At 42.6% G+C, this 119,798-nt stretch overlaps 3 protein-coding genes across 8 annotated transcripts; 1 reads left to right on the plus strand and 2 right to left on the minus strand.

Moving 5' to 3' along the window:
* The first annotated feature begins 960 nt into the window (after positions 1–960).
* FAN1 (FANCD2 and FANCI associated nuclease 1) lies at positions 961–44,206 on the plus strand. Of its 5 annotated transcripts, none has more exons than XM_049852826.1 (14): positions 961–978; positions 1,586–2,951; positions 5,534–5,674; positions 7,941–8,142; positions 10,793–11,026; positions 13,498–13,629; positions 18,657–18,765; positions 19,812–19,931; positions 27,750–27,914; positions 28,433–28,625; positions 35,166–35,269; positions 35,848–36,042; positions 36,645–36,773; positions 43,660–44,206. In XM_049852826.1, the coding sequence occupies exons 2-14, from the start codon at positions 1,730–1,732 to the stop codon at positions 43,795–43,797; spliced, it is 3,084 nt and encodes a 1,027-aa protein (XP_049708783.1). In that variant the 5' UTR covers positions 961–978; positions 1,586–1,729; the 3' UTR covers positions 43,798–44,206. The 5 variants fall into 5 exon arrangements, with proteins under 5 accessions (XP_049708783.1, XP_049708782.1, XP_049708781.1 ...); XM_049852825.1 differs by lacking the exon at positions 961–978 and adding an exon at positions 995–1,074; XM_049852824.1 differs by lacking the exon at positions 961–978 and adding an exon at positions 1,003–1,498.
* Positions 44,207–44,880: 674 nt separating this feature from the next.
* On the minus strand, positions 44,881–118,931 carry MTMR10 (myotubularin related protein 10). 2 transcript variants are annotated; one of them, XM_049852829.1, is made up of 16 exons: positions 118,771–118,931; positions 117,880–117,940; positions 93,846–93,982; positions 91,280–91,352; positions 90,742–90,884; positions 84,247–84,337; positions 77,579–77,762; positions 75,587–75,674; positions 75,387–75,475; positions 72,669–72,799; positions 71,380–71,449; positions 70,724–70,794; positions 56,337–56,506; positions 55,023–55,193; positions 48,750–48,932; positions 44,882–48,142 (listed from the first exon to the last, which is right to left on the minus strand). In XM_049852829.1, exons 1-16 carry the CDS (start codon positions 118,837–118,839, stop codon positions 47,546–47,548), a joined length of 2,328 nt encoding a protein of 775 aa, XP_049708786.1. In that variant the 5' UTR covers positions 118,840–118,931; the 3' UTR covers positions 44,882–47,545. The 2 variants fall into 2 exon arrangements, with proteins under 2 accessions (XP_049708787.1, XP_049708786.1); XM_049852830.1 differs by lacking the exon at positions 55,023–55,193 and having other exon boundaries at positions 44,881–48,142.
* LOC126087860 (sterile alpha motif domain-containing protein 1-like) lies at positions 118,923–119,434 on the minus strand. Its single transcript, XM_049905706.1, has 2 exons — positions 119,315–119,434; positions 118,923–119,262 (listed from the first exon to the last, which is right to left on the minus strand). The coding sequence occupies exons 1-2, from the start codon at positions 119,432–119,434 to the stop codon at positions 118,930–118,932; spliced, it is 453 nt and encodes a 150-aa protein (XP_049761663.1). The 3' UTR covers positions 118,923–118,929.
* Between the last annotated feature and the right edge of the window lie 364 nt (positions 119,435–119,798).

Raw genomic sequence — 119,798 nt, forward strand, 5'->3', positions numbered from 1 at the left:
GTTGAACTCTGGATCTTTTCCCTCTATTCTTCCAGTTGCTAGGCTGAAAACCTAAGAGTCACCCTTGACTTTTCTTCTCTCACACTTTACATCCTTTACCCTGAGGAAATCCTCTTGGCTCTACCTTCAAAATAAATCCAGAGTCTCTTTCTTATCAACTGCAATTCTAGTACCCTGACCCAAGCCACCATATTTTTTCCTTGAATTACTGAATGAGCCTTGTTTTCTCTGCTTCCACGCTTGCCCACTCTCCCTCAACTTTTAATATAACAAACAGAATAGTCTTTTTCTAGCATGCACCCAAAAATCTTCCAGTGCCTCCCCATTCCACCCATCTCACTCAAAGTAAATGCTAAAATCTATTCAATGACCTGCAAGGGCAGCAAACTACAGCTGGAGCTAACCATAGCAAACTGTAGCTGGAGGGCAAATCAGGCCTGTTGTCTGTTATTGTAAATAAAGTTTTAATGGAACACAGCCACACTCATTTTTACATATTGCCTGTGGCAGCTTTAGCATTTTAACAGCGGAGTTGAGTAGCTGCAACAGTGACTACGTGACCTGCAAAGCCTAAATACGCACTAACCGGACCTTTACAGAGAGAAAGTTTGTTAATCCCTGCTTTTCATTATCTGGGCCTCTGTTACCTCTGATTTCACAATTTACTTGTTTTTTCGTTTCTTCTCTCTCCCTCCACCAGAATCTATCTTTCATAAACTCAGGGGTCCCTTCCCCCTTATCCCCCCACCCCGTTTTCCATTGTGTTCACTGCCGTATCTTCTGTATCCCGAACATCTCTCGGCACGAGGTAGGCGCCTCTCCTCGAGGACTCAGGTAGCCTTAGCCACACAAGATGGAAACTTTTTACCTGACGGGGAAGGGAGATCGATCGCTCGAGCCTCCACTCGCCGAGCCTGTGGCGAACCGAGACGCGGGGATCGGCTGGGAATGCCTGGGAGCGCGGGCGCGCTGAGCCAGGTAGGAGGAGCGGGCGGCCGGGCCGGGCTCGCGGGCGGCGCTGGGAGGGCGGCGCGGGCTCCGGCGTGCGGCCCGGGCTCGGCCTGGCGGCCGCAGGTGCGCTCCCGGCAGGAAGTAGCCCCGCAGGCACGTGGCGGCCGGGAGGGGGAGGTGCCCAGCGCTGTTCTGGGCGCCGTGGCGGGGGCCCGAGTGGCGGCCGCGAAGCGTGTGCAGAGCTGCCCGTGGCTTCGGGCGTTTCCTCGGTGCGAGCCTGTGAGGCCGGAATGGCCCCCGGGGTGGTGCGGAGGCATCGTTGTCCCTCCCGGGGAAACAATCGTAGTTTTACGAAAGGATCTGGAATAGTCAGATTTTTCCTGTTTGGAACCGGTAATGTTGAACCTTAGAGAGGTGATGGCGGTCACCCCTAAGATGCCCCCCGGCCTCCTGGGAGCAGCACGCTACGGTCGTGTGAGGAGCCGGGAGCAGAGCCGTGCTCTTCTCTCCCAGGCTCGCCGTAGTTTCCCCGTCCCGGGAGATACCGGTATTTCATGTTTTAGAGCTTGCTTTTCTCTTTCTGTTGTTGAATTCACAAAAATGATTTTTAATTCACATGTGTTTTATGTTGTAGAAAGAAGAAATTGTCGAACAATAATATGAAGTCAAATAGAACTCCACTTTCTGTCAGTTCAGGTCCAGAAAGTCCAAGTAAACCGTTGCCGTCTTTCACCTGAAGTATCCTTTGTTTCATTATGCAGAAGACCCAGTTTTTCTAATGCTCATAATGTCAGAAGGGAAATCTGACGGAAAAAGACCTCGTAGAAGTTTATCAGTCAGCAAAACTAAAAATAAAGGATCCAATTCTATTATTTCATGTTTTAACAATGTACCACCTGCTAAACTTGCCTGCCCCATTTGTAGTAAAATGATACCAAGATACGACTTAAACCAGCATCTTGATGAAATGTGTGCTAACAAGGATGATGCCATTCAGATTAATCCGGTTCATGCTGGCTTACCCCCAAAGAATTCAGCACCCCTAAAGAGGAGTTTAAGCCCTGGCCAAAGTGATTCAGCAGGAAAGAGCATAAAACAGCAGACCAGTTCCTATTTTAAAAGTAATGATGATTTTGTGTGTAGAAATCAAGATGAGCTGAGAAACCGTAATGTGAAAGTCATTCCTTTGGGAACCCTGTCATCCAAATTATCTAGAAGGTACAGAAAGGCTAAAAAAGCAGTGGAGAAGAATGAGGAGTGTGAGACTCACAGAGCTACAGATTCACAGAATTCTTTGCCCACAGTGGTGAAGAGCCTGGTTGACAACTCTTCAGAGATTGAGGACACGGATCAAATTTTGGAGAACTCATCTCAAAAGGAAAACATTTTTGTGTGTGATTCTCTTCAAGAAGAGAGTGCTCCTGAACATACTGAAGGAGGCAGTAAGATAATGGAAGCCGACAGCCAGATGGCTACGCAAGAATGTGGGGAGTCAGCCCTCACCTCTGGCTTCTCAGATAATGCTCTTGTATTCTCTTCACCAGATTTAACTCTTGGGAATGAATTAAAGTCTACTTCACAAGACAGCCTTGAAGAGCAGGAGAGTATCAAAGGACTAGATGGTCAAGGTGATGAAAAATGTGAGGTAGGAAGTTGTAAAGAAGTAAAAATGACTGTTGCTACAGAAACAAAAACACAGTTATCAGATTCGGAAGGAAACTCTCTGAGCTCTGCAAGTGATGCTTCGAAGGGAAGTAAGATCCAGGCAGTTCCTCTGGACGGTGACAGTGGCTTACAGGATGACGCCATTCACAGCGTTGCTTTGGAGCAGGAGCCAGCCCGTGATGTTCCTGGTACAACAACTCCAGCACCATCGAGTCATCCGTATTACCTTCGGAGTTTCCTGGTGGTACTGAAAGCTGTACTTGAGAATGAAGATGATTTGATGCTCTTTGATGAACATGAGAAGGGAATTGTAGCTAAATTTTATCAGTTATCAGGTATCTTAAGCCTATTTGCTTTGGAGTTTTTGTTTCCCATTTACTGTCCTGATTTGGACAGTGATGTGATGGGCAGTCATCGAGTGACCAGGAGGAGTCACTGGTTTGTGAGTACACTGTAGTTAATGGGAATCAGAACCCACGGCAAGGTTTGTCTCTCTAAGGATGTGTGTGCCAGCTAGACAAGACTTTGTGCTGGAGGCATTTACTCCTGTAGTGTAGTGCTCGACAAGCAATACTTTGGTTATAATGGGAACAGTGGTTTTTCGATTATACTTATATTTGATGGATATAAAACAACCTCATCCAGATTAAAAAAATGCGGTACGATTTAGAAAAGCGTTCTTTCTATTTGTGCATGTAATCAGACTGATTGTGAGGTGGTTTTGTCTTTTTCTCACCATTTCCTCAAAAAAAAAAAAAAGATTTTTTTTTACAGGAAAAAATGACCTGAAACTTGTGACATGTACATATGTATCTATCTATCTGTGTATATGTACCTCAACAACACGTTAGATTCTTGGACTCTGCCTTTTAAAAGCAGGGTGCGGAGGAAATGGAAAGTTTCAAGTTAAGTTGATACGTTTAAAAATAGTCTGTGCCACCATTCCTTGGCTGCCAGTGGTGCAGGTTTGGAGCAGAAACCTCTCCATGTGGTGCCATGCAACTAATCCAGTGGGTCACGGTGGCTGCGTGGAAACGAGTCCCTTCAGGGGGAAGGGAAAGCTTACTTGTGGGCCGCGCTGCCCTCTAGTAATATGTAACCATGTCTGACACCTCAGTAGATTAAAAAAGAAAGTCTGGAACGTTACTACTCGTATTTGAGATAAGTATTGTTATTTTAAAATTCACACCGTGGAACGATTATAGCATTCCTTGTCTTTTAAACGTAGGAAAAGTACTTCTCTGGGCAGTTACATAAGGTATCCATGCTGTTTCCTTCTCTGCTTGTGAGGTTCGCACCAGGGGGCGAACGTGAGATATCACGTTGACTCCTCCACCCAGAGCAGCCATGGGTCTAGGTTGGGTACTGACTGCATTAAACTGTGTGTTTGAGTGGTTGGTGGCTCCAGGCTTCAGTACCATTGAGAAACAGGAACAGTTTTCCTAGCACGAGTTCCACATGTTCTTACTTACCGCGTTCCGAGGAAAATCGTTTACAATACATCTCTCTGTGAAAACAACTACTAACTGATTTTGCCTCTTTAAAGAAAAAAAACAAAATCAATGTTAAAATTTTAAAACATACAATTATGCCATTTTAGAGTTGGAAAAATTTAAATGTAATCCATTGAAGGGAAACTGAGCCTGGAGAGGTTGATTTAGTAGTTCCACCAAGATCACTGAGCTAGAGAGAGAGCTGCCCTTATCAGTGTCAGATTTTTTTTTTTTTCTATTGTGCTTTAGGTGAAAGTTTATATAGCTCAAGTTAATTTCCCATACAAAAATTTATACACATCTTGTTATGTGACCCTCGTTGCAATCCCTATAATATGACAGCACACTCCCCCTTTCCACCCTGGGTTTTCTGTGTCCATTCAACTAGCTCCTGTCCCTTTCTGCCTTCTCATCCTGCCTCCAGACAGGAGCTGCCCGATTAGTCTTATGTATCTATTTGAACTAAGAAGCACACTCTTCAAGAGTATTATTTTATGTTTTATAGTCCAGTGTAATCTTTGTCTGAAGAGTTGGCTTTGGGAATAGTTTTAGTTCTGGGTTAACAGACAGTCTGGGGGCCATGTCATCTGGGGTTCCTCTAGTCTCAGTCAGACCGTTAAGTCTGGTCTTTCTATGTGAATTTGAGTTCTGCACCCCACTTTTCTCCTGCTCCATCAGGGACTCTTTTGTTCCCTGTCAGAGTGGTCATGGTGGTAGTCGGGCACCATCTAGTTCTTCTCGTTTCAGGCTGGTGGAGTCTCTGGTTTATGTGGACCTTTTGTCTCTTGGGGTAGTAATTTCCTTGTGTAGACAGGGTTTTGATAATTTCTTTTGGATTTGTTTCTTATCAACCAAAAATATAATAATGCATATTAAACTAAAAGCAGAGAGCAAAATAACTAGAATTCTGTGGAGGGCTCCTCTGAAGGAGGGGAAATACTGGTGACAAGAAAGTGGAGAAGTTGGTTTTTAGAAGTTCTGAAATAAGCAGTACTCAAGACCAACATTTGAATTTTTTAATGGCTTATAACACATCGAATATCTTGTTTAATCTTTCTATCAACTTGGGGGGATGGTGTTATCGCCCCCCGCACCCCATCATTTTTAACAGAGGAGACTCTGTAAGGGTTAGTGACCTGCATACAACTCAGAAGCAGCAGAGCTGGCCCAGAGCTTCCCATTCTGCATGCCGGTCCTATGCTGTAGTGATGGTACAAGGGGCAAGGGAACATCCGTACAGGGAGTTCTGTTTGAAATAAATTCCATCTTCCAAAGGAGGAAAAGGATTTTCTTAGAAGATCAGTTTAGTAAGCATATATATATTTCTGGTAGAGTATATTTCATTCACTTTGGTTTTAACAAAGGTATTTGTATATTGTGCTTGAGAAGAAAGTTAATATTTTTCACCGATTTCTTTATTGCAGCTAGCAGTCAGAAGTTATATGTACGACTTTTTCAACGTAAATTAAACTGGATTAAAATGAACAAATTAGAATATGAAGAGATTGCCCCAGATTTAAGGCCTGTGATTGAAGAACTGAAGGAAGCAGGCTTTCTACAGACAGGTACGGTTAGTAGAAGGAAACGTGAAATGAAAATGCTATGTGAAGAATTAAGTTTCTGCAGAATGATGGTAATATTTGTATGGTCCCATTTCCTGGTGGGTGCCTAGTGAATAATTAATTGTTTTTCTATTTTTAACTGATAGTTTTTAGGATAACAAATTTTTCGTGTGATGCTAAGAACATTCTCAGCCTGAGTGAAGAATACTAGAGTAATGGAAAGATTTTCTGCTGTTACTTTCTTGAGTGTCACAGATTTAGGGTGTTAAAGTTACCTCGGGATATACATGTGGACGTGTGCCACAGAAGAAAATTAGTGTTTTTCACTGTTTTTCTTGACTTCATTGCAGCTAGTGGTCAGAAGTCACGTGTAAGACTTTTTAAGTCATCCTTTCTCAGTCTCTCAGTCTCTTCTTCCAGCAAGAACTTGAATCCCTTTCAGTTTCCTCTATGAAAGAATGGAGCCCTGGCGGCGCAGTGGTTAAGAGTTTGGCTGCTAATCAAAAGTTTGGCAGTTCGAATTTACCATCTGCTCCTTGGAAACCTTATGGGGCAGTTCTGCTCTGTCCTATAGGGTCGCTATGAGTTGGAATCGACTCGATGGCAATGAGTTTGGGTTTTTTGGTTCTAGGATAGGATAAAGCTCGTTTATTTGAAGTTAATATCACCTCTAAAAACTTTACCCCTCCATGCAGACACTGACAGATTTTATGGTTTATGAGGTGATTGCTTTAAGAACTGTTCAGTTGATTTGCGTGTGTATTAACACTAAAGGAGAGTTTATCTTATTCTCCAAGCCCAACCTTGGTTGTTTTTCAGTGGCATTTGTCGAGTACTTACCTGTGTATCGAGTGCAGTAGTGTACTGGAAGCTCGTTAGATATAAGGAAAATGGAAGATGTGAGCCTTGGGTTCAAGGTGCTGACATTTAGACAGAAATAAGCAGGTCAAGCAGACGGTGTCTATGGGGCACAGTTTGTTGTGGGCAGTATTAAGTAAAGGTGAAGTCAGGGTGACTGTGATCAGCTGCTCAGGGTGGAGATGGAAGGGCTGGGGGACAGGCATGGGGGCTGGTGAAGGAGCATGGATGTGATGGCTTAGGTAAGTGCTGCCCTGGCTGCTTCTCAGGCTTTGTCTCTCCTGTCCCGCTTGCTCACTCTGCTGCAGCCCCACTGGCCCGTAGTGCTCTTCACATGCTGAGCACGTCGCATTTCAGAGGATTTGTGCTTGCTGTCCCCTCTACGTGGAACAGGCTTCCACACAGCTGACCCCACATTCCATTCGAATCTCTCCTCCATGTCACCTCATCAGAGAGTTGTCTGACCACCCTGTACATCGTAGAGCCAGCCTCCCTGCCACGTCCAGTTTGCCTTACCCATTTTTGTTCATAGCCGTGATCACCACCTGACAGACTTAGGTACTTTTTTATTATGCTAGAATGTAAGCTGCTTGTGGGCAAGGACTTTATTTTGTTGATTATAGTGTGCCCAGGACCTTAGAACATTATCTGGTACATAGTATACACTCTGTAAATATATGTGGAATGAAGGACATTTCCCTAAACTGTGAATGCCTTGAAGAAAAAGACCAGCCAGGTCTGATTCACTGCAGACTTGGGGCCTAGCGTGGTGTCTGGGTCACTTAATAGTCACTTATGTTGGATGAATAAACCTGTGCACGGGCCCAGAGGGGAAGGACCCCAGCCTGCTGCACTTGAGTAGGGAGGAGACCTGGGAGAGAAGAGGGCTGATGATGAGTGTACTCTGACCTGTCCAGAGAGGTCTGGTTGGAGGTTTTGTAATTAGAAAGAAGCCAGTTGCTGTCCAGTTGATTTTTGACTCATGGTGACTCCCAATGTGTCAGAATAGAAGAGTGTGCCATATGGCTGATTTTTTGGAAGTAGATCCCCAGACCTTTCTTCCAAAGTGCCTCTGGGTAGACTTGAACCTCCAACCTTTTGGTTAGCAGCCAAGAGAATGTTACTCACTTACACACAGGAATGCCAGTGTATATTCCAGCGAGCTTGTTAAAGGAGGGTGCCCAAACCACACATTTTTCCCATTACTTTTTAGTGAGAAATTGTTACTTTATGACTTTCAAGAGTGAATTGTTTTACATATTCTTTTGTAAATAGTTTGGCAAACTCATTAAAATTTCTACAGTAGAATTTCATTTTATTTGCATCTAAGTTTCCTTCTTTGTAAATTAAGCTAGAATGTAATAGAAGTCTTAAAACTATTTTTAACTACTTTCTTTTTTAACCATTTCAGAATCTGAGTTGCAAGAACTCTCTGAAGTGCTTGAGCTACTTTCTGCCCCCGAGCTGAAAGCCCTGGCCAAGATCTTCCACTTGGTGAACCCCAGCGGGCAGAAGCAGCAGTTGGTGGACTCCTTTCTCAAACTGGCCAAGCAGCGTTCAGTCTTCACTTGGGGCAAGAATCAGCCTGCAATTGGAGCAGTGATTTTAAAAAGGTTTTATTGACTGTTACTACAGTAACCAAAACCCCAAACCAAACCCACTGCTGTGGAGTTGATTCCAACTCATAGCGACCCTATAGGACAGAGCAGAGCTGCCCCATAGGGTTTCCTAGGCTGTAATCTTTATGGAAAAATACCACCCATCTTTCTCCCTTGGAGCGGCTGGTGGATTCGAACAGCCAGCCTTTTAGTTAGTAGCTGAATGCTTTAACCACTGTGCAACTGGGCACCTTCATTACAGTGAAAACATTTAAAATCTTAATAGCATGTGTGCTTATTGTGATAGATTGTATACTTTTTTGGCCTGGAGTCTTAATTACAGTAGCCTGAATTCTTGGTTTATTATTGAGAAGTCTTACTTTAGTACAGTACCAATTTCTAAGACCAAAAAAAAAAATAGGCAGTAGCAGAGGCAGTAGGCCTTTGGTAAATTCTGGTATATTATTATTTAAGAAAAATACAATTTTAACTATTATTTTTACAGGATTTTAGTATTCAGTCACTTTTATTTTAGCAAGCTTTTTATTAAAGTATAGACAAGTGTAATCTTTCAGTTTTTCTTGGATTAAGACATAAAAAATTAACAGAAACTATGGGTGGCTTCATTTATACTTGAGTCCTCAAACTGTTTCAGTTTGGGGGAGATTATATAACAACTTTTAGAATTTTTTATTTTTCCTGCCTTTGTTATCAATAAAATAAAACTGTATCAACTTCAATGTGGAAATCCACTCTTTGGGAATAGCTAAAGATGAAATGATGCTTTTCACACTTTTGAAAAATAATGTCAGTGTTATTTGTTTTATATACATATATATGTAACTTGGAGCTGTCATTGGATATCCAGAACTCAACTGAGTACATTCTTGTTGGGAAGATAGTATAAGTAATAATCTTTAATAGACCATAGATATAATTAAGCTTACATTATTAAGAAAAATTTTAGTACTAACCTTTCCAAAAAGGTTATAGTATAGCTTAAAAATTAAAAATTAATAAATTGCATATTTATAGTTAATTGACTTTAGAAGTATAAAATCTCTTCTCTGTGGCCTGTTAAATGCCTTTTAAGCCCATTCTTTATCTAGTTCTATTTCCTGATATTAACCTTGAGTGTAGCATCTTTATAGGTAAATCAGTGTTGAAGTCAGTAGCCTCCCTCACGATGGGCACTTAGCATATGGACCTATGTAAGAAAAGAAAAAAGATTAATGTTTTTATCACTGAATTCGGACTTGTAGGAAAGTAAAATTTTAAGGCTATTTAGTTGTACATAAAATTGTTGTCTTTTAAGATTGTACTTTACTTAATTTCTTCATTTTATTGTAGGCCCCAGAAATGGAATTTCAGAGTCTGTAACAGTCCCACATCAGGGCAGTTCCTGGTTTGTCTACCCTGCCGTTATTATAAGGAAACAGAAAAAGTCATATTATTTATATATTCTTAATCCTAGTAGATAGTCACTGCTCAGTTTTCCATGGTTAATTCTTCATTCTGCCACCTGGAGGCTTGATCCACTAGGGGCGTCCCCTGGAAATGGGTGAAGCGGGCACTTTTTGGGCCGTCCTTCAGCTCAGTGGTTCTCCGCTAAATGGGAGCGCAACAGGAATCCTCACCCCTGCCTCTCTCTCTTGTCTTTGATGGTGGCAGTAATCTCTGCCACCCCAGGGGTGTGGTACTGCTTTTGGTTTAATAGGTGCTGGGATGGGTGGGTGTGGGGACTCCATTAGGCCACTGGTTCTCAACCAGGGGTGATTTTGCCCCCCGGAGGCATCTGGCAATGTCTGCAGACGTTTTTGTTGTCATAACTGGGGGGAGTGGGGCGTGCTACTGCCATCTAGTGGGTAGTGGTCAGGGCTGCTGCTAAATGTCCCACAGAACACAGGACAGGTCCTACCACAGAGAATGATCTGGCCTCAAATGTCAGTAGTGCCAAGGAGGAGAAATTCCACTGTAGATGGCACCTAAGTTGCTGGAGTCCAGAGGGCCCACATGGCTCTGGATTTAATCCAGACCTCCAGCCCCACCTGGCAGGCACCCAGAGTTGAACTGAATACCTCCAAGGTCACTGTGGAGTGGATACTTGCCTGGGCTGCTTTGCACATCAGAGAGTAGCAACAGACCTCGGTGTAGATTTGTACTACTTCCTGTGTACAAAATGCCACACCTTATCAAGAGCCTTTGATAAGGACATTTAAATAAATACCTGTTATTAAATCTAAATAAGGACTCAAATCAAGAATTGATAATTGCTAATGCTGCACAGATGATACTTTAATGACACTTTTCCTGATATTTTAAACATTCACAACCAAGGTAAATCCTGTACTCCTCTATGGGAGGGGAAGGAAATACTTTTATCGAGCCAAACCATCTGTGAAGTTGTTGGGAGACATTACTTCATTTACACTTTACTGTGCACCTCGATGGGACTGAGCCCCAGAGAGGTTAAGTAATACTCCAGGGTCACACAGCTGGAAGCGGTAGATGTAGAATTCCAACTCTGAAAAGACTACTACACTCTGCTGCCTCAGGCTTAGAATAAGGAGTGCCATCTATATTTGTTTTAGCTGAAAATAGTTCGGGAAATCTGATATCTAAATGCCTACAAAAGAAAGGTGTTTCTATATTGTACATTTTTCAGAGCTAAAGACTTGGCCGGCCAGTCCCTGAGAGTCTGTAAAGGCCCCAGGGCTGTGTTTTCCCGCATCTTGCTGCTGTTTTCGTTGACGGACTCGATGGAAGATGAAGAAGCTGCATGTGGTGGACAGGGACAGCTTTCTACTGTACTGCTAGTCAACCTCGGCCGGATGGAGTTTCCTAGTTACACCGTCAGTCGGAAAACCAGAATCTTCCAAGATAGAGAAGATCTCATCAGGTAGGATCACATTAGCCCACTCTCACATCTCGGTGTGTGCTTTAATGAATGTTAAAGTTTTTATTTATATTTTGCCAACTGCAGTAGAAACGTAAGTCCGCAGCCAGAACAGTATTTAAATTGTTTTTGTTCTTCATCTTTTTTGCCTCACTTATATACATTTTTAAGAATATAAGGAGAACGTAGAAATGTGTTTAGATTAAGATGGACAAAACAAAAGAGTTTTGAGTGAGTACAACCAAAATTTTCTCTGGCTTATGTTCCCGAATAGCTTTGGTAGGGAGCATTTTTCTTAGATATTTTTTTAGTTTGTTTTTGGTGAAGGTATACACAGCAGTTTAGGTTCCTATTCAATAATTTCTACACAAATTGTTCAGTGATGTTGGTTACAGAATCTTCACAATGTGTGAATATTCTCATTTCTGTTCTTGTTATTCCATTTCTATTAATGTAGTTTCCCTGACCCCTTACATTTTCATCTTAGTTTTAAAGTAATGGTTGATTCTTTGGTCTTATATAGGTGATTTTTTAAAGGAGCACAGTACTTCAGTAATATTCATTATTTTGAGAGCCAGTCTGTTACTTACCTACAAGGTGACCTCAGGGGTGAGTTTTGATTCAAGGTTTGAAGAGTATCTCAGGGCAGTATCTTGGGGAGTCCTCCAGCTCAACCAGTCCAGTAAGTCTGTTTTTATTTTTTATTTGTCTCCCATTCTATCAGGGTCCGTCTACTGTGGGCCCGTTTAGAATGGTCGGTAGTAGTAGCCAGATACCATCCAGTTTGGGTCTCAGGTAAATGAGTTCATGGTTTGTGTAGGCTGTTTGTCCTGTAGACGAGTTTCTTCTTCGAGTCTTTGCTTTCCTTCTTTTTACACGGAGTAGACAAGACAGTGAGTTAGTCCAAGGCTTCAGAAAATGATGGGAAGCAACCAGCCTGGGTCTAGGATGCCGGCAGGTCCCTACAAGGAGGAAGCGTGAGCATCCGATGAATGGACACTTTGAAGGAGGAAGAGGAATGATTTGGGAGCAACAGTAGGAAGAAAGGAGGACTCTGTATATCTTTCAGCCCTGAGCGGGGAGGGCTGTGAGAAGAGCCGTCCTCCACCCGAGAGGAGCCTTTCTTCCAGGTTAGGGGAAGCTTCCTCAGCCAGGTTTCAGGAAAGGCAGGAGATAAAGCAAGCATGAGGATGTGGAGGAGAATGCTGCCCCCTGGTGGCAGCTCAGGCAGCACGGGGGAAGGTTCGGGAAGCAGGGTGGGTTTGGGTCGGTTGAAGGATGAGTACTGCCAACACTGAGTCCACATGATGATGAGGGGGGCCTGTAGCGCTGGAGGTAGGCATGACAGGGCTGGTCTCGATGGCTGCTTGGAGGTGGGACCTGGTTTAAGCTGTGGTACTGGGAACGTGGGGCCTTCTGGCCACCGACCATTTCTGAAGCTCCTGACTGTGGGACTGCTAGGGGCAGGGAGGGGATTCTTACCAGGCATGTGCCAGCCTCAGGCTAACTTCTCCTTGCTGCATTCTCTTTTCTTACTGACTTTAGAATTCTCCAGTACCATATTATAAGAGAATTAGGTCAAACAGCTCATGAGCACATTTGTACCTTTAGAGTCAATTTCTTTTACTCTGATTTTATAGTATTTGCACATACTGATATTGCACGCTTTTTTTATAGGTTTACGTTCAAAATACAATGACTATGTATTGAAAGTGTTATAGATCAGTAGGTCTAATGCTGCCCTGAGGAGTCTTCTTTCTTCAGCTAAGTGGTTTCATAGCATTTCAGCATTGCTGTCTCACAAAGAAGTCATGTTTGAAATTTCTCAAGTAATTTTCTTAGCTTGGACAGCATCCCTGTGGTTACCTCTGACTGTAAATGGTTAAGTTACCAAATCTTAATATAAATCTTAATGTAATTCCGAAGTCAGTTACATCTTTATGTAAGTTGTTGCCAAGTTGTTGAACGAATGAATACGAGACATTTGAAACGATAGACTGATCAATATTACGTTTACGTAATGAGACACGTTACGTGATTAAAAACCAAACTCGTTGCCATGGAGTCAATTCCAGCTCATAGCGACCCTATAGGACAGAATAGAACTGCCCCATACTGTTGCCACGGAGCGCCTGGTGGATTTGAACTGCTCACCTTTGGTTAGCGGCTGAGTGCTTAACCCATTGTGCCGCCAAGACTCCCTGTGTTACGTGATAGCCACCAAGACTCCCTATGGTATGTGATGATATGGCGTAAATGTTCTTATTTTTCTGTCTGGGCAGTCTGCGTTAGTTCTCCTGGACCACTGCATAGGGTAGTATGTTAAATTATTACTAGAATAAAAATTAAGTAACCCTCATTTTTTCAAAAACCACTCTTACCCTTCAGGACCAAATGTACTGGATGGGACATGGAGGTTTTGTGTGAATGCTGGTTCACATCTGGAACATGGAAGGTGTTGTCTTTCTGCCCAGGTACGCAGCAGCTGCACACATGCTGAGTGACATTTCTGCTGCGATGGTCAGTGGGAACTGGGATGAAGCCAGGGAGCTTGCGCAGCGTGCACAGAAGGATTGGAACCAACTGAAGAACCACCCTTCCCTGAGGTGAGGTTTTCTCCTTTTAGGTACCTAAGGAAGTTTGCTTATTGACAAAGTTGTTGCATCACTTAAGGTAACTTTTTTTTCTGGAGAACACTGTACTTTAGAGTGACCAAACCAACTTGGAGTTGAATTTCCTGCTTGCTTCTCATAGAGGTAAAGTGTTGTGTGAAATGCGTGGAGAGCCTGAGCTTGAAGTGGATTCAGTGTAGGTAGACCCCGTGCAGTGGCCGTTAGGTTGAGCACGCAGCTGCTGTACGCTTGCCACTCGGGTGTGCTGGCATCTTGGAGCGCCAGCAGCTTCATGCAGGTGTGAGGGAGCCCAGCAGCAGGACCGATGTGTGGGAAACATGTGAGGAAGCTCAAGTAGGTATCATTCTGAAAAAGAAGCACAATCGAACATTTACTTTAAAGTTCTAAGTATCCAGAGTTCCAGCCAACGTGGTGCCATAGACAGAAGCACCATGCCATCCCTCCACAGCAAAGACCCAAAAAACTAAGTAAAAACAGAGACAAATGTCATTCCTGGAACCTGAATTGTCAAATGAAGAGATAAAGAACTCAGCCAAGCACCGAATGGAAAAGAAACTGACAGAAGACAGAGAGCGAGGAGAGATGCATGTGGAGGGCCCCATGAGCTAATGCAGCACAGGTACGCCATCTTGGACTCCTGTCGGGGGTCGGCAGACAGGGAGCATGGGAAAGCAGCCTCGCGGAACTCCCAGCAGGAGACAGAGCACCTAGTAACCAGCGATACACACTTTCCCACCCCACATTCTCACCCCACTGCTCTACCTCCAAGCTTCCTGGCTGGCTGCAGCAGATAGGGAGTACAGGAAAGAAGCCTCACGAAATTCCCAGCAGGAGACGGAGCACCTGGTAATGAGCAATATATGCTTCCCAACCCCCTCCCCTCCCCCCGGCTCTTCGGCCTCCTCTGCTTCCCACCAGCCACAGTCTCTTGGCCAGGAGGCACCTGCTTTGGCCTCAGGCTGCTTGGATTTGCCCTGCCCACACTGGCTGGGCCCCTGAGCTGGTGTTAGTTCTTTCTGTCTCTTTTGGTTTTTTCTTTGCTTCCTACCACCTCGTCCTCATTTCTCTGGAGCACCTGGTTCTGGGTTCCATCTCTGGTTCTTTTTGAAAGGCTGTGAAGCCATGCTTCACTGGGGAACCACTCCTCTGGCCTGCGACACCATGCTTTTTTTTTTCCTTGTTTTGCTTTGTTTGTTTTTCTTTTTGCAGCTTGGGAGCCCCTTCTAGCCGGGCTGCACTACACAGCTTAGGAGCCACTCCACCAACCTGTGCAGCCGTGTCGGTGGGATCCCTGGGGGCATTTCTTTTTTTTTTTTTCTCTTTTTTTCCCTTTCTTCATTTCTCAGTTCTCACCTCTCTACACTTAGCTTCTTTTCCTCCTTCCTGAATACTTGGTGCTGTGTGACATCTATACCCTCTCTAGCCAGGCTATACTGCGTAGCCTGGGTGCTACTTCCTCAGTTTTAGCAGCCCACCAGTGGGACTCCAGGACTCCTGGGGACTTTTCTTCTTTTTCTCTTCCAAATTTTTATCTAGTTATTTTTTTCTTTCTTTTTCCTTTCTGCTTTTCTGTATTTTTTAGTTTCTCATCTCTCCACTCCAACAGCAAGCTCCCTTAGCGCTCTCTTTTTTTTTTCTTTCTTTCTTTGCTCATTTGTTTTTGGCCTCTGTTTTTCTGTCCTCTCTCTCCTCTCTTCCATATGCCTATTTGCTCCACACATCACAACCTTCCCCCTCTTTCCTGCCTGCCTGCACTGTGCACTGAACATCACACCTCCGAGCAGCACAGGCATGGCCTACTGGAACTTGCCCAGCGGTGATTCCTGGCCCACCTGGTTGGCCCTAGTATGTGCGACAAACAACACATCCCAGCCACTCTCCTTCGGCTAGACCTGCCCTGCTGCACCATAGGTGAATGACCGGCCTTGCCCATTGGACAAGTATCGTGACTACAGGCAAGCAAACAGCAAAGAATGCACAGCCTACCTGCTCAGACATAACCAAATAAAACAAAAAAGCAGGACGAAACAAACAAGTCTACAATCAAAAAACAAAGAAAATAACTACTGAGTGTCCCAAAGACAGCAGACAATATCAAAACATATTAAAAAAACAGGACAGGATGGGTCCAGTAGGCTTCAAAAATAAAATGCCAGATGACCTTCCAGAAGAAGAAAAGGCACTAGGACTACCTGACAGGGAATTCAAATCTCTAATATTCAGAGCAATCCAAGAGTTAAAGCAAAAAGCAGAAAAAAATAGACAAATTTATGGAAAAGGCAGACAAATTCATGAAAAATACAGCAAAAAAAATGGAACAATTCAGGAAAATAATACAGGAACAAAATGCCAAAATTAATGCACAACCTGAAATCGTGCAAAAACGATGATTAGAAATCCAAAAGATAAACAAGATTTCAGAAATGGGCAGTGTTATAGAAGGACTGAGAAGCAGGTTTGAAATGGTGGAAGACAGGATCAGCAAAATTGAAGACAAACACTTGGGTACAGCTCTGAGGAAAAATCAGGAAAAAGAACGAAGAAAAATGAAGAAACCCTGAGAATTATGTGGGATACAAGCAAAAACAAACATTTGCAAGTGATTGGAGTTCCAGGACAGGGAGAGAAAACAGAAAACATAGAGAGGATCGTTGAAGAATTGCTGCCAGAAAACTTCCCTAATATCATGAATGATGAAAAGCTGACCATCCAATCTCAACGAACCCCATATAGGATAGACCCCAGAAGAAAAACACCAAGGCATATCATAATCACACTTGCTAAAACCAAAAACAAAGAGAAAATCCTGTGAGCAGCTCGAGAAAAAAAGTCACATACAGAGGAGAAAGACTAAACTCTGATTATTCGGCAGAAACCATGCAGGCAAGAAGGCAATGGAATTTCAAAAAAATTGCCAACCAAGAATCATATATCATGTGAAACTTTTGTTCAAATATGGTGGTGAAATTAGGACATTTCCAGATAAGCATAAATTAAGGGAATATGTAAAAACCAAACTGACAAGAATTATTAAAGGGTGTCTTTCAGTCTGAGAACAAACATCAGACCACAGCCTGAATCTAGGATGCAAGATTGTACCAGCCAGATACCAACGTAGGAAATGAACTCTAAAGAATTATCCAAAACCGAAACATTTGCATCAGGGGACCAGAGAGGTTGATCTGTAAATGACGACAACGTCAGAACAATAAAAGAGGGAATAAACTGTATAGGTATAGAACTCTCTAACGGAGAGGAAGGCAGGGCAATACCAAGGAATAATAGACTTGTTCAAACCCAGGAAGATAAGGGTAAATTTCAAGATAACAACAAAGAAAGTTAACAGACCTACTCATCAAAATAAAGACAAAATCTCAATAAAAACAAAAGAAATGAAAAAGAAATCTACAAACAAGCTGAACACAGGAGAGTAAGAGGAACAAAGAAAATGTTAGCATCACCAAAAAAAGCATTACAAAATGACAGCAATAAATTCACACCTATCAATAAAAAAATAAGTTCTAAGAACCCAGCTACCATTACTGAACATTTTGATCAGAGATTTCGTAGAAGAAGCCTGATCAAAAGGGGGAAAATGCAGAACAGAATTTCAGATTTTTGAGGAATTCAGACTTTCTGGACTCACAGAGGCTGGATGAACCCCTGAAACTACTGTCCTGAGATAATCTTTAAACCTTAAACTAAAAATATCCCCAGAAGTCTTCTTGAAACCAAAGAGTAGTTTAGCTTAACTAGTAAAAAATGTCTGCCTGGAACATTGTGCTCTTTTAAGAACCATCCACGTGGGATCAAATTGACAAGAGCAACTCGAAAGATTAGATAGGAACCTTAGGGGGCAGTGAGTTTATGTTAATGAGGGGGGAACAACTCAGAAAAGGAGGGTGAGAATGGTTGCACAACTTGAAAAATGAGATCAGTGTCACTGAACTGTACATGTAGAAACTGTTGAATTGTTGTATGTTTTGCTGTGTAGACTCCCAACAACAACAGCAACAAGTTCCAAGTACACAGCACATGATCTTTTTTTTGTTTGGTAAATGTTAAAACATCTTTACTGTATGTTAAGAAACTTCTGCTGTCTTGTTACATAGCTATGAAAAAAACTAGTGTTAGCCCATGAATCTTCCAATAAAGCATTTAGGACTCGTCGTCGTGTTGATTGCGGTTGAGTCAGTTCCAACTCGTGGCAACCTCAGGTGTTAGAGAGCAGAACTTCTCCGTAGGCCTTTCTCAGCTGCGATCTTATTGGAAACAGATTGCCAGGCCTTTCTTCCACAGTGCTGCTGGGTAGATTTGAACTGCAGTTAAGCACAAACTGTTCGCACCACATAGGGAGCTTAGGACATAAATTTCATAAACAAATAATGTTGAGTTAAAAAGAAACTGTAGCCAGGAAGTTAGATTACTGTAGAACAAGGTTGGCAAGCTTTTTCTGTAAAGAGCTGGACAGTAAATATTTTAGGCTTTGTGGGCCATGAGGTTTCTGTGGCTGCCACCAACTCTGCTGTTGTAGCCACGGACAACCATAAATAAATGAGCATCATTGTGTTCCAGCAAAACCTTATTTATGGACACTGAAATTAGAGTTTCATATGGTTTTCTCAGGTCATAGAATATTATTCTCCTTTTTGATTTATTTTAACCACTTAAAAATTAAAAAAAAACACAAAAGTCCATTTTTAGTTTGCGGGATATACAAAATCAGGTGGTGGAGCTTGGATTTGAACTGTGGGCTGTAGTTTGCTGACCCCTGACTTAAAATATTAACAGCTATTCACATCTTAATCTGCTGTCTGAGTGACCCACAAAATGGTGGGGTTGTGAGAATATGGTGTGCGGTGTACAAAATTTTAAAAAACTACAAGTATTCAGAATATCCTTTTTTAAAAGATGGAATTCACTCTGCTTTGTCACTTCTTATAATTGTTTCATAATAAATAAAGCAAATTATTAAACTACTGTTGTGATCTTCATTTTAGATACCATGAGGACTTACCACTCTTCCTGCGGTGTTTTACTGTTGGGTGGATTTATACAAGGATTTTGTCTCGAAGCGTTGAAATATGGCAGAGACTTCACATGTATGAGGTTAGAGCATGTCTCCCATGGCCTTCCTTTTACTGCTGTGTCAGTGATAAGCTTGTGAAGGAAGCCCTCCTGGTCAACATGCAGTAATACAACAGAAGCATATAGGCAACTCGTGTCTCGTGGGTAAATAGGGAGAGATGGCCGACGACGGCCAACTGTTACACTTGGTCTTGAGTTGATGAGGATGTGTGCCAGGTGACCCTGGAGGTTGTGGACAGAGCCCTGCAGCCCTGAGCCTGAGCTCTTTCAGACCTGGGGGTGTGACTTGGGAGGCCTCCGGAAGTGTCTGAGATGGAAATCTCACATGTTGGCTGTCATGGATTGTCTGGAAATAATTGACATTCAGAAATCAGAAATTTGGTTGTAGCCTTAGACTTAGTAAACGTTGAGCGGTTGCTACAATTAACTTGTTTATGTTTGCTATTTCCATGTTAAAGAGTGTTTTACAAAGGGATGTGCCAGAGGTGGGGTTCTTGACCCAGGGTCCGGGATCCATGGGACGGGCTTTGGGGGACCCGTGAGCCCCCAGGATTGCGTGTGTAGGTGGGCTTGTGCATTTTTCTGGAGTGAATCATTAGATGTTTCAGAGAGATCCATGACCCACACAAGGTTTACACGCAGAGCGACTGAAAAGTCTACGTGGGAAATCTAGACCAGTGGTCTCCCTGCTGCAGCAGGGTGTGTTTGGTTTGGACAACCCCTCGTTACAGTTCTCCTTGCCCCGAAACCCCTCCCTCAGCTGGTCCTATGGCCTGCTGCGTCCTAGGAGCGCCCGTGCTTGCCGCTGCGGGGCGCCTGGCCCCGTGAGTCTCTGCGGTGAGTGACCCGGCTGGCTGCCGGGAGGATGGCGCGCAGCGTTCACGGGCCTCGTGCGGGCTTGCCGGGGGCGCCTCGGGGAAGGCCCGCCCACTCAGAAGAATCCTCCGAGCGCCTGGCCTGTCAGTCCTGTCCTTAGCCGTTATTGCCAGTTCTGCCGGATTCTAAGCATGATCGCGGTTAATTTTTCCGTGAGTTTAATGAGCTGTCATGGTTCCTTGTTGCCATAGGAAGCGGTCCAGGAACTTGAAAACCTTTTGTCCCAGAAGATTTACTGTCCTGATAGCAGAGGCCGATGGTGGGACAGGCTGGCGCTTAATTTACACCAGCATCTGAAACGCCTGGAACCGGTAAAATCTGGCAGAGTTTTAAGATATTTAACTTTTAAATACCATACAAATCTAAATGCAGTTAGAACATTAATTTCTTTTGTTGAAATTCTTTTGTTTGTGCACTTCCATCCAACCCTGGCTTAGGTGGGTTCTCTAGAGCGGGAAGCTGGTAAAACACACATGTATAGAGAGAGATTTCCAGGAGATGGCTCATGCAGCTGCGGTGGCCGACAACCCCGAATCTGCAGGTCGGGCGGCAGTACGAAGGCTTCTCACATTCCAGGAACTGGTGGTTAGAGGGTGACAAGATGCACGGAGAAAGGAGCGAGAGTGAGCTTTGCCACAACATTCGTTTATAACGTGGATGCAGGCCGCACGCCTCTTCTAGCTGATTGGCTGCTCACATGAGATCACGGAACGGGAGGTGACACATAGTGTCTGCAAACCACTGAGAATCACAGCCTAGCCAGGTTGACGTGTAACATCAACCATCACAAACCCCAAAACAAATAACGGCCTGCAAAGCACTGAGAATCACAGCCTAGCCAGGTTGACGCATAACATCAACCATCACAAACCCCAAAACAAATAACGGCCACTAAAGCAAACATTAATGCAAATACACACCGTTTAGGTTTCTCTTCACCAGTTTGGACGGTATGTCGGCAGTAGCAGCTGTGGTGGATTTAGGAGTCAGGATCTAGGAGTTAAAGGGGAGGGAGCATCAGGGTGTCCTCACCCTCAGCAGGTGCCTTCCAGGAAGGTGGGTTTTGTTTTAGAAATGATGATTTAATTCATTTGTTGCTCAGGACCTCAGGGAGAAAAGTTGATGGAAAAACGTTGTCTTAGTAGAGCTTTGTCCTTTGGTGAAGTACTTTGCTTTGCCTCTGGAGGTGTGTTGTGTGACTAACCTGGAGCAGGCAGCCTGAGCCCCTTGCCTGTGGTGGAGGACCTGGGGAGTGAGTGAGCCCCCCGCCAGCTCGGCTGGGGCTCAGTGACAGGGCCCCGTGGGGCGGCTGCAGGTCCCACCCCCTTCCACCACCGGGGGGCATCTGGGTGAGGGAGGAGACTGGGCCTCTGGGAGCTTTTGTTTTTCCAGTGGTGCATGAAGTAGGCTAGGGTTATGTAGGGGTGGAAAAAACTGACCGTGGAATGTGGAACTAGGACATAGTGCTTTTCCTGCCTTCTTCTGAAAAAGCACCTTGTTACCGCAAGTGCTTCCAGCCCAGAACGCTGGTTTCTCACCTTGAAGTGGGTGTGGTGCTGTCACCTCTAGGTGTTTATTTAGGATGAAATACAAGTGAAAGCATCTCTCAGCCTGTGACCAGATACTGAGAAAATTTGTGTTTATGCTGCTGCTTTTTTCTGTTAAAGGTTCCAAAGATTTTACAGCCTTCACCCTTGTTCACAGTTGAGCTAGTAGGAACATTCACTCATGTACACAGAGGTGGATGAGCCACTGAGCTCAGTTTTGAGATTGATGCTAAAACAATTCTAATGCCTTTTAACCGTTCTCCAAAGATCCCAGAGGGTGATATTCATAGCATTCGTTATTTGTTACCGTTCCATGTTCTTGACCTCGGTCTCCTGTGAGGGAGGCAGAGGTGGAGCTGGCCTGGCTGCCCCTCCCCGTGCCCACCAGCCTCTCCCCCCAGCACCGTCTCGGGCGTCAGTAGAGCCTGTCGTTGTCCCATTCTCACCTCTAGCTTCCTCTGGCCACTAAGCTACTGATGGCCTGGTTTTTAATTGATTTTCAACATTTTTGTTTGTTTACCTGACTCTGAACGTTGCTGGGTGCTGTCACATAGCAGCCCCATGTATGATAGAAGGAAACATTGCCTGGGCCTGCACCATCCTCACAATCATTGCTGTATTTGAACGCATTGTTGTACCTAGTGTGTCGTTCCATCTCGTTGAGGGCCTTCCTCTTTTTCGATGACCCTCTGCCTTCCCAAGTTTGATGTACTCCAGGGACTAGTCCCTCCTGATAACATGTCCAAAGTATGTGAGATGAAGTCTTGCCATCTTTGCTTCTGAGGAGCACTCTGGCTGTACTCCATCCAGGACAGATTTGCTCTTCTGGCAGTCCATGGTGTATTCAGTATTCTTCACCAACACCGTAATTCAAAGGCTTCAGTTCTTCTTTGGTCTTCCTTATTCATTGTCCAGCTTTCACGTGTATATGAGGCGATTGCATGGCTTGGGTCAGGTGCACCTTAATCCTCAAACTGACATCTTTGCTTTTTAACACTTTAAAGAGATCTTTTCCAGCAGATTTTCCCAATGCAGTATGTCATTTATTTCTTGACTGTTGCTTCCATAGACTTTGATTTAGATCCAGGTAAAATGAAACCCCTGACAACTTGAGTCTTTTCTCCATTTATCATGATGTTGCTTATTGGTCATGTTGTGAGGATTTTTGTTTTCTTTAGGTTAAGGTATAATCCACACTGAAGGCTGTAGTCTTTGATCTCCATCAGTTAGTGCTTCAAGTCCTCTTCACTTTCGGCAAGCAAGGTTGTGTTTTCATCTGCATATCGCAGGTTGTTAATGAGTCTTTCTCCAGTCCTGATGCAGTATTCTTCTTCATATAGTTCAGCTTCTTGGATTATTTGCCCAGCATACAGATTGAATAAGTACAGTGAAGGGATACAACCCTGATGTACACCTTTCCTGGTTATAAACCGTGCAGTATTCCCTTGTTCTGTTTGAACGACTGCCTCTTGGTCTATGCACAGGTTCCTCCTGAGCACAATTAAGTGTTCTGGAATTCCCATAATTTGTTACGATGCACACTGTCAGATGTCTTTTCATAGACGATAAAACACAGGTAAACATCATTCTGGTATTCTCTGCATTCAGCCATGATCCATTTCACATCAGCAATGATATTCCTCGTTCCGTGTCCTCTTCTGAATCTGGCTCGAATCTCTGGCAGTTCCCTGTTAGTGTACTGGTATAACTGCTTTTGAATGACCTTCAGCAAAATTTTACTTGCGTGTGATATTAGTGATAAAAAAAACCCCCGAAACCCGCGGTGGTCAAGTCAGCTCCAACTCATAGTGACCCATAGGACAGAGTAGAACTGCCCCATATGGTTTCTGGGGAGTGCCTGGTGGATTTGAGTTGCCAGCCTTTGGTTAGCAGTTGTAACTCTTAACCACTACACCACCAGGGTTTCTGTTGTGAGTTGTAATTGACTTGACGGCAACGGGCTGTTAATGATATTGTTTGATAATTTCTGCATTTGGTTGGATCATCTTTCTTTGGAGTGGGTACAAATATGGATCTCTTCCAGTTGGTTGGCCAGGTAGCTGGCTTCTAAATTTCTTGGCATAGACGAGCGAGCACGTCCAGTGTCGTATTCTTTTGTTGAAACATCTCAATTGGTATTCCCTCAATTCCTGGAGCCTTATTTTTTGCTGGAGCCCTGGTGGCTCTGTGGTTAAGAGCTCAGCTGCTAACCAAAAGGCTGGCAGATCAGTTCCAGCAGCTGCTCCTTGGAAACCCTGTGGGTCAGTTTTATTCTGTCCTGTAGGGTCCCTGTGAGTCGAAATCGAGTTGACAGCAGTGGGCTTGGTTTGATTTGGGTTTGTTTTTTGACAGTGCCTTCAGTGTACCTTGGACTTCTTCCTTCAATCCCATGGGTTCTTGATAATATGCTGCTTCCTGAAATGGTTAAACGGTGACTAGTTCTTTTTGGTACAGTGGCTCTGTGGATTCTTTCCATCTTCTTTTGATACTTCTTGCATCATTCAATATCTTCCCCATAAAATCCTTCTGTATTGCAACTTGAGGCTTGAATTTTTTTCTTAGTTCTTTTCAGCTTGAAAAATTCTGCGTGTCATCGCACCTCTTGGTTTTCTAACTCCAGGCCTTTGCACATTTCGTTATAATACCTTGTCTTGTCAGGCTGCCCTTTGAGATCATTTGTTCATTTCTCTTACTTCATCATTTGTTTCATTTGCTTTAGCGACTGTGTTTAAGAGCAACTTTTAGAGTCTCTTCTGACATCCATTTTGGTCTTTTCTTTCTTTCCTGACTTTTTAATCACCTTTTGCTTTCTTCGTGTATGATGTCCTTGATACCACTCCACAACTTGTCTGATCTTTGGTTATTAGTGTTCAGTGCATCAAATCTGTTCTTGAGTTCAGATGGGATATACCCAAAGTCATATTTTGGCTCGCGTGGATTTGTTTTAATTTTCTTCAGATTCAGCTTGAACTTGGATGTGAGCAATTGGATGGTCTGTTCTGCAGTTGGCCCTGGCCCTGTTCTGACTGATGATATTGAGCTTCTCTATCTTCTCTTTCCATAGATGTAGTCGATTTGGTTCCTGTGTATTCCATCCAGAGAGGTCCATCTGTGTAGTCATTTTATTTGTTGTTGTTGAAAAAAGGTATTAGCAACGAAGAAGTCGTTGGTCTTGCAAAATTCTGTCAAGTGATCTCCTGCGTCATGTCTGTCACCAAGGCCATGTTTTCCAGCTGCTGATCCTTCTTCTTGTTTCCAGCTTTCTCATTCCAATCACCAGTAATTATCAATACACCTTGATTGCATGTTTGATCAATTTCAGACTGCAGAAGTTGGTAAAGATCTTCAATTTCTTCATCTCTGGCCTTAGTGGTTGGTGTGTGAATTTGAATAACGGTCCTATTACCTGGTCTTCCTTGTAGGCGTATGGATATTATCCTATCACTGACAATGCTTTACTCCAGGATGGACCTTGAAACGTTCTTTTTGAAGATGTATGTGATGCCATTTCTCTTCAGTTTGTCATCTCTGGCGTAGCAGACCATGTGATTGTCCAAGTGAAAATAGCCACTGCCAGTCCGTTGCAGCTCACTGATGCCTAGGGTATTGATCTTTATGTGTTCCATTTCCTTTTTGATGACTTCCAGTTTTCCTAGATTCCTACTTCATACATTCCACATTCCTGTCATTAAAGGATGTTTGCAGCTGTTTCTTCTCATTTTGATTTGTGCCATATCAGTAAATGAAGGTCCTGAAGGCTTTACCCCATCCATGTCAGTAAGGTCAACTCTACTCTGAGAAGGCATCTCTTCTCCAGTCATGGTTTGAGTGCCTTCCAACCCGAGGGGCTCATCTTCTGATACTGTATCAGACATTGTTCTGCTATTATTCTTAAGGTTTTCACTGGCCAGTTTTTTTTAGAAGTATACCGCCAGGTCCTTCTTCCCAGTCTGTGTTAGTCTGGAAGCTCAGCTGAAACCTGTCCACCATGGGTGACCCTGCGGTATTTGAATACTGGTGGCATAGCTTCTAGCATCACAGCAACATGCAAGCCACCACCGTAGGACAAAGTGACAGACGAGTGGTGGTGACTCTGAATAACCTTAGGGAATTCATTCAAGCCCTAGGTTCCTCCCCCTATAGATAAGGAATTTGGATCAGCTCTGTGGTTCCTGACCACAGGTGACATTCATCGGGAGCTCTGAAGCCTGTCCAGTCCCTGGGCTGCCCTGGAGAGTCTCATTCTGTGGATCCTGGTGGGGCAGTGTGTCTTTGTCTCATTTTTTTTCTGCCCAGAATTTTCTTATAGAACATAAAATTTGCCATTGTAATCATTTTTAAGTGTAGAAATCTGTGACATTAATTAAATTCACCATGCTGTGCAACCTTCTGGTGAAGCAAAGAGTGGTCTGTATGTTCCCAGAAGTTTTTCATCACCCTAAACAGGAACTCAGTACCGTTTAAGCAATAACTCCTCCTCCCTCCCCTCCACATTCCCTGGTAACCTCTAATCTACTTTCTGTCTCTGTGCATTTCCTGTTCTAGTTATTTCATAAAAGTGGGATCATACAATGTATGTCCTTTTGTATCTGGCTTTTTCACTCAGCACGATATTTTTAGGGTCCGTCTGTGTTGAGGCGTGTATCAGGACTTCATTTCTCTTTATGGCCGAATGATATTCTGTCATATGTGTTTACCACGTTTGTCTGTTCATTTGTAAGTTGCTGGATACTTGGGTTGTTTCCACCTTGTGGCTGTTGTAAATAGGGCTACAACAAACAGTGGTGTACAAGTGTCTGTTTGAGTTCCTGCTGTCAGGACTTTTGGGTATATACCTAGGTACATGTCTTCTTAAAAGCTTCTCAGGGGATGCCTGAGGACCACGGAGGCAGAAGTCTTTCTCTAAAGTCTCTTTCAGCCCTGTGGTCCAGGGGCTTTCATGATTTTTAGGCTCTTTGTGAGGGTATGGCAGCAGCAGTTACTGTGTTCAGGGCTTCAAACTGGTTCTTCCAGTTCAGTCATGATTGAGGAAGTGAAATCAGAACATACCCGCATTTTTCAAATTTGGGTGAACCGGAACGATAACTGGAATGGGAAAAGTGACTTCTGGGTCGTAGCCCTGCTAGAAACTTCATCTTCCTCTCAGAAAACAAGGGCAGCGTAAGAGTTGCATAGCAACCTAATCTCTAAAAAAAAAAAATCTCTAGGCTGTGGAATTTTGAGCCGGAAACAGCAGTATCCTGCTCAGAGATGGTGACCGACCACTTTGAATGTGTGTTGCTCTGCACAGTCTTGGCAGTCATCCTATCTCACACATCAGGGTGAAAGGGATCACTATGCCTCTTCTGGGTCTCCCTTTCCAGGGTTTCAACCCGTAATTTTTCCTATTCCGGTTATCCTTCTGGATCACACGAGTTATAAAAATTGAGCTCTGTTCTGATTTTGCTTCATCGGCTGTGACTGAACTAGTTTGTATCAGTTCGAAGCACTGACTCTGTTGTACATGTATAACAGGGAACTCGTGTCAGGAGCATGGTTGGTATGCTCTGGTACATTTACAGCGTGGGATGATGTCTTAGTTATCTAGCGCTGCTATAACAGAAATACCACAGGTGGGTGGCTTTAACAAACAGATTTATTTTCTCACAGTTTAGGAGGCTATAAGTCCTAATTCAGGGCATGGGCTCCAGAGGAAGGCGATCTCTCTTTCTTGGGTCTTGGGGAAGGTCCTTGTCTCTTCAGCTTTTCTTCCTTGGCTCCTTGGTGATCTTCTTGTGGCATGGCATCTGTCTTCCCCCATCTCTGCTTGCTGACTTGCTTGTTTAATCTCAAAAGAGATTGACATAAAACACACCCTACACTAATCCTGTATTATTAACATAACAACGCCTGTTCCCAAATGGGATTATTTCCACAGGTATAGAGGTTAGGTTTTACAACACATATTTTTGGGGGACACAGTTCAATCCATAACAGTTAATCTGTGCATTAAAAATATCACAGTAACCCCAGTGGTCATGGTCCCCAGACCTTCTGTTGGCCCAGGACAGGAACCATTCCCAAAGCCAACTCTTCACACAGGGATTGGACTGGACTATGGGATAGAAAATGATATGGGTGAAGAATGAGCTTCTTGGATCAAGTAGACACATGAGACTATGTGGGCAGCTCCTGTCTGGAGGGGAGATGAGAGGACAGAGGGGGTTAAAAGCTGGCCGAATGGACACGAAAAGAGAAAGTCGAGGGAAGGAGTGTGCTGTCTCATTAGGGGGAGAACAATTAGGAGTATACAGCAAAGTGTATATAAATTTGTATAAGAGAGACTGACTTGATGTGTAAACTTTCACTTAATGCACACACACACACACACAAAAAACCAGTTAATCCTTTCACTGTAAATAAAAAAAAATACCAGAGTAAGATTTAAGGACATAGCCTTAATTTCAGCAAGTGCTGGTTTGCTCATTTGCTAGTTAGCAAAATTGAATAATTAATTATCGTGAGTTTTCCTGTCAAGCTAAATAAATGGAGTGCTGCTGCAGGGCCCTTAAGGATGCTGATGTGGGCCCATGTCATTTGTAGGCTATTAAGTGCATCGCAGAAGCGTTGGCGGATCCGGCTGTAAGAACAGGACATCGGCTCTCACTCTATCAGAGAGCTGTGCGCCTGAGAGAGTCTCCGAGCTGTAAAAAGTACAGGCATCTCTTGTACAAACTGCCGGAAATCACTGTGGGGGACGTGAAACATGTAAGTGAATATCCTTTGGGAGGTTTGGGTTTAAATGCATTTACTTGGCTTTCCTTTTTCTGAGTGGGAGCAACCTAAGAATAGTCTTTAGTGTATATTTTCTTCTAGACAGAAAAATTTACGTTTCATTTTGGACAGTGACTTGGCCATCTGCTCACTGTTTTCCCTCTGACGCGCTCCTAACTGATGCGGCCGGGTTGGTTGGTTTGTTGGGCCACAGCCTGGATTAGAGTGACTTTCTACAAAGCCCTGAGGTACGAACGTTGCAGCGTCTGCCAGTTCCGCCTGCCTGGGAGGCAGGCTGGGAGCAGATTCCAGTTGCCTCCTGTTCTGCTCAGAGCTGAGCAATGACTGCCAGCATCCCCCCGGGGTGAGAGTGTGGATCACACCTGCACACTCTGCTGAGAGTAGGTGGCTTTAGGTGGGTGGGTAAAAGCCTGTCATCAAGACACGAATGCTGGCTTTTCAGGAACTTTGACGTTTGGCTAATCGGAATTCTTCTCTTGCTGCCGTCTCAGGTGACCATCACTGGCAAGGTGTGCCCGCAGAGTGGGCCGGGGAAGTCGGTGTTTGTGATGGAGACCAGGGAGGCCGATGTCCCTGCCACTGTGCTGTGTTCAGTTGAGGAGCTGGCGCTGGCCCATTACAGATGCAACGGCTTTGACCAGGGTAAACCCAGCAGCATTTCCCCGTCCCACCCAGCCACCTGTGGTGAGCAGCAGTGCAGAATGGCCAGTCAGTCGTGGATGGCTGACGTCTCCAGTCTTCCGCCCATAGTAGAAGGCACTGCTGGCCTGGAGGGTGTGGGGAAGAATTTTACTAACTGTAGGTTTAAGGTGGTCTCCTTCCACTCAGTATTTACCCCCTAGTGCCTGTAAGGAACTGTCCTCTCTGTGGGACGTTAGACATAGGTAAGACAGTTCTGATGTCAGAAGCCAGTACTGACTTGGGGAGCATAGGAAACACAGGAGACTGACAGAGAGGCTGTTAACTGAACCTGCTGGGGAACACAGCTGAAGCGCTAGGCAGGGGAGTGCCAGGCTGTTTCTCATGGGAGTGAGCAGGCCGTGCATTCAGGTAACAACTTTAAGTGCACTGAAGTACCAACTTCCGGGATGGCATCGTGGAAATGGACCTAGATAAGTTGGTAGAAAGAGCAGTGATTGAGTGTCTTTTAAAATGAGCTCTTTTAATCTCATGTAAGTTAGTGAGAATCTGAGCTTTGCCAATTTTCCTTTCTAATAAACGTGGTCTTCCTGCTCTTCCTCCGACACTCGGTCTTGGGAACTGAAAGACAGACTGCAAAGGAAAATGGTGCCACCTTTGATGAAAAATGAAGTCAAGAAGAGAAAACCACCGCTTGTTCCCACCGAACTGAGCTTCTCTTCTGCCCTTCCCTTTCTTTGGTCTCTTTTTTGTTGGTGGGAGGGGACATTGTAGGGTTGTGTTGTGCAGGGGGTAAGTGGCCGCGTGCCTCTCGTGCTTTAGCTTGACTTTGTGTTCTTTGAGGCTACTGACGAGATAGGCATTATTTTTCTAAACAATAAAAAGTGTAGTGAGGCCAGAGTCAAGTTTGCCTCAGTTCTATTTTCAAAGGAGGCTAATCTGGGCAACTTGGCCTCCTCTTGTTTTGGACAAAGGTTTCATTCAGAGACTATTTTGTGAAATGTTCAGAGCTCAAGTCAGAATGAATTTCTGCCTAATTCCAAGCACATTCTCTTAGTTATCTAGTGCTGGTATAACAGAAATACCACAAGTGGATGGCTTTAACGAACAGGAATTTATCCTCTCACAGTCTAGGAGGCTAGAAGTCCGAGTTCAGGGTGCCAGTTCCAGGGGAAGGCTTTTTCTCTGTATTGGCTCTGGAGGAAGGTCCTTGTCATCAATCTTCCCCTGGTCTAGGAGATTCTCAGTGCAGGGAGCCTGGGTTCAAAGGACATTCTCTGCTCCTGGCAGTTCTTTGTTAGTGGCATGAGGTCCCTGTCCTCCCTCCTCAATTCTCTCTTTTAAATCTCAGAATAGATTGATACTTTACCAAGCACAATGTCCTTCTCCGGGGACTCATCCCTTCCGATAACATGTCCAAAGTATGTGAGACGTAGTCTCTCGCCATCCTTGCTTCTAAGGAGCGTTCTGTTTGTACTTCTTCCAAGACACATTTGTTTTTTCTTTTAGCAGTCCATGGTATATTTGATATTCTTTGCCAGCACCACAGTTCACAGGCATCCGTTCTTCAGTCTTCCTTATTCATTGTCCAGCTTTTGCATGCATATTGGGTGATTGAAAACACCATGGCTTGGGTCAGGCACATCATAGTCCTCAAGGTGACATCTTTGCCTTTTAATACTTTAAAGAAGTCTTTTGCAGCATATTTGCCCAATGCAGTGCGTCTTTCAGTTTCTTGACTGCTGCTTCTGTGGGTATTGATTGTGGATTCAAGTAGAATGAAATCCTTGACAACTTAGCCTTTTCTCTCTTTTTCTACCCTATGCCCCCAACCCTCAAATTCATGTCTTGCCACACGTAAAGCACATTCACCCCATCATATCATCCCAAAAGTCTTAAATCAACTCTTAAGTTCAAATTCTACCCTAGGACAAAACTCATCGTCTGTGAAATCTGGAATAACAAGTTATCTGCTTCCAAGGTACAAATGGTAGAATAGGCACAAGGTTGTTTCCAATACAAATGGGAGATACTGGAGGCAAAAAAGGGATAACAGGCACCAAGCAAGTCAGCAGAATACATTGTATTAGCTCTCAAGGCTTGAAAATAACCCTCTATTCTCTGAGACCATTTAGGCAATGACCCTGCCCTCCAGACTCTGGGTGTTGGCCATATTGTTTGGATTCTGGATGGAGGCCCCTCCACTCTGAGCTTCAGCCCTGCCTTCTAGGCCCGTTGGAATGGAAATTCTCCTCCCTCACATTTGGGTGGCCCTGTTCTCCTAGTCCATCTGAATGGTGACTCTACCCTCCCTGGCCCCAGCAGGTTCCATTCTTCAGCCCCATCTCTGATTCCTGTGTCCCTTGGGCCAGCAGGCATCTGCCCTGCTTGGGCAAATGTTCCAGAGCTATTTAGCTCCACCGATAAGTGCCTGGAGGCACCCCACTCCACCAGGAAACCTCCTGTGCAAAGGCACTCAGATCTTTTGCTTTGGGGGTCGGCTCCAGTGCCATCTTGTACCAGTCTCTTGGTTCTGCTGCTGCCATTTCTCTGCTGCTTCTCGGCATCTGTGACATCTCCAGTGTATCAGCTCTCCTCACTTTCTTCTGAGTCCTCACCAGAGTTGTCTTTGATGTCCATAATTCCATCAACAGACTCTTAGGACAATCTAGGCTTTTACTATTAGGCACTTTAAAACTCTTCCAGTCTCTACCCATCACTCAGTTCCAAAACTGCTTCCACATTGTAGGTATCTGTTGGAGCAGCACCCCATTCCTGGTACCAAATTGTCTTAAAGTATCTAATGCCCCTACGACAGAAATATCACGAGTGGATGGCTTTAACAAACAACAGTTTATTCTCTCACATCCCAGGAGGCTAGAAGTCCGAATTCCAGGTGCCAGGTCCTAGGGAAGGCTTTCTCTCTCTGTTGGCTCTGGAGGAAGGTCTTTGTCATCAGTCTTCCCTGGTCTAGGAGATTCTCAGCACAGGGACCTCAGGCCTAAACAACGCACCCTGCTCCTGGCACTTCTTCCTTGGTGGTATGAGGTCTGTCTCCTCTCTGCTCAATTCTGTGTTTCAAATCTCAGAGTAAATTGACTCCAGATACAACCTAGTCCTGTAGACTGAGTCCTGCCTTATTAACATACCTGCCTCTAATCTTGCCTCATTAACATCATAGAGGTTAGGATTTATAGTACATAGGATACTTACATCAGATCACAAAATGGCAGACAACCATACAATACTGGGAATCATGGCCTAGCCAAGTTGACACACAATTTTGGGGGACACAATTCAATCCATGGTATGCGTGAACCTCCGAGGGAAGCTTAGAGCTGTTGCAGGATAGGGCAGGATGGCTGTTGAAGGCACGTGGGGCCTCTCTCCTGGTTGGGATATAGCTGTAAAATAATGAGAAACCACTGTGTGTGCAGATGCACCTAGAGTCGAAGAGAGACTCCATCAGCATCCACTGGCCCAGGATGGGCTGCTGAGCAGGCCAGCCTCAGAGTACCTGAAACCTGAATCCTGCTACCTCCTTTCCTTGCCAGAGCCCTTGGTCCTCCTGCCTTTGAGGATGGTAGGGAGCTGACCTCCTCCTCCCCCAACCTTGCACCCACTCTCTCTATTATCCTTAGGGGATCGGGGTGGCTCAGAGTATGCGTACACTGTCGTGAGGTCTGGTTCTGTTCCCTGGGGATGGCTGGGTGCCTGGTGAGTGAGCAGGTAGCCTTGGGTATGGAAGACTGGTCTGTGTGACCTAAGGCGACTAAGAGAGGATGTAAACATGACAAAGTATGTATTGGGGAGCTGGGACTTGGCCATTTGAGACTATCCTGATTAAAGCATGTGAGTTTAAAAAGGGCCTGGCTACTTATTTGACATTTAGATCGCAGCTTGTGCACAGTTAGTGGCCATTTTTGACTCAAGGTGCTAACACTTCTCTGAGAGGCCCTTCTTCGTATCCACAGAAACCCAGCTGGGAATGAAGCTCCCCAGGCCATGCAGCACTCTGAGGGCGCGCTGCAGCCTCTGTGTAATGGGCACCCTGAGCTCTCCTGCACTGGAGAGTGGCCCTGTCAGGGCTTGTTTGTGGCTGCACCAAGGATGAGTGCTGTTCTGGGTGTCTCTGTTGTCACCGGTGAAAGTCTGGTCACGTAATGGCAGTGAAGAGGATTTTTGTTTAATCATTTAATTATTTCTTTTGTCAGTTGGAAAGTGCTTATGTTCATGTGTTTATCACCATCAGTCTCTCTTCCCTTTTATTATTTCTTTGATATTGGTCTCAGAGAATGAACTATAAATCTAGTGCTTTATCTAAGGTCCAGGCTGGAGAGAAGACTTTGGGAATATATCTTATAACTGGTAAAATGAAATGGTCCACATTGCCCATAGCAAATGGTAGTACTGAATAGAAAAAGTGGAATTAAATAACGAGCGAGAAGCCATGCTGAGGAAGCACTCATGTGCCCGATCAAACGTGAGTGACAGAGGGGGCAGGTGATCACGGAGGACCAGTGGGGCCTGGCTCTAACACATTCTTAAACTTTTTATTGTGGAGGATACTGAACATGCCTTTATACAGAAGTAGAGAGGATAGTCCTTGTGCTCCCAGCATGAATATATGAACCCCCGTTGGCCCGCCCGTTTCATTCAGCTTTCTTTCTTGTATACCCCTTCCTGGGAGGCTTTTTGGAAGCAGATCCCAAACATTGTGTCAGTAAGTCACCTGCGGTCTCGTCGTGAGGTTCACCCAGCACACTGCCCGGTGGGTTGTCCGTTACATCTTATGAGCTTTGTCTATAGACGTGCCGTGCCCGTGCCCATGCGGTAGGGTTGCTTGGATGAAAATGCTGTTTCCAAATGTGAAAAACGGGCCTTTATCCACTTGAGCGTCGTGCAAGTGTTCAGGAGATTAGTGAGGAATATAAGATGACTCCTGTCAGATAGCATTTTTAAAGAGTGGCTATCTTTTTGATGAGCATTACAGGTAAGGGTGAAGATTAATCTACGTAATGTTTTATTACTTACAGGGAAGGGGTGATGCTATTGGGGAAGATGTGCAAACACCAGGAAGACAGAGATACACTAGACCTGAAAAGGTTCCAGATGCAAGAGCGGGATGAAAGTTCCAGTCCCCAGGGAAGTCGTAGGCAGCTTGGAGAAGGCACAGTTGCTGCGGGAGTGACCAGGCCCAGGGGGCCAGGACTGCCAGGTGGTGGTCAGGGTGCAACCTGAGCTCAGAGAAATGCGTCAGTTTAGCTGTGAACCTGAAAAACACGTGGACGATTCCATCTCCGCGATACAGAGTGTTCTTCCACCTACTGAAGTCGACTCAGTGGGAATGAGCTGAGCTTTGCTGTCCATCTTTGTTCTCAAGGGGGTTGTGCGAGGACAGTCTTAGACCCCTGCAGGGAAGCGCGTTTCCGAGCTGCTCAGAAGCATCACTAAAAATGATTTTGCTTCTAGTCCAAGCTCAGCATGGACCACTGAGGAGTGCAGGAGTGGTGTTACCTGCCGGGTTCCTGACTTTCATGTCCACACCAGGACAGAAAGCATATTGGAAATCAAGTCCCGGCTTTACTCCTGGCTGGGCAAGAGCCCAGTCTCCAAGCCCAGAGCTTTCTAGTAAAAGAGGATCTGGCTTCAGCTGGGAGGCTGGGTGGTCCTGTTGTTCCCACTGCAGTCCTTTGGAGTCGAGGACATCTGAACAAGGATGAGGGGCTAGAGCTGAGCGTGAGAGTCTTGCTGATGAGGGGCTCTGGTCTTGCCCGATGCACTTTCATGTGGGTGTGGAGCACCGGTGGGCAGGCAGCCTGGGCTGCGCTAGGGCCTGCACACAGAGACACAACCTGTATATGTGTGCCGTAACAAAGATAACCCATTCCCAAATGGGATAATAACAAGCATAGAGGTTAGGATTTACAACACACATTTTGGGGTGCACAGTTCAATCCACAACAAGGCCCAAGCTGTTTGTTCCACTCCAGACCCATCCTCTTGCTTTTTATATGACCTCTGGGTAGGTGGGTTTGCTTCCCAGTCAGTAAAGTCCGTAGGTGGTCTTAGGGGTGAAGGTTTCTGTGAAAACTTTGTTAAAAACACTGGAAGTACATAGTGCAGTGCTCGGTTGAACGGGATGAGTAGAAACACCTGGGCTCAGAGGCCCCCGGGCCCTGGGACACTGCCCAGCCTCGGCTTTCCCACCCTGCTCCCAGGGCCTGGTCAGCAGCTGGGCTCCGAAGGGCCTCAGCCTCCTCCTGGCTTCTCACGGTGGGGGGACGCCTGCAGCGTGAGAGTGGAATGGCTACAGCTGTTTGTTTTTGACTTCCTCCTTGGGTTATCACTAAAGGCTAAGAATCACGGCTACCTTGAAATGTTGGTTTGAGCTTGTCCGTGATTACCGAGTTGTGAATAAATGAGGCTTCTATATGTAAACAATACCGACTATAGAAGATGAGCTAGGAGTGGCGCAAAGGCAGCGCTTGCTTCTGAATCTAGAGCATTGAATAGGAATTGAGTATGCAGTGGGTTACGGCCGTAGTTTTTTTAAAACCGTTAAAGCCGTATGACTTTTGTCAGGGATCCATGGGGAAGGGTCCACCTTCAGCACCCTGTACGGCCTTCTCCTGTGGGATGTCATCTTCATGGACGGGATTCCAGACGTCTTCAGGAACGCCTACCAGGTATCCGTCACGCTGGGCCACGCGCGGGCCTTCCCTGAGGCGGGCTCTGCCTGCCTGTGTCTGAGGCTAGAAACGTGCCTGTCTGCGCAGCCTCCGGGTCGTGCACGCACGGTGCTGCTTCCACCACCAGAATGCCCTTTAATACAAGAATCTGGCCAGTAGAATTTCAAATGTAAGCATGTTAAGTTTTGAACTTTAAGTGTAACTGACCTTCAGCATTAGGTTTTGCACGTTTAGTATCAAGTCGGTTCGGCATCAGCATTTCTGAGGCCCTACTACGTCCCCGGCTCTGTTCTGGTGCTTTCACAGACGTCGTCAGACGGGTCCGCTCAGTGTCCTGCTGATTTAATCTCAAAGGTCTGTCTGCAAAGTATTAGTCAAAAAACAAGTGTAATAAGTTGCTTTTGTATCGGATTACTTGTATCAGGTGATTTTTGACTTACCTTGTGAGGAAAAGTTCAGTGAAGGTGTCCATTCAGTCATACTGGCCATTTGCCAGATTTTGTAGGTATGGAATGTTCCTGATTAATCCAGTTCTGCCAGGCACGGTCTGAGTGCTTGTTTTCCCTGTGATATAGGCCTTCCCCCTGGACTTGTGTACAGACAGCTTCTTTGCAAGCAGAGGCCCCGCCATCGAGGCCAGGCTGCAGCTCATCCACGCTGCCCCTGCCGAGACCCTACGCGCCTGGCTGGCAGCCACGTGGCAGGCTCAGGAAGGCAGGGTGGCTTCCATAGTCAGCTGGGACCGCTTTGCTTCTCTTCAGCAAGCTCAGGTAATAGCAGCTGTTTGTTACCTGCACGGCCAGGTTTGGTCAGAAAGTAAAGCCTTCCAGATGCTGCTGGGTGTCTCTATGGCAACGGTATCAAAATATGACCATGTGCATGCACACAGACACATACATTTGCATGTATGTATGTGTATGCGTGTGTGAGACACCTTCGCACCCCCCTCCCCCCCGCTCATATGCCGGTGTAATTGATGGGAACATGTTAGGGCACAAAGAAAGCCCAGTTATGGCTTTCCCATCCCTGGGGTAACAACGTTCCTTTGCCTCTCCTGTGGCGCCTCTAACTCTTGGGCCTCTGTGTCGTTACTGCTGCCAGTCCTGAGTGCCCCCTCCAGACTCCTGCTCCCCAGAGACCTCTCAGGATTCTCCACTCTGGGCAAAGGCATGATAAGTGACCGAAGGAAAACTTCTAGAGCTTGCCAGTGAGAATTTTAGCCCCAGCACAAGAACCAAGACAGCCTTGGGTTTACTTGGGACATGTTTTTGCTTTCTTCCCTCTGAGTTGTTACCTGTCTCGTGATCTCTGGGATGCACATCAGGGTCTCTGTAACAAGGGACATGGCTAAATTTCTGTGTTCTGTGTTCAGGATCTTGTTTCCTGCCTCGGCGGCCCTGTCCTCAGTGGAGTGTGCAGGCGTCTGGCTGCTGACTTCCGACACTGCCGAGGCGGCCTCCCTGACCTGGTGGTGTGGAACTCCCAGAGTCATCGCTTTAAGGTCGGTTTAGCCAGAATGGAAGGTCGTATTTGTAATTTTATTAACAACCTAATCAAAGGCCACAGAGTAGGCGTTTCTTATGTGGCTGTTGGCGAGATACAATTCCTTGTGAGATGTTGGACTGAAGGCCTCGCTCTTCACAGGCTGTGGGCAGGAGGCCACTCTCAGCTCCTTGCCAAGTGGGCCTCTCACGTGGCCGCTCACAACATGGCGGCATGTTTGATCAGGGCAAGCGTGTGAGAAGAGCCAGAGAGTGTGGAGTGAGGGGGAAGTCACCGTCTTTTGTAACCTGATCTCAGAAAACACATCTAGCACTTCTGTTTGTTGAAAGCAAGTCACTTGATCGAGCCTACAGTCAAAGGGAGGGGATTCCATAGGCCTTGAGTGCCAGCACCCGGGGATCACTGGGACTTCAAATAAAAATGCAAAGGACATAGGACTTTAGAAGGACTTTAGAAGCTCTCAGGACTGGGCTAGGCCAAGGCACGTGTGAGGCACGGGGCCCTGAGGGAGCGCCTTCTTCAAGTTGGGACCGTAGGCACCCACCTTCATCGCCACCCTGCTGCTTATCACAGGTTGTTTGTTTTCTTACGGAGTTTCGAGAGCTTTTTTTTTCTTTTTTAAAAAATATATTCTGGGTATAGGTCCTTTTATCAGGTATGTGATTTGCTGATATTTTATCCCAGTCTGTGGCTTGTCTTTTTATTCTCTTAATAGTGTCTTTTGAAGAATGGAAGTTCTACATTTTGGCAAAGTCTAATTCACCTGTTCTTTTATGGATCATGCTTTTGGTGTCATGTGTCAGGAATACTTGCCTAACCCAAGGTCCCAGTTTCTCCTGTGTTTTCCTCTACAAGTTTTCATTTTACATTTAGTTCTCTGGTCCATTTTGAGATAATTCTTGTATGGCACGAGGCATGGCTGTCCTTCCTCCACTGACTTGCCTTCCTTTGCATCTTTGTCAGACATCCATGTTCCATATATGTGTCTACCACATGTCTGTCAGTTTGGTGGCTTGCGTGTTCCTGTGATGCTGGAAGACATGACACCGGTATTTCAAATACCAGCAGGGTCACCCACGCTGGGCAGGTTTCAGCAGAGCTTCCAGACTAAGACAGACTAGGAAGAAGGGCCTGGAAGTCTCCTTCTGAAAAAACCTTATGAATAACAGTGGAACATTGTCTGATAAAGTGCTGGACCGGGCAGTGTTTCGTGCTGTTTACATAGGGTGGCTGTGAGTCAGAACCGACTCAGCGGCACCTAACAACAACACGTATGTGGGTCTGTTTCTGGACCCTCTATTCTGATTTCTTTGTCCTATTCCTTGATTGCTGTAGCTTCTTAGGTCTTGTAGTCAGTTTAAGTCCTCCACCTTTGCTCTTCTTTTCCAAAGTTGTTTTGGCTGTCCTATGTCCTTTGCATTTTTATTTGAATTGTAAAATCAGCCCTCAATTTCTAAAAATAAAAGGCTGCTTGGATTTTTATTGGAATTACTTGGAATCTGTAGATCAATTTGGTAAGAATTGGTATCTTAACAGTATTAGGTTTTTTGATCAGTGAACCTGATACATCCTTTTATTAGGTTCTCTTTAATTTCTGTCAGCAGTGTTTTCACTTTTCGATGTGTAGGTCTTGCATATCTTTTATCAGACTGATCTCTAAGTATTTAATATTTTTGATGCTATTTAAGTGGTATTGTTTTCTTACAATTCCCAATTGTTCGCTGCTGCTGTATGAAATAGTTGATTCTCGCATATTGATGTTGTATTCTACAAACGTGATGTACTCATAGTTCTAGAAGCATTTTTATATATACTTCATTGGATTTTCTACATAGACAATCAGGTTATCTGCTAATAAAGACAGTTTACTTCTTCTCCAATCTTGATGCCTTTCTTTTCTTTACTTGATTGCACTGGCTAGAAGCTACAGTGAAATGTAAAGTAAGTAAAAAGTAAACTAAGAGGTGAAAGCGGAAGCCGTCTCCTTGTTCCTGATCTTAGGGGAATACATTTAGCCTTTCACTGTTGAATAGATGGAGCTATTTCATAGATACCTTCATCAGACAAGAGTTTCCCTTTACGTCCAAGCTTTCTGAAAGTGTTTATCAGGAATGTTCACTGAATTTTGTCAAATGCTTTTTTTGGTATCTGTTGACATGTGATTTTCCTCTTTAGTCTGTTAGTGTGAATTACCTTGATTGATTTTTGAATATTAAACCTACCTTGCATTTCTCAAATAAACCTTGCAGGGTTGTGATGTATTATCCGTTTTATGTAATGGTGGATTTGACCTTGTAAAATGTTAAGAATTTTTGTATATATGTTTATGGGAGATACTGATCTGTAGTTTTCTTTTCTTGTAATATGTTTGTTGGGTTTTGGTTTCATGTTAATGTTGGTCTCACTGAACGGGACGGTAAGTATTCCCTCCTTTTCGATTTATGGAAGCGTTTGTCCAGAATTAGTATCATACCCAAAATCTTTGGTAAACTGACCAGTGAAGCCATTCGGGCTTGGAGCTTTCCTTGTGGAAAGGTTTATAAGTTCTTTAATCAATACAGGGCTATTCATATTATGTGTTTCTTCTTGATTTGCGTGTTGGTGTGTCTTTTGAGGAATTTGTCCGTTTCATCTAAGTTGTTAAATTTATTGGCATAACATTGTAAATATTTTTTGCTTAGTATCATTTCTGTCTGTATAGAATCTCTATTTCTACCACCCTTTTATTCCTGATATTGATAATTTTTCTGTTTTTTACTTTCACAGTTTTTTACTGTTAACCTATTTGTGTCTTTACATTTAATGTGGGTTTCTTGTAGGCAGCATGTAGTATAGGTCTTTTTCATTAAATTTGACAACCTGTGCCTTTTAATAGGGATATTTGGAACGTTTACACATACTGCGATTAGTGACATGTTCAGCTTTAAACCTGCCATCTTGATAACTTGTTTTCCACCTGTCTTTGCTCTCCTTTGTTCTTTTTCCTCTTTGGGGGATTTTTTTTTATGATTGCGTTTTATCCCTTTGATGGCTTGTTAGCTGTAATCTTTTTTTTTAGTGGTTGCATTAGTGTTATAATGTACATTTTAAACTTGTATATCTTCAAGTGATAGTATGCTGCTTCATGTATGGTATAGAGAAACTTTTAGCAAGTGTACTTTTATATCTCCTTCTAGTGTCTGTGCTGTTGTTTTCATACCTTTTACTTCCATATGTATTATAAATTCTGCATTACGATTTTTGCTTTACACAGTTGATTAATAAGAAAAGGGGGTCTGCATGTGGTTTATGTAGATGCTGGTTCCAGTGCTGTGTCCTGGTGATGCCAGGGTTCCATGTGGTGTCACTCTCCTGATTGAGTAACGTCCTGTAACCTTTCCTGGAGATCTGCTGCTGATGAATTCATTTAGGTTTTCTATGTCTTAAAAAGGCTATTTTGCCTTTGTTTTTGAAAGGTATTTTCTCTGGGCAAAGAACTCTATGTTGACAGTTTTTTTTCTTTCAGTACTTTAAAGGTGTTGGTCCACTGTCTTACAGCTTGCATTGTTTCCAGTGGGAAATCTGCTTTTTTTCCTTGGGCTTTTTAAAATTCTGGCTGCTTTAAGATCTTTTTATCACTGATTATGCAGTTTAATTGTGATGTTCATTACTGTACTGTTCTTTATGTTTCTGCACTTCTTGGATCTTTGGGTTTGATTTTAAAAAAAATTTTTATTGTGCTTTAAGTGAAAGTTTACAAATCGAGTCAGTCTCTCATACAAAAATTTATATACGCCTTGCTATACAGTCCTAGCTGCTCTCACCCAATGAGACAGCACGCTCCTTCCCTCCACTCTATTTTCATGTCCATTCGGCCAGCTTCAGACCCCCTCTGCACTCTTCATCTCCCCTCCTGACAGGAGCAGCTCACATGGTCTCACGTGTCTACTTGATGCAAGAAGCTCACTCCTCACCAGTATCATTTTCTATCCCATAGTCCAGTCCAATCCCTGTCTGAAGAGTTGGCTTTGGGAATGGTTCCTGTCTTGGGCCAACAGAAGGCCTGGGGACCATGACCCCTGGGGTCCTTCTAGTCTCAGTCAGACCATTAAGTCTGGTCTTTTTATGAAAATTTGCGGTCTGCATCCCACTGCTCTCCTGCTCCCTCAGGGGTTCTCTGTTGTGTTCCCTGTCAGGGCAGTCATCGATTGTGGCCGGGCACCAACTAGTTCTTCTGGTCTCAGACTAATGCAGTCTCTGGTTCATGTGGTCCTTTCTGTCTCTTGGGCTTATAACTACCTTGTGCCTTTGGTGTTCTTCATTCTCCTTTGCTTCAGGTGGGCTGAGACCCGTTGATGCATCTTAGATGGCTGCTTCCTAGTGTTTACGACCCCAGAAGCCACTCTTCAAAGTGGGATGCAGGATGTTTTCTTAATAGATTTTATTATGCCACTTAACTTAGATGTCCCCTGAAACCATGGTCCCCAAACCCCTGCACCTGCTACGCTGGCCTTCAAAGCGTTCAGTTTATTCAGGAAACTTATTTGCTTTTAGTTTAGTCCAGTTGTAGTGACCTCGCCTGTATGTGTTGTCTTCCCCTTCACCTAAAATAATTCTTATCTACTATGTAATTAGTGAAAACCCCCCTCCCTCCCTCCCCCTTCTCCTAACCATCAAAGAATATTTTCTTCTCTGTTTAAACTATTTCTCCAGTTATTATAATAGTGGTCTTATATAATATTTGTCCTTTTGCAATTAATTTCACACAGCATAATGCCTTCCAGATTCCTCCATGTTACGAAATATTTCACAGATTCATCACTGTTCTTTATTGATGCATAGTATTCCATTGTGTGAATATACCATAATTTATCCATTCATCCGTTGATGGGCACCTTGGTTGCTTCCATCTTTTTGCTATTGTAAACAGTGCTGCAGTGAACATGGGTGTGCACATATCTGTTCATGTAAAGGCTCTTATTTCTCTAGGATATATTCCAAGGAGTGGGATTGCTGGATCGTATGGTAGTTCCATTTCTAGCTTTTTAAGAAAACACCAGATCGGTTTCCAAAGTGGTTGTACCATTTTACATTCCCGTCAGGAGTGGGTAAGTGTCACAATCTCTCCACAGCCTCTCCAACATTTATTATTTTGTGTTTTTTGGATTAACGCCAGCCTTGTTTGAGTGAGATGAAATCTCATTGTAGTTTTGATCTGCATTTCTCTAATGGCTAATGATGATGAGTATTTCCTCATGTATCTGTTAGCTACCTGAATGTCTTCTTTAGTGAAGTGCCTGTTCATATCTTTTGCCCATTTTTTAATTGGGTTATTTGTCTTTTTGTAGTTGAGTGTTTGCAGTATCATGTAGATTTTAAGAGATCAGACGCTCATCGGATATGTCATAGGTAAAAACTTTTTCCCAGTCTGTAGGTAACCTTTTTACTCTTTTGGTGAAGTCTTTGGATGAGCATAGGTATTTGATATTTAGGAGCTCCCAGTTATCTAGTTTTTCTTCTGCATTGTTAGTAATGTTTTGTATACTGTTTATGCCATGTATTAGGGCTCCTAGCATTGTCCCTATTTTTTCTTCCATGATCTTTATTGTTTTAGATTTTAGTCTTTGAGGTGTGGGTCTTGTTTCATTTTTTTGCAGATGGATATCCAGTTATGCCAGCACTGTTTGTTAAAGAGACTGTCTTTTTCCCATTTAACTGACTTTGGGCCTTTGTCAAATATCAACTACTCATATGCGGATGGCTTTATGTCTGGATTCTCAATTCTGTTCCTTTGGTCCATGTATCTGTTGTTGTACCAGTACCAGTCTGTTTTGACAACTGTGGCTGTATAATATGTTCTAAAGTCAGGTAGAGTGAGGCCTCCCACCTTGTTCTTTTTCAGTAATGCTTTACTTATCTGGACCCTCTTTCCCTTCCGGGATCTTTGGGTTTATAGTTTTCACTGAATTTGAAAAACTTTTGGCCATTGTATCTTCAAATATTTTTCCCATCTCTTTTCATTTGCGGACGCTGTCTAATTACATGTATATCAGGCTGCTTAATGCTGTTTACTTAAGAAAATCTTTATCATTTTGGATAGTTTTTATTGCTGTGTCTTCAAGTTCAGTTACTATGCAGTGAACAAAACCGAGAGGTCCTGCTTTCAGAGAGCTGGCATATAAACAGTTTTATATTGTGAGAAATGCCATGGAAGAAGTACACAGGCGAGAATCCACTTAGAGACTCTGGTGGATCTGAGATGATGTTAAGCAGAGCATTCAAAGACAGGGAGAAAGGCATGTGAAAACCAGGGAGAAATGTCCCAGGCTGGGGGACAGCGGGTATCAAGTAGGGCCCCTGAGTGGGACAGCGTCTGTTCCTGAAACTGAAAGGAGGCTTTTGAGTAGTTAACAGGTTCTTGATCATACAGTTTTGTAGGTTATTGTGGGGAAGTTTGGATTTAATTGCAAAAGTAACAGAAGGGTTTTAAGCAGTGAAGCAATCCAGTTCATGGTTTAAAACAATTTTTCAATTGCTATATTAAAAATCAATGTACTGATTTTCTGTGAAGGACTGTCTAGTTTCTAGAGTAGAAAAACTTCTCAAGGAATTTCACATAAGGAGCCCTGCAAGCACAGTGGTTAAGCGTTCAGCTGCTAATCGAAAGGAGGAGAGACCTGGCAATCTGCTCCTGTAAAGATTACAGCTTCGGAAACCCTCTGGGGGCAGTTCTGTCATGTAGGGTCGCTATGGTCATAATCGACTCAGTGGCACACAATATATATACAAATGGTTGTTGAGTAGAATAAGCCATGTAAATAGTTATTAGTGAAAACAGCAGTCGCTTATTTGAATGGCTATTCAGTTTCCATAGATACTAATCATCTTAAAAACTTATCTTCCAGCTGGTAGAAGTTAAAGGCCCCAATGATCGTCTCTCACCTAAGCAAATGCTCTGGTTGGATGAACTGCAGAAGCTGGGGGCTGAAGTAGAAGTCTGCCATGTGGTTGCTGTTGGAGCCAAGAGCAAAGGCCTCAGTTAAGAGCTACGGAAGTAACAGTATCTGGTTATTGGTTGACATAAGATTTTCAAAAACATAAGCATTGTTACATTTTATTTAGTGTTGACTTTATTACTGTCAGTTATAAACCTGATGGTTTAATCACTCATCATTGTACTGTGTCTGTGTATCACAAAACTTGCTATTTGCTTGAATATACTTATTTCACACAGTAGGTAATGAATTTTTAAAAGGTTAAGATATTGTGGCCATTTTAGAAGCTAGATGCATCCTAGATTTAGAAAAAAGCAGGAAAACCCACAAGAGGCGATCAACAGCTCTAGGTCTTTTAAAAAAGCGGCATGAACAATGCGTCTTTCTAGTGAGTATACTGGAAACAGAGATTCCTGAAATTAAGTGTTTGTGTACTGTTTTACACATTCAGCTGTTAAACATTCTTGTTTTATGATTTCTGAAGGATATAAATAATTGAAACTCCAATTTCTTTAGCAATTGTCCCTTCTCCTGCTTTTTGGAACATCCCTAATGGCTAGATCAGGGGTGACTGTGTATATAGATAGCATAATTAAAACAGGGCTACGTGGCTATTTGTCTCATACCACTGAAGGAAAAACTTTGGGCTGGGGAAGATATATGGTAGGAAGCCAATTATCAGACAGAATGCCACGCCCAGGATCCTAGTCTCACACACTTTTCCTGAGGCCTTCTGGGAAAATATGTCCCAGTTTCTTTCTGTCTTGAATGGAAGGACCAGTTAAGGCAGGGCCCGTTAATACCCACATGGTTTAAGTTACAGCCAACACTGAACTGATGTCAGGAACATGATTGACAGCTAGCTGCCTCACTTTAGAGAGTGGATGGCACACACAAGTATAAGAGAACACACCAAACCCACTGTCCTCAATTCTGACTCACAGTGCCCCTACAGGACAGAGCTGAACTGCCCCACAAGGAGCGGCTGGTAGTCAAGCTGCTGACCTCTTCTGGTTAGCGGCTGAGCTCTCAGCCACTGTGCCACCAGGGCCCCCACACAAGCACAGGCGGAAGAAACAGCCTTTGGATCTTGAGTCACTGCATCCTTGTGGATGATTTCATAATGATAACTACAACAACAGACAGTTTCTGTGGACATTTTATTTAGCTGTCAAAATTTCCTTCACATTTGTCACTGCTGAACAAGGTCGTTCATCTTCCAGCTCACCCTCCTTAACTCAAGTCATCATCAGTTTTAGGCACAAAGGTTTTAGTTTTCTCTCAAAACCAAGTTTTAACAATTTGAGGTTACTGCTGTGGCAAGCAGATTCTGTGAAAGGATGTGTTGGCTAGTTCTCACTCTGTTAGTACAGATTAATAGCTTTTCTTTAAAGTTAGACATTTTAGACATTTTCAGTTTTAAAACTGATTTCCATCAGAAAATAACAGTGAGACACGGTTCGTTTAAGTTCAACCTTAGCCAGTCCGGCTGAGGCTGCTATGCGCGTGGCAGCCCATCAGCACGGGCTTTGCTCACAGGAACACTGTGAAGTGCTGAGCGCATGGCTCTCTTTGGTACAGTGCACGCTGCCACACCCAGGACTTCTGCCACCACAACGTCCTGTGAGCTAGCAGAGGTGCCGCACAGCTTTCTGAAGGTCAGGACTTAAGGCCGCTATAGTTGTTTTTCATATTATGCACGATAAATTGTGGCACAATAATCATGCTATAACAACTTACCAGCAAAAAATAAGACAAGTATTTTACTACATTTGATTATCATACAAAAATAGGCACATTTTCTATTTTAAAACAATATTAATGGTACCTAATCTTTTTAAACTTGTAAATTAACAAAAAAAACCATTATTAATGACATTGACATCAATGTGTGAGGAAAGAAAATTAAGAGAAATAAATGTTCAACCCCCCAAAAAAGAATTTAGAACAACTTCTAATAATTCAAAAGCAACTGAATAAAAAAGAACCGTTACACTTTCGGTGGCAGGATGCGTGGTTCTCGAAGAGCCGGCAGGGTGGTTGCTGATCAGACCATAAACTGTGTGTGATGGCAGTAATGCTCTGTGTAAGCTGGAAAGAGCCCTGATTTTCTAGGTAACAAATGGGCAAAAAAAACATTGGGTTTATCCACAAGATGAGTTTCCTAAGACATTTTATAAAAAATTTGTCTCTCAGTCTAGATATATTATCAATTCTTAAAAGGCAAAGAATTGAAATAGAAATGTGTGTTCATCATATATAAAAATACAGTATTTTGAAAAAAACTTGTTTTTAGAAAAGGAAATAACTAGAAACTTTACTGTGAGAAATTTCAAAATCTTAAGATGGCAATTTAAGAAACTCTTAAGATCATACAGCCAAATTTGAAAACATCCACCTCTGAAACGGGGACTAGAGTGTGGGGATGGTGCTACACGTCAGCGATGGAAGAGGCTTAAGCTCCGGCCCCACAGCTCTGGCTGGATCCTGCCATATGACATGGAAGCAAGGGCCTCTGGGACCACGAATACACCTGTCTGCTTCTCAGCCTCCTCTGAGTGTTGCTGTCAAGTCAGGGACGGGACATGGGAGGTGCACTTCTCTATTACAACGGCAGGACTGTGAACGAGATCCATTTTCACTTTCTAAACATTCCCTATTTCGTAGTGTTAAGAATCTAGAGAAAAAGGACTTCTGTACGGGCGACCTGAGGCTTGACCTCAGTTCCTCCAAAGGGAAGCGCAGGCAGCAGTCTCCCACACTGTAGCTCGGGCAGGAGTGGTGGGCGCTCCTGTGCGGACGGCGCTCTCCCACGCTAACCCTGCTGCTCTGGGATGGAGCTGGGACCGTGCCTCCCTTGGGTGGATGGCCCGGGGGCTTTCACGGAAGTGGCTCCCACAGGCCCTCGGTGGCTCCCTGGGGGAGAGAAATGGGGCTTTGGGGATTCCCAGCTGTTGATATGAAGCTCAGTGTGAAAAGCGCGGTGAAAAATGTGCAGTGGGGTTTTTAACACCCTAATTTTAAAAACTATTTTGCTGTGTTGTTCAGACATTAATGTCAAAGGCACTTCTAAGTTTAATTATATTCTCTACAGCAAATGCTTTAAGGTTAACAGTTCATATCATCTTAAAGTTAGTCCAATGAGGTAAAAGAAAACCCATGATTTTAACAGATGACAGTCCCAAACGAGGTGATCTACAGTAATAATTATGGCTTTGGAACGCTGACCCCTCCCCCTCAGTTGAAACCAGTTGGAGACAGTATGAAGGTACCAGAACAATATGTGAATACCTACTGAGCCTTCTGGGGGTTTATCAGATGCTTCTGGAAGTGAGCTGTTTGTTGCCAGTGAGTTGACGCCAACGCACGGTGGCCTCATGTTTAACAGAATGAAGTCGTGCCACTCCTGTGCCTCACCTTACAGATCATTCCTCTGTCTGAGTGTATCTGGAAATAAACTAAACACCAATTTTTAAAAAACTTTCCTGATGCCTGCTGCTTTGGCTTCCTAATCTGAGGATCAGATAATCTTTTGAGGTGGCAGGAAAAATGGATGCAGACAAAAATGTGGGACTATCTGCGGGTAATCCACCTGAAAATGAGGAAATACAATAAAAATGTACGCCTACCTTAAAACAACTGAAGGAAGCGTGATTCAACCTGTTTTTTAAATATTAGTGCAAAATTCAACTATTCTTCTTACGTATAAAATTAGAGCTTCAATTGCCTAGGTTAACAGTTTTAATTCAGAGGAAAAAAAACAGCTTCCCTCAGAATGTTCCAAAAACATGACTCTTCAGTCCTCGTTGGCGAGTGTCTCAGTAGATAACCATATTCTGGCCCCACTTAAGAATTTGCTGAACGGTGTTCCTGAAATGCTCCGTCTGCACAGACTGCCCACAGGGGAAAACGGAAACGTGGAGGAGAGGAAGTCGGGGGTCCTCGAGGCGGCGTGCGGGCCGCTGGCCTGGAAGTACATCCTGCTCTGGTCTGTCTCCGAGAAGCAGGCTGGCAGAGGGCCGCCCCGGTGCTGCCGCAGCATCCTGCTGAGCACATCAACCTCGTCCACCAGGACGGAGGCCTTGTGGAAGGCAGTGATGGCGCCGCCGCTGCTGATCTGGGCCTCAGGGACCCAGCGGAAGTAGCAGAGTTTCCACAGCTTTATGTGGATTCCTGAGAGCCGTGGCAAGATGACACCGTGCAGGTCGACGGGTGTGGAGAACCAGTCCCTGAAGTACTGCTCCACCCCACTGTTCTGGCTCTCGGCTTGCTCAGGTGGCTCTGGCTTTAGTTTTAGTATCAGTGAATTTCTCCTTGGAAGGAATTCTGGGTCACTGATCACTCCATTCTTTAAGGAAGGTGGCATTCCTCGCAGGGTGGAGCTGTAGCTTTTCTGTATAGAAGACAGATTTTAGCATTATCTCCCTGGAGCGTACCTTTTTAGAAAGACAGTAAAGGTCCAATGGCAAAAATTAACACAGTACTGTGAAAAACCAGTGGAATTTCAGCCTTAGAGGACATTTCGTTCCTTCCCTTGTTGACACTCATCCTAATCCTCTCCCACTGGACTTAAACTGTTTTAGGTGTTACGCTCCCTAGGCTATTACCACTTGCCTGCATGGGGGTGGGGAGATGAGCACCATCTATCTATTAATTTGCCGAAGTGTAAGTTTCTAAGACTTCTGGGTTAAAAAAACAAAACTGGACCTGGCTGACTAGCAACAACAAACAGATGTGAGTGGAGGGTTGCGGAGCTGGAATTTGCAGCTCAGAGCTGCCCCCGCTGGCATCAGACACTCCTCAGGGTTTGGGGGCCCAGAGAGGAGAAGTCCGGACAATGGAAGGTCCGCTCAGCTGAGGAAGCCCTCAAACCCCTTGTATTAGTAGTACTGTCATGGGAAGTGACTTCACTTTTAATGCTCTGTGTTCTGAAAGCGATGTTTTTGGGTTATGTGTACGCAAGTATCAGGTTCATATTGTTAGTGCATTTTTATAATTACCTTCGTCCGCTTAAAAGATTTCACAGAACCGTTCTGCACACAAGGTGTGCTCTTCCCAATGTACAAGGGGTTATGGAAGAGGGTGCGATCCTTTGCTGTAAACTGAAGAGACCAGTCCCAAACTGAAGGGAATTTTAAGCCCTTTTCATCACCCAACTGGATATTTTTGCTTATAGCAAATTCCTGCAAGATAAAATATTTGAGCGCTGTGAAAAGATGCGAACTAAAGCTCTTTCCTAAATTACTTTTCCTGCTGAGCCAGCCATCAATGTACAAGTCAGATTTTCTGAATGGGAACACTCAGAACCCACCAGAGCAGAGCAGCACGCCTTACTTCAAGAGAGAGGAGACACTCTTGGTGTTTCCAGTCCAAGGCCATCAGCGTCTGTGTGCCTAGTGCGCTCCTGTCCTCACCACACCAGGGAGGGCAGACCCGCCCCTTACTACGACTAAGAGGAGTAAAGTTTCACTGATGTGATACCATGAAGTCTTAAACATGCTGAAGTTACTGTTATAATCACGGTATTTTACTTTTATGAGCACATGATCACACATGTAAGCAATTGCCTTTTGGGTATAAAACTTAGTAAGTAGAGTTAACAAAAACACCTCTGGATGGAATTCACTGCCACCTATTTTACAACTTACGTTCTAAATGCATAGCCACATGCCACTGATCTCGTGATCTGAAGTCCTTGGGACACAGCCAAAGAGCAGGGAGCAAGGAATCACCTCCCCCATGGTGCTAGCACTTGGCCCGGACGGGGCCCTCACTCACTCACAGGAGACAGCCGATGCAGCCTGGGGCTCTGGTTCCCCAGACAAACCAAGGCAAACACTAGCTGCTGACAGGCCACCTAGATCACCTCCAACCACGGCAGTCATACCGAGTGACATGGAGAAAGGACACCATCTTCAGCGAGTGAGAAAAGCAGCTACCGAAACAGTTCACAGGCAGGCCCCGGGTTATGGATGAGACCTGTTTCCGAGTGTGTCTAAGTCTCCAATTCGAACCTGTAGGTAAGTGGGAACAGGTGCTTCCAGTCCTTATTTAGTGCAGGAAGCGGCTCGAGGCCTTGTCGATGATTTAAAAGCTGCCCGTGAGGAAGGGGAGGTGACTGTGAGGAAGAATGTGCTGCAAGCAGGGGTCGGTTCAGTCATTTCAAAGTGCGGGCAAGTTCACGTAACATGAAAGGGCAAGTGGGTCCGGACATCGCTGTTAGTAGTCAGGGGCTGCCTGTGTGCAGAGTCCCCTCAGGGAAACGGCCCACAATAGTGAGTGAGTGCTGGGAAATGACTGACTTCAGTTTTCTACGCTGTACCTCTCAGTACTCTCCACAATTTCCACCAAAAAAAAAAAAAAAAAAAAAACACGCACTTCTTTGGAAATTAGGAAAATGGCAAAGAGTGAATGTTGGCAGGGAAGATGGCCCTGCAGCAGAAGCCAGCACAGTCTACAGCAGGTGTTGCCCACTGCCACACCACGGCCCCGGACCACCCAAACACGGCCAGACGGCACGACAGAGCAGGACATTGTACAGAATTATCTGTTTCAAATATGTAAAACTTAACTCACTAAGCACCAAAATGTACTCTTAAGAATTAGTTATTTGAAGTGTCATCATATATATGCGTGGATAATAACAGCCTATTAGCTTTAGAAAACAGTGCTGTAAAGAGATGAAATCTAGTAAAACACAAACCCCAACCAGCTTTAATGGCTGTTAGGAAAGTATATAGAAGACAGTCATCTTTTTTCCCCCAAATATGAAAAGTAAAAATATTTTTCTCTAAGAAGGACGATCAAACTTTCCACAAACGGTACCTGACCACTAGCGTCTAAGGCGGCCTCAGACTGGAAAAAAGGAAAGGCCGCTCCACTCCAGCATAGGACTGTGTGGGAGGAACTAAAATCAGCCCTAAACCATGGCTCTTAGGCACAGAGGCAGCACTGACCAGCTTCAGCTCCTGCTGTTCAGTTAAATCATGAATATAAAATACTGGAGAAAAGGAGAAGGAATGGAGGGATTTGCCAGAAAAAAGCTTTTGGAAAAAGCCAAATTTTAAAAATATAGCACTGGAACACAATAGAGGGAGAGCAGATGAAATACTGGTATTTAAAAATGTTTAGTAACTTTTATTCCTGTATATCCATCTACTTGTAAACATATCCTGCAGAAGCGAGTAGTGTTTTGGGGCCAGCCTGGCACCCATATAGTCTGTCCTGTGCCCTAGTGCCCACCCAGTGCCCTGGAAACTCACCAGGATCTCCAAGCTTATACACTCCTATACTTCAATCTAACAAGGCTATTTGATTTCCTAGCCTCGTGTAAATCCAGGCTTAAATTGCACGTGGGTGCACGCATGCCAGGGGTGCATACCGGGTGCTGAAGGAAGTGAATGGAGAAGACAGCAAGAGGCAGGCAAACAAAACATGAAGGACATTCCAGAATGGAGTGGCCTTTACTTCCTTTTTCCATTCTGAGGCCACTCTAGATGCTGTCAGGTCAGGTACTGTTTGTGCAAAATTTCATCTCCTTGGGAGATAAATATTTTCAGTTTTCACATAAGAAGAGCAAAGAAATGGGCACAAAAAACTAATTAACTACAGCAAACAAAAGATAAAAATAACTCAGACTATTGTAGGAACAAATAGTCTTCCCTGCTTCAGTAGACTTGAGCCCACCGCTGTTCCCTATTACAATAGTGACAAAGGTTAAATTCTTTTAGGGAAGCATAGGATACATTTGATAAAAATTTCTTTCCGCAATTATTATATCTAAAACCCTACAACGATGCTGAATGTATCTGAACCCTGTGCTCCCAGAAGGCAGCTGCAATGTGAAGAAATGGCTCATGTATTCTGGGGAACGACCTCTGCTCCAGGCCCCTCCTCTTTGGGATGTTCCTCATTAATGGAGCTCTCTCCCTATTACAGAAGGGACAGTGTTTGGAAAATATGGTGACAGAAACAATGCCAGAGATCACATGACAGAATTCTGCAACACCAACGACTCATTCATTGCAAATACCTTTTTCAACAACATGAACAGCGAGTATACACGTGGACCTCTCTGGATGGAATACAGAGGAATCAAATCGACTACATCTGTGGAAAGAGATGATGGAGAAGCTCAGTATCAGTCAGAACAAGGCCAGGGGCCGACTGTGGAACAGACCATCAATTGCTCATATGCAAGTTCAAGATGAAGGTGAAGAAAATTGAAACAAGTCCACGAGAGCCAAAGTGGGACCTTGAATATATCCCACTTGAATTTAGAGACCGTCTCAACAATGAACACTAATGACTGAGGATCAGGAGTTGTGGGATGACATCGAGGACATCACACATGAAGAAAGCAAAAGGTCATTAAAAAGAGGAAAGAAAGAAAAGCCAAAATGGATGTTAGAAGAGACTCTGAAACCTGCTTTTGAACGTAGAGTAGCTGAAGTCAACGGAAGAAATGATGAATTAACTGAAGTGAACTAAAGATTTCAAAGGGCAACTCGAGAAGATGAAGTACTATAATGAAATGTGCAAAGACCTGAGTAAGAAAACCAAAAGGGAAGAACACACTCAGCATTTCTCAAGCTGAAAGAACTGAAGAAAAAATTCAAGCCTTGAGTTGCAACACTGAAGGATTCTACGGGCAAAATACTGAACGACACAGGAAGCACCAGAAGATGCGAGGAATCCAGGGTCACTGCACCAAAGGAACTGGTTCACGTTCAGCCATTTCGGGAGGGAGCATGTGAAGAAGAACTGATGGTACTGGAAGAAGTCCAAGCTGCCCTGAAGGCACTGGGGAAAAACAAGGCTCCAGGAATGGACAGAATAGCAATTGAGGTATTTCAACAAACGGATGCGATGTGGGAAGCGCTCACTCGTCTATGCCAATAAATTCAGAAGACAACTACCTGGCAAACCAACTGGAAGAGATCCGTATTTGTGCCCATTCCAAAGAAAGGTGATCCGACAAAATGTGATAATTATGGAACTAATACCATTAATACCACACACAGGTAAAATTTTGCTGAAGATGATTCAAAAACAGTTGCAGCAGTATGTTGACAGGGAATTGCCAAAATTCAACTCTGATTCAGAAGAGGACGTGGAATGAGGGATTTCACTGCTGATGTCAGATGGATCTTAGTTGAAAGCAGAGCGTACCAGAAAGATGTTTACTTGTGTTTAATTGACTATGCAAAGGCATTCGACTGTGTAGATCATAACAAATTATGGATAACACTGTGAACAATGGGAATTCTAGAACACTAAACTGTGCTGAAGAGGAGCCTGTACTTAGACTAAGAGGCAGTCTTTCGAATTGAACAAGGGGCTACTGAGTGGTTTAAAATCAAAGAAGGTGTACATCAGGGTTGTATCCTTTCACTATACTTACTCAATCTGTATGCTGAGCAAATAACTAGAGAAGCCAGCGTATACAGAGAACACAGTATCAGGACTGGAGGAAAACTCATTAACAACCTGCAATATGCAGAGGATACAATCTTGCTTGCTGAAAGTGAAGGGGACCTGAAGCACTTACTGAAGATCAAAGACACAGCCTTCAGTATGTCTCACACCTCAACATAAGAAAACAAAATTCCTCACAACTGGACCAATAAGCCACATCATGATAAATGGAGAAAATACTGAAGTTGTCAAGGATTTCATTTTACTTGGATTCACAATCGACACCCATGGAAGCAGCAGTCAAGAAATAAAAAGACGTACTGCACCGGGCAAATCTGCCGCAAAAGACCTCTTTTAAGGTGTTAAAAAGCAAAGGTGTCACCTTGACCAAGGTACGCCTGACCCAAGCCATGGTATTTTCAGTCACCTCATATATGTGCAAAAGCTGGATAACGAATAAGGAAGATTAAGTAAGAACTGATGCATATGAATACAGTGTTGGGGAAGAATACAGAATATACCATGGACTGCCAGAAGAAAGAACCAATCTGTCTTGGAAGAAGTATCGCCAGAATGCTGCTCAGAAGTGAGTACAGTGAGACTTCATCTCAAATACTCTGGACACGTTATCAGGAGGGACCAGTCCCTAGAGAAGCATATCATGCTTGGTAAAGTAGAGGGTCAGTGAAAAAGTGGAAGACCCTCAACGAGATGGACTGACATGATGGCTGCAACAATGGGCTCAAACATAGCAATGATAGTGAGGATGGCACAGGACCGGGCAGCAGCGTTTTGTTCTGTTGTACGTAGGGTTACTGAGTCAAGATCAACTCCACAGCACCAGAACAACTCCCTATTGCACTAGCCTGAATGCAGTCACCCCCTTCACTGCCTAGTGCATTTAGCTTTCACAGCTGTAATCGGAATGATTCATTAGGATAATTTGCATAATGCTTCACAGTTTACAAAATGTTTTCACCTCACTGAGGCCAAAGACACTATTGTTAGCTCGATGGATCCATCTTAGAGATGAGGAACCTGGGCTTACAGGCTTAAACCTAAGAGGAACCTAGGCCTAGCATCTTGCCCAGACCAGAGCCCTAATGCTAAAGCTCAAGGCCTCACAGTTCACTGTGAGGGTAATCTCTTCTTAGAAAGTCTTTCCAGAGGCCTACCTCAGCTGCTCTTTCAGTTTTCCTTGGCGTTCACTCCAGTACTTACGGGGTTTTTAACTGCCAGCTCAAATGTGTGGGAGACAGAACTCATGTTTTCCATGAGCGGCCACCAGAGAGGCATGTTTCTAATCTTGCTTGAGACCCTTCTTAGTCATAAGGATTCTTTTTCTAGGCTGATGAATTGTGACTAAAAACTTACAATACTACCCAAAAGCGACTGCCGTATGGCCCACGGGATTCTGTACAGAATCTGAGTCTGGTACACACCACCTACATCTCACCTATCAACTATCCTGAGCTTGCTTTGTACAACTTTTATTCTACCGAGCCAGGAATTAAGTGTCTTCAGAGGGCCTTTTTTTAATCACCATCCCAACAGCCCACATGGGAAAATATAAATAGAAAAGGATAACATTTAAGGTGGGTAAAATAATTTATGTCTTTAAATTGGTTTATTATGAACAATTTATATCAGAGAAAAGGACATAAAATGCTCATTCATAAAAATAAAGTTCCGATTTTTATATAAATCTTTAAAAAATAGCTCATATAGAAATTACAACTTAAAATGGTAACTAAAATGGTCTTAAATTGTATATTTCAAATATGCAGTTTACTGCACTTCAATTATATCTCAAAAAAGTTGTAAAAAAAAGTAGCTGCGGCCACAACACTGCTTACTGTGCTCTGCTTCACCCGCTGATGAGGGCTGTTGAACAGAAAAGTGCCAAACAGTGAGATCCGGGTGCTGTCGTGCAGGACCGCCAAGTACGTTTCAGAAAACTCGAAAGCTGCTGGATATTGTTCTAGGAGCTGCCATGTGGCGTCCAAGAATAGCAAAAATAAGGGAGACTGGCAAATAAAAACAGAAAATGTGACTATTTAATATTGTCCTTCAGCTGCTCACATTTATTTCCAAATTTATTGCCATTAAGGAAGGGATTAAGAAAACAGTGAAGCCTCAAAGCACACCTGACTCCAGAGTTGAGCTAAGGGTTTGTGAAACTCGTCACCAGATCTGACGGCACGCTTAGGAAGCATGTTCCACCCTGATATGTATCACACTCTCACTTCCCAGTAAGCAGATAAAGTGGAGGGGTGCAGGGTGCCATTATCTGAATAAGGATGGGGAAAATACGTGTTTAACTGTGTTCTGGAAACAATTTTTAGAATTTTTTTAAAAAATGGAAAATTTCTGTAACTAGCTTTTGTTGACCCTGTGGGCTCACCATCCAGAGCACGTCCTTGAGCTTTATGAGTTTGGCATCAGCTATGTTATCACGACCATGTCCTATGACAGAGAAGTCCTGTCATTCTACAAGGGAAGGATTCACTGTGGCAACTGTCTCAGATAATGTAATTCATTATTAAATATGAGCCGGCACAAGTCAAACTGTGCCCTCGGAAGGCAGCCTGTAGGAAGCAGATGATCTGACTGGCCTGAGATGGCCACACAACTACAGATCCAAGGCACCCACTACCCACAGCTGTTACAAAGGTGTTCCTCTTGAACTTTTCATCCCCTTTCTAAGAGACACGTTTTTATCTAGCGTGCCCCCTTCTAAGAGACACATTTTCATCCAGCGTGCCCCCTTCTAAGAGACACGTTTTTATCCAGTGTGCCCCCTTCTAAGAGACATGTTTTTATCCAGCGTGCCCCTTCTAAGAGACGCATTTTATCAAGTGTACCCCCTTCTATCGGATGTGCTGGTTTATCTGCTTTGCAGAGGAGTTCATGCAGCATTTCTTCAGGTTTTTCCATTTTAGGGAAAATGCTACAGACAACTTTTTAGGATTTCACCTATACAGTTATGATAATATTCACAAGTCCATCAATTTGGACGCTAATCCATTAGCTAGTCTAGGACTAAGGAAACTAAGTGTACAATAGGTAAAGCCTCCCCCACCTCTTCACAGGAGACTCCTCTGACAAAGACGTAGACTTTATCTTCGGCAGACTGAAACGCTAACAATAAGGCACGGAGACGTTGTTACCTCTTTCTCCGATCTCTTTAAGTGGTTGCACCTGTCCAGGAACTGGTATCCTGTCATGACCCACTCCTTCTGAATCAGACTCTGGAATCCAGTAATTGTCCTAAAGTGAGGATCCAGCATCACTTGGATAAGAGAAGCAATGACACAGCTCAGGTCTCTTCCCTCCTCCTCTGTAATGAAATGGAAAGGAAAGGATTACTACCGGAAAAACACTCAGCGGACGGGTAAAACAGGCAACTGAGTACACCACACCCAGGCTGCCTTCACGATGACCTGTGTAAGGGAAGCTCCCCGTATTCTGGCAACTCCAAAATACTACAGAGACTTTGAAATTAAGTAATCATCTCATTTAAATGGGAGGTGGTCTTTTCCCTATGTCTTGCACATAATAGCTCAAGCCTCATACTTTCTATGTTTCAATGGTTTGTGGCAAAAATCTTTCTAAAAGCCACTCCACTGCTGTTTTATCAAGGATATTAAATATAATGTAACCTTTCTACTGATGACGCCACATTATGACGTCTTGGATGCGAATGAGGGGCACCCCATAGTTACTCCACTGTCATCCTCCAACAGGCAGCAATCGTACCCCTCTGATTTTTATAGCTCGTCCCCTTTTTAATGAGCTAAGTATTATCCTGATAGCAAAACCAGACAAAGACATCAGAGGAAAACTACTGACCAATATAATATCCCTTATGATTATAGATGCAAAAACTATCAACACGATATTAGCAAACCAAATTATCCCAGGAAGGCAAGGCTGGTCTACCATCTGAAAATCAATTTAACACAATGTTAATAAAAGACAAAAACATGATCATCTCATTAGATGCAGAAAAAGCGTCGGACAAAATCCAAGATTCACTCCTGATAAAAACTCTCAGCAACCTGGTAAGGAACTTCCCCGACCCGGTAAGGAACTTCCCCAACCTGATAGGAGCCATCTACAAAAAACCTACTGCTGACATCATTCTCACTGGTGAAAGACTGAATGCCTTCTCCCTGAGACCAGGAACAAGGCAAGCATGTCTGTTCTTACTTCGATTCACATTACACTGGAGGTTCTAGACAGTGCAGTAAGGCAGAAAATAAAAAGCTCCCAGATTGGAAAGGAGGAAGTAAAACAGTATTTGCAGTTTTAACGTGACCCCGTATGTAAAATGTCTTATGGAATTCACAAAGTGTTAGAATAAATGAGCTCCGTGAAATTGCAGAAATACAAGTTCGATGTAGAAAAATCAATTATATTTCTACACGCAATAACAATCTGAATATGAAATCAAGAAATCAATCACATTTACAATAGCATTAGAAAACAAAATATTAAATATGTTTAACAAAATCACTGCAAGACTTGTACACTACAAAATACTGCTGTAAAATCAAGGAAGCTCTAAGGAAATGAAGAGACATCCATGCTCACAGATGGGCAGATTCAATATTGTTAAGATGTCTGTTACTGACTGAATGTGTCCCTAAAATGTGCTGTAAATCCTAACCTCTGTGCCTGTGGTTATGATTGTATTTAGGAATGGGTTGTCTTTGTTATGGTACCAAGAAGGGGGGTGCTGCTCTAACAAATACCTAAAATATGGAAGTGATTTTGGAATTGGGTACTGGGTAGAGGCTGGAAGAGTTTAAAGTTGCCTAATTTTTTTTTTTTTTTTTAATAGGAAAAGCCTAGATTGCCCTGAAGAGACAGGTGGTAGAATTATGGATAAAGCCAATGTCAAAGGCAATTCTGGTGAGGGCTCCGAAGAAGTGACGAGAGCTACAGAGAAAGCCTCTTTCGTCTTAGAGAACACACATGGTGCCAGCAACAGAACGCTCCTAGAAACGTGGGTGGGTGTTCAATGTGCTTCTGGTGAGGCTTTAACGGAAACTGACGAACATGTGTTTGGACAATGGAGGAAGGGTGATGATTCCTTTTATGCAGTGGCAAAGAACTCGTCTGAATTATATTCGAATGTTTGGTGAAAGGCAGAACTTGTAAGTGATGAACTTGGATTTCTGGCTGAGATTTCTAAGCAAGATCTTAAAGGGACCATGTGGTTTCTCCTTGCTGCTTACAGTAAAATGCAAGAGGAAAGAGAAGGACTTTAAAATGAACTGTGCAAAATGAAAACAGAACTTAAAGATTTGGCAAATCCGTTTGTACAAACTAAGGACATGTGTCCTAGAATGTTCACCAAGGATGTGGCTACATGATTTTTTGTTAAAGAAATTAAGCCTGTGACGATGGGTCTAATCAACTACCACAGCAGAAAACCTATTAACTTAGGTTGAAGGAGACAGAGAAAGAACACGCCTGCATCGTGGAATTTTACACTGGAAACACGACAAGAGATACATCTGTTGTCCTCCAAAGACAAGATCAGCAGAACTGATGGAAGGAGCACAGGAGGCAGGGCCTTCCAGGTTTCAAAGAGTCAGATCTTCACCAACTTGGTTTTGGAGGGTAGGGCTGCCGTCAAGGCGTGCCAGGGGGTGGAGCTGCCGCCCAAAGCTGAGGGGGATCGCCAGTCAGATGAACTAGGAGAATGGGACTGGCCAAAGCCAAGGGAGCAGAGTTGCTGTCCTATTGAGTCTGGAAGCCGGAGCTGAAGCCCAGGGCTGAGGTGCCTTCACCCAGAATCCAGAGAACATGGCCAGCACCCAGAATCTGGAGGGCAGACTAGATGGTCTAAGAGAAGATTATTTTCAAGCCTCGAGAGCTAATTTAATGTGTTCTGCTGGTGCCCGTTATCCCTTCTTTCTCTCCAATTTCTCCCATTTATAATGAAATGTTTACCTTGGGCCTGTTCCACCACTGATTGTACTTTGGAAACAGATAACTAAGACAACGTCGTTCTCCTGAAATTTATGTATGGGTTCAAAACATCTCTATGAAAATCCAAGTAGGTATTTTTTGCTGATCCCAAAAGTTACACAGAAACACAATGGACCCAGAGTAGCTAAAATGACTTTGAAAATGAACCAAGTTGGAATACTTACATGTCTTACTTTCGAAACTTACTACAAAGCTACAGTAATCAAGACAGTGTGGTCCTGGCACAGGACAGACATAAAGATCAGTGGAATAAAATGGAGAGTCCAGAAATAAATCCTCACAGTTATGGGCGACTGACTTTTGACAAAGGTGCCAAGGAAATTCTATAGAAAATGATAAGTTTTTTCAATAAAATGGTTCCACCACAATTCAGTATCTACATGCAGAAAGATAAATTTAAGATTATTAACTAAGACCATATAAAACTTCATTAAAAATGGATTACACACCTAAATGTAAAAGCCAAAAAACTATACAACTTTTATAGAATAAAACAGGGAAAAGTCATTATGACTTGAATTAAACAAACACTTCTTAGATAAAACACCAAAAACACGATCTGTTAAAAAAAAAAAAGATAAATAGGACTTTATAAAAAAAAAATTGTACTTCAAAAGACAGCTTTAAGAAAATGAAAAGACAAGCTACAGACTGGAAGAAAATATATGCAAATCATACATATGATAAAGAATTTTTATCCAGACTAGGTCTGGGTTGGGTTATATAAAGAATTCCTAGAACTCAACAGTAAGACAAACAACCCAAATGAAGAATGGGGATAAACGTGAATAGATATTTCACCAAAGATTACTCACACATTACTGGTGGGGAAGTAAAATGGTAAGCCACTTCAGTAGAGTTTCTTAAAAAGTTGACCATAAATTTATCACATGACTCAGCAATTCCATTTATAGGTTTTTACCCAAGAGAAATAAAAACCTATTTCCTCATAAAGACTTTATATAAATGTTCACAGCAATGTAATTCATAATAGCAAAAAAAGTGGAAACAACCCAAGTGTCATCAATGCATAAATGGATACACAAAATATGGTATTTATATACAACAGGATACTGTTCAGAAATAAAAAGGAACAAACTGCTGATACATATTACATGAATGAACCTGAAAAATATTATGTTAACTGAAAGAAGCATTGTGGTCCATTTGTATGAAATGTCCAGAAAAGGCAAATCTATAGATAGAAATATACTACTGGAGGACCTGGAAAGATGGCAGCATAAATAGATCATTGTTCCAACCCTACTCCTTGAACACAGCAAGAAAACAGTACTTGGCCTTGAGGGAGAGCATAGGACAATAGTGGGTAACTGCAGAATGGTAAGAATCCACAATGAGTTGCATACAACAGAAAAATTGCTTCTACCACCAAATGTGCCTCTCTGCCCAGCCATGTGGGGCCGCTGGATGCTGTGAACTGAGGAAGCGACCCCAGCAAAAAAACCCGCTTCCCCAGTCACCACATCTTCTGCCTGTGCAAAGTCTGCTCTAAAATCAACAAGGCTCATTTCCCTGGGGGACATTCTAAGCATGCCAGTCTCTTCCTCACCCGGTAACTGGCAGCTGCCAGGCTCCTCCAAATTCCTACAAGAGGTTCCCCGTAGTGGAGCTTGCTACCATCATAAAAATTCTGCCTGTCTGCATACTTTATACCAGAGACTCCTGAAATCAACAGAACAGATTTCCCTGAGGGTCATTTTGGGTCTGTATGCCCCCTCTTCCGGTCGATGCTGACAACTGCTGAGTGAAGCTGCTGTGAGCTAGGAAGCAGGCACCTTTCGTAGAGCTTGGTCCCAAAGCCAATACACTACAGCTGGGGTTCTGAAATTAACAAGGCAGACCTCCTAGGAGTCCATTCTGAGCATGCCAGCTCTACCCCACACAGTAACTGTTGGCTCCCAGACTGCTGCAAACTGCTATAGAAGGCCCTTACAGTGGGGTCCACTCCCACAGCCAGCATTCTGCCTACCTGTATACAGGCCACCCCATAGCTCAGGCCTCCGAAATCAACACTGTAGATCTCCTGGGGGGGAGGGGGGGAGTCACTGCCAGCCCCTCCTTCTCTTAACACAAAGGAAAGTCTGCCTTTGCTTCCCCTGCATGCCAGCTCAGATACGAGCAACCCCCACAGAGCAGAAAAGCAAGCCTTGGGCAACACCTAAGGGCAATACCCAGCCCTGCAAGAGGCTCACCAGGTGTGGGCTTTCCCACTGAAAACCATGGTTGCAGAAATACGGCAGGGAAGGGAGCAATAACCAGAGAGATAAGACTGTACTCCCTGGTGGACAGACTGATTACTGCTCAGCATATTTCCAGACTGGCTATGCCCTCCGGTGGAGAGATTGATCACTGCCTGTTCTCTGGTGTGTCTGGGAGACACAGGTTGAAAATTGAGATCCGGAACTTTCAAATCCTAATTAAAACATGAAAGGAGAAGGAGCTATCACAGAGAAGAGGTAAACAGGGACCAAAGGCTCTGCCTGCCTAAGAGTTTCTTGCAGAAAGTAGCGTGGGCAAAAGCACCAAATACTGGAGAGAACTGAGAACGTTAATACCCTCCAAAACTCCAGTGCCCCGATGACAACAACAATAAAAAATCACAAGATGCAAAGAGATAAGACAAACAATAGGCCATCTAAATGAACAACACATAGGGAATAAAGTCTCATCTCCAGAAGCCCAAATAATGAACAGAATGAAAGAATATAACAACGTTAAGCAGAACAAAAGAACTAAGAGAAAATATAGACAAATATGTAAAAGAGATAAGAAAATAAGTGCATGAACAAAACAAAGATTTAAAAAAAAAAGACTCTAAAAAAGAAAGCAAACAGAAATATTGCTACTGAAAGAGACAACTGAAATGAGAAACACAGTGAGAGGATTTAACAACAGATTTGAGTAGGCAGAAGAATCAGTGAACTGGAGGATGAGAGAGTCAAAATTATGTAGGTTGAAATTCAACAAGAACAGAAGCTCACGGCTGGTGAGCACAGTTCAACAGAATTATGGGACAACATGAAGAGACCTAACACACGTATCGAAAATTCTGGAAAGGGATGAGAAAGAACAAGGGGCAGATAAAACATCTGAAGAAATGACAGAAAATTTCCTGAATGTGATGAAGGAAATGAATCTACATATCCAAGATATTCAATGGAATCCAAGCAAGATAAAGCCAAAGAGATCTACACCTGAGCCACATCATAATCGGGCCCCCAGAAGTAAAGATAGAGAATCCTGAAAGCAAGAAGAGAGAAGTTCACAGTCACATATAAAGGATCCCCAGGAAGATTAAGGGCCAACTGAGCCTCAGAAACACCGAAAGCCAGAAGGCAATGAAATGATATAATTAAAGTGCTGAAATAAAAAACTGTTACCCAAGAATATTGTTATCTAGTGAAACTGTTCTTTAAGAATGAGAGTGAAGCTAAGACATTGCCAGACAAACAGAAGCAAAGAGAATGCATATCCACCAGACTGATCATACAAACAACAACAATAACAAAAAACTACTGGGAGTCCTGTAGATGGAAGAGAAAAGACAACAGAAAGTAATCCAAAGCCACACACAAAAAGAAAGCTCTCCAGTAAAGCTAACTGCATACACAAGAATAAGGGCCAGTAAGGTAGTCATGCTTGACAATTCTAATTTTATCCTTCGTGCTTTTTAAAAACAAATGTATAAAGAGCAAGAATAGCATTATGTTACAGGCACGTGAAATATAAAGACGTAATCAGTTGATGACAACAACAAATTAGTGAGGAGAGAGGAATGATATAGGTATAGAATTTCTTGTATGCCACAGAAATTGTTATCAACTGACCCTAGTGTGTTATAAGTACAAGATTTCAAATATAATATTCATGGTAACTACTAAGAAAATATCTAAATATACACAAAAGGCAAGGAGAAGGCAATCAAAATGGCACACAACAAAAAACCAACAGAAAACAAAAGCCAGCAGTATTAGAGGAAACAGACCAAGAGGGTTTAAGACACAAAAAACAAATAACTAAACAGCAGAAATACGAACTTTCTTATCAGTAACTACAGTGGATATAAATGGGCTAAATTTACAAAAGGCAGAGAGTAGCAGAATGAAGAAAAACCAACAAAAAAACCAACAAAAAACCATGATCCAACTATATGCTGTTTACAAGAGATACATCTCTGACACAAGACACAGGTTGAAAGTGAATAGGATGGAAAAAAAATACTCTGCAAATTAATAGCAAAAAGAGAGCTAGGGTGGCAATCTTATTAATATCAGACAAAATTAAGACAAAATGTGTTAGAAGAGACAAGGATGCATGTTATGTACTGATAAAAGGGTCAATTCATCAAGAGTATTTGACATTATAAACACATATGCACCCAATTATCAGAGTGCCTAAATATATAAAGCAAAACACTGCTGGAACTGAAGGTAGAAGTAGACAGCACTACAATAATAGCTGGAAAGTTCAATACACCACTTGCAATATTGCACAGAACATCTAGAAAGATCAACAAAGAAAAAAGGGGATCTGAATGACACTATAAACCAACTAGACCTAACGGACATATATGGGACACTTCCCCCGACATGATATAATTCTACTGAAGTGCACATGGATCATTCTCCAGGATAGACTGTATGTTAGGTAATGAAGTAACTCTCCAGAAATTTAAAAAGACTGAAATCATACAAAGTATTTTCTCAGTGGAGGGAAACTAGAAATTAATAACATAAAACAAAAACCACCCTTGGAAAATTCACAAACATATGGAAACTAAACAAAACACTATTAAACAAAATACTATTAAGGGAAGAAATGAAAAGAGAAAATACTTAAGAGTGAAATGAAAATGAAAGTACAACATACCAAAACTTATGAGATGCTGCAAAGGCAGTACTCAGAGGGAAATTTATAGTGATAAATGCCTACATAAGAAATGAAGATCTTGAACCAACAGCCTAACTCTACAACTAGAGGAACTAGAGAAAGAGAAGAGCAAACCAAGCCTAAAGCTACCAGAAGAAAAACAACATCAAAGATCAGAGCAAAAATAAATGCAACTGAAAACAGAAAATATGATCAACAAAACCAGAAGCTGGTTCTCTGAAAATATCAGTCAAACTGACAAACCTTTAGACAGATTGACAAAGAAAAAAAGAGAAACTATGCAAAAAACCAAAATAAGTAATGAACATAGAAACATTACAACTGACACAATAGAATTATGACAGAACATGATGAATAAATGGACATTAACAAATCGGGATAACCTAGATGAAATTCTTAGAAGCACACAACCTACCTAAATTGAGGCAAGAGGAAACAGCAAATCTCAACAGACAAATAACAAGTGAAGAGACTGAATCAGTAATCAAAAAGCTCTGGACAAAAAGAATAAGTCCTAGACCAGATGGCTTCACTAAGGAATTCTACCAAACATTTAGAGAAGAAATGACACCAATCCTGTTTAAACACCTCCCAAGACAGAGAAGGAAGGAATACCCCCTAATTTATTCTATGAAGCCAACGTTAATTACCTTGATACTCAAATCAAAGACACCACAAGACAAAAATACTACAGGTCAATATCCCTTATGAATACAGATGCAAGAATTCTCAACAAAATACTAGCAAACAGAATCCAACAGCATATTAAAAAAATAACACACCATGACCAAGCAGGATTTATTCTAGGAATGTATAGCTGGTTCAACACTAGAAAATCAATCAAATGTAATATACCACATCAATAGAACAAAGGAAAAGAACCACATGATCATTTCTACTGTTGCAGAAGAGGCATATGATAAAATCCAACACCCTTTCTTGATAAAAGTCCTCAACAAGACAGGAATAGAAGGGACGTTCCTAAATATGATTAAGACCATTTATGAAAAACCAACAACCGACATTATACTTAATGGAGAAAGATTGAGAGCTTCCCCCTAGAAATCAAGAACAAGGATGCCCGCTCTTGCCACTGCTATTCAATGTTGTATTTGAAGTACAAGCCAAAGCAATAAGACAAGTAAAAGGTATCCAAATCAGAAAAGAAGTAAAATTACCTCTATTTGCATATAGGATTCTACACACAGAAAATCTCAAAGAATCCACAAGAAAGCTTCTATTTAGGAAACTGAGGTATTTAGCAAAGTTGCAGGGTACAATTTAACAAACAAAAGCCAGTTAGGTTTCTGTACTCCAGTAATAAGAAATCTGAAATGGAAATTAGGAAAAATTCAATTTCCAATAGTATCTAAGAGAATAAAGTACCTAGGAATTAATTTAACCAGGGATGTGAAAGACTTACATCATGAAAATTATCAAGCACTGCTGAAAGAGATTAAAGAAGACCTAAATAAAAGGATCCCCACATGTCTTGTCAGTTTGTCGTACTGTGGGAGCTTGCATGTTGCTGTGATGCTGGAAGCTATGCCACCGCTGTTCAGATACTAGCAGGGTTACCCGTGGTGGACAGGTTTCAGCTGAACTTCCAGACCAAGACAGGCTAGGAAGAAGGACCTGGCAGTCTACTTCTGAAAAGAATTAGCCAGTGAAAAGCTTATGAACAGCAGTGGAACACTGTCTGATATACTGCCGGAAGATGAGCCCCTCAGTTTGGAAGGCACTCAAAAGATGCCTGCGGAAGAGCTGCCTTCTCAAAGCAGAGTCAACCTAATGAAAGAGTTGAGCTTTCAAGACCTTCATGTGCTGATGTGGCACAACTCAAAATGAGAAGAAACAGCTGCAAACATCCATTAATAATCAGAACATGGAATGTATGAAGCATGAATCTAGGAAAACGGGAAATTGTCAAAAATGAAATGGAACACATTTCATTAGTGAGCTGAAATGGACTGGTATTGGCCATTTTGAATCGGACAATCATATGGTTTACTATGCCAGGAATGACAACTTGAAGAGGAATGGTATTGCATTCATCGTCAGAAAGAACACTTCAAGATCTATCCTGAAGTACATGCTCTCAGTGATAGGATAATATTCATATGCCTATAAGGAAGATCAGTTAATACGACTATTAATCAAATTTACACACCAACCACTAAGGCCAAAGATAAGAAACTGAAGATTTTTACCAGCTTCTGCAGTGTGAAATTGATCGAACATGCAATCAGGATGCACTGATAATTACTAGTGATTGGAATGTGAAAGTTGGAAACAAAGGAGGAGGATCGGCAGTTGAAAAATATCGTCTTGGTGATAGAAACGACGCTGGGGTTCGCACGACTGAATTTTCCAAGACCAATGGCTTCTTCATTGCAAATACCTTTTTTCAACAATGTAAGCAGCAACTGTTGACATAGGCCTTGCCAGACGGAATACACAGGAATCAAATCGACTACATCTGTGGAAAGATATGATGGAAAAGCTCAATATCATCAGTTAGAACAAGGCGAGGGCCGACTGTGGAACAGACCATCAATTGCTCATATGCAAGTTCAAGTTGAAACTGATGAAAATTAGAACAAGTCCACAAGAACCAAAGTACCTTGAGTGTACGCCACTTGAATTTAGAGACCAGCTCATGAACAGATTTGATGCATTTAACACTAATGACTGAAGACAAGTTGTGGAATGACACCAAGGACATCATACATGAAGAAAGCAAGAGGTCATTAAAAAGAGGTAAGAAAAGACCAAAATGGATGTCAGAAGAAACTCTGAAATTTGCTCTTGAACGTTAAGCAGCTAAAGCAAAAGGAAGAAATGATGAAGTAAAAAAAGAATTGAACAGAAGATTTCAAAGGGCGGCTCGAGAAGACAAAGTAAAGTATTATAATGACATGTGCCAAGAGCTGGAGACGGTAAAATCAAAAGGGAAGAACACACTCGGCATTTCTCAAGCTGAACAGAAGAAATAATTCAAGCCTCGAATTGCAACAGTGGAGGAGTCTATGGGGAAAATATTAAGTGACACAGAAAGCATGAAAAGAAGATGGAAGGAATACACGGAGTCTTTATACCGAAAAGAATTGGTCCATGCTCAACCATTTCAAGAGGAAGCATATAATCAGGAACAGATGGTACTGAAGGAAGAAGTCCAAGCTGCTCTGAAGGCATTGGTGAAAAACAAGGCTCCAGAAATTGACAGAATATCAACTGAGATGTTTCAACAAACAGATATAGCACTGGAAGTGCTCATTCATCTATGACAAGAAATCTTGAAGACAGCTATCTGGCCAACTGACTGGAAGAGATCCATATTTATGCCTATTCCCAAGAAAGGTGATCCAACTGAATGTGGAAATTATCGAACAATGTCACTGGTATCACATGCAAGCAAAATTTTGCTGAAGATCATTCAAAGCGGCTGCAGCAGTATATCAGTAGGGAACTGCCAGAAATTCAGGCCGGTTTCAGAAGAGGACGTGGAACCAGGGATATCATTGCTGATGTCAGATGGATCCTGGCTGAAAGCAGGGAATACCAGAAGGATGTTTACCTGTGTTTTATTCGACTGTGTGGATCATAACAAATTACGGATAATATTGCAAAGAATTGGAATTCCAGAATATTTAATTGTGCTCATGAGGAACCTGTATATAGATCAAGAGGCAGCTGTTTGGAAAGAACAAGGGGATACTGCATGGTTTAAAGTCAGGAAAGGTGTGCATCAGGGTTGTATCCTTTCACCATACCTATTCAATCTGTATGCTGAGCAAGTAATCTAAGAAGCTGGACTATATGAAGAAAAACGGGACATTAGGATTGGAGGAAGACTCATTAACAACCTGTGTTATGCAGATGACACAACCTTGCTTGCTGAAAGTAAAGAGGACTTGAAGCACTTACTGATGAAGATCAAAGACCACAGCCTTCAGTATGGATTACACCTCAACATAAGAAAACAAAAATCCTCACAACTGGACCAATAAGCCACATCATGATAAACAGGGAAAAGACTGAAGTTGTCAAGGATTTCATTTTACTTGGACCCGCAATCAACAGCCACGGAAGCAGCAGTCAAGAAATCAAAAGATGTATTACACTGGGCAAATCTGCTGCAAAGGACCTCTTTAAAATGTTGAAAAGCAAAGATGTCACCTTGAAGACCAAGGTGCGCTTGACCCAAGCCATGGTATTTTCAATCACATCATATGCATTTGAAAGCTGGATGGTGAGTAAAGAAGACTGAACAACTGACGCCTCTGAACCGTGGTGCTGGCAAAGAATACTGAATAGATCATGGACTGCTGAAAGAATGAACAAATCTGTCTTGGAAGAGGTACAAGCAGAATGCTCCTTCCTAAGGATCCTAAGCAAGGATGACGAGACTGTATCTTACATACTTTGGACATGTTGTCAGGAACGATCAGTCTCTGCAGAAGGACAGCACGCTTGGTAAAATACCGGGTCAGCGGAAAAGAGGAAAACCCTTAACAAGATGGATTCACACAGTGGCTGCAACAATGGTTTCAAGCATAACAATAATTGTGAGCATGGTGCAGGACTGGGCAGTGTTTTGTTGTGTGGTACACAGGGTCACTATGAGTCAGAGCCAACTTGAGGGCACCTAATAATAACAATAAATAAATGGAAAGAAGCTCTGTGTTCACAGATTGGAAGACATAATATCGTTAAGATGTCAATACTACCCAAAGTGATCTATAGAGTCAACGAAATCCCAATAAAAATTTCAACAGTCTTCTTCACAGAAAGAAAAAAAAAAAATCGTCAATTTTATATGGAATGGCAAGAGGCCCAAAGAGCTAAAGCAGTTTTGAAGAATGGCAAAGTAGGACGACTCACACTTCCTGATTTCAAAACATTATACAGTACCCTGGCACTGGTATAAGAAGACACACAGACCAGTGGAATAGATCTGAGAGTCCAGAAATAAACTCACACATCTATGGTCAACTTATTCTTGACAAGGGTGCCAAGTCCATCTGATGGGGAAAGAAGAGTCTCTTCTATAAACAGTGTTGGGAAAACTGGATTAATATGCACAAAAATGAAACTGGATACAAGCCTCACACCAAACACAAAAACAAATTCAAAATGGATTAAGGCATAAAACCAAATTCAAAACCTTAAACCAAAATCATCCTTTGAAGTCTTCTTTAAACCAAACAGTGGTCTAGCTGAATTAGTAAAGAATGTCTGCCTTGAGCATTGTGCTCTTTTGAAGAGCCATCTATATGGGATTAAAATGACCACAGCAACAGTTAATTAGGTTAGATAGGAAGCTTGGGGCAGTGAGTTTATGTCTATGGGGCAGGAACAATTCAGAAAAGGAGGAGGAGAATGGTTGCACAACTTGAGGAATACAATCAATGTCACTGAATTGTACATGTAGAAATTGAACTGGTGTATGTTTTACTGTGTATATTTTCAACAATAAAAGATACTTTAAAAAAAGTAAAGAAGGTAGGTTAGTGGTTGCCTGGGGCTGGGATACAAGGAATTTGGCGGGGGGGCGGTGGTGATGAAAATTATCTAAAGCTGGAGTATGTATACTTAATAAAAAGTGTTGAATTGTGCCCTCAAAATAGGTGGATTTCATATTTTGTAAATTACACCCTAATAAACTGTTGAAAAAAAGACACCCTATAAAAAGTATTAGTAAAATGCAGGCTCAGTAACCCCGCTGAGGCCTTTCATATGACAAATGCACGGAGAAATCTAGGGTGAGTGAAGACGGTCCCAGAGGACGGGAAGAGGCACCAGCTGAGGACAGCAGGCTGCTTGCTGGGCTCTGCACGGCCAGTGAGATAACACACGTGTGCCCGGACTACAGCAGGTACCAAGTACTTTCCACAGCGTGTTATTATTCTTTACAAAAAACATGGTTTTAAATACCTTTGCCTTGTTTTAGTCAGTTAAGTTTGACAGTTGATAAAAGCAATTCCAGAAGCTTAAGTAGCATAGTATTCATGTACTCTGCAAGTGCTTATATTCTAAAATCAGGTAGTTTATGGTCTATTAAGCTTTATCGTAGGTTTAAAAATTATACTAATGTAATTACTTATACTAGCTGTAAAATTACCTAATATACAATTATCCTTTGATTAACTGGAAGATTTTTACACTGCTGTTCATTCCTACCAAATACTAGACAAAATTCACATTATTGGCTATTCAGTTCAATTCATTTCTTGATATCCTTAGAGTCACAATCTAGCAGTAACTATGAGGTATTTAAGCTAAAACAAATTCACGTGAATTCGAAAGATAGCAAGATTAGAGACGAAGGATGCTCTGCTAAAGTTAACACTCAGTATTAATCCAGTAAGCGATGTGAACACCCTTACCATAAAACAGGAAGAAAGAGTTAAAAAAAAAAAGGGGGGGGGGCAGAAACTTAGACTTCTTCCTGTTCTTCTGCTGGCAATCTTTGTGCCACTGTCTTAATCTAATAACCTGTAAAATTTGTAGCGCACCTGATTTAATACTGCAGTAAATAATAAACAGGTAAGATTAGCGTAATTGACTTGAACGTGGACAATTAATCACCAACATTGGCTGGTATGTTAATCACAGTGTTTTCAGTAATTATTTTAATTACCTTGTAAGATTACAGAGAGATGTTTTCTTTCAAGTATGTACACTAGTTCTGCTGAATGTTTAAGGAATGTCCTGGAGAAAAGAAAAAAGAATACTTAAAGAAAACTAAATTCCACTACAAATTTTTTTTTTTAAAGTAGTTGATATCAAGCAAATCTAAGCTTTCACTATACATATTTATATTTTCAATAACTTACAGATTTCTTCAGTATTTATATCATTCTTTAACAAAGTATATTTTGTGATGTTTATATCAGGGAAATTCATTATCCTTTATAAAAAGTTATTTATACAACATTTTTGAAATGGGAAAATTATTAAGAAGTGTTTAGTGTTTGCCAGGTACTAGAGGAGCAGCAAGAATGAGCCTTGTGGTGATGACTGCGTCCTGTGTCTTGACTGTGGGGGTGGTTACGTAAATCTGTACATGTGACAGTACTTCACAGAACTACACACACACACAGGACAAATCTGAATAAGGCCTGTAGATTATACCAATGTCAATTTGCTGGCTGTGATACTGTACTCTAGTAATGTAAGATGATGCTACCATTGGGGGAAAAGGAGTGAAGGGTACATGGGACCTCTGTACTATTTCTGCAACTTCCTATGAGTCTATAATTAATTTGAAAGAAAAAGGAAAGAGGTTGTACGAACCTTATATACTCTAACCATCGAGTACTTTCCAGAGAAGATAACCATTTCTCTTCAGTTTCTTCAAAAGGCTCTGTAATATGATATATACACACGCACGCAGTGCTTTAGGCATTTTAAGCTTAACAGTGCATGATCTATACCACAGTTAAGAGACACATGACAGTTTTTAATTTTTAAAAGTTGGCTTTAAGGAAATATCATGCATTTTCACTTTGATAACAGAGCAAATACAAAAAAGCAAAACAAAGCATTCCTTCGGGCCTCCATCTTCTCTTTTGGCTCTCTCAGGGAAATCCTGGATAGTCCTAACAACTGACCTCCTAAGAGTTAGCGACTCCTGGCTTCCTGGTCATCCCTGTCAGGCCCTGCCCTCCTTCTGGCCCTCCGTACTCTGCAAACACTGCCAGAGGCCCCTACCCCACAGACTTCCTTTCTGCAAGCCTGGCCCTGCCTTGCCCTCTTCCCTTCAGTCAGTGCAGAACGACTGACAGGGCACTGATGGTGCCCCTGCAGGACTGAGAAGGCACCTTCCTGGCATGGCCTGTGCTGCCCTACAGTCATGCCCTGACCCACCTCCAGTTGCCTCTCACCTTACAGAGCCCAGGCTTCAGTTACACTCAACTTATCGGACTTCTGGCCATCATTCATGTCGCTGTGTTCTTCTAAACCCGCCCCACCTTCTGCTGTTCGGAGAGCTCCCCTTCTGGGCAAACTCCCACTCCTTATTCCAGACTGGCTCTCCTGACCCCCAGGTAGCCCAGGGATCTCCCTGCACGCAATTCCAGGAGAACATACTTTACACTAAATATGCTTCTGTGTGGCCTGTCCCTCCAGGGCACATCAAAGGGACCTGGCAAGGGTTTGCTCTAACAGATGTATCACAACTCTGACGTCGCAGATATTACACAACACGGCTCTATTCAATATCCATGTCAAGTCACATTGCTCAAAATAACTCTATGCATTAAAATCTTAATAAGTTTATCTACAAGGTAATATGCTGTTCTACTTAGGAAATGATTTTATAAAAAAGTATTCCGTTATACCTTTCATGATTTGAGGGTGATTTAATTGGTTCATTTTCCCCCAACAAAATGCAGTTAAACTTTATTTCCTAAGAGGTTCTGACATTCTTGCACAATGAAATATAACCTGTACAAATATTTCAATGTGCCTCTCCCTAAATACATCCATTTCTACATTTCTAAGGTACATCATCTTTCCTGTCTCGTACAATTCTGTAACTGCTGTTCACTTACGTGTACATATATAAACAGTGATGAAATTACCATTAACACACAGATGCTTAAGCTTTACAAATGCCGCCTGCACGTCTTGGATATTGGGCAAGGTTTTATCCAAATCCGATTTGTGAACATCACTTCTCTGTGGATGGCTTTTAGTTATTGCATTACAGATCCTAATAAAGACAAAACCCTTCAGTCACTATCCATTCATTTATTCAGCATCTACTTACTGAGCACCTACTATGAGCCAGGCTCTGCTTTAAAAGCTGGGCAGAGAGATGTGCAAGGCAGGCAAGGCCTCTGCCTTCATAAGCTGACGTTCCTGCCACTGGGGTAAACAATAACAAGGAAGTAACAGGGCACGTGTGGTGAATGCCACGGGTGATGTAATCTCATGACTACAGGGCTATTTTAGGTCAAGTGGCCAGAAATGGCTCCTCTGAGAAGATAATATTGAAGCTGAAGCTGACATGATTCGGAGACATGCAGAGATGGGGGCGGGGGGAAGAAGGGGAGGGGCTTTAGGCAGAGGGACAGTAATACAAAGGCCCTGTGGTGAAAAACAGGCTTGACTGTTTGAGAAACCGAACAGCGGCCATGGGGCTAGATGACATGCAAGGGAGAAAAAAGGGGTTGAAGATGAGGCTGAACAACAAAGAGAATCTGCCCTAAGTGTGAAGAACAGGATTGCTGAAAAAACAAAAGGCATTAAAATAATTGTTAACCGAATGAATCGAACAATTACAACTGCCACTGGCGATAAAATTTTACAACTAAATCTCATCCCACAGTGTTGCAATCTTCCCTTTAATAGCAAAACTCCTCCCTGAGTACTTAATGAGCCCATGTTGGTGGAAAGAAGGCTCAGAGCACGACAGGCTGGACAGTTAACTTCCAATGTGATTAAGGCAAAATCAAAACCCACCAGAGAATGGGGACGTGCGCTAACTGCAGTCACCCTCCTTTCCAGAAAACTGAAGCGTCATTTAAGGCTCACTTGGCTGTCTTAGTTATGGCGCTGTGGAAAAAACCTAATACGTGGCTATACCAATAACTGTGACATACCGCAATCTGAGGCTCTCCGAGCTGTTTTCGAAAATCTGCTTATTTGTTCCTCATTTATGCAATAAATGTTCAATATCGTAGGTACTTCTTGGAGGCTGAATACACAATGGTGTACAGAACAGATATAGTACCCTTACCTCACAGAATTATAGCCTAGTAAGAAAGTCAGGTACATTCAAACTACAGCGTACATATGTAGCTAAAACTGTAAAGACTGCTATGAAGAAAAATCAGAGCGCTATAGAGAATGTACAACTGTGCGGCCTCATCTAATTTGGGAGGGAAGGATTGTCTTAGGGAAGTGCTGTCTGAGCTAAGATATAAAGAGGGAGTGAGTGCCAAGTGGATGGGGTGGAGGGGGTCATGGATGAGCACGAAGAAGGCAACCCAGAAGGGAACAGCACAGGCAGACGTCAGGAGATGAAAGAGAAGAGGAAAAGTCAGGTGGCTGGAGCCCAGGATGAGGGGGCAGGACACAGTACTAGATGAGACACGGACGAAAGGAATGATGGCTTGTTGGGAGAGGTGGAGCTGTGGCGGAAGCAGATGGCTTTGTTAGATTTCTAAAACGTGAGGGTGAGGTGACAAAATGTAATGTCGGATTGAGTATGGAGAGGGGAAGCGAAAGAGAAAGACATCAAGGCTGGCTCCTTGATGTCTGAGAACAGTGACTGAAGCAAGGGGAGGGGAGGAAGGGCAAGCTGGGAAGGGTGTAGAGGCCATATCCTTGAGTGTGGTTTTGGACATAATGAGTTCACACGTGGAGGCCATCAAATTGGATCTGAGGTATAAAGTTGATGATCAGTGGCAAGCAGATGGTCACTAAAGCCATAGCCTTCCTGAACTTCTTCAGAAGGGCACACAGGGTAAGAGGAGGAAGTGGCTGGATAGAAGGTGATGGACCTGTGGAAGGCAGAGTGCCAGCAAGGAAGAGAGCTTCAGCAGCAGGAGCCAAGGGCCCAGGGGGCTTTAAGGTGCTGGCCCTGCTATGAGGAGACTGAGAAACGCCCACTACCTTCAGTGACATGGAGGTTGTTGGTGACTTTGGCAGGTGATGCCAAATTTTTCTGTAGCAGCTAATTAAAACGACTCTCTGAGCTACTACACTGAATTACAAGAGAAGTCTGGACTAGCCTGAAGGCTCTTAGCTGGGAATCAATGTACCGCAAGTGACGGTCACTGTGCCAAGGGGTCAGCACCCTGAGACCCTGAGGTTTCTTATAAACCAAATAGTTGTATTTAGTATAACTTAAATGTCAGCTAGGTTTAATATACTAAAGCTGTTCCCAGTACAGCAATTCTCACACAGAACAGGGAGCCCTGGTGGCACAGCAGCGACCGGCTGGCTGCTGACCAGAAGGCGGGCAGGTCTGCAGGGTTGCTGTGAGTTGGAGTCAACTCAACGGCAACAGGTTTTTTTATACAAAATACACGGTATTAACTAATTAACAAGACTACATGATTTGGCAATTATTTTCAGTTAGTAGGGAGTTTTCAAAGCTGGGCCCTTTTGGAAACAGATCGCCAGGCCTTTCTTTCAAGGTCCCTCTGGGTGGGTTTGAACTGCCAGCTTTTCAATTAGCAGTCAAGTGCTTAATTGTGTGTGCTGCCCAGGGATTCCTAGGGAGTTTACAGTATTTAACTTAATTATCACAAATACGAATTTCTAAAGTAACAACGGCACTTGTTGATTACCTCTGATCAATTTTTCTCTGCTGTAACACATCCTTTATGAGGGCCATTCTCACAAGAGCACTACCGTTGCTGTGACTCCAACACCACAGCTAGGAGAGAAGCATAATACTGACTTAACTGGTTAAAAAACAGATACATCAAAAAATAAATAAATAAATAACATATATTAGTATTCATTAAATCCACCAGAAATCACTTACTGGCATCCTTCTTCCAACAAAAGAATGGGAAAAGATCTTTAGATCTTGATCTGCTAAAGAACTTGGCACTACAAAGTATTCCGGAAGGCTGGAAGGAAAAAAAAAAAACAGATCTTAACATGAGAATCCTGTGCTTCAGGCAGGCTGCGTGTGCTCTGTAGACCCACACACGATTAAACACATCCATCCCTACCTAACGTGCACCCCACTGAGTAACCCAGACATCTCTGCTCAACACACGCGCCATGTGGTCAGTAATCACAAAATTTAAATTGGTAGCAGAGAAAAAAATTCAAATGAGATATCTGAAATTTTTTTCAGAATGACTGTTAGTCAAACATGTATGCAATTTCTGAAAAATATAACCTCCCTTTGTTTTCTTGAGTAAAGAGATGCCAGGCCAAAGAAACAAAGTAAACAAAATCCCCACAAATCTACCAAGAAGCCTTAGTTTCCTTCTTCACATTACCTCCCTCTTCTACAATGCCCCAGTGCCAAAGGAGCGGTCAGACTCCAGGACACTGACTAGACAATTATGTACACAGTCTTTCTTTTTCGAACTGTATTTCAGGGTGCCACAGGGTGGAAAAGAGAAAACCTTGACATAAAGCAGAAAGAATGAACAGAATTCAAACGTGATCAATAGCAATCCTTAATAATTGATCTTGGCAATAATCCTCCCTCCGTAATGAAGATCACGTTTGGCAGCTAAAATCACTTCAGACAATCCTCACTGTTTGTGGATTCCGTACCTGCAAATATGCCCACTTGCTACAATCTACCTGTAACCCCGCAGCAATCCCCGCAGCAGTTCTGCAGGCGGTCGTAGACACGCTCAGAGTGGCAAAAACTTGAGTCGCCCAACGTACACACTGCCAGCTGAGGTGGAACCAGGTGATGTCTAGCCTTCTAGTTTCAGCTCTCATACTGTAAACTAGTGTTCTCTTTGTGGGTCTACTTAGTGCCATGTTTTTGCATTTTGTTGGTGATTTAGCTATTTAAAATGGCCCCAGGAAGTGCTGTCTAGTGTTCCTACTGTGTTCCTACTACGCACAAGAAGGCTGTGATGTGCCTTAAGGAGAAAATATGCATGTCAACAACCTTCGTCCAGGCACGAATTACAATGCTGTCAGCTGTGAGTTCAACGTTAATGAAACAATATATACTAAATAAAGTGTCTTTAAAGAGAAACACACATAGAACAGTTCTGTATTGATTGGTAGATGAAAATGTTGTGACCAAAGGCTCACAAGAACCTAACCCTCTATTTCTCCTAAAAGCAATGGCTCAGTATTTGCTAATTCAGTGTTCCCGTAACTACCACAAACGATGAGCATTATCTGTACACGAATGGGGAGTTTTGAGCCTGTTGGTCAATCGGCATCACAGAGCTGCCCAGGGGAGATTCCCAGGTGATGCGGCAGGAGGCCCCACTCAGGAAGCATTTTCTGCTTGAAACACTGAGCCTGAATCCCATTAAGCCTTTAGATTTAGATAAAATTTTACAGGAAATAAAGGACCCAGAGGAACATGCTAAAGGACACCACAGGACAAAACAGGCAATATCTAAAATGAGGGAAATTATATAGAACAAATGACCTGGTTTTTGTCAACGAATGAATGGTTGGTCAAAAGATGGGTGAGCGGAGACGGTTACACACTGAAAGGCTGAAGAGACGTAAGAAGCATATTCAACATGAGGACCCTGTTTGGATCCTGATCTGAACAAACCAATTGTAAAAGACACTCACATGCCATAAATGTAAATTAACACTGACTAGACTACTGGTGATCGTAAGGAATTACTATCAATTTCTTTCAATGGATATTGATATACTGTGAGTATATTTAAAATATTTATTAAAACACTACATTCTGATTAAAAACAAATATTCTGTTAACCATAACCTGAAAGTTATCACTGACAGCAGTCTATTATTCACAGAGAAGTATCTTCCACTTATAAATAGTAACTGCTCAACCTGGACTCACCAAGTGGCTATCATGTAACCCTCATTAACGGAACACACTCTCCAGCTGGAAGCACCCGTCCTCTTGATTTCTCTGTCCCAATCGGAGTAGCTTTCGAACAGTGGAGTTTTTTGGCTGCTGCCGCCGGCAGCCCCACCGCCTGCTGCCCCTCCAGCTCCTGAGGACATCCCATTTATACTGCTGACTACAGGAAAGAGCAAAGTTATTAATTTTAACAGTTGCATGTGCATACATCATTCTCTGTCACACACACACTCTTGTGACTCTGGTACTTCCTCCTCCCTTCATCCTTCAAGTCTCTCCAAGAATCTTAACTTTTCCAGCAAGCCTGAGAAAGACGTAACCCTTCTTCTTTCTAAAAAGAATTCATTTAATCTTTGTCTCGGAAACCCTGGTGGCATAGTGGTTAAGTGCTATGGCTGCTAACCAAAGGGTTGGCAGTTCGAATCCGCCAGGCGCTCCTTAGAAACTATGGGGCAGTTCTACTCTATCCTATAGGGGCGCTATGAGTCGGAATTGACTCGACGGCACCTGGGCTGGGCAGTCTCTGTCTAGCTCTTTCCCAATTCCTACGCACCTTCCCCTTTTCTGTTCTATCTTCTGTGCCTTCAATCACAGACAGGTTGACTCAATTTTGGAAAGACTTCCGTTTGATCATGCTGGACCACTCCATCTATTATATGTTTTCCTCCTTCCTTCTACTGGCCAACTTCCCAAATGATGAGTAATGCCTGCTGCTGTATCTCCTCTCCATTTTTCTTCTTAACTTTCAGCTGTCTTCCGACAGTACTGCTCTGTGGACACCATTCCTGACCCCTCCTCATTCTACTGCCCTAAACTGTGTAAGCCCCAGCCATCTGCTCACTTTCTCCGCACTTTTTGCCTAGAAAAATGAATGCATCATCTCTGTTCTCAAACACTATCTCAAGCTCAACAAACCTTTCATTTTTCTAATACTGATTTTTTTGACCCTTTTCTATCAGCTCATTATAAAACGTGTTGTTTCCTCTACCTACTCAATTTTCCTCTGAAAACTCACAGAGGTTCCTTGTTCTCCACTACAGTGCTGGTCCCCAACAAAGATTTCAGCAAGGAGAATCAAGACTTAAATGTCCTTAGCAAGGAGCCTTCTCTAAAGAGGGGAGTGGTGCTATCTTCTATGACCACACACATGGCTTTGGGAGACCTGCAGAGGTCCTAACAGGCCAGCCAAATCTCCCCTGACAGATGGCACAACGCTTCTGGCCCAGTGTCTGCTGTGTGCTGCAACAGTGGCAAGTCTCCTAGCTGACATCCCGACATGCCGTTCCACTGTGCTCAATCCAGGCTGCGTCGTGACACGCTTCCCCAAAGAGATGCTTTCAGGATGCTATTCCCTTGCCTTAAATCACGCTCATTTTGCAACTGAATCAAGCAAGCCTGAATGGCTTGCTCCCCTTGGCTTTAAGAATCCCTCACATAACGGATCTGACCTTCATTTCTCATTCTTTCCCAATTCCCATTCTCCCCTGTGGCCACACAAAACCCTTTACGAACCCATGAATGTGCCATATCCATTCCTATAGACTATTTATTAATTGTTGGTGAAGAAAGGTGTTTCTGGAGAATCCACCATGTGCTAAGGCCTGAGAATAAAGAGACAAATAAGATTTGACCTCTCACTTTAATATATTCACAAGACAGCGGGAGTAAGCTCAGCAACCAGAGTGCACGTGCAGTAACAAGGCTGGACGTGTGAGTGCAATGACAGCACAGGAGAGAAGAGCCCTAACTCACTGGAGAGGAGTGCTGGGGCAGGGGAGGCTTCACAGCCTGACCTCATCTCAACAGAGTCCTAAGAGGTGAGTCACAACTTGCCAGGTGGCTGGTGAGAAGGAGGCAGGCATGCTGGGCGAAGAAGAGCATTACAAACATAGCACCGTTATGAAACATCGAATAATGAACTATAGCTAGTATGTTACGAATCACGGGACGGTGGACGAGACGGTGAAAAGTTAGATGGGCAGGGCCTACACTCTAAATCTGTACTGCCCAACAGAACAACCACTAGCTACATGGGTCTATTTAAACGGAAATATATTGGAAACTTGCACTAGCCACGTTTCAAGAGCTCAAGAGCCCACGTGGCTACTGGCTCCTATATTGGACAGGACATACTAGAGAACATTTCCATCACTGCAGAAAGTCCTCTCGGACAGTGCTACTCTAGATTAGGAATGGTCTTCCATGCCCTGGTAGGAATTCTGAATTTTATCTCTCAAGTGGCATCAGAATCATCCAGGGATTCCAATTTTAACAGAGCTTGCTAACAATTAAAATGCTAGTTCTAGGCACATATCCCAGCTCCATTCCACCCACTTCAGCCCCTTCTCAGGAGCAACTTAACAATGGGAAAGTGTGCTCAGGGGACTTGGGGTTAGGATCTGTTCAGAATGTAAATCTTCATGGGATTTCTAGGCAATTCTCACTTTATAGACATTGTTCCGGAGCACCAAAGAAAAAAAAAAAGCCCCCAAAATCACAGAATACCATCCAGTATGAGAAAATTCAACATTAGAAAATCTAAGTAATTCCTCATATGACCAAATTAAAGGGGAAAAACCTATATGGTCAGCTCAGTAAGTGCAGGAAAACAGCTGATATAGTTCAACACGTTTTTATGATTAAGGAAGAAAAAAAAAAAAAAAAAACTCTTAGGCAATTAGGAATAAAAGAGAATTTCCCTAACTTGATAAAGGATATTTATCAGAAACACAGAGCCAAAAGCATCTTCGTTACAACCAGGAACTGAAACTATGCCCGCTCTCATTATTACTACTCAACATTACACCAGAGGTCCTAGACACACTTTAAGACAATAATCACTAGGAAAGAAAATAAATATTTTAGTGTTTTGAGTTACAGACTCTAATAAGTTTAACTGTGAACATATTACCATTTATAAGATTGTTCCACTGGTAAAATTCAGTCTCCAAATCTAAGAAGAGAATTTCTTCTGACATAAAGTTAAGACTGTCTACAGGATCTTGTATTTTTTGCTATTTTATAGGTTTTTCCGCACACTTCTCAACAACTAGGTTAGGGGTCTTTTATGTATTCTCTATCTTCCTGGATTACAATCAGCTGCTGATGTAAAGTTTGGCAGTTCAAACCTACCCAGGTGCTCCACGGAAGAAAGGCCTGGTGAACTGCTTCAGTAAAGACTGCTGTTGTTAGTGACCTTCAGGTTGATTCCAGCTCACAGCAAGGTGACCTTACAGCCAGGAAAACCCTGTGGGAAGTTCTGCTCGGTCAACACTGAGGTTCCATGGGCTGTAATCAACTCCACGGCAACAGGTTTTGTTTTGTTTTGTTTTTTGTCTTCCTCAGTAACAGCTCATTATGGAACACGTAATAGACACTCAGTCTGGCAATACAGAGTCTAAAACTTTTATGGCTTTCAGAAAGTTCCTAAGGCCCAATATCTGTGGCCTGTTCTATCCTGGATCATTGTGATGGATCATAGCAACAGATTGGCAGAGGGCCATCTCAGGAGATGTGGCTCTCATGACAGCTGCGACTGAGGCTTTATGACACAGCTCCTTAGCTGACTAAAGTGAAACGAGACCTGAAATCTCCTGATCAGGCTGTCTTCTGTGACAGCACTTAGAGGTCTAACCCTAGACTGGGGTGAGGTTCTCTTAGAGGGTTTCTACTTTATCAGCCCCATCCATATTTTAGCATGGCTTCAAATAGCAGCAAAGACAGTAAAAGTAGTCAACAAACAAAATCTATCCTTTTGATGGTACTGCAGAAATTAAAAGTTAGAATGAAGGGTGAAACAAGTAAAAACAGAACTGTGATCTTTAAGAAGTTCAGCAGAGACCAGTCAGCACAGTGGTTCTTAACTGGAATCTGCAAAAGAACCCCTCTAGGGACCCTGATTTGCAGGTCTAGGCCGGAGCCTGAGGCTGTAGTTCTAAAAGCTCCTCAGGCAATTCTGATGCCTGTGGCTGGTTAGGCATCAATATTCAACAGACAAAGGGATTAATTACAATCATAAAAGGACTGACAAGCAACAAACTTTAAAAATTCCTAAACCATGTCAAATGGATTGTGTAATGTCAGCAGTTTTCAAGAACGCATTTAAAGGAAAATTCAATACCAGGGCCTATGCTAATAAAAAGGACAGCATTAAAAATTTAAAAAATTTCATTGAAAATGCTTATTTTCTGAATGTGAGGCAACATGACAAATTCAGATGACACTGCAGCATTCCTGAGTACAGTGTCTGTCAGGAGTCGAGGTGGTAACACTGAGGCTGCAGATAATGTTATCAGATCTTCAATTCTTTAGTTCTGACTGATGAAAACAGTCCTCATCATTTCTTTCAAGTTAAAAAGACCAAAAAGAATCCCTGTTGTGCTAGCGCCTCCTGCAGTCTGTGTATGGAAATGCTCTAAAGCCTTGCGGCTGTATGGTGTCCAGGACTTAAGGAGCCTCAGAGAAGTATCTGGATGACTGCTGAGTTTCCCAGAGAGTTTACTCCTACGATGCTGGACATGAAGGAAAACTTCAGAGCACCTAAGGCCAGCTAAAGAATTGTTTTCTCAGGTAATTGCTGAGGACATCCTCCGGCTTCAGATCTTATTTGTGGAAACAGCTTTGTCACCTACCTGCCTGCAAAAAGGACTTCTTTAATCCAGCCAATGAATGAAGGTGTCATCCAGAAGTTCAAGAGTGGATAATTGGGCATCTTTCTCTCTCAAATTAAAGATTTCTGACTGCAGTGTGTGGAAATTTCAGGCGTCTTTTGATCTTAAAGATGCACTTTATGCTTCTCCAACAGCGTGGAAGGGTATTAAAGGATGTCGCCCTATGAGGAATCGTAACAAAACTTTGGCCAAGTGTTACGTTTATGATGAATTTGTCAAAGGGGGAGGAGTCTGAAGGATTCAATACGAAGGAGCGTTCCTGACGTTGTTAAGTGTTAATCATCAAATTTTACCAACAAGAAGAAATAGAGGAACTGATTAGAAGAGCTACCGGTTGAATAAGCTGTTTAAAGTATTAACCCAGAGATGCCACAAGGAATGAATGAAGAAAAATGTGGGAAAAGAAAAGTAATTTAGCCAGGCATCAGGTTACCAACTGTGCAACAAAGTTGACTATATTTGCTGAGGCCAAGCCATGGCATTGCTGCAGAAGTCATGGATTTGTACACTGGACTGAATCTCTTTTTATGAGAAAAGAAGTAGCATTAAGGACTGGTTTGTATCATAAGAAAATTTAAGCGGGAATCAAAGACACTCTCCTATAACTCGTATCTCTTGAAACTTTCCTTTCAGCTACTCTCTCGCAGCTTTAGGTGAGAATGTTGCTGCAGGCGACCTTGATGATCACAGTTCAGGAACTTGGTAATGGTCCAAAGGAACATTCGCCTGGCTAATAGTACAAGATCCACAAAACTAACTATTTTTAGGACAATAAGTGTTCTTTATATTAAGAAACAAACTTTAAAAACTGCTTTGTTCAAGCCTAAGTTACAATTAGTGTACATCTTGAGAAGAAAAATTAAGTTACAAATACCTTTGTTTTCTAATTTCTAGAAATATGGTATGAAAAAGCTGTTCACCAAGGCATCATTTTCATAAATCATCTCTACAGTGTTCTAGAGTTATGAAAAAGCACTTATACCATATGCATCTTCAGATAACTGTGTATTGTTACTACATTTTCATATATTTACAATACAGTGATACTGGAATACGCTTCTATTATGTAGGTTATTTAAATTACCATCACATGTCTTGAGGGAACAAAGTACAAAAATTCAGGAAAATTAATATTTTTTTCTAAGACCCCCATCCAGGCCATGCTAAGGTGAGTGGGTCTTTCACTGTAAATACTCAGCTGATTTATTTTTCTTCCTTAAAGAATGGGAGAACACAGGCCACCACAGATAAGTCAGTGTGTGGTCACAAACCCAAAGGCATGCCTTTTTTCTCTATCCTTTTATGAGAGTTTAAAAAACGATTTACTGAAATTAAACTGATTTATTAAAATTGTATTTAAACAGAATGTACAGAAGTACATGATCACCTGGAATTTTTCCTGGTGCTGTCATGGCTGACAAAGATACACGGATAATTTTACTTTTACAAAACTACCTAGAATTATACCTGCGCTTTGGACAAATGCTCATCTTCCTTTCACGAAACTTACTCAGAAATACAAAATCAATACTGTGATGATCTTGAAAGTTTTTAACCACTTCAACTTTTGCACAAATCACATCTTGCCAGGAAAGATTATGCTTTTCAACTGTCTTTTAAAAGGTATTCTGACAGTTTTCTTAAAAGGTTACTTTAACTCAAGCTACCAATTAATAGGGGGGAAAAATCTATTTTCCTTCATCATAAAATACAAGCCAAAGTGACTCTGGGTAAAATATTTGGCATGACCCTTATAAGCTCATGTTTATAGCTGCTTACAGGTTCTCTCTTGTCACTTTTCAAAAAATAACTTGACTAATGTTGGTTCTTTTGGCATATAGTGCCTGCTTCTCTAACAGCCGTGAAGCTAACAAGTCTACAATCATTAAAGCTCATGTACTTGGAGGTTTCTGATAAACAAGAAAATTTACACAATGTACAGTTAGTCACAATACTTAATAGTTTCATATTTACCTGAATTGTGGTATTTTTTCCCAACATATTCAAATGCAAAGAGTAGCTGGAGGTCTGTTGGCTGGGAATAATGAGCTATTGCAAGGCATACCTAGGAAAAATTCTACATTTAGAGTTTGATTTTAACACACTTAAATGAAATGTACAACAAGGCCTGATCTCTGGGAGTGTCACGCGTGGATAGTGATTTACAGACTTACTTATATGTTCTTCTGCTGATCTAGAATGTGAAAGAACCCCTTGAGGCCAGTTGTCTATAGTCATCATTGTACCCCAAGATACTGTTTCATCTTTAGCTAGCACATGGGAAGAATTCAGTAAGTGTTTGCAAGTTGAATTTTTATAGGAAAGCAATTTTATTCAAATAAATGAAACATGAAAGCTAAAGAAGCATACAAAAAGCAAGTAACATAATTCCTAAAGTAAACAAAAAAAGTTTTTATTTTTGGAGTAATATAATGATTCAATACCAGTAATGTGGAAGGTTTAATATAAGGCATGACATTTAATGTTCATACCTCGTGGATTAAAAAATCTAAACCTAATAGACAAAACACATTTACAAAAAAAAAAAAAAACCTTAGCAAGAAACCCCAAATATATGGGTGGTAAAAAGAGGTACATTTAAAAACTGTGTTTAAGTAAAATGTCTTGAGACTGTGCCCTGTAGGAGAAAAAACACAGGCTTTTGAATGATACAGATCAGAATTGAAATCCTTCCCTGCCCTTTTCTGGTTAAGTAATTTGTGTGAAGTCAACTTATCTGCCCGAGGTGCTGTTCGCTCATCCGTAACCAGGGGACAGTACCTCTGGCTGTGGTTTAAGGGTTAGTGATCTTAATGCATGCCTGGCCTTCCTCCACACACAGAAATATGGTGGTGGTTATTCTCAGCTGCTGTGGGATGGAACCAAGGATGGAGCTCTATGCTTACAGGGCCCTGGGCTGGACTGTGGGTGGATATTAACACTCTTCAGTGAGCAAAGAAGAAATTTAAGACATATGCAGGCAGAGAAAAGTAGATGATCTTACTCAAAGATTAAATCACATTTAGAAGGTAAAGTATTAAGCCAGAATAACACTTTCAACAGTGAGCAAGCAAGCAGGCAAGCAAAGTTTAGTTAATTGTTAGTTTCTGTCAAATTAGTGGTGTCTGGGGTGGGCTGACAAAAATTCTGTTGACCAGTATGTGTCAGCTTGCTGTTTAAAATTTAGTTCAAAAGTCTTCTATAGAATAAATGTTTCCTGTCTTACTAAATTAAAATATACAGCAAAGGGGACAAGTATTAGCAATTACTATTAGCTTTGACCAAAAAAAAAAAAAAGCTTTCTGAAATTACTTAATACCTCAATTTTCTCCATGTCTACAGGGGAGCTTTCTGGGAAGGTCCCACTTACAACAATCAGAAGATGGTTATCTACATTCCCAGTCCTAATCTGCTTGACGCTTCCTTCCTAAAGCACACCTAGCAGCAGAACTACTTACATCTGCCTTCAAAAAAGTCCTCATCCCTTCCTGTTCTTCAGGGTACCGTATTTAGTTGATAAGCATGGTTGCACTTTTCTCTAGAACACTGTTCGTATCTGTCCCACTTCTCTGCACTACCACAGCCACATCCCTAAGTTGTACTCACCTCGGGGTACCTCCGTGGGCTTCCCTACATTCTACCAGTCCACAACACTTAATTCTCTTCTAAAGATGTAATTTTTGACCAATCACTCTGTTCCCTTGATAATCTGCTGTGGGTCCCAGAAACCTGCATAACAGATTAAATCTCCTTATTCTTGATTATCCACAAAACTGGTTCTCCTCTACCAGACATCCCTCACCTTCCCAGTATTCCTCCCCGTAGCCTCTGGTCAGAGAAAGACATATTTGCACACAGGCTATCTGACTCAGCCCAGCCATCTCCTCTATTACTCTCTGCTTGGGAATCCTTCTACTCCTCCCAGCCAACCATGCTTTCTCTGTAATTTATGTCTCTGTTCTATAATACTCTCTTCACCAGCCTTCCTAGACCAGGTCAATTTTATGGTATTAATCCCAGAAACCTTTTGCTCCTTCTGAATCCTAACAGTTCCGATATACAGCATCTCTTTAGTTAATTGTGCTTTCAAGGTATTCACATAATAGTTATGAGTGTGGATAAAAAATAGGCCACAGGTGGTTCTTTAACTTCTACCATTAAGTTCAGTTCCTCAAGGGTAATGGATGTCTTTCATTCATTCAACAAATATTTACTTAGCATCTACTAGGCTCTAAGCCCTGCAGATGCAGCAGTGAACAAAACAAGAGAGAGATCTCTGTCCTCATCAAGCTTACATTCTAGTATGGGAGACAAACAATAAACAAGAAAAAATATAGTTAAGTTAGGTAACGGTAAGTGCTAAAGGAAAAAAAAGCAGGGAAGGAGGATACAAAGAAGTGTTAGTGAGGGAAGAGGGAAGCAGGTTAACATTAGAGAGGAGGCCAGGAATGGCCTCTGTGAGCAGATGTGAGAAGACCTGCAGACCTCTGTGCTGTGTGAGGTCTCTTCAGTTGCTTCCTAAGGGTGCCTGGTGCCCAACAGTGAGTATACTGAGAACACTACCTGGCAAATAAGTTACTAATATATTAAAGAAAATGCTCCAAAGCCATAATAATATTCCCTTTTCTAAGACATTTAGCAAACAGTCACAGGTCCTGGTTACACAAAAGAAATTCACAGATCACTGGTAGTGGAACATGTTTTTGTGTGCCTATGAAGCAAAAAACAAACAAGGCTTATCTGCTAGCTAAAAAACAACACAGCCCATTTCTGAAAAGTTCTTTTAAAATAACATAACATCTAGTAGCATCTATATTTAAAGAAGACTAAAAAAATATTGTGAAACTGAAGCTGAGTTTAACTACTCACACGATGGTTGATTTTTTTGGAGGAAGGCACAACCTGAACTAAACTTGCTTTTGCTCTGTAGTATAATTACAAGCATGTGTAATTTACTTTTGTGTAACGTAAGTAAAGGGTTGGCGCCCTGGTGGTGCAGAGGCTGAGACTTCAGCTGCTAACCAAAAGGTAAGTAGTTCGAATCCACCAGCCACTCCTTGGAAACCCCTTGGGGCAGTTCTACTCTGTCCTATAGGGTCACTATGAGTCAGAACGGACTCAACGGAAACGGGTTTGGTTTTAAGTAATGGGCATCTTCGCATAGAGAGACGAAGGCACATACTAACTTGTATATCTGGATTAAACTCATGCTGCTGTTGTGGAACATTCTGAGGAGAGGAAAGTACACACTATTTCACAAGCTTATTCCTAGCTTCTATCCCTAAGAAGAGTTTAAAAGACTTAAAGAATAGGTCCCACTTCCATGTAAAATTAATTACAATTACTCCCTAAACACTAAAATTTTTTAAAGGAAAAAAGCCTTTGAAATAGTTCATTTGCCCTGGTTATCATAGGAAATGAAGAAAACCTTGGTATTAAAGACATTAAATTATGGTAAACTACCTTTGGGCCAATTTTGGGACCAACACTGATATTCTTGTCTGGACAACGGCCAGAAACATCCACAGGTCCTGGTGCAGCACTAGAGAAGCTCAAGGCCATGATGCTCAAACCTCACCAAGTTCTATCGCGTCTGCAAACCAGACTGGTCCCCTGTATTACTCAGTCTGAAAACCGTCAAGGGGTGAGTCAGATTCGAGGACTAAGTGGCAGTGCAGGAAAAGGCCCACTTGGTCTTTAAATGGATACACTGTGCCTGAACAAGTGTTCACAGGGGTCAACTAATTCTAGAATTAACTGGAGACAAAGGATCTATATTTAACTTACCATCTTTTTTACATCTTTTTAAGAGTGATAAATTATTAAAAACAATTTTTCCCCTCATTTTTGAGCATAAGTTACTCAAAAGGAAAAGGTGACTCCGAGTTGCTGAGGCTAGATGTCTAATTCTGCATGACCGAACTCCACCTTTCTTTACGTTATCCTTTCACAGGTACCCTTATCTTCTCTCGACAGCACAAGGATAATGAGGATGAAGTTTACGGACGCAGCTGGACAAAGTAATCTTTTTTTTCGTAACACAAATTGGCCAACACCAACTAGATTGCCAGGAGGCTTTAAAACGACACTTAACAAAACGTGAACCAATTTAGCATTTTAAGATTTCATATTTCAAACAGAAACATCATTGTTTTCAGTACTTCAAAACTAATCCTATGGTTCACTTCTGCAGAGAACTCTGAACACGCACCTGGACATTCTAAAACAACTTATATAATCACAGCATTTTCCAGAGAAAACTTAGCATTCAAAGTTTCCAGGAGGTAGAAGTGAGCTGTAACTTCCCAACTGTGGCCTGATTTTAGACGAAAACTTTCACTTGAAATGCCAGAATTTTTGTTTTTAACTCTCAAAGCCATCAAGCTTTGGAAATCACACATAACTTAACCTTGTGTTTGAAAAGATGTAAATCAGAAAAAAAAATCTCTGTATTTCTATTGCCTCTATTTTTCTCCTGCATTTTTTTTCCCTCTGACTATACAACTCATAAGACATCTGGCCTGAGGTAACAATTTTTTTTTTAATTTTAAGACATTGGGGAAAGAATTTTTGCCTGAAACATGGTCTCAGGAAAAGCATAAAAAGACGGACTTGTGTGTTTTATGGCAGCAGTTCGATGAGGCCCCCCGATCACTCACCAGCAACGCCATAAACAAGGGCTTTGAGTTGGAATCGACTAGAGAGCAGAGGGTCTGGTTTTCTGTTTTTCTCTGAATTCCCAGAGCATTCATCTGTGGAAACTTTTCTGCGGTCCCTTTGCACTATGATTTAATTTTCATGGGCTCATGCTTTATCTTCTCAACTAGACTAAGCTCTTCAGAGCAAGAAACTGTATCTTATCCTTCCTGTCTTGAAAAACTTAGCACACTGCCTCACACATAATAAATGGCCAACAAATACTTTAGATGGCTCAAGAACTAAGGCAAATAACAATGGTTTCCACTTAAGATGACCTACTGAAATAGTGGCATCTGAAAAATATAGTAGAGGACAGGAGAGATGTAAACTTTTTTTCTGAAAAAATACTGCGCCAATTGTATCAATTTCTTATTTAAAAAATATGCTGTCCTAACACAAGTTCCATGGCGTCCCCACTCTTGAGATGCAGTACATCTTGAAAGTTTTTTTTACTGGTAAGTTCTTGATGCTTTGATGGATTAAACGACAAGTATACTTAAATTCAGGAGAATAACATGGTTAAACCATTTTATATACAGTTTATGCTTAATTATTCTAAAGCCCTGCTTTATAAGAACAGGTATTTCAAATTGGTAAAATGCCAGAAGCACCAACTGCAGAATCTAATAGTTTTAAGGGCCTTAAAAGCAATCTAGTTAAACTTTCAGTAATGCAGCAAGCCGACAGATGGCTTTCCGTACTACGTGAAAATTTTAGCCACAGAGCCCACCATCATTCTGCCAGACAGTCCCAGTGGTTACACATCTGCAGATATGCATCTCACGTCTGCCATCCTGTGAAGACACAGTTGGTTCTAGTCCCCAAAACAAATCTACCATCTCCTCCTCCAAGTATATGAAAACAGCTGCCTTAAGATCTTCTTGAAAACCTCACTTTGATACCAAAAATTTTACTGCGTTGTCTTAACCATGGAAAACAAATGCACCCATTTCTTAGTAGTGCGAAAGCTGTCTCATCTGTCAGAAAGGCAAGTTTCTACTCCACTTAGACACGGTCCTCTATTCCCAATACATGGGAGCAGACCTTCTCCTTGAAATTTGTTGTTATTCTCTGCTTTGCTGTACCACAGACTGGAGCAGAAGTGCATTAGGTCTACCAGCTTCAGTCCTCTGCCAAAGCCAAACATGGAATCAAAGAGGAAGGGATTTTTGCCCTTGAATTTTCCTTCACAAGTAGGCCATAAACATTCCCTGTAAGGTGGGGGAAAATAAGGCCAATTTAAAACTCCCTAGCTTTTGATTGCCCTTGTCGAATATCACTCTAATCAACAGATTAATATTTCTTTAAACCATTAATAATTATTAGGTCCTTCTTGTAACTATGCCTTGACCTAACTCTCATATAACTTAGGTCATAGTTTCCAGTCTTTGGTAAAGTTCCGAGGTACTCAATTAAAGTCTCACCAAACTTCAATTACAGCACATCCCTGAATTCTTAGCCTTCTTAAGCAAGAAAGAAACGAGCTGGAAATGGTTTTAATTTAAAAGGTAAGTTAATTTCCACATGATAGTCTATTCTTAAATATTTTAGGAGCTAATACAATTATATAGAAGACTTTAGAGCAGCCATAAACTAGTCCAAGCAAATAGTTCTACTAACATTATTGGCTTTGACTTTACTTAAGGCGGTATCTGATGGCGACTTCTCTTAGCAAACCTGAGCAATTGAGAAATGAGAACTTCCATACAGAACTGAAATTGGTAAAAACAGTGCAGAACCCAGAACTTGATAAAACTTAAACAGTATTACCTTTTTGGCACTTTCGGGGCCTGACTCATCAAAGCGGAATCTGACAACTCTGAAATCTTTACAATAAATAATTAACTCTGTTGGATTAAATTTTAGTTTCTGGTTAGGGCCTAGGACTTTCTGCTTCCTCTTGTGGTCATTTACTAAAAAAAGAAAGAAAGAAATTTGTAAAAGTTCTTGTTATTCACTCTTTAGTACCCACTTTTTTAACAAATTTGTAACAAGAATAACCGGAAGGCCATCCATCACTTGAACACTATTTCTCTGGAATATTTGTCTATAGTTCCTACAACTTTCAAGTGTCTTTTTAAATTTTGCTTTTGAAGGTATTTTAAGTTGTTCTTTGCATAATATCACCACCATCTGGATACATCTACTCATTAAATTTTTAATTAAAAAGAGGGTAAAAACTCAAAAAAATGGGGTGGGGAGTAATTCTACAGAAATAACACTGCAACCCAGGTATTTGAGAGGTATGACTCTTCAAGGAGTATTTCCAGAATCAACTTTTATAGGCTGAGTAAAGAATGCTACATACCTGTGACAATCTGTTCAATACATGTTAAAGGGACATCATGTTCACCAAGAAGAAGGTTTTTATAATGGAATTTCTAAAATAAAGAAATTATAGTTATGTTAGTTCTTTTCCCAAAATTCTGATAATACAAGCCTTACTTTTAAGTGTGATAACTATCTCTAAAAAGAACAAAAAGTCTCTGTCCGTGGAGCTATGACAGCTCTAAGGATATAGTGTCTTAGAACACACCTCAGTAGCAAAGCAGGGATAGGAAGAACTATCTGCTGTGTTCAGGCTCTCTACCTTTCTTCCCATTTTTTTTAAACAAATAAAATTAGGTTAAAATGTACAGCCGATACCATTTTCATATCCAGGCTATGTAATACTGTCAATCACTTCAGAGGCAAACATTTGTATATCTAGTTCTGCTTAAATTGTCACCAAAATAATAAATAAAAGGGGACTCCTAAAGTAATCGGATTTTAATGGCTTGATTTTCACAACGTGGAGATTTTAGAGCAGAATATAATTCTCTCTCTTCAGAGCAGAAAGTTACGAGAAATAAAAATCTTTAGAAGCAGCTTTTGGTAAACTATCATTTTTTCTCCACCTGTTAACAAACACTTTATGCCCATTTTCAAACTGACACTGTTAACCTGCCATCAGCAGGTCACTGGTTTGTTTTCTTACTGGTGGCACTGAATTTAAGCTGTTCCAGGTATATGCTTCTCATTTACAGTGAAGCCTGGCCTCAATGAAGCTAAGAACAAAGGGGAAAACTCAAGTCTACATCCAAATATGCTTGTGTCTCTACATACTGGGTATCTGTGAATGCCTGAATGTAGCCTACACACACCTACAGAACACTGCAATCAACACAAATATCTAGTAAATATTATGGTAAATTAATGAGTGACTATATGAGATATATTTACATATAGTTAGGTCCTTCAATTCAAAGTTTATGATTAATATCCAAATATTTAATTAGAGAATAATTACTATTGTAAATCAAAGATTTAGGGAGGAAAAAAAAGGTGTAAAATACTTTAGAAATCAAATAGAAGGAGGGCTCATAAAGAAATCAAGAATTTTTAACTTAATCAAATGAATGCCTGATTTTTTAAAAAAACAAAATAGCATGGAATTACAGTAGTCCGGATACATTCCAAGACCCCCAGTGGATGCCTGAAACTGCACATAGTACCAAACCCTACACATTAAAAATTTATAAGGTACAGTAGGAGAATAACAATAATTAATAAGAAAATAGAACAGCTGTAACAATATACTGTAATAAAAGTTACGTGAATGTGGTCTCTCTCTCAAAATATTATGTTGAGAACTTTCACCTTTTCACTTAAAGGAAGCACTTTACCGCTTCTCTTCGGCATATCTGAATTACCAGCATCACAGCTCTTGCACTTTGGAGCCATTATTAAGTAACATAATGGTTACTTGAACACAGCACTGTGATCCTGCAACAGTTGATCTGATAACTGAGACAGCTACCAAGTGACCAAGAAACAGGCGGGTAGAGGATACAGCGTGCATACGCTGGACAAAGAGATAATTCATGTCCAGGGTGGGACAGAACGGGATGGAGCAGGATGGTGCAAGATTTCGTCATGCCACTCAGGATGGCGTGCAATTTAAAACCTATGAACTGTTTATTTCTGGAATATTCCATTTAATATTTTCGGGCCGCAGCTGACCAGGGGTAATTGAAACCACAGAAAGCGAAACTACAGATAAGGGGGGACTACTGTATTGTTTTCCAGTAAGATTATACATGTTATTAAAGAAAAACTTTATTGATATTTTTTTCACTCTGTACACTAAAAACTAGACTCTGATTTTTTGGAAAAAGACCTAATTAGTAAAAAATATTATAAAATCAATAAAATGTGTAATATTTATAAATGTTTTTGCTAAATAATTATGCTTTTCTTTTTATGATTAGTAAGTAAGGATATCTTTGTTTTCATAAGCAGGTTAAAGGAGTTGGAAGCAAGGAAATAACTCCCTGATGGAAAGGGCAAATAACCAATGCTCACAGAGGATAAACATAGCAAAGTGGCTCCAAGCCATCTGGTTCTATTCTTCATGTCCCAACATTCTACTTAAACTTATTTTGAATTTTAATATAACACATATCCAGCATTAGATTACCATACTTGCTCTTCACTTATCGACTATCTTGTTATCCAATACTATCTGACTACTTTGCACATTAACGATATACACCTGACAGTAACAAACACTTGAGGTGAGAGTAACACTGGCTGTGATGGTTAAGGTTATGTGTCAACTTGGCTGGGTCATGGTTCTCAATGGTTTGGCAGTTATGTGACAACGTAATGCGGAAGTTATATGATGATGTAGTCATCTTCCATCTTGTGATCTGATGTGGCCGTCCTCCATTTTTGCCTAACAACCTGGTCTCTGGAACCTAACCATGTCTCACAAAGTGAGGAGTGCGTGTACTAATTCCATTGTAATTTTTCCATATCTGTGATTTATACAATAATATGTGCTTAGAGTCAAAAGCCTTGATACAATTACACAGCATACAAATAAAACCCACCTGTAACGGCATTGGATCATCTGTAATAAATGAAATCTTGAAGTTACTGCATATCAGCTTTCCCCACAAGTCATACTGACTTGTGTCTGTTGCGATGCATTTTCTCACAAAATTCACTTCATTTACAACAATTTCTCCTTTAAAAAAGAAAAATATCAATGTGTGGGCTTTAACCACTACTGTAAAATGTCCACAGTCACTTAGTGACCTAGAAGGAACGCTGCATAACAATGATGATGATGGTAATAAAGAAGGTGCCAGGCACTGTAAACGCTTTATCTCCTCACAACAGTGACAATAAAAACAAGAGATTGTTCTCCTCTTGTAAAATACAGAAAATAAGGCAAAAAGAGCTTTAGGGGTGTGAGTGGGTTGAACCAGAAAGGCTGCACTCGAGCCTGTACTCTTAGCTATTGTTCTGCACTGCCTCTCATTATTTACAGATTATATCTAATAACATGGAGAAGCCCTGGTGGCAGAGTGGTTAAGTGCACAGTTGCTAATCAAAAGGTTGGCGGTTTGAACTCACCAGCAGCTCTGTGGGAGAAAGATGCGGCAGTCTGCTTCCATAAAGATTTACAGCCTTGGGAATCCTATGGGGGCAGTTCTACTCTGTCTTATAGGGTCACTATGAGTCGGAATTGCCTTGATGACAATGGGTATTTAATAACATAACGCCATAATCTTATTTTCACAGTGACACTTAGGAGTTAGAAAATAAGGCATGTATAGAAATACGTGCTCTTTAGAAGGGGGCATCACACCCTTGTGGGAAGCAGAAGGCTCAGGACAACACTTGGGTTTCTTTAGCGGACCCTTTACTACTACTATCCTGTGAAAGACTATGGCTGGCTTCCTCAGGTGTGCACATACGAAACTGCAGGTGGACCTTCCCCCTTTAAACACCGTACCTGCTAAACACTACTCCTTCTAAGAAATGTTAAAGGTCTGTTTTCCTGTTTATTTCTGGAAATGTGCTTAGCTTACATTTGTTGTTTACCAAAGACAAGTGAACATTTACCAAACACAGAAGCTGCATATGTTACCGAAAAGTATTCTGGAGATGAAAGAAACTGTACCCTCTCCTTTAGAGAACTGTTTGGCATAATATTTAAAATGTGTTCTACTAACACGTGACTTGATTTCCCAAACCAACATCTTTGATTCCTTTTGTAAGGAATGAAAAACAGAGTTTAGCTTTAACCTCAGAATTAATAATGCAATCTATTTTAAGATAATCAAGAAAGCCATATCAAGTCTTCCTGTTCACTTAAATTATAACTTAGTTGGCAATAAAACTTTAAAATGTAGTTTTAGAGTTAAATGGGAAGATTAAATACAAGAAATCAAAACAAAAGTTACATCATTAAACCTTAATTGCACTAGTAAACCTCAACGGGCCTAAGAACATTTTTAAGCAATCAGGCTCCAGGGTCAATAATTATGGTGCTGATCTATGGGGTTGCCCAGTTCCATCACTATAAAAACTTTCAACGGTGATGGACAGTAACCGGTTTACTGATGATCCCCAAACACCTACCACTTCATGAAAAACGCAATTACAGTCTCAAACCAACCTTTCTCTTAACAAAAATGTAATACATTTGAGTTGCAATAATACATTCTGAAAATGCAGAAGGTTAGTTTTAAGGACAGCACCCTGACACTTACTTGCAGAGTTAATTCCAGTCTGCTCAAGGCAAATCCCTGGCTCAAACCACTTGAGTAATTTTCCATTCTGAAGGCAGGCCTCTTCCACATGGCCTACACAGCCTGCACGTCTAGCCCAACAGCATGAGTTTCCTCACCTCGCTGCTTTGCCACCATGGCCTTCTTTAATCCCTCCTACTTACCGTGCTTGCTCTACCTACTGGGTCTTTGTACATTCTATTCCCATTTCCTGGTATATTCTTTCCTCTTCCCTTAGCCTAACCACTTTCTCGGGAATGTTTTCTTTATTTAAAACTTCCTGCCTAGATTAAATCCTCTATTAGAGCGTCACATACTCGTAATTCCTACCACTTATCACAGCTACAATTTTGCATTTATCTCCTTTTTTCATTCATGCCTGTCTCACTCTCTAAAAGGCTAGGGTACTGTATAAGATGGACTGATTTCTGTTCAATGCTGAAACTGTAGTGCCTAGAACAGTGCCTAGCACATGGCAAAACCAAAAAACCCAATCCACTGCCATCAAATTATTCCTACTCATAGCAAGCACATGGTAGGTGCCTGTTAAATGAATGCTGAAGCATGACTGAGTGAAATCACTTCATGACTCCTGGCTACCAGGCCACCACTGGCTGGACAGACGCTGTTCCAGACAGACTAGTAACTCAATATGGCCAAGCAGGTCAGAAGATAAGGCTGCTGATGAACTTACATGAAGTTAGAAAAAAATCACAGAGCTGCACTGCTTGCCTATCACATGCACAGAGGGCTGGAAGGCCTACCAAAGAGAGTTTCTCAACATCTATCCTGTCTGATCGTTCTACAACCTGTAAGCTAAGAAAGTGGGTATTTTCTTTAATATACAGACTCAGACCTGAAGACCTTAATCCCTTTTCTAAGATCTGAAAACTATTAAGAAGTCAACTTGGAATTTATAAGCAAGTGCGCCCTGACTTCAGATCCAATACTTATTTCCCTATACTTAGATAAAATAAAACATACTTTATTGATGTACCAAACCAAAAAACCAAACCCGTTGCCACCAAGTCGATTCTGACTCATAGCAACCCTACAGAGCAAGCATCAAAACTGAAGTTTCAAAGTATTGGTTTTAATTGGATTCTAACTAGAAAAACTCAATAGAAAAATGAAAAAAATACAGAGAAACTTATTAAACAATTCAAGGACATTAAAATGTAAATCTTCTGTAGCTCTTTGAACGTGATCTTTACCAACTCCGATATCAGAACCTATGCTACCGGATATTCAGCCCTCCTTCTCCACTAGCAAATCTTAGCTACCAATTACAACAGAGCCTAAACTAATTAGTCCCATTTTAGGTAGTTACAGGACATACTCCTCGAACACTGGCTCATAAAGTACAGCCTACATCACCACATGCTGTGCCACCTTCCTTAATTAGCCAACTCATCCACAATAGAACTCTCAATATAATGCTACCAAAATTCGCCCAGTTGTAAAACTTATGATTTACACACATTTCACATGTATGTTATGCTTACACCATACCACAGGATCCTAGGTTCCTGAGAAGGATGCAGAGGTGATAATGGAGAGAAAGAGATGAGCAAACCACTGGAGGCCTTGGGGGCAGGACACTGTGACCACATTAAAACCCACTAGAACCATTTGCAAACTGCAGTTATGGTGTACACACTCACGGACAGCCTTTTAGAGAAACCTGGTTCTCTTACCAATGTCACAAACATAAACTGTTCATGAGTGCAGTGAGAATGAAACAAAGGTAAAAGAAGGAGAGCGCATTCAGTGGGTTCAGGGGACAGCAAACTACAGCCTGTGGGCCAAATCCAGCTCCCAGTTTTCGTAAATAAAATGTTACTGAAACACAGCCATGCTCATTGTGTACTGCCTATGGGTGCTTTAACAGGACAAAGGCAGAACTGAGTACTGAAGACAGAGACTTTATGATTTGCAAAGCTTAAAAACACTTATTTTCCGGCCCTTTATAGAAAAAGTTTGCCCACTCTTGTGTTAGAGATGGTTGCTTAAGTGACAACTCTTCAAATATTTGAAACAAAGCTTAGGAGATGCATTTAGACACATCTTTCAGAGAACAGGTATTTCAATATGCAATGTCACTGTGAGACAGTGAGAGAGCCCCCCCTGAGGCCTGCTCAGGGCAGTGATGAGGACAGACTACCTTGCTCCTGGAATGTTTCTATGACAACTCAAAAGGCTCCTTTCTTACTAATGAGCTGCAGCACTCAGTGGAAGGTTAAATTGGAAACCCAAATCAAACCGTTCTGCCACCCAGGCTCCACCATAAAAAAAGGCAAAACATAAAAAAATAAAATACTTTGGAATAAATCTAACCAGGGTTATAAAAGACCTATACAAAGAAAACTACAGAACACTACTGCAAGAAACCAAAAGAGATCTACATAAATGGAAAAACATACCACACTCATGGATAGGTAGACTCAGCATTGTGAAAATGACAATTCTACCCAAAGCGATTTACAAATACAATGCAATACAAAGCCAAATACCAACAACATTCTTTAAAGAGATGGAAAAACTTATCATTAACTTTATATGGAAAGGGAAGAGGCCTCAAGTAAGTAAAGCACTACTGAAGAAGAATAAAGTAGGAGGACTTGCACTACCTGACCTCAGAACCTACTATACAGCTACGGTAGTCAAAACAGCCTGGTACTGGTACGACAGGTACATTGACCAATGGAACAGAATTGAGAACCCAGATGTAAATCTACCCACCTATGGTCACCTGATCTTGGACAAAAGCCCAAAGTCCATCAAATGGGGAAAAGACAGTCTTTTTAACAAATGGTACAGGCAAAACTGGATGTCCATCTGCAAAAAAATGAAACAGGACCCATACTTCATACCATGTACAAAAACTAACTCAAAATGGATTAAAGGCCTAATTATAAAGCCAAAAACTTTAAGTTCACAGAAGAAAAAATAAGATCAACACTAGAGGCCCTAATATGCAGCATTAACAGGATACAAACCACAACCAACAACACACAAGCTCCAGAGGATAAGCTAGATAACTGGGAGCTTCTAAAAATTAAATACTTATGCTCCTCAAAAGACTTCACCAAAAGAGTAAAAAGAGAACCTATAGACTGGGAAAAAATTTTTGGCTATTACAAATCAGACAAAGGTCTAATGTCTAAAATCTATAAGAAAATCCAATACCTCTACAACAAAAAGACAAATAATCCAATTAAAAAATGGGCAAAGGAAACGAACAGACACTTCACCGAAGAAGACATTCAAGTGGCCAACAGACACATGAGGAAATGTTCACTCTCTCTATCCATCAGAGAAATGCAAATCGAAACCACAGTGAGATACCATCTTACCCAGGCATTACTGGCACGAATCAATAAAACAGAAAATAACAAATGCTGAAGAGGCTGCGGGGAGGTCGGCACTCTTACACACTGCTAGTGGGAATGCAAAATGATACAACCATTTTGGGAAATGATATGGCGCTTCCTCAGAAAGCTAGAAATAGAAAAACCATCTGATCCAGCAACCCCACTCCTAGGAATATATCCTAGAGAAATAAGAGTCGTCACATGAACAGATATATGTACACCCATGTTCAAGGCAGCATTGTTCACAACAGCAAAAAGATGGAAACAACCTAGATGCCTATCAACAGATGAATGGATAAACAAACTATGGTATGTAAACACAATGGAATATTACACAATGATAAAGAACAACGATGACTCTGTGAAGCATCTCATAACATGGATGCATCTGGAGGGCATTATGCTGAGTGAAATAAGTCAATCACAAAAGGACAAATATTGTATGAGACCACTGCTGTAAAAACTCACGAAAAGGTTTACACACAAAAAGAAATAATCTTTGATGGTTACGTGGGGGGTGGGGGTGGGGGGATGGAAAAATACTTAATAGACAATAGATAAGTGGTAACTCTGGTGAAGGGTAAGACAGTGCGCAATACTGGGGAAGCCAGCACAGCCTGTACAAGGCAAGGCCATGGTAGCTCTACAGACACATCCAAACTCCGTGAGGGCTGAGGGCTGTGGGGACCGCGGTCTCAGGCAACATCTAGCTCAATTGGCATAACAGAGTTTATAAGAAAAGTGTTCTACGTTCCGCTTTGGTGAGCAGCATCTGGGGTCTTAGAAGCCTGTGAGTGGCCATCCAGAATGCTCCACTTGTCTCACCCCTCCTGGAGCAAGGAAGAATGAAGAAAGTTAAAGACACAACGGAAAGATGAGTCCAAATGACTAAATGGACCATATCTACCACAGCCACCACCAGACTGAGTCCAGTACAACTAGCTGGTGCCTGGCTACCACCACAGGCTGCTCTGACAGGGATCCAACAGAGGGTCCTGGACAGAGCTGGAGAAAAAAGCAGAACAAAATTTTAACCCCAAAAGAAAGACCACACTTGTTGGCCTGACAGAGACTGAAGAAACTCTGAGAGTATGGCCCCCCTGGACACCCTTTCAGCTCAGTAATGAGGCCATTCCTGAGGTTCACCCTTCAGCCAAAGACTGAACAGGCCCATTCAACTCAGGATAAGTAATTATTAGTTATCTAACCCAAAACTGTAACCAGGAGAATAGGCGCTTCTCTCCCCATACTCAGGGACAAGGAAATGGAAAGAGTTTTTGGCTAGAACGTAATCCAGTCCTCCAATCTTCACGTTTGGATGAAGCTTCTGCGTAAGCAAGGTGAATAGCTCTGCTTTTGGACCCCAAAGAGGCCACAGATGAAGAAGAGGGCAATCACTGCTCTGCATATATTCGGGATGCTGACTTCAGGGGCACATCAGAAGGCAGTTAGGAACGTACTTCTTCCCTCAAGTGTTAGACTGTACTATGCTGAGAACTAGTGTTTGCTCCTGGGAGGGCTGTGCTTGTGTCTACAGCTGAGACCCTTTCCCACTGAGCAGGTCCCACTGCACGCAGGTACAGCATCCTCCAAGAGCCCAGGCTTGGAGAGCCCATGCCAGAGCCCATTACCCCTCTTCTTGTCAGTGGCTCTCTGGGATGTAGTGCTCATTAGTCATCACTGATAGTCCTGAATAACTCAGACTGATAGAAATACACTGCTGGGAAACCCTGAAAGATGGAGTTGGAATCTGCCCAAAGGTGGGAAGAGATTCCCTTGCAGGATTGGAAGAGATACTATGGAGAAAGGGGGAAACACGAGGACAGAAAAGCAAGGTCAAACACTGGGGATATGCCCACGAGGGGAATACCAATGGTTTTCAACCCTGGCTGCACACTAGCATCACCTGAGAAGCTTTAAAAAATATCAGTGCCAGGTCCTATCCCCAGAGATTCTGCTTCATTTGGTCTGAGGTGGGACTGGGCATCAGCCTTTTTTAACAACTCCCCAGGTGTGCAACCAGAGTGGAGAATCCCAGGGCTGGCTATTAGGTGCTTTCTCCTTGGGCTCTGGAGCAATCACAGTTAGCTAATGGCTTTCCATTTCTCTCTTCTCTGAATTACCTGACTCTTACTTGCTCCCCCCCTTCTGTGTCAGTGCTGAGGAAACCAGAGATAGGGAGGGTAAGGGACGGTGGCCTGCCTTATTATACTCTGGGGTAGGACTCAGAGAAGGGACGTGGCATCCTGCTAAGGAACCTTTCAGGGTTTCCCAGCAGTGTATTTGTATCAGTCTGAGTTATTCAGGCTGGAGGGGCCTCAGCAAGACTGTCAGTGATGGCTAATGGGCTCTACATCCCAGAGAGCCTCTGACAAGAAGAGGGGTAATGGGCTCTGGCACGGACTCTCCAACTGATGGCAAAATGTGCTGTGGCCTGCAGCAATGCAAAAGCCATGGTGGTCTGTGGGACTGAAGAAGAGCAGCAGGTTCTGAGGAGGCAGTTGAGGAGGTGACAGAGCTTAAACGCTATGCCAGAAGCTGACCCGACGATATAAATAACTGCAGCCTTTGTCAGAACAGAATAAAGGGCAAGCAACCAGACTCTGAACTATGCATCATTATTCTTCTCCTAACACCAGCGTTTCACATCTTCTGAGGATATAATCTGTGCAAGGCATAGAATGAGGGACTGCAGGTAACAAAAACCATTTGTGTACACATAAAGCGAAGAGGTAAGACAGGCAAGGAGTCCAGAGAGAGAGAAAAGCAAGGCAGAGACATAAAGCTTGTATCCACAGGAGATACACTTTAGATCCAAAGATACAAATAAGTTGAAAGTAAGAGGATGTAAAAGATACACCATGCAAAAACCAGCACAGAATAGCCAGAGTGGCTATACCCAGAGTGGCTATACTAACATACAAAACACTTTAAAACAAAACAATGTTCCTAAAGAGGGATGTTTCATAACGATAAAATGAAGAAGCCACTAGGAAACATAACAATTATAAACATATATGGCCCTAACAACAGAATACCAATAGACATGAAGCCAAAGCTGACAGAATTGTAGGGAGAAACAGAAAATTCAATAATAATAGCTGGCAATTCCACACACCACTTTCAAAGAATAGAAAACCAGTGGGAAAATCAACAAGGAAACAGAAGACTTGAACAACACTATAACTCAACTAACTAAACCTAAGAGACATCTATAGAACACTCTGCCCGACTACAGGACAATACACATTTTTCTCAAGCATTCATGGCATATTCTCCAGGCTATACCATATACTAGGCCATAAAACAAAGCCACAATAAATTTAAAAGAATTAAAATCATACAAAGTATGCTTTCCAATTACAATGGAATTAATTCATAAATAAGTAATAGAAGGAATTCTGGGAAATTTACAAATATGTAGAAATTAAACAATACAATCTTAACCAGTGGGTCCAAGAAGAAATTACAGAGGAAATGAGAAAACACTTTGACACGAATGGAAACAAAAACACAATATGCCAAAACTTACGGGATGTAGCTACAGCAGTGCTCAGAGGGAAGTGAATAGCTGTAAATGCTTATATTACAAAAAAACAAAGATCTTGAAACAATAGCCTAAGCTTCCCATATTAAGAAGCTAGAAAAACATGAAAATAAATCCAAAGCAATCAGAAGGAAGAAAATAATAAAGATTAGGGCAGAAATTAGTGAAATAGAGAACAGAGAAAACAAACAAAACCAAAAGTTGATTCTCTGAAAAGATCAATAAAACCAACAAACCCTTAGCTAGACTGACGCATGCGTGCAAGAAAGGCGTGCGTAAAAGTTACTAAAACCAGGAATAATGGAAGGGCATCACTGTTAACCTTGCGGAAATAAAAAGGTTTTTTAAAAGAATATCACAAACAACTGTGTGCCAACAAATTGGATAATCTACATGAAATGGACAAATTCCTAGAAAGATAACAAATGACTGAAACTGACTCAAGAAGCTGAAAATGTGAATAGATGTACACCAAGTAAATGAGGTTGAATCTGTAATTTTAAAAATTTCCACAAAGAAGATCCCAGGCCCAGATGGCTTCTTGGTGAATTCTACCAAACATTCAGAAAAGAATTAATAACAATCCTTCATAAACTCTTCCAAAATGTAGAAGAGAAGGGTCTACCTCCCAACCATCCCGAGGCCATTATTACCTGGACAGCAAAATCAGAAAAATGTATCTCAAGAAAACTACAGACTTATATCCCATAAGAAAAGAGACACAACTAGCCAACGAACTCTAGCAACAAATAAAAAGGATTATACATTACGACCAAGTGTGATTTATTCCAGGAATGCACGGTTGGTTTAAAATCAGAAAATTAATTAACATAATACACAATATTAATAAAGTACAAAAACCATATGGTCCTGTCAATAGACACCGAAAAAAGCATTTACCAAAATTCAACACACTTTTATCACAAAAATGTTCCACAATCTATAAACAGAAAAGAACCTTTTCAACCTAATAAGGGAATCTAGGAAAAACCCACAGCTAACATTATGCTTACTAGTCAAAGACTGAGTGCTCTCCACCTAAGCTCAGGAAGGACGTACACTCTCACACTTCCTATTTAACACTGTACTGGAGATACTCCAGTCAGGGGAAGAAAAAGAAATTAGAGGCATCGAGATTGGAAAGGAAGACAAAAAACTACTATTTATAGAAAACATGGTCTTGTTCATAAAAAATCCTAAGGAATCCACTAAAAAAACTATCAGAACTAATAAACCAGTTCAGCAAGGATACAAGGTCAACATGTAAAAATCAACTGCATTTCAATACGATAGTAGTGAACAATCTGAAAATGAAATAATAAAAAAACCAATTCCATTTGCAATAGCATCAAAAAGCATAAAATACTTAGGAATAAATTCAACCCAGGAGGTGCAAGACTTGTATATTGAAAACTACAAAACATTGCTGAAAGAAATTAAGGATCTACATAAATGCAAAACAAACAAAAACCCCAAACTCACTGTCGTGTCAATTCCGACTCATAGCAACCCTATAGGGCAGAGCAGAACTGCCCCATACGGTTTCCAAAGGGTGACCAGGGGATTTGAACTGCCAACCTTTTGGTTAGCAGCTGAGCTCTTAACCACTCACCATGCAAAGACATCCCCTAACTATGGATTTAAAAAAAAGAAAACCAAACCTGCTGCCGTTGAGTCGATTCCGACTCATAGAGACCCTATAGGGCAGAGTAGAGCCATGGATTAGAAGACAACATTGTTAAGATGGCAATATTACCCAAAGTGATTTACAGATTCAGTGCAATCCCTACCAAAATTCCAATGACCTTTTTTTGCAGAAATGGAAAAGCCAATCCTCAAACTCACATGGAATTGCAAGGGACCCCCAAGAGCCAAAACAATATTAAAGAACAAAGTTGGAGTCCAAAAATAAAACCACACATTTATGATAAATTGATTTTCAACAAGGTTGCCAAGACTGTTCATGGAGAAAGGATAGTCTACTCAACGAATGGGGCTGGGACAAGCACACACAAGGAAAAGAATAAATTTAGATGCTTATTTCACACAATACACAAAAACTAACTCAAACTGGAATGAAGACTAAATAGGAGAGGTGAAACTATAAGAGTCTTAGAAGAAAACATACGCATAAATCTTCCTGACCTTGGATGAGACAACGGTTTCTTAGATGACACCAGAAGCTCAAACAACCAAAGAAAAAAAAAAACAGATAAACTGGACTTCATCAAAATTAAAAACTTTTGTGCTTCAACGGGCACCACGGAGAAAGTAAAAAAGATAACCCACAGAATGGGAAAAAAATTTGCAAATGACATATCTGATAAAGGGCTTTTATCTAGACTATCCATCACCCATCTGTCAGTTTGTCGTAGTGTGGCGGGTTGCGTATTGCTAAGATGCTGGAAGTTATGCACTGGTACTTCAAAAACCAGCAGGGTCACCATAGTGGGTAGGTTTCAACAGAGTTTCCTGAATAATACAGACTTAATCTACTTCTGAAAATCAGCCAGTGAAAACCCTATAGATCACAACGGAATACTGTCTGATACACTCCTGGAAGATGAGTTCCCTAGGTTGGAAGGTACTACACAATTGCCGCAAAAATGAACTCAACCATGCCAATGATCATGAAGACAGTGCAGGACCACGCAACATTTCATTCTGTTGTACACAGGGTTGTCATGAGTTGGAGCCAACAAGCCAACAATAATTTAGAATGTAGAAATGACCCTTACAACTCAGTAATAAAAACAAAAATAACCCAATTAAAAACTGGGCAAAGGATAAGAACACGTAATTCTCCAAATTAGATACATGAATGGCCAGTAAACACATGAAAAGAAGTTCAACATCATTATTCATTAGGAAAATGTAAATCAAAAACTGCAATGAGATATCACTTCATATGGCTATAATAAAAAAGACAGACAATAAGAAGTGTTGACAAAGATGTGAAGAAACAGCAACCCTCATACATTGGTGGCAGGGAAATACAATGGTAAACTGTCTGGCAGTTCCTTAAAATATTAAACAGAGTTACCATATGATCCAGTAATTCCACTACGAGGTATATGTCTAAGTGAAACATAGCATACTATCACACAAACACTTGTACATGAATGTTCATAGAAGTGTTTTCCATAATAGTCAAAAAAGTGGAAATAACCCAAATGTACATCAACTGATGAATAAAACCCACTGCTGTCAAGTCAGTTCTGACTCATAGCGACCCTGTAGGACACAGAACGGCCTCATGTACTTTGGACGTGTTATTAGGAGGGACCAGTCCTTGGAGAAGGATATCATGCTTGGTAAAGTAGAGGGTCAAAAGCCCTCAGCGAGATGTACTGACACAGTGGCTGCAACAATGGGCTCAAACACATCAATGACTGTGAGGATGGTACAGGACCTGGTAGTGTTTCATTCTATTGTACACAGGGCTGCTATGAGTTGGAACCCACCCACAGCCGCCCAACAACAACAATAACAATCTTTACGGAAGCAGATTGCCACATTTTTCCCTTGTGGAGAGGCTGGTAGTTTCAAACTGTTGAACTTTTGGTTAGAAGCCAATCACTTAACCATGGCACCACCAGGGCTCCTTTAACTGACGAATGCATAAATAAAATGTGGTATATCTACACAATGGGATATTATTTTACCATTAAAAGGAATGAAGTACTGACACATGCTACAACATGGATGAACCTTGAAAACATACGTTAAGTCAAAGAAGCCAATCACAAAAGACCACACGTTGTATGATAACATTTATAAGGAATGTCCGGAATAGGCAAATATACAGAGACAGAAAGTAGATTACTGGTTGCTTAGGCCTGGGCGTGGGGTGACGAATGAGGTAACTACTAACGGGTCCTGGGGAGCGGGAGGAGGAGGAAAATGCCCTGAAATTAGACTGTAGTGATGACTGCATAATCCTGTGAGTACACTAAAAACACTGAAATGTACACTTTAAAGGAGTGAATGGATGGCATATGGATTCTCTCAATAAAGCTGTTTAAAAAAAAAACATTAGTGCCATCCCATGGAAACCAAAAGACTCTGAAAAGGTACAATTTAGAGTGATCAAATGGGGTAACTGCTACTGAGGGGCTTAAGGGAACAGATTTCCAAATAAGAGTTAATGGGTTTGGTAATTAAGAGTGCGTATTTTTCAACTCATGAGGTGGAAGTTTTAAAATATTTTATCAAATGAGGAACCTGTGGTTTAAAGTGTTACTAAGTGGCAAAACCACAACTCTAATCCTTACCTGTGACCCCAATCATTAAACTACATTTTGCTCATGAAGTTTGGCAATAAAAGAAGGGAGAAAGAGGAGTAGACAACTGAATAAAAGTAGTGCATAACCCACTGCCCCAGAGCTGATTCCGACTCACAGCGACCCTACAGGACAGAGTAGTTTCCAAGGAGCACCTGGTGGATTTGAACTGCCGACCTTTCAGTTAGCAGCCATAGCTCTTAACCACTATGCCACTAGGGCTTCTAAGTAGTGGATAAAAAAAAACCCGTGGATAGTAGAGTGAAATAAAATGTTTTCATTTACTGTTTAATGACACAGGAAATTCAGACATACCTGCAGGTAAAGAATTACCTAGGTTTTTACGAGACAGAATGTATGAGACAGGTTCCAGAGAAGCCAGGAAGGGCTAGATTTGATATCACAGGGAAAGGACATAAAGTCACTTGTGATTGGGAGAGATGAGGCATGTCATGGGTGGCCACTATTTCCTTCAGAAGTAGGCAGTGAGTTATCTGAAGGGACAGAAGTTCGAGGAGAATACAAATCAGTTATTGTTGAGTTGACTCCAACTCATGGTGACTCCATGTGTCAATGGCTAGTTTTTCAGAAGGAGATCGGTAGGCCTTCCTTCTTCTGAGGTGTCTTTGGGTGGACTTGTACCTCCAACCTTTGGGTTAGCCGTTAACGAGTTGTGCCATCCAGGGACTTACCATGAGTCATACTTGATTAGATGGCAAACGGTTGAGGAGAAGAGAGAAGGTTTAAAATCACGGCCTCAGAAATTCACTAGAGAATCCATAGGAAATGACTAACAGGACTGCCTAGCAACAAGAGCAATTTGTAGAGGGCACAAACGTAGAGAGGAAACTTCTTCAATTTTTTTTTTTTTATTAAATACATAGACTATTTCAGACATACAGAAACGTTGCAAGAATAACATAAACAATCCATGTATACCCTTTACTCGTATTTTCCAGCAAAACCTTGACGTTTTTGAAGAGTATTCAAGTATTTTGAAGTCTGTCCCTCAATTTGGATGCGTCTAATATTTTCTTCTGATTAGACGGAGGTTATGAATTTTTTGCTAAGAATATCACAAAGGTGACAGACCCTTCTCCTGGCATCACTATCAGGAGGTACAGGACTATCAACATGACTTATTCTAGCCACGTTAGCCTTGATCACTTGGTTAAAGTAGCGTCTGCCAGGTTTCTCTGTAAAGTTACTATTTTTCCTTTTCCATACTCTAGGGGAGATAACTTTGGGGCTACGCGAATATGCTGTTTCTCCTTAAAGTTTTGCTCAGTAATTTTAGCATTCATCAACGCATACCGAGCACCGCCATTCTCGCTGGGGTGTTCTAATGGTAATTTTCTATTTCCCTCTTTTATTTGGAATTCTTTGTTAGGAAGATTTCTCTCTTCTCCCACTCATTTGTTTATTAAATCATCTGATTACATTAGTATCGACTTATGGACATTTATTTTATTCTTTGTGTTATAATTCTGTGCTATTATTTATTTTGTCTCTCAAATTGCCCCAGGTTCGAGCATTGGGAGTTCTTTCCTGCTGGCTCCTTTATCCTTTGGACATACCCTCCCTTTTTTGGTACACTTCCTTACTTACTGGCACTATCGGACACTCCAGGCTCACCTTGTGTTCCCCTGTCCCAGCCCTAGAATCAGCCATTTCTCCAAAGAGCTCTGATTCCTTTATTTGGAGAACAGTATTTGAAAACCAAATCTAGGTGCTGTGTGTGCTCGCTGCTACTCTGGGGCCTCTCGGGGACAGAGCTAGAAGATACACACATGTATACCCACCTCTGGAAGCACAGCTATTTTTATTTCTGTATCTGTATATGTGCCTCTGTTCCTTTCATATTAGGTATTTTTTTATGTTTAAAGAGCTTTTGGTTTTTCTTTAGGAGAAAAAAAGCCCTGATTCAAAAGAAAAAAAAAAAGTCAAGGTCCTGGAAAACAAGAAAAGACTGAGAAATTATCACAAATTGGAGGAGACTAAGGAGATAAAGATACAATGACTACATATAACGTGGAACCCTGAAACAGATGAAGTGCATTAATGGAAAAAATAGGGAAACCTGAATAAAGCCTGTAAAAACCCCAGACCCAAACCCATTGCAATCGAGTCGATTCCGATTCATAGTGAGCCTACGGGACTGAGGAGAACTGCCCCACAGGGTTTCCAAGGAGCAGCTGGTGGATTTGAACTGCTGACCTTTTTGTTAGGAGCCGAACACTTAACCACTACACCAGCAGGCCGCCAATAAAACCTGTAGCTTAGTTATTAATATGGTACCAATGTTAGTTTCTTAGTTTACATAGATTTACCAAGGTTATGTACGATGTTAACATTAAGGGAACCTGGGTGAAGACTGTATGGTAATCCTCTGGACTCTCTCATATAACATTTTTATAAATCAAAATGTATTTCAAAATAAAACTGAAGAATATAAAGTTATTTTAAAAAAGTAATACTCTCTGGGATAGGATTTTTTAAGGAAAAAGTATTACACAATTTTCTCTTCAAGCGGAGAATGGAAATGAGCCTTAGGAAGAGAAAGAATCGAAGGAGGGAGGAGTAGAAAGGAAGAAGAAAAGGAGGCACCTCCGGGGGATATGCTATAACTGGGTCACCTTATTAATTAATTCAATAAGCGCCAAGTTGACCTAGCTTGAGTTTTATTTGATAACAGTAGATTTTATTCACGGAGAAGCAGCTTTAAACGATTTGGATCAGGTAGCACAGCTGTCTGCTCATAACAGTTACCTGCTCCTAAGTTTTTTAAAAAGAAGGAACACTGGACAGGAGCTGTCATAATTTACTGCCAAGTATTACAATAATGTGGGCCAGAAAAGTAGCTACTAGAAGGGAAAAAAGAAACCAGGTGGCCTCTTCCTAGATAAGATATAAATAGGTAAGTACTAAGACTGTTTTTTGTTTCTGTTTTAAATGAATGACCGTGAAAAGGAAACACATAATAAAAGCTGCAAAAATCCAGAAGATACGACTGTGCCGCACGGCTCTGCGGTAGGACACTGGTGTGCTAGAGCGCACCCGGCTGAGGGAAACGCTCACCTCGCTCACCTCCGGGTTCAGCGGCATCAGGTAGATGGGCTGGAATCAGCCACAGTGGGACATTTACACGGGAAACACTTACCAGCACACCGCTGGTGGTAAGCCATAGCGAAGCCTCAGGGAAGATAAAGAAAGTAGGAAATTATCTTAAAGTAAACAAAAGTACCATAGAAAAAACTACCTAAACTATCAGCTGACAAGCGAAGAGTTTCTCTCAACCCAGGGAAGGAATCAAAAAATCACTGAAGTTTGTTTTCTTAAGACCCTTCTGTGTGTGAAGATAAATGAGAAGGAACATATAATTAAAGTTAATAAATCTCCGAAGAGTATAGCTAGGAAAGTTTTTAACTCCCTGAGGACCAAAAATTCATGTCACATTATCTTCTGTGTGTCCCCAACACCTTTCTTAATGCTTTAAGCATTTAGAAAATCAATACATGCTTGATTAATAGAAATAATTTTTTCCCATCATTTTAGCTTGAAAAACACTTTTAAGACAAATCCCACTGTGCACAGGGACTAATTAATCTATGGAATGTGTACAAGCCAAACATATAACTCAATCTGTGGCTTTAAGTAGGGTGACCGACTGTCCCAGTTTGCCTGGGACTGAGGGGTTTTCAGGTAATGGGACTTTCAATGCTAAAATCGGGACAGTCCCTGGCAAATTGGGAGGAGTTGGTCACCCTAGCTGTAGAGAAATTCAGGAATGAAAGTGGCCTAAAAGTTACCGTGGGAAGTTGAAACTATGTAGAAGACAAACACGAACCATCTGATGCCATCACTGGTACTAACAGGGTCTGGTTCTGTGGGTCACACACAATGCAAAAAAGCATGCAGACAAGTACCACAAGTGCTGCCCACAACTTGGTGAAGGGAGGATAGGGAGAGAGGAAGGTTACCAATGCAGACCTTGGGGAGAGAAGAGGCCAGAAGGAAGCCTTAAAGGCAGAAGAGGGCTGAGACAGTAGAGAGGACACGTGACAACAACAGCAACAGTGGCCTCAGTAAGGAACAAGGGAGCTGTGAGAGAACAGGGAACCAGGCTGATGGAAGCAAACATCAGCATTGGGAAACACCAAGAAATGAGGTCAGCAAATCACAGAGGTTGAAGAATTTGGATTTTATCCTGCTCAGGCAGGATTTTATTTATGGAGAGTCATGAAGAGTTTCTTAGCAGGAGTGGCAAGGCACAGACAGATGGATGGTGAGGCGAGCAGAGGCAGGCAGACTGGTGAGGATGTAAGTAACAAAATGCTGGCCTGGGGCACCGCAGGCTTCACACTGTGGCAGGAGCCTAAGGTATAGACGGCTCCAAAAGTTCTAAGGTTCTATAGATGAAGTATAAATCAAATGCTAAGATAATATACCCAACTGGTTACATTGTTCGGGGTCCCAAAGGCACGTTACGAATCCTGTAGTCTTTCAAAAGCAATGTATTTGTGAATTAAAGTACAACAAAAAACAGTCTACCATCACTTATAAAGCCTATCTACCAAAAAGAATTAAAAAGAAAAACCATGAACACTCAAAAGACAAGATCTCTGCCTTTAAGGGATTCACAATCCAACTGAGAAAATAAGACTTGCAGCGAGGAGGAAAATAGCCAAACTGTGAACACGTAAAAAATAAATGAGACAGATAAATACCATGGCTGTTTTCCAGACAGGTCACAGTGGCATGCTTTTCTGAAGTGATCATAAAAGGCTCTGACAATCAATGCATCCGTTATGGACCTAACAGTCCCCCCCTCAGTAACGAAGGTGCTGGTGGCGCTGTAGATGGGGAGAGGAAAAACTGAGTGGATGCACAGCCCAAGCACATGGCCGAGGCTCAGCAAGCACTCAAGACTTAGAGCACAGGTCATCTCCTGAGATACCTTTCCTGAGACCGCTTCTTCCCACCTCACCAAATCTGGTTTAGGTGGCCTTCTTCTAAGCCCTCACAACCACCTCTGCTGTCCTCTACTGAAGCATTTCCCCACTGAACTGTGTCTAAGGGCAGGATTCCACCTTTTCCAGCTTTTTGTGCCTCTGCCAAGAAGCATCAAGCACACACTCAATACCTGCTGAGCAAATTAATTCATGATTGTTAGCTCTATCATTTCAACTCTTACTCCTTCCTACCTCATGCTGTCGTTAGGTATTGTCGAGTTGGTTCCGACTCACCGCAACCCTATGTACACTGCCTGGTCCTGCGCCATTCTCACAATCGTTGTTGTTTGAGCCCACTGTACCCCGTAGATACTTAAAATGATTCTGTTCCAAGGGTCGGAGCAGGGCAACAGCCATCAAACTCAACTCACTGCAAACCTCCCATCCTCATCACAAAGCCACTGGCATTCAACCAGCCTCTGCTTAAGCATGGCCAGCAACAGGAAGTCCACTGCCTCCCAAGACATTCTATTTTCTGGCAGCTGAAACTGTTTGAAAGTTCCTCCTCAAGCTGGGTCAAAATCTGTCACTGCTGTGAAAAGGGCTGAGGCAAGGACAGAGCTCCTTCTGCCTCACTAGGGAACTCCCTTTAGGCTGATATCCATTCCACCCTCAATCAGCTCCAAAGGCATAAATCTGTGTTCTGCCACCAGCAGTCAGGTCAGCCATGCCGCCAGGTGGCTAAAGGCATCGCCTTGGAGTCAGCCCAAATCCTGGCTATGCCCTTACTAGCCGCGTAACACTCGGTAAGCTACTTCACCTCTGTAAGCTATAGTTTTCTCATCTGTCACCTGAAGATAAACTGGTACCCTACCAGATAGGGTTATGATGAGAATTAACCTGTAAGATATACTAGGTAAGGATCTTAGTTGGAAGTGTCAGAAACACACTTGGAACTGGCTTAACAAAAAGGGGATTCTGTGGCTTTTTGTTAGCTGGGCCTCAAGGAAAATGGAGCCTAGCAACTGAACGCCATCCAACACTCCCTGAGTTCTTGCCTCTGCTTCTCTCAACACTGACTGGACAGGTTTTTTGGAGCTATGGCCACTGGCAGCATTTACCAAAAAGGATCTCTTTCCTTAGCTCTAATCTGAAAACATCCAGAGGAAGACTGTGCTCATGCCTGCAGCCTGGGGTGGGTATTTGTTTGCTGCCCGCACTAGAACCCGAGGCTGGGAGGAGATGAGGAAGACCAAACTTGTCAAAAAAGGAAGGGCACATTTTTCAGAACACAGTGGAAGGACTCCTGGGCAGACAGAACAACTGACGTTCTGTGTTTGTAGGCTGATTAATTGGCCCTATCACATCAGAAGGAAACCCTGGCGGTGTGCTGGTTAAGAGCTGCCGCTGCTAACCAGGAGGTAAGTAGTCTGAATCCACCAGGCACTCCTTGGAAATTGTACGGGGCAGTTCTATTCTGTCCTGCGGGGTCGGTTGCTGGGACTCGGAATTGACTCAACAGCAACGGGTTTTTGGTTTTGGTTGTATGATAAGAATCTCGTCCAGTGGCTTTCAGTTTAGATTTCACAGATCAGGTATACTATAAAAATAACTCTGGGTGCCAATACAGAGGTCTCAATCCTTTAGGGTGCTAATTAAAAAAAAGAAAAAAATTTAAGGCCACATCTACAGTGTTGACATGTTTAATAAAAGAACATATCTATACCAAAGAACTAAGAAGAGCATGATCTTAGAATAAAGGACAATCCCTTGAATGAAATAAATGTAGCTTCATGAAAAAGCCACATTCTTCTTAATTTTCTCATTTTGACCAAGGACTGGTAAGACCTTCCTCCAGATCTGGCGTCAGGCCCTGCCTGGAATCTGGGAACCACTGATCCAGGTGGCATCCTTCTCTCTCTCCCACAGGCAGCTTGGAGCTTGCACCAGCCCATGCTGCAGCAAAGGTACGCAAGCCTCCAGCACCCAGGGGGACGCAGGTGCTCCCTGAACTGATCCACCAAGCACAGCCCAGCACCCAGGGGGATGCAGATGCTCCCTGAACTGATCCACCAAGCACAGCCCAGCACCCGGGGGGATGCAGGTGTTCCCTGAACTGATCCACCATGCACAGCCCAGCACCCAGGGGGGACGCAGGTGCTCCCTGAACTGATCCACCAAGCACAGCCCAGCACCCGGGGGGACGCAGGTGCTCCCTGAACTGATCCACCAAGCACAGCCCAGCACCCGGGGGGACGCAGGTGCTCCCTGAACTGATCCACCAAGCACAGCCCAGCACCCGGGGGGACGCAGGTGCTCCCTGAACTGATCCACCAAGCACAGCCCAGCACCCGGGGGGACGCAGGTGCTCCCTGAACTGATCCACCAAGCACAGCCCAGCACCCGGGGGGACGCAGGTGCTCCCTGAACTGATCCACCAAGCACAGCCCAGCACCCGGGGGGACGCAGGTGCTCCCTGAACTGATCCACCAAGCACAGCCCAGCACCCAGGGGGGACGCAGGTGCTCCCTGAACTGATCCACCAAGCACAGCCCAGCACCCGGGGGGACGCAGGTGCTCCCTGAACTGATCCACCAAGTCAGGAGCTATCGAAAAAAAGACATGAGCACAGCCTGGCATTACTTGTTCTTAACCTATGCTCGAACACACACACACACACACTCTCTCTCTAAAATTTACACACTCATCCCTCCCTCATTTTCAAAATGGATTGGAGTAATTTTGCACATACAGAGTTCAGTTGTTAAAAGAATGAGATCTGTGTAATGATGGAAAGATGGAGAGAAACCGTGGGCAAAGGCTGGCTGCTCTGACAAAAACCAGCTGCTGTTAAGTCAGTTTGACTCATGGTGACCCCGTGTGTGTCAGCAGAACTGAGCTCCCCAGGGCTTTAAATGACTGATTTTCAGAAGCAGATCAGCTGGCTTTCCTTCCAAGGTACCTCTGGGTGGACCTGAATGTCCAACTTGTTGATTAGCATTTGCACCACCCAAGGAAAAATACTACATTTCAGCTCTAGGCTCTGATACAATTCTCTCAAGAAGTTTGGCTCTGAACTGAGAACAAGCTGAGATGCAAGGCACCAAAGAACAGTCTTCCTCTCGCTACTAAATCTGGGAGCTGAGTGTGTGTGTGTGGGGGGGGGGGAGCTGAGGGTGTGTGGGAGCTGGGGGTGTTTGGGAGCTGCGTGTGTGTGTGTGTGTGTGGGAGCTGGGGGTATGTGTGTGTGTGGGAGCTGGGGGTATGTGTGTGTGTGGGAGCTGGGGTGTGTGTGTGTATGCTAATAGTTTAAGCAAGTGGTCTGAGGGATCCTTTCATTCAGTCATTTACTCAATAACATTGGTGTCTATCACATTCCAGGCACTGTGCTCAGGCCACAAAGTTGAATTAGGTACAATTTATATATCTCAAAGAGTGCTATGAACCTGGGAAATTGAGAATTACTAACATAAACCATAATCTAAATTAAATCACTAGTCATTTCCTTCTAGTCACATAATAAAAGATGAAGATCACTTTTAATTTAGCCTTGTTAAGTTCCAACTGAGCACGTGGTGACTACACACAAATAAACAATTGACTCTGTGTTCTAATTTTCATCTGCTTACTGAATTAAAAGTTCACAGTTCGGGCAACTGAATTAGAATATTCTTGAACCCAAGGTAATATGCCAAAGCATGACATGCAAGACTATATCCCTGAACAATTGCTTCTTGTCCTGTGTGCCTGTGTAAAGACATAGGTGACCTGGCCAAGTCTTCTCTTGGTTTCTGACAGTAATGAAGGGCAGAATTCTATTACTGAAGCGCTCTTAGTAAAAGCCCTAGCCTAGCCTAGGTCTTTGGATCACCAATGCTGCAGTTACTACCACACGCCTTCCACATCTCACAGGTAGAAGAGTAGGCTGCACACCCAAAGGAAGAGCAACAGTGGTTCTAGCAGCAGTCAGAGATGTGACATGAGAGGTGAAGCAGGGAACGGAGACTACAACGGGGCACCAGACAGAACACAACCAGGAAGTGTGTGGGATAGGCTGGGATGAGAAGGTAAGAACAGAAGGGTTGGTTGGGAAGGAGGGCAAAAGACATGGCAATCAGGACTGGTGAAATGTTCTGCATGGAATAAAGTGAAAACAACACTGGGTGATAGCAATCACGTATGCGTATACAGATTTTAACTGCGATGTGGCATTCAGTGGAAGAAAAATACAGGTCAGAGAATTCCTTAATGGGCAGCTAAAAGAATACCCAGATTTGGCTGCTATTTCTAGGACAAGTAAACCACTTAGAGTCAGGAACCAGGTTTAAAATCTTCCTCAGAAAATTATGATGTTTTAATAGAAACGTGAGTTTCTGGAATTCTACAGAACGGATGTCCCTTCAATGAAAAGCTTCTTTAAGCTTATCAATATTTAGCAAAATTTTTCATAAGCATATCTTAAAAAAAAAAAAGAACCAAGCACTATCATTTGCAGCTAAGATCATGCTGTTTATCAGTGTCAAACCACACTATTGGGAAAGGGGATCAAAGCCTAAGAATCCAGCCTGTTCAGACAAAGTAAAGAAAACCAAAGTTCAACAGCTCCCAGGCATTCGAGGTGAACGCTGTTTCCCATAACTGCCTTTAAATGCCTGGAGTGATTAAGACTGAAAGAGAGCACACACAGGGAGGAAAAAAACACCCATTGCCATGGAGTCAATTCCAACACACAGCAACCCTATAGGACAGAGTAGAACTGCCCCATAGGGTTTCCAAGGAGCGGCTGGTAGGTTCAAACTGCCAACCTTTTGGTTAACAGCCAATCACTCTGACACTAGGGCTCCACAGAGGGTTACTTATTAATTCCATTGTCATTTTGAGGGAAAGTACAAAGGGTTAACGAGTACACTTTGCTTGGGTGAAAAGCATTAACAAAATAAAGGGAAAATATTTATAACTCCAATAAATAAGTTAAAATATTTTTTAAGAGTTAGTATCTAAAACATGGAAGCACCGGTTAATGTTTTTAATGTGTGTCCCTACTTAATATTTAAAAACTTAAAGTACAAATTTTAAAGTTTCCATGTTTTTCAAGTACCACCTACAAAGTTCTAACCATTTCTAAATCTAGCATTGAGTGAAAACTCTGAGGTTTTAAATGTTAATAGCAGCCATAAGCTGGTATTTGATTACATTTTAGGTTTAAAACAGGTTTCCTAAGTATCCGGATCCTCCTCCTAATAAATCATATTAAATAATTGACTTTCCCTAATTATTATGTAAGGAATGACCTAAAGCTAAACCCCCGCCTACCATCAACTACCTCCTCCACCTCTCAGATAAATCTTGTTCTAAAGAAGTCATTCCCAACTAGGAGGAGGAGATTTTGCCCCCCCAGGGGACATGTGGCAATATCTGGAGATGCTCTTGGTTGATACACCCGGAGGGGAGGAGGGGTGCATTCAGTGGGTAGTCAGGGATGCTGCTAGATGTCCTACAATGTACAGGACAGCTCCTTACCCCTCAACAAAAAATTATCTGCCCCAAAACGTCAGTAGTGCCACTGTTGAGAAAAACCCTGCTCTAAGCTGAAAAACCAAATTTGCAAATACACCTGACAACTTGAAAAAATAATTGCCAAGTAAGTAACCCAAACTTCATCAAGCTTTCTTATTCGTATAGAGACACAGATGTAATAAAGACTGCTTTTTTTTTTATACTACCAAAATCCATTAAAAATGAGAACTGATCATTAATCATTAACGCACGAAGTTGCAGAAGACCGACATAAAGAATAAACGCTTTTTTCACTACCTAAGCAACTAAATTTTTTTTAAGCAGCTAAAACAACTAAAATTTTTTTACGCAACTAAGCAACTAAAGACACACTGCCTTTCAAAGAGAACATCTCAGGAAGCCAAAAAGAGAGTGAGTCTTTTCAAGGTAGCTACACTATTGACAGTTTCCTATGATCCTTCCAACTTTCAAGTATCAACACTAATCAGCTGTTACCTTTTGTTGCTGTTTAGTTTTATTCAACATTTTAATTTCTTTTTCCTCTCAGTCATTAGACTTTTAACTGGAAAAACTTTAAAATACAGGAGGGAAGTTAACTACAGGGTACTAGTGGGTATAACAATCTTAGACAAAACACATTTCTAAAGTATCTGTTAGAATTCTAACGTTTACCTGGCAAAAGGACTGGCTCCAGTTTTTTAATCTTCGGTTCCGAATTAATCTTATCATCAGTCTGAAAGACATTCGCAAAAACAAACAAAAATCAAACTTTTTCGCAGTGAGGTGCTAACGAAAATTGACTTCCTAGGTAAGAACACACGCCCAGTCACATACTCCCCGCCTTAAAGTCTCTCCCGTTCACTCTCTCCTTTTTCCACCTGCTCACATCGACTCGGGAGCCCGGCGGTAAACGCAGGAAAGCCGCCTGTGCCGACTCCAGGTGCTCGCTCATGCACAGCCACCGCCTCCAGGTGCCCCCAGCGACCGCCCCCAGGTGCCCCCGGCCACCGCCCCCCGGTGCCGTGCCAGGTGCCCCCGGCTACCGCCCCCCGGTGCACCCGACCACCGCCCCCAGGTGCCCTACCAGGTACCCCCAACCACCGCCCCCCAGTGCCCTCCCAGGTGCCCCCAACCACCGCCCCCCAGGTGCCCTACCAAGTGCCCCCAGCCACCGTCCCCCGGTGCCCCCGGCCACCGCCCCCCGGGGCCCTACCAGGTGCCCCCAGGCGCCCCCGGCCACCGCCCCCAGGTGCCCTACCAGGTGCCCCCGGTCACCGCCCCCCGGTGCCCCCAGCCACCGCCACCGCCTATCCACAAGGCGCGGAAGGCGAGGAGCGAAGCCCAGCCACCGAGGCTCCGCCGAGTCCCGCCACCGGCACACCTCCCCCCGGGGCCCGGCAGACACACGCTCCCCAGCGCGCCGGCTCCGGGCTCCGGAGAAGGAGCGTCTCTGGGCTCCGACAGCCGCGCGGACGGGGCGCGGAGACGGCGCGGCCTCGGGGGTCCCTGCGCCGGCGGCTCCCCGGAAGCGCCGCAGAGGGGCGCCGGGGGAGGGCTGTTTACCTGCGGCGGCGGCAGCGGCGGCAGGAGGTAGGACCTGAAGGTGGGTCTGGGCGGCCTGAGGGAGAACATGGTGCCGCCGCCTTTTCCCGCCGGCCCCGACGCAGCACCGGACCCGCCGCGGGGCAGCCGCAGCGCTGACGCCGCCCGACGCCGCCCGACTCACGGCTCCCTGTGTGGCCGCCCAGGCCGGGTCTGCGGCCGGGCCGGCCGGGGCGGACTGACGGGCGGGGACACGGCGGAGCGCCCGCCCGAGCGGGGAGGAGCCAGGGCAGCGCCGGAGCGACGCGGGCGCCGGGGCCCATCCCCGGCTGGGGCGCAGCGCCCCGCCCCGAGAGACCGCGTGCGCAGGGCCGGCAGCGGGCGGCCGCTGACCTCTAGGCCGCTCCGGCGCCGGAACGCAGGACTCGTGCCTGCGCTTGCCGCCCGGACCTCAGCGACAGCGCCGGGGACCGCGGAACCCGGTGGCCATCTTGAGGGCGCTCCTACGGCGGCCTGCGGGGGTCACGGCGACCCACGGGGACTACGGCGGCCCGCAGGGACCTACGGCGGCGCGCAGGGGCCACGGCAGCCGCGGGAGGCGGTTTGCGACGGCGGTGCGTTGCAGTCTGTCCCGACTGCCCCGCGGACCCTCCTTTCCGGGGCAGTTCCCGTGACTGCTGCTCATTAGTTATCAGTCCGGGGCGATCTTTGTTTTTTCGAGTCTTGGGAAGGAGTTCGGGGTGGAGGGAAAGGGCCGTGGTGCCGCCGACTCGGCCAGTCGGTCACGCTTTGCTCACGGTGTGCGAGGGACCGTCACGGGGGAGTGGGCGGGCGCGGCCGACAGTGACCACGGTCGAACGTTCGGCGCGGTCTCTGCCGCACGCGATTAGGGTCCATTCTCGGAGGAGATTCTTCCTTCGCTTCGTCTGTTGTCATGGCGCAGGTCTTTGACCCAGGGATGCCTACTCCCTGCTGGCGTCCACGGGATGCTACGACTTGTGTGGTCTGTGGTTGAGAGGACCGTGGACAGATAACATTGGCAGGTAGTC

This window comes from Elephas maximus, chromosome 13 (assembly GCF_024166365.1).
Source record: "Elephas maximus indicus isolate mEleMax1 chromosome 13, mEleMax1 primary haplotype, whole genome shotgun sequence".
Taxonomy (NCBI): domain Eukaryota; kingdom Metazoa; phylum Chordata; class Mammalia; order Proboscidea; family Elephantidae; genus Elephas; species Elephas maximus.

Bases quoted from the DNA above. Each gene is read 5' to 3' on its own strand.
- FAN1 (XM_049852826.1), top strand. From the start codon at position 1,730: ATGCTCATAATGTCAGAAGGGAAATCTGACGGAAAAAGACCTCGTAGA. The intron at 8,143-10,792 runs GTTTTATTGACT...TACATTTTTCAG, and splicing joins GGAGCAGTGATTTTAAAAAG to AGCTAAAGACTTGGCCGGCC. The intron at 11,027-13,497 runs GTAGGATCACAT...CTTTCTGCCCAG, and splicing joins GATAGAGAAGATCTCATCAG to GTACGCAGCAGCTGCACACA.
- MTMR10 (XM_049852829.1), bottom strand. From the start codon at position 118,839: ATGTTCTCCCTCAGGCCGCCCAGACCCACCTTCAGGTCCTACCTCCTG. The intron at 117,941-118,770 runs GTAAACAGCCCT...AATGTCTTTCAG, and splicing joins CGCCGCTGCCGCCGCCGCAG to ACTGATGATAAGATTAATTC. The intron at 55,194-56,336 runs GTAACAACGTCT...TTTATTTGCCAG, and splicing joins TAAAGAGATCGGAGAAAGAG to TCTCCCTTATTTTTGCTATT.
- LOC126087860 (XM_049905706.1), bottom strand. From the start codon at position 119,434: ATGAGCAGCAGTCACGGGAACTGCCCCGGAAAGGAGGGTCCGCGGGGC. The intron at 119,263-119,314 runs GTAGGTCCCTGC...TGACCCCCGCAG, and splicing joins CGTGGCCCCTGCGCGCCGCC to GCCGCCGTAGGAGCGCCCTC.